At 39.4% G+C, this 121,602-nt stretch overlaps 1 protein-coding gene and 1 long non-coding RNA gene across 8 annotated transcripts; both read right to left on the bottom strand.

Annotated features, from left to right (window-relative positions):
• Nucleotides 1-1,199: 1,199 nt before the first annotated feature.
• LOC140629440 (uncharacterized) lies at nucleotides 1,200-3,059 on the bottom strand. Of its 2 annotated transcripts, none has more exons than XR_012027272.1 (3): nucleotides 2,459-3,059; nucleotides 1,894-2,042; nucleotides 1,200-1,414 (listed from the first exon to the last, which is right to left on the bottom strand). It is a non-coding gene; the product is annotated as an uncharacterized lncRNA (long non-coding RNA). The 2 variants fall into 2 exon arrangements; XR_012027273.1 differs by having other exon boundaries at nucleotides 2,595-3,059.
• Nucleotides 3,060-21,697: 18,638 nt separating this feature from the next.
• Nucleotides 21,698-119,827, bottom strand: LOC140629438 (ankyrin repeat domain-containing protein 26-like). Of its 6 annotated transcripts, XR_012027271.1 has the most exons (11): nucleotides 118,038-119,827; nucleotides 112,610-112,680; nucleotides 111,970-112,063; nucleotides 108,065-108,177; nucleotides 100,467-100,599; nucleotides 90,237-90,530; nucleotides 88,754-88,968; nucleotides 86,635-86,863; nucleotides 58,805-58,921; nucleotides 22,392-22,540; nucleotides 21,698-21,912 (listed from the first exon to the last, which is right to left on the bottom strand). XR_012027271.1 is itself a non-coding variant. In XM_072818912.1 (10 exons), the coding sequence occupies exons 1-10, from the start codon at nucleotides 118,938-118,940 to the stop codon at nucleotides 69,646-69,648; spliced, it is 2,112 nt and encodes a 703-aa protein (XP_072675013.1). In that variant the 5' UTR covers nucleotides 118,941-119,827; the 3' UTR covers nucleotides 69,416-69,645. The 6 variants fall into 6 exon arrangements, 5 of the variants coding, with proteins under 5 accessions (XP_072675011.1, XP_072675012.1, XP_072675015.1 ...); XM_072818912.1 differs by lacking the exons at nucleotides 21,698-21,912; nucleotides 22,392-22,540; nucleotides 58,805-58,921 and adding exons at nucleotides 69,416-69,659; nucleotides 70,836-70,881; XM_072818910.1 differs by lacking the exons at nucleotides 21,698-21,912; nucleotides 22,392-22,540; nucleotides 58,805-58,921 and adding an exon at nucleotides 44,810-45,439.
• Nucleotides 119,828-121,602: the final 1,775 nt, after the last annotated feature.

The following is a 121,602-nucleotide window of genomic DNA, read 5'->3' as shown; positions in this document are numbered from 1 at the left end:
TAAAAGGCAAGTCCCAACTTAAGACACATCCTATAACTTGTAATACTATCTAATTAATAAAATGTGTTTCAATTCTGATTAAAATTTATCTTGAGTGCCAGAAATACTCATAAAAGCATATCTAAAAGCTACAAGGAAATAAGGTAATGTAATTATTCAACAATAACTTAAGAAGTACATTACCATGTGACTTGGAGCTCCCATCTAATGCTCTGGTTGAGACAGATACACACACACACACACACACACACACAGAGAGTTTTATTTTTTATTTATTTTTAATTTTTTAAAAATTTATTTATGATAGTCACACAGAGAGAGAGAGAGAGAGAGGCAGAGACATAGGCAGAGGGAGAAGCAGGCTCCATGCACCGGGAGCCCAACGTGGGATTTGATCCCAGGTCTCCAGGATTGCGCCCTGGGCCAAAGGCAGGCGCCAAACCACTGCGCCACCCAGGGATCCCAAGACTAAAGTATTTAACCAATTCGTGTCCAATTATCATCAGTTATATTTCATCCCGTTTCAAGACCCACAGGCCTCCTGATGGCAGCCAGCACAGAAAAACAGAGCTTCGAAAAGTAAAGAACATCTATTGTAAGGCTCCAAACTTCAGTCTCTAGAGTCTTGATCACCCTCCATATAAAATAAAATATGTAAGGCAAATACACAAAAACAAAAGCACACCCAAACAAACTCTACGGGACGTCAGTTAGTCGTACTATACCTTCCCACACCTTCTTTCATTCTATACTCTGTGATTGAAAGTCTGAGTTGCCCCCACCCTGGTGCATCCTATCCAGTGAGAAAAACCCTTTCAGAGCCACAAAGAACAGCTCACCAGAAAAGCCTCTGAAATCGTTGTTGTTCCTGATAATCACTGTCACAATCTCCTTTCTAACAACCCTGTCCATCTGCAAAGCACTTTACTACGGATATCAGGAACATCTTTATGTTGCCAAATAACAACAAAGGAACACGAGCGAAACTATTATCTCTGCTAGAAGAGAAAAACCACAATCCCAGGGCTTGCTTTCTTCTCATATTCTCCTCTGCCTCATTAACTCCATTGCTATGTTACTAATTTCAAGGAAGCAGGAAGAGGTGATGGGAAAGGGGAGGTAAATAATAATCCACATGCCTGTTTCCCATCCCAAGTGCAGGATACACACTGCTTGCCAGACTGTGGGTCGAGCCATACCTTGGTTTAGAGACAGTGAGGATAGTAGTAAGTGTACTGGGGGTACATTTGTGGCTGATCCAGGCGTTTACCCATGTAGCTGGAATCTTTATCTCCGAGGCAGGGAACTCGATGACACGGTATGGTGCCCCAGGCCGAGCGTCCTCTTAAACCACTATTCCTGATGGTCCCGATGACTGATGAGGCTTCAGAGATCCTTCGTCTTCCACCACTCACTAGTTCCAACACGGCAGGAATTTAAAAAAGAAACACACCAAAAAAATAGAAAGAAAGAAAGAAAGAAAGAAAGAAAGAAAGAAAGAAAGAAAGAAAAAAGGAAAGGTATTGGTAGAACAACACACGCACACACACACGCGCGCACACACACACACACACACACAGCCTTCCCAGATCCTGCCTTCCTTCCCCCAGCTGCCAGGGTCCACTTGGGATGAGGCACTTTGTTCTCTACCCAGGCTGTCTGTAGTGATGTCAATTGCCAGCGTTTGTAAAGAGGGAGAGAAGAAAAAAATCAAAGTCTTTTTAGCACAACTCCGAATCCTTGCAGATCAGCTTCCTGTCTCCTGTTTGTCTCTTTCCCCACCTTAAAGAAAAAGGGAAAAAAAGAAAGAAGAAAGAAAGAAAGAAAACAAAAAAATGAAAAAGAAAAAAAAAAAAGAAAGAGAAAGGGGAAAAGAAAACAAAACAAAACAACCTTGCACAGCCTGGTTGCTGCTGTCTCCCTTCCAGAGTGACATGGTGTTCGGGCTCCTCCTGTCCTTTCATTCACTTCCTCTCCTTCCAGCTGGTGGGTGGAACCTCTCCAGGGAGCAGGGTATGCAGTCCAGAAAGCTGCAGTATTTCCTCCAAGAAAAAAAAAAAAGCCTGCTTCAACCCCTGCTGCAAGCAAAGTCCTGATTCCCTCTGCTGGCTATCTCGAACAGCAAAGCAATTTTTGCAGCAAAGCTGCTGCCGCTGGAACTGAACCCAGGGAACTCAAATTCGGGTGGTGGATTATTTCTTATCCTTCCCTCCATCTACCCCACACAAGAGCTGCCTTTTTTTTCTTGCCAAGTGGCAAGGTAAGCCACACTGCTAAAGCAAACACAGAAGACCACGGGAGGGAAGAGAGGACGAAGGGAGGAAGGAAGAGAAAGACAAAAATAAAAGCAGACGGACGACCCGTGCTGGTTAAAATGGAACAAGTGTGTCCCAGATGCTTTCAGAACCTGTTAACATACGAAAGCCAGATGAATCCAAGACCCGGTCCAGAAACTAACCTTTTACTTCTCGGACGACACGGAGGATGCTAAGCATTGAAGAAATTTGAGAGTCTATGCCAGGACTACTATTAGCAAGCCCTGCATCGTCAGATCACAAGGACCCACTTGCCATAGCCGAAATGATCATTCTTACCCTTACATCCGTTTTGTAAGCATCAAAGGAGGTATCCCATTAGGTTTACAGGCGTCTTCATAAATAAAAGCTCTGGTTCTCTCACTGTCTATCTATGATGATTTTGATTCAGGGATGCTTTAATCACTTTCCCGATGTCATCACAAAAAAAAGCACAATTACCTGACAGAGTTTTTCCCCACCAATAATAAGTAATATTCTGACATGTCTGTCGGCTGTTACATTATAATACAAATGGTTTCAGCGAAAATATATTTCCTTTAAGGGTCCCTTTTCAAGGCAGTCAAGGCTAAAATTAGACATGCCAGCTGTGTTTTGCTGTGAGCGCTCACGCATGCCCAAAGCGTGGCCAGACCAACATTGAGCGCCTCTCCACTTCGTCAAACCAGCTCTGTTCTCCCCAGCCTAGAGCTGCCTTTTCAGATAAGAGGTTCCTGGTACAAATCCAGCTTCCTAGTGAGGAAGAACAGAGAATTCCAGCCCGGTGCACAATATGGTATCCAGCCACAAACAAGCCCTGCCGCCCGTGAGGTCACTGGCTTTCACTCAGGGGTCTGGTTATTAGAAGCTGTGTGAGTGCATGGATATTCCTTGGAAAAAGTTAAGGATGGTGGATAAATAGCTTTATGTTTGACAAGAATAACAACCAGAAAGAAGGAAGGAGAGAGGGTGGGAAGGTAGGAGTTAGAAGCCCTGATATCACTGTCATTAAGAGAATTAAATCAATTCCACCAACATTGAAATGTGTTCTTCTGGGCCTTATTCGTCCCATCCAGAAAGTGGAAATGCTGCCAACTTATGTGGCTGAAGGTGGTAAACGGAATCAGATACTAAATCAAAACTACATTGATTTAAAAATCATTCAGTGGCATCTCAATGCTCAGACAATAAAGTCTTGGCTTCTTGGAATAGTTTTCAAGACCCTTGAAAACCCAACTTTATTCTCCAGCCTCAGACAGTAAACTCTGGCCCTCGTAGTCTATATCTGAGTCACAGTGAACTGCTTTTAAAGTGGAATGTGCGGAGGATCCCTGGGTGGCTCAGCGGTTTGGCACCTGCCTTCAGCCCAGGGCCTGAATCTGGAGTTCCGGGATCGAGTCTCACGCCGGGCTCCCTGCATGGAGCCTGCTTCTCCCTCTGCCTGTGTCTCTCTGCCCCTCTCTCTCTGTCTCTATAAATAAAATCTTTAAAAAAATAATAAACTGGAATGTGCCCTCTCAGGGACTTCTGTCATCTGCTCTGCCCCAAATGGTCTTGCATCCCCATTCAGCCCATCCTTCAGCTCTCAACACGGATATCACCCCTCGGAATAGCTTTCCCTAAAGCCTCCTTTCCCTGCTGCACCTTATATTTGCCCTAAAAGGATGCTTATCCTGGGCAACTGTCTGTTAATTGCATGTTTGTTTCTTCTAGGATGCCGGAAAAGCATCAGGAAAAGCAGAAAAGTAGGAGTCCCCATCATTCTCATTCACGTTCCTATTTCCACAAACTGTCATGGAATCTGACACAAAATGGTGCTCTGCAAGTGTTTGAAGAGTAAGATACCTTAAACCCGATAAAAATTCTAACTCAATTCGTATCCTCTCTCAGTACATTTCAGTACACTTCTGGATGCAGGGGATAGAGTGGTAACACGGATCAGAACAATGTCCATCCCTCATAGAATATATATTCTAGTGAGGGAGATAAGCAAAGAAGTAAGCAAGTAAACAGGCATTATCAATCAGGTAATATGTAGTACTGTTCATAAATATAAAGCTAAGTAAACAGAAAGAGTCACAGGAATTCCACTTTAAATAAGATAGTCAGGAAATGCTCACCAAGAAAGAGCTCTGAGGTTAAAGGAAGAGTGGGAACCACACCCTGGGTGTTGTGTACTATGAGAGCACTTCTTGTGAGAGCCAAGGCCTTCGTTCCAATCCTGCCTTTGCCAGATCACTCTGCCTCCTTTCTCATCCATCCAGTGTCACTACACACTTCATACGGTTATCATGAAAATTCACCACAACAAACATGCAAAGCATTTATAACCCCTTGGAACATACTGGATCTGCCCAATAAATGTCAGCTTGTCTCTGGGGGAAGATCATCCCAGGCAGAAAGAACAGGAAGAACAGAAGGCCTGGCAGCAAGAACACTTCTTTTGAAATGTGTGAGAAATGGCATAGGGACTGAAATGGAGCAAGTAAGAAGTAAAGACTATCAAACAAGACTAGAGAGGTTCCCTAGACCAGATCATATAAGCCTTGATGAGGAAAGCTAAATTGCTGACAGGTAATAGTATAGCCTGGACTCTACCCAAATATTTTGATTATAGATCTAGCCATCTTCAACTATGGAATGCTGTTCTCCTAAATGACTTATTAAGGCTCCTCCAAATACTAAGACTTTTAAGGTCAGGATCCTCAATTTTGCCATGATGAGCAAAGGCTATCAATATTCTTTTACTAATAACTGGCCTAGCTACTCCTTGGAAGGAAAAGATTAGTGTCTTATTTACAAATGAAAGACCAAATAAATAACTCCTTCACCCACGCTATAGCTCACTTATATGTAAAGTTCCCAGCATGTGTTGATGCTTTCTGCAATTTCTACACAAATTGCCACTTTACAAAATGGTATTGGATTATTGCTATATTCTTGGCATCAACTGTCATTAGTCTAAGCACATTCATCGAACACTTAAAGCTTTTCTTAAATAATGCAAAGACAGTTTACCACTTGTGAGAATCGCAGAACCTGTGTTTTATTTATTTATTTATTTATTTATTTATTTATTTATTTATTATTTATTTGTTTGTTTGTTTATTATTTATTTTCCTTCAGAGATACCAGTAGCCATCACAACTGAGGAGGCAAGATACTCGTGTCGGAAATGGTTTTTATATCATGTCTACTCTGTTGGAGCCATAGTGCTTTCCATTTAAATGATCAAGTTAAGGTAGGAGGTAACTAATTTAAAACACTCTCTAAATCAGAAGCCAGCTGTGTCCCATTTGCCAAGTAACAAACAAATTTTGTACAAATCCAAGAGCAGCAAACTCATCAAAGGGCATGGACTCTTACAGATTCACGGGATTCATGGCACAGACTGGAGAGGCACTGATTTAAGACAAGTTCTTGGTTTCTAGGATAGAGACAACATCTCAGACATACCATCCATAAATAGAGAAGTGACGGTACCGAAACGAGGTTCAGTTGGGTAGAGACAGAGATTCTCTTCTGGTTTGCTCTTGATCTATCCAGTCAAAGAATAACTGGGTCCTCTCTTTGGCTGATTTATTTTTTAAATGACAAAGACTTAGTCAAAAGCAAAAGGAAAGAACAATAGAGAGAGAGGCATCATCATCATCATCATCATCACCATCATCATCACCATCATCATCATATGCTATCTTTGAAAGCAAGTATACTATTCTTACATTCATGATCATGAATAAATTAAAACAAACAAAACTGCCACTCGGTATTTGTTGCCCTCTTTATTCAAATTTGTGAAATCTCTTCAACACAGCAGTTGCCAAACAGATATTAAAGGTAAATGTTGTTGTTGTTGTTGTTGTTGTTGTTGTTGTTTTAGAAGACAAGATGGTAGATCACAAACTCCAACAGTAAAGTAGTAGTCTTTTGTCCTACTGGACATACCCATGGTTTAGGAACATACCCGAGACAAACTAGGAGAAAGAGACCACTAGTGATTCAAGCATTTGTGGTCCAAATTTAAACTATAATTAAATGTAAAATTTTAATGTAGATAAAAACAATGAAAATTGGCCTTGCTTCTGAGCAAAATTATAATGGACTATATTTTAAGACAGTCAACCAAATGGAGAAGAATAATTTAAAACAATGAACATTATTAACTTCAACGAAGTTTTACTGAGCATCTTGTATGTGCCTAAATAACCAAGAATAGCAATATAAAAACCATCACCCTTGTCCTCAAGTAGACTTAACATCTCCATATCTATTAAACATCAGTCATTCATAAATGACCTAAATGCCTTTCCTCTTATCTAAATACTAAATTTTAATAATTGTTATTAAATAACTTTAAGTTGACCCAATTTTTTAAATACATATTTTATTATAAATTTAAACAATGATATACTTGAAAACTTATGTTTATTTTGTTTTATTATCTTTTTAAAAATACTTATTTATTCTCTTGTTTTTTATATACTTAATACTGTGGTAGTCACATATGTTTCTCCTTTACCACTAGGATTACCAAGAGTCACATTTCTCCTCTTCATTGAAATTAGGCATGACAATGTGACTTGCTATGGCCAATAAAAATATGAAGCAAAAGTGATGCATGTAGAATCTTTTAACTGTTGCTGTTTGATTCACTGGTCCACTCTTCCCTGATGGAAGCATGTGCTTAGATGGAGGAAGCATATTGGAAGGCTTAGAATAGCTGCTTCAAATAGTCACCTGAACCAGCCACTGACTTGTCACGAGCAAGAAATAAACTTTTGTTGTAATTATGCTAATGAGATTTAGTGACTTACCACAGCATCACTTAGCCTACCCTGACTAATATGATATTACTTGTAGTGTGATTTTATGCTTATTGATTTCTTTCTTTGAGAGTCTCTCCCACTAATATCCAAGCTAAAAGGGCAAGGAATTTATCTATCGTCTTCACTGTTAAATCTCCAGCACCCAGAACAATCCTTGGGATTTAATAGACATTTAATAAATATTTGTTAGATAAATGAGTAAAATATTAATTTAAAATCATCTAATTTATCTATCAGTGGTTAAAATGCAATACTTCATGAAATAGAAGGGAAATGAGGCTTATACTTAAAATGGAAAAAATGTTTAAGTCTTCTAGGAGGAAAATTGCTACGAGTGGAACTACTAAATGTTCAGAGACAGGGAAGGTTTTTTTGTACTGATCATATAGATGGCCTTTCATATACTAGATGCTGTACTAGAATTTCAGAAATGTTTCCCCAGTTAGAACTTAACAAGTTACTGGAAAATGGGTATGATTCTCCCTACTTTTTAGTTGAGCAAATTAAGAAGGAAAGGGTTTAGCTATCCAAACCAAATTAATACAGTTGTAACGTGGTAGGGGAATATTCCTAAGTCACATCTGCATAAAGCCCAAACCCAGATTTTTTTCTCAGCATCACTTGATGGAGATCTTAAATGTTTTATTCCAAAACTAGATTAAGATAATCTTTGTGTTTACAACAGAAAACTCACAGTATACATAAAAGTCCTAAATAAGTCAGTGTGTTTTCATAGAAACAGATGGTACTGAACAGAGAAAAAACTGGAAAGAAAGAACATGGCCTTCTATCAAATAGTATAAACTCTATTTGGACCACAGATGTGATGGTTAATTGTATGTGTCAACTTGGCTAGGCTATAGTGCCCAGTCATTTGGTCAAATACCAGTCTAGATGTTGCTGTGAGGTATTTTTCGATGTGGTTTACATTTACATGAGTAGACTCTGAGTAAAGCACCTTATTCTTCACAATGGGACTGAACTTCATCCAAAAACGTAAAGGCTTTAAGAATGAAGACTGAGATCCTTTTAGAAGGAAGAAATTCTGTCTCCAGACTGCCTTTGGCTTCTAGATTCGACGTCAGCTCTTCCTGAGTCTTCAGCCTGACAACCTGACCTGAAGTTTGGGGATCCACTCCCACCCCCCAGAATCACATGAGCCAATTCCTTTAAGATTCTCTTTGCATACAAACACATCTTACAGGTTATGTTTTTCTGGAAAACCCAGACAAATACACTAGGTTAATAAAATGAAATAAATGACAGCAATGAAGGTCAGTGATATAGGCACTCTTACACATTCCTAGTAAATATCTATAATGGTTCTAATAGAGCTTAACAAAATGTATAGCCTTAAAACTTTTCATCCTTGTCAGTCCCAGTAATTTCGGTTCTAGGAATCCAAACAGATCATCACTAGACATTTAGGAATAGGTAATTGGAGAACTCTGAGTATCCAACTCTAGTTTGGTTAAGTAAATCACAGTACAGAGTATGATTCAACCATTAAAATGATACTTAAGAAATACTTTAACATATGGGAAATGCTTAAGTCAAATAGTTAATGAAAAAATCAGAATACAGGGACACCTGAGTGGCTCAGCAGTTGAGCGCCTGTCTTTGACTCAGGGGGTGATCCTGTGGTCCTGGGATCAAGTCCCACATAGGGCTTCCTGCATGGAGCCTGCTTCTCCCTCTGCCTATGTCTCTCTCTCTATCTCTCATGAATAAATACATAAAATATTTTTTAAAAAAGAAAAAATCAGAATACAACCTTGTATACACAGTAGGTTTCCAACTATGAACTAAAAACACATAGACAAGACAATAGAACAACTACATCGAAGTAACAATAGTGGAAATGTTTCCTCTATGATAGTGTTATTGGTGATTTTACTTTTTTTCCTTATCCTTCCAGAAATCCCAGCATTTTTCAAATTTGTCTTAAAATGAGCATATATTTCATTATTTAAAATAAATATTATTTTTAAAGAATTCTCTTAGGTAAGTATATTCTTAAGATTTTTGTTGTTGGGGGATCCCTGGGTGGCGTAGCGGTTTGGCGCCTGCCTTTGGCCCAGGGCGCGATCCTGGAGACCCGGGATCGAATCCCACGTCGGGCTCCCGGTGCATGGAGCCTGTGTCTCTGCCTCTCTCTCTCTCTCTCTGTGACTATCGTAAATAAATAAATAAAAAATTAAAAAAAAAAAGATTTTTGTTGTTGTTGTTGTTGTTAGCTGACAGGACATTTTAAAACACCCAGATATGACATTAAAATAAATTGTGTGTGCACTTGAAATAGCCATTTCCTTCTTACCTGAATCAAACATCACTTTAAGAAAAGTTTACCTTTCTTTAAAGACTGGGAGCATAAATTCTATAATTTAACAATGACAAAACTCTGATTTAAGGCCTATAACCAAATATCCTCATTTAAAGAAAGAAAAACAGCTACCAACGGCAAAGGACATATCTTTGCAGACACTACAGTAAACCTACATAAGCATCTAAAACATTAATTTTTTTAATATCCACTAATTCTGCCTTTGCATTTCTTTCTCTTTTTTTTTTTTTTTGCATTTCTTTCTCATAAGTTTATTTGTAAACATCAGTTTGCTTACAATATGCTGTAGAAACAGGGAATTTCTTTCTTTCTTTCTTTCTTTCTTTCTTTCTTTCTTTCTTTCTTTCTTTCTTTCTTTCTTTCTTTCTTTCTTTCTTTCTTTCTTTCTTTCTTTCTTTCTTTTTGGGGGGGTGGCTATCACTGTCTCCTTGTATATTTCCGTGCAAAGAATTCCACTATTTGCAGACCACTGAGCCAACTTTGTCTTCATGTAGGTGGCAGATTCTTGTGGCCTTCTTATAAACACACCTTCCGCCATGACTTTTGCCAGCAGTGAACCAGAGCTTTAGAAAACACCAACTAACAGCCTCAAAGTCAGGACAGATGAGTAGCTGCTTTGTCACATGAGAAACACATTTTCCTAAAAGGAATATCATTACTTTGTATTCACTATTCAGCTTCCAGCTGCCAAAAGCTAAGCAAGGTAGGTCAATATGACCACATTTGATTGGCTGGGCTGAGCCTTCTCTCTAGAAACATCTGCAGAAGTCCAGGCTAAAAGTTCACTACTAATTAGAATCACTATGCTGTACACCTAAAACTAACATAATATTGTATGTCAACTATATTTCAATTAAAAAATTTTAAAAAAGAAATTAAAAAAGAAGAATTACTGGATAAAATACAAGATATCCAGTTAAACTTGAATTTCAGACAAACGATGAATACATTTTTTAAAAAGATTTTTATTTATTTATTTATTTATTTATTTATTTATTTATTTATTTATTCATGAGAGACACAGACAGAGAGAGAGAGGCAGAGACACAGGCAGAGGGAGAAGCAGGCTCCATGCAGGGAGCCCGATGTGAGACTCGATCCCGGGTCTCCAGGATCACACCCTGGGCCGAAGGCAGGTGCCAAACCGCTGAGCCACCCAGGGATCCCGATTAATACATTTTTAATACAAATTATGTCCCGCCCAAATATTGCACATGGCACTTCTCATGAAATATCTGGGCCATACTTTTAAAAAGCACTCAATGCTTATCTGAGACTTAAATGTACCTGGGTGTTACATACTTTTTATTTCCTAAAGCTAACAAACTTAATCCTAATTGATGCACTTAGAAGGTCTACAGGTCTTTTAGAGGATATAAGAATTGGTAGAAAGTTCAAACTTAATGACAACGGAAATGCTTAATATATTCAATCCTCTTTACACTCAAACCACGTAAACCAAAAATGTCCCCATTTTAAGTCTCTTAAGAAGAATCCATACACTGATCTCTGGGTTTTTTGGTTTTTTTTTTTATGATTGTAAACTTGTTTTTTTTTTTCCTTTTACACGAGGAAACATTTAAATTTTTTCTTAAGTTGTTATTCAACGCAATAAAGTACCTATCAAAAATGACAGATGCCTAGATCCTATCCCTGATATCAGAAAGTTGCAACCTAGAGAACCAGACAAAAGCACAAAATAATAGAGAAAAAGAGACCAAGGCAGTTCTCCTGTGTCCATGATCAGTGTGTACTGCGATCAAGAATAAGTGTCTAGCAACTATATAGTAATTTGTCAGCAGAAGTTTATGTCTCTTGTCTCCAAGAAATAAAAGTTTGGACTTGTATTTTGAAAGTCTACACTTCATTTTTTTCTAGTAATTTCTATCGCACATTACAGAGATATCAGCTGAGGTCAATTAGAAATAAACAAAAACCTGTCTTTCATGACAGTTTGAAAAGTGCTGATCTAGAAAATATTCAATTGTCTTATTTCCTTTCATTTCCACTTGCACATTTCTAGTGGTGGAGAAGTTGCATCGATGTGTTTTCTGATTGAGATACAAGGAATAATGAAACTCATATGAACTACAAAGGAAAAATGCAATTCTCTCAGATTTACTTTTCTTGTCTTCCTAACTCACTTTTTAAAAATCTATTCCTTACCCTCTAACCTATGTCACCTTCCTGACCCCAAGGACAATATTTAAGAGTACCAAACCCAAAGCCAGGAGATGTGAGACTTGTTGCTTGGGACCCTGGATAGAATGATTCCCCAGCCAAAGCCTCTTGTGTAAAATGTAGGTTGTAATGAGGTCATCTAAGGTCGTTTCCTAACTCCAATAGTCCATGATGCCGGGATGTGCTTGTTAAACTCCGATGACACCGCATCATTTTAGCTCCAGGGATACACTGGCTGGCCCCTGGGGTGGATGGCGAGCTTCAGGCCAATAGCACAAGCTTGACATGCTTCAGCCAGGGGCTTTATGTGACGCCCAGCCATTCCCAACAGCTGTAGGCTGGGAGGCCCCAAGTCCAAAAATAGCCACACAAATTATGATTTCCCTTCTAGAGATGACATCTCTGTGAATGGCACTAAATCAAGGCCAAGCAGTTAGCCTGACACTCTAGCCAATGCCTCGAAAACAGCTCAATCCCTGGAAGTCTAGGTGTACCATCCATCCCACCCAGGGCTTTCAGTATTTGAATGTTGATGCTCATTCTGCAGTCAGGAAACATAATTATTCGTTTTTCTTTAAGGAAGTTTATGACCGAAGGTAATGGGGGGAACATAAATGTACTGACTGTTTACTGACACTCATAAATGCTATGAACACAGACATATAATTGTCTCCTGAAGATCTGCTCTTGTAGTGTAGAATCTTCATTTTTAGCAATTTAACTACTGAAAGTTTACCCACCTTGAGGAGAATTATTTAGTGGAAAATAAAACTTAGCACCTATTTCATTCCGTGCTCCAACAACTTTCATCCTTTCAGAAAACTGGCTTTCCCATAAAATTTGCAGAAGGTAGCTTGTTATATAGGGCTAGTAAAACTAAGAGGTAATTAGTACAAACCAAACCTCTAAATAATAATGTCAAGTTTTAACATTTGCAGAGTTCTGGATCAACATTAACTAATAACTCCTCTCTCTGTTTTCCTCTGTGAGAAAAAAACTTTGTTATTCACAAATTATCAAGATAGAAAACAAAACAAAGAAATTGGTTCTGGCTAATTAGAAAAAAAAAGAAGAAAGAGGAAGAAGAAGAAGAAGAAGAAGAAGAAGAAGAAGAAGAAGAAGAAGAAAAGAAGAAGAAGAAGGAGGAGGAGGAGGAGAAGTAGAAGAAAGAAGAAGAAGAAGAAGAAGAAGAAGAAGAAGAAGAAGAAGAAGAAGAAGACGAAGAAGAAGGAGGAGGAGAAGGAGAAGAAGAAGAAAAGAAGAAGAAGAAGAAGAAGAAGAAGAAGAAGAAGAAGAAGAAGGAGGAGGAGGAGAAGGAGAAGAAGAAGAAAGAAGAAGAAGAAGAAGAAGAAGAAGAAGAAGAAGAAGAAGAAGAAGAAGGAGGAGGAGGAGGAGAAGGAGAAGAAGAAGAAAGAAGAAGAAGAAGAAGAAGAAGAAGAAGAAGAAGAAGGAGGAGGAGGAGGAGGAGGAGGAGGAGGAGGGGGAGGGGGAGGAGGAGGAGGAGAAGGAGGAGAAGAAGAAGAAGAAGAAGAAGAAGAAGAAGAAGAAGAAGAAGAAGAAGAAGAAGAAGAAGAAGAAGAAAGAAGAAGAAGAAGAAGAAAGAAAGAAAGAAAGAAAGAAAGAAAGAAAGAAAGAAAGAAAGAAAGAAAGAAAGAAAGAAAGAAAAGGTAAGCAGCTCAGGTCAGAATTCAGCAAGTGCAAGCAAATGTTTACACCTGTTCAGAGTTAAGAACAATGGTCACTTATGACTAGGATGGACCATTAGGTCACACTGAGCTCATTTTTAGGAGACCGTCCAGGAAGGCTTGGCATTGCAGAATGGGAGAAACCAGTGTGAAATCCCTAGACTTTTGGATTACTGCTCTCCTACCTTAACTGCTGCAATGACAGGTACATGTGTGTGTGCAGGGGAGGAGGGACAGAGACGCTGCAAGTAACTCAGTGTGTACATGGCCTGCCTGTAGCTCTCCCCCAACCCCCCAATGGGCAGCTTTGCTAAATTTGTCAGTTAACCTTGCCTTACCCCTTCCAGGAGTGGCCGTACTGTCAGGGTCCCCAGGATGTCACCTCTTGGCTAGCAAAGAGAGTTAAAAGTGAACCACTCCAACAAAGGAAAAAAATAACAATGCTGAATAAGACCCCTTACCAGCTCATCTCTTTTCCTTCCTCTCCAAATTCAGTAGGAAAGAGAATTGAGAGCTTGTCAGGATTAGCTGCATGGCATTAAACAGTCCCTCCCAGGGAAGGCACAGAGAAGAGACTCCCTGGTACCTTGCTTTGGGGAGTGGCCCATAGGAACCCAGTGTCAGCAAGTCTCCAAAAAAGCAGCATCTGGAAAAGGAGACATCTCGCCCAGAGATGCCTCTTTCTTCCTCCCCTCCCAGACCTTAGGCTGAAAACATTGAGTTCTCTTGGTCTATAAAGGAGGACATATTATTAAAAGGGCCATAGGGAAGCCCGTCTATTTCTCAATGTCCTAGAATGCCATCCAACCATCTGGGGTCAGATGCCCATTCTTCATCTCTCTCTGACTAGGGGGTGGGAGGCTCATGCCAATGCTTGAGTTCATTCTGATTTTAAGATTAAGACAGAGTTTTCTCTCCCCTCCTGAGAGAAAGGTACACAGGTGTCCAGAGAGAGGGAAACAGTCAGGGACCACTGTGCTAATGTGGACCTGTGGATCTGGTGGTTTTGACAATGGGAAACCAAAGGTGGTTCTGAAATGGGATCTGGTGTCCAGATCCAGCTTACTTATTTTTGCTGAAAACTTTAAAAATTAGTTTCCTGGTAAAGAAACAATGTTGTGTCAAGGTCCCTGGAAAAATTAAACAGTGTTATTCTGTAAGGTCTTAATGGGAGGATCTATCCATTTTGACCAGGGATAAATGTATTCGATTCAATATGTTTGGTTTGGGAAATCTCTTTTTGTCAAACCCAGGATAACCAATTGTCCATTATACCATGTCCTTGCTAAGAGAAGCTGATGTAGAAATATTTAACCACCCCATCCATAAACATTTCTTTCCTCCCAGAGCAGAAAAAGGCTGATCTTCTCAAGGCCTAATGTTATTTATTTTCCAGTGAAGGGATATGATTTTTATGCCAGGTACAGTTTTCCTTTAGCATTTTTAAGTGCCTGCTTTTTAAGTGACTCCTAGAACTGAGATCCTGACCACTTGCCCTTGTTAAATATCTGGCGATCCTTTTACCCAACAGATGGGAAGGGCCTCCTGATATGCCCCTGGCCTAATTTCAATTTGGGTAATTGCATTCTGTCGACTTGAAATTTCCCCACCAGTTTAACCTGCCTGGGATATGGTGCCTCCTTCTCGGTCCTGAACTGCCTGGCGTGCCGATGGAGGCTGGGGAACACCTGGTGCATTCCACCCCAGAAGTGGATACATTTTAGTGGCAGGTGCAAAGGTTTTCTTCAGCTGAATACAAATTCTAACATAGGAATGAGCCTCTTGGATGCTTTTTATTTTTATTTTTCTCAATGAACATAACTTTCGCAGAACCAAAAATATAAAAGCATCCAAAGCATCAATATGAATGGAAAAGAAAATACATGCTCACTAAAACCAATCTATTGTGTGATCATTTTGCATTCCGTGAATCTTACAATGCTTCTAGATTTGAATGTTGACAATAAGGATAAATAATTCACATAAAGCAATCATTCCTTTTCTCAAAGAATTTTACACACAAATACATGTACACACGGGGGCACATGGGTATGTGCACACATCCTTCCATGCACGTATAGGGGTGTGTGTGTTTGGGTATACCAACTCTTACCTCCCTCTGGAGGGTCCTTTTTAGTTGGGAATAAAAACAGCTTTCCCCACAAAAATACCATGTTAGGCATTCTATGCATATCTTATTTGAGTAGGTAATACATTTAACTGTAAAGAGCTTATCTCCTGTAACAAACTGGAATCTTAGAAGGTATCCTATCCGTTTCTGTTTCCCTGGCACCTAGAACATAGTAGGTACTTAACTAATGGATTAAAATATAGACTACGTAGACAAACCTATTTAATCTTTAGCTCTAAGACCCAAAATGCAATTTAAGGACTGCAGGTCAAGGTATAGTTTTTTAAGGTACACCTTAAAACTCCGGGAACATTGGTGGCCCCAAAGTCACATCCCTTGGCTACCTGAGCTCTAGGAACAGTTACGTGCAAGCATAGGCTCACCTTGCAAACGACCAATACCATCTCTCAGAGGTGACTGCCAGAGATGCTGGTCTGCAGATTCAAGGCGAGTGCACCAAACCAACAGTAAACCAGTGGAAGATAGGGGCTAGTAGAGAAATGCTCCTGCCTTCCAGACTTCAGGCAGACAATCCTGGAAGTCCTTCCATACCTTCTCTGCATATCTCCATAAAACTGAATCCCACTGACCAACCTCAGTTTTTTTTTTCTTTTTCTGTAATCTTTTTCTCTGTGACCTTGATAACACACCATTGTATTGGACATTTCTCCTTCCCATCTTCCCACTCCCTTGCTCCTGCTTCAGGGAATCACCTCTCAAATGGACTATCTGCCCCCTTGCCTCAGGCTCCGAATTTGGGGGAACCCAGACTCTAATGACTTAGGACATCACCATGCTGACAGTCACACCAGCAGACTATCCACATATGAACACATAGAGTACCTATTCCCCCACCATTCATTTTCTTTCCCTATCATAGGACAGATAAGCCATACACCAAGACCACTCTGATATATATATAGGCTGACAGATTATATGCTATATTTATGCCAGGAAAAAGGAGGAGAACTAAGATTGTGCCTTGATGTATTCTAACCATATTAGTTTAGCTCTAAATATCTTACCTTACCAATGGCTCAAGAGGCATTCCCAGAGTCTCATAATTAGTAGGACAGTCCAGATTCTGCCTCATTTTAGCCTCTGCAGGTCATCATAAATTAGCTTAGAGGCCCCAAGCCTCTGTATGACTCAAGCTGACTTGAATCCTAATTTGTACTATGCAGCAACCTTAGCAATGCCACTTGCATGCTTAAGTCTTTTGCTCTCTTGGCCCTTGGAAAAAACATATTTGCAGTAGCACCTGTCTCTGCCATCCCTGTTTAGTGTAGATCATCAATGGGTAGTGTCCTAACCTAAGAATACAGCCTGATGAAGACTTGGGTCCACCATGTAATGACTATGCACGTCATGAAGCCAAGGGCGGGCTGCCACAGAAGAGGGCCAAGCCATCTTTGAGTTGACTGCCTCATACTCACTGGAGGGCTACCCTGTTGGCCACACTAGATAGAGAAATGCAGGGAATTCTCAGCAGTTTTGAAGACACCGGTGTTTAGACCTCTGGCTTCTTTAAGGGCAAATTGAGGCCAGTGCCTAATATAGTAGCCAGAGTGGGCCTAAGGTGAGCTGAGGGACCAGTCTTTCAGTTCATGGAAAGGACTGTAGTACCTTAAAAGTAGTATTAGAGAAGACCCATGAGGGATATGGATCATCCTTTGATTCTCATAAAATTGATGATTTTTTATAAGACTGTAAAAGCTCTACTTTCTCACTATAAAATGCAAAATTGCATTAAAACAATTGTATAAAAATTACATTAAACATACATCTCTTGGGATCCCTGGGTGGCGCAGCAGTTTAGCGCCTGCCTTTGGCCCAGGGCGCGATCCTGGAGACCCGGGATCGAATCCCACATCGGGCTCCCAGTTCATGGAGCCTGCTTCTCCCTCTGTCTGTGTCTCTGCCTCTCTCTCTGTGTGTGTGTGACTATCATAAATAAATAAAAATGAAAAAAATTAAAAATAAATAAATAAAAGCTGCACTTAAAAAAATACATCTCTGATCCTATCTGATCCTATCACACAGAGGTAACAGCTATTAATATTTGCTCTATTTGTTTCTAGTTTTTCCTATGAATAATGAATATATATTTCTCTCTTTCTCTGTGTTGTCCCTCTGTCCATATATGTGAGATCTAGAAAAAAATATTGTATTTCTGTGCACTTCCTTCTTCTGACAACATACCATGAACATTTTCTTTGAACACAGCACTTAATGGGGGCATAATATATAATCATAATATTTTGTAATTCTCTGTTAGGGATGTATAAGGTTTTTTAATGTTTGTTATGTATAACCTTATATTTATATATATTTCATATATACATGTTTTGAAATCCGCCCCCCCCCCTCAGTGTGGATTCTGGGATTCCTTTCTGCAACAAGGGCCAGATATCCATCAGTGGGCAGTGTCTGGGTCATCCACATGACCATGACAAGCCACCTTCTGTGTGTTGATATCTAGCCTCATGGTCACAAGATGACCACAGCAGTGTTGGCCACGTTATAATCGCCCACCTCAAGTGGTTTCTTCTTCCTCTGGTATCTTTTAAAAATGTAAGAAATCTTACTAAAGGCTCCTGCCCCCAACAGTCTGCTCCTCACAGTTCATTGGACAAAACGGGTCACGTGCAATTTCCCAACTCATTCACTGATGCAGATGGAAGGGTAATGATTGGTTTAGACTACGTAAGACACACCTCCCTCTGAGCCTAGGCAAAAGATCATTGGCTCCAAGCAAACAGCGGCATATGGCTGGAGAATGGAACATGTGCTGTGGACAAGAAGTGGAGTCCTCCTGAAAAGAAAGGGGGACTTAAAGAGGAACTATATTCAGGGAGGCAAGAAGCAATTGTCTCCAATATAAATTAAACTTGTTTCGTTATCTTCTCACCTACATTATCACGCTCTCTTCCCCGATAACATTGTCCTTCCTTAATTTACCAGCTAGACACTCCTTTTTAATCAAATGTGTGCTGGTTATCCATGAATCTCTAAAAAGTTAACTGAAAAATTAACATCATAATGATAATGAGTTTAAGGTCTTGCTCTCCTTGGGGGCATTTCTGTTCTAAAAGGCAGTTCTGAAAGATATAATCATCTTCACGATCTATAAGACCAAAGTAGTAATGGTAGTATGGCAGGCAAGAAAGGATTCAAGACCCACTGTGACCCTCCTACCTTGCTCACCTTCCTCACTCTGTTACACTCACACTGGCCTCCCTGCTGTCTCTCCAGGAAGCCAGGATACTTACACTTGGGAGCCTTTGCACTTGACTTCCCGCTGCCTGAAACAAGCTTTCTCTAGATAGCCTCAGGGCTTAATTCCTTGCTTCTTATAGTTTTCTTACCCATATGCCACCTTATTAAAGAGGCTTTCCTTGATCCTCTTACATAACATAGTACCTTCACTTCACTCTGTAGCCTATTACCCTACTTTCCACATATTTGGCACTTATAACCACCTGACATGGTATGTAGGTGTTTACTATCTTTCTCCTAAATAGAGAGTAAATCCTATGAGACTAGAGTTTATGTTTTTTTAGATTGATTTCTTTTTTTTAATTTATTTATGATAGTCACACAAGAGAGAGAGAGAGAGAGAGAGAGAGAGATGCAGAGACACAGGCAGAGGGAGAAGCAGGCTCCATGCAGAGAGCCCGACGTGGGACTCGATCCCGGGTCTCCGGGATCGCGCCCTGGGCCAAAGGCAGGCGCTAAACCGCTGCGCCACCCAGGGATCCCCGAGTTTATGTATATTCATTGTTCGTTCCTCTGAGCCTAGACACAGTGCCTAAAAAGCAGGCATTCCATTGCTAAACATTGATTGAGCTGCATCAGAATAGAAGCCTGATGGCAAGTGATGCAGAGCATTTTCTCATGTGCATGTTGGCCATGTCTATGTCTTCCTCTGTGAGATTTCTGTTCATGTCTTTTGCCCATTTCATGATTGGATTGTTTCTTTCTTTGGTGTTGAGTTTAATAAGTTCTTTATAGATCTTGGAAACTAGCCCTTTATCTGATATGTCATTTGCAAATATCTTCTCCCATTCTGTAGGTTGTCTCTGAGTTTTGTTGACTGTATCCTTTGCTGTGCAAAAGCTTCTTATCTTGAGAGACCACCTCACACCAGTGAGATTGGGGAAAATTAACAAGGCAGGAAACAACAAATGTTGGAGAGGATGTGGAGAAAAGGGAACCCTCTTACACTGTTGGTGGGAATGTGAACTGGTGCAGCCACTCTGGAAACCTGTGTGGAGGTTCCTCAAACAGTTAAAAATATACCTGCCCTACGACCCAGCAATTGCACTGTTGGGGATTTACCCCAAAGATACAAATGCAATGAAACGCCGGGACACCTGCACCCCGATGTTTCTAGCAGCAATGGCCACGATAGCCAAACTGTGGAAGGAGCCTCGGTGTCCAACGAAAGATGAATGGATAAAGAAGATGTGGTCTATGTATACAATGGAATATTCCTCAGCTATTAGAGATGACAAATACCCACCATTTGCTTCAACGTGGATGGAACTGGAGGGTATTATGCTGAGTGAAGTAAGTCAATCAGAGAAGGACAAACATTATATGTTCTCATTCATTTGGGGAATATAAATAATAGTGAAAGGGAATATAAGGGAAGGGAGAAGAAATGTGTGGGAAATATCAGAAAGGGAGACAGAACGTAAAGACTGCTAACTCTGGGAAACGAACTAGGGGTGGTAGAAGGGGAGGAGGGCGGGGGGTGGGAGTGAATGGGTGACGGGCACTGGGGGTTATTCTGTATGTTAGTAAATTGAACACCAATAAAAAATAAATTAAAAAAAAAAGAATAGAAGCCAATGGGACCTAATCCTGTGTAGTCATCTTTCTGTCATAACTCTGATGCCCACAGTAAGTCTAAGGAGGTCATATTTTCTTTTTCACCTATTTCCCTGTAGGCAAGACCTTCATTTTCCAGGATGCACTGTGTAGCTGTGTATGTCTTGAAATCTGAACAGTATCTATCTCTCTACTATGAAATAAAAGGCAAGTCCCAACTTAAGACACATCCTATAACTTGTAATACTATCTAATTAATAAAATGTGTTTCAATTCTGATTAAAATTTATCTTGAGTGCCAGAAATACTCATAAAAGCATATCTAAAAGCTACAAGGAAATAAGGTAATGTAATTATTCAACAATAACTTAAGAAGTACATTACCATGTGACTTGGAGCTCCCATCTAATGCTCTGGTTGAGACATATACACACACACACACACACACACAGAGAGAGAGTTTTATTTTTTATTTATTTTTAATTTTTTTAAAATTTATTTATGATAGTCACACAGAGAGAGAGAGAGAGAGAGGCAGAGACATAGGCAGAGGGAGAAGCAGGCTCCATGCACCGGGAGCCCAACGTGGGATTTGATCCCAGGTCTCCAGGATTGCGCCCTGGGCCAAAGGCAGGCGCCAAACCACTGCGCCACCCAGGGATCCCAAGACTAAAGTATTTAACCAATTCGTGTCCAATTATCATCAGTTATATTTCATCCCGTTTCAAGACCCACAGGCCTCCTGATGGCAGCCAGCACAGAAAAACAGAGCTTCGAAAAGTAAAGAACATCTATTGTAAGGCTCCAAACTTCAGTCTCTAGAGTCTTGATCACCCTCCATATAAAATAAAATATGTAAGGCAAATACACAAAAACAAAAGCACACCCAAACAAACTCTACGGGACGTCAGTTAGTCGTACTATACCTTCCCACACCTTCTTTCATTCTATACTCTGTGATTGAAAGTCTGAGTTGCCCCCACCCTGGTGCATCCTATCCAGTGAGAAAAACCCTTTCAGAGCCACAAAGAACAGCTCACCAGAAAAGCCTCTGAAATCGTTGTTGTTCCTGATAATCACTGTCACAATCTCCTTTCTAACAACCCTGTCCATCTGCAAAGCACTTTACTACGGATATCAGGAACATCTTTATGTTGCCAAATAACAACAAAGGAACACGAGCGAAACTATTATCTCTGCTAGAAGAGAAAAACCACAATCCCAGGGCTTGCTTTCTTCTCATATTCTCCTCTGCCTCATTAACTCCATTGCTATGTTACTAATTTCAAAGAAGCAGGAAGAGGTGATGGGAAAGGGGAGGTAAATAATAATCCACATGCCTGTTTCCCATCCCAAGTGCAGGATACACACTGCTTGCCAGACTGTGGGTCGAGCCATACCTTGGTTTAGAGACAGTGAGGATAGTAGTAAGTGTACTGGGGGTACATTTGTGGCTGATCCAGGCGTTTACCCATGTAGCTGGAATCTTTATCTCCGAGGCAGGGAACTCGATGACACGGTATGGTGCCCCAGGCCGAGCGTCCTCTTAAACCACTATTCCTGATGGTCCCGATGACTGATGAGGCTTCAGAGATCCTTCGTCTTCCACCACTCACTAGTTCCAACACGGCAGGAATTTAAAAAAGAAACACACCAAAAAAATAGAAAGAAAGAAAGAAAGAAAGAAAGAAAGAAAGAAAGAAAGAAAGAAAAAAGGAAAGGTATTGGTAGAACAACACACGCACACACACACGCGCGCACACACACACACACACACACAGCCTTCCCAGATCCTGCCTTCCTTCCCCCAGCTGCCAGGGTCCACTTGGGATGAGGCACTTTGTTCTCTACCCAGGCTGTCTGTAGTGATGTCAATTGCCAGCGTTTGTAAAGAGGGAGAGAAGAAAAAAATCAAAGTCTTTTTAGCACAACTCCGAATCCTTGCAGATCAGCTTCCTGTCTCCTGTTTGTCTCTTTCCCCACCTTAAAGAAAAAGGGAAAAAAAGAAAGAAGAAAGAAAGAAAGAAAACAAAAAAATGAAAAAGAAAAAAAAAAAAGAAAGAGAAAGGGGAAAAGAAAACAAAACAAAACAACCTTGCACAGCCTGGTTGCTGCTGTCTCCCTTCCAGAGTGACATGGTGTTCGGGCTCCTCCTGTCCTTTCATTCACTTCCTCTCCTTCCAGCTGGTGGGTGGAACCTCTCCAGGGAGCAGGGTATGCAGTCCAGAAAGCTGCAGTATTTCCTCCAAGAAAAAAAAAAAAGCCTGCTTCAACCCCTGCTGCAAGCAAAGTCCTGATTCCCTCTGCTGGCTATCTCGAACAGCAAAGCAATTTTTGCAGCAAAGCTGCTGCCGCTGGAACTGAACCCAGGGAACTCAAATTCGGGCGGTGGATTATTTCTTATCCTTCCCTCCATCTACCCCACACAAGAGCTGCCTTTTTTTTCTTGCCAAGTGGCAAGGTAAGCCACACTGCTAAAGCAAACACAGAAGACCACGGGAGGGAAGAGAGGACGAAGGGAGGAAGGAAGAGAAAGACAAAAATAAAAGCAGACGGACGACCCGTGCTGGTTAAAATGGAACAAGTGTGTCCCAGATGCTTTCAGAACCTGTTAACATACGAAAGCCAGATGAATCCAAGACCCGGTCCAGAAACTAACCTTTTACTTCTCGGACGACACGGAGGATGCTAAGCATTGAAGAAATTTGAGAGTCTATGCCAGGACTACTATTAGCAAGCCCTGCATCGTCAGATCACAAGGACCCACTTGCCATAGCCGAAATGATCATTCTTACCCTTACATCCGTTTTGTAAGCATCAAAGGAGGTATCCCATTAGGTTTACAGGCGTCTTCATAAATAAAAGCTCTGGTTCTCTCACTGTCTATCTATGATGATTTTGATTCAGGGATGCTTTAATCACTTTCCCGATGTCATCACAAAAAAAAGCACAATTACCTGACAGAGTTTTTCCCCACCAATAATAAGTAATATTCTGACATGTCTGTCGGCTGTTACATTATAATACAAATGGTTTCAGCGAAAATATATTTCCTTTAAGGGTCCCTTTTCAAGGCAGTCAAGGCTAAAATTAGACATGCCAGCTGTGTTTTGCTGTGAGCGCTCACGCATGCCCAAAGCGTGGCCAGACCAACATTGAGCGCCTCTCCACTTCGTCAAACCAGCTCTGTTCTCCCCAGCCTAGAGCTGCCTTTTCAGATAAGAGGTTCCTGGTACAAATCCAGCTTCCTAGTGAGGAAGAACAGAGAATTCCAGCCCGGTGCACAATATGGTATCCAGCCACAAACAAGCCCTGCCGCCCGTGAGGTCACTGGCTTTCACTCAGGGGTCTGGTTATTAGAAGCTGTGTGAGTGCATGGATATTCCTTGGAAAAAGTTAAGGATGGTGGATAAATAGCTTTATGTTTGACAAGAATAACAACCAGAAAGAAGGAAGGAGAGAGGGTGGGAAGGTAGGAGTTAGAAGCCCTGATATCACTGTCATTAAGAGAATTAAATCAATTCCACCAACATTGAAATGTGTTCTTCTGGGCCTTATTCGTCCCATCCAGAAAGTGGAAATGCTGCCAACTTATGTGGCTGAAGGTGGTAAACGGAATCAGATACTAAATCAAAACTACATTGATTTAAAAATCATTCAGTGGCATCTCAATGCTCAGACAATAAAGTCTTGGCTTCTTGGAATAGTTTTCAAGACCCTTGAAAACCCAACTTTATTCTCCAGCCTCAGACAGTAAACTCTGGCCCTCGTAGTCTATATCTGAGTCACAGTGAACTGCTTTTAAAGTGGAATGTGCGGAGGATCCCTGGGTGGCTCAGCGGTTTGGCACCTGCCTTCAGCCCAGGGCCTGAATCTGGAGTTCCGGGATCGAGTCTCACGCCGGGCTCCCTGCATGGAGCCTGCTTCTCCCTCTGCCTGTGTCTCTCTGCCCCTCTCTCTCTGTCTCTATAAATAAAATCTTTAAAAAAATAATAAACTGGAATGTGCCCTCTCAGGGACTTCTGTCATCTGCTCTGCCCCAAATGGTCTTGCATCCCCATTCAGCCCATCCTTCAGCTCTCAACACGGATATCACCCCTCGGAATAGCTTTCCCTAAAGCCTCCTTTCCCTGCTGCACCTTATATTTGCCCTAAAAGGATGCTTATCCTGGGCAACTGTCTGTTAATTGCATGTTTGTTTCTTCTAGGATGCCGGAAAAGCATCAGGAAAAGCAGAAAAGTAGGAGTCCCCATCATTCTCATTCACGTTCCTATTTCCACAAACTGTCATGGAATCTGACACAAAATGGTGCTCTGCAAGTGTTTGAAGAGTAAGATACCTTAAACCCGATAAAAATTCTAACTCAATTCGTATCCTCTCTCAGTACATTTCAGTACACTTCTGGATGCAGGGGATAGAGTGGTAACACGGATCAGAACAATGTCCATCCCTCATAGAATATATATTCTAGTGAGGGAGATAAGCAAAGAAGTAAGCAAGTAAACAGGCATTATCAATCAGGTAATATGTAGTACTGTTCATAAATATAAAGCTAAGTAAACAGAAAGAGTCACAGGAATTCCACTTTAAATAAGATAGTCAGGAAATGCTCACCAAGAAAGAGCTCTGAGGTTAAAGGAAGAGTGGGAACCACACCCTGGGTGTTGTGTACTATGAGAGCACTTCTTGTGAGAGCCAAGGCCTTCGTTCCAATCCTGCCTTTGCCAGATCACTCTGCCTCCTTTCTCATCCATCCAGTGTCACTACACACTTCATACGGTTATCATGAAAATTCACCACAACAAACATGCAAAGCATTTATAACCCCTTGGAACATACTGGATCTGCCCAATAAATGTCAGCTTGTCTCTGGGGGAAGATCATCCCAGGCAGAAAGAACAGGAAGAACAGAAGGCCTGGCAGCAAGAACACTTCTTTTGAAATGTGTGAGAAATGGCATAGGGACTGAAATGGAGCAAGTAAGAAGTAAAGACTATCAAACAAGACTAGAGAGGTTCCCTAGACCAGATCATATAAGCCTTGATGAGGAAAGCTAAATTGCTGACAGGTAATAGTATAGCCTGGACTCTACCCAAATATTTTGATTATAGATCTAGCCATCTTCAACTATGGAATGCTGTTCTCCTAAATGACTTATTAAGGCTCCTCCAAATACTAAGACTTTTAAGGTCAGGATCCTCAATTTTGCCATGATGAGCAAAGGCTATCAATATTCTTTTACTAATAACTGGCCTAGCTACTCCTTGGAAGGAAAAGATTAGTGTCTTATTTACAAATGAAAGACCAAATAAATAACTCCTTCACCCACGCTATAGCTCACTTATATGTAAAGTTCCCAGCATGTGTTGATGCTTTCTGCAATTTCTACACAAATTGCCACTTTACAAAATGGTATTGGATTATTGCTATATTCTTGGCATCAACTGTCATTAGTCTAAGCACATTCATCGAACACTTAAAGCTTTTCTTAAATAATGCAAAGACAGTTTACCACTTGTGAGAATCGCAGAACCTGTGTTTTATTTATTTATTTATTTATTTATTTATTTATTTATTATTTATTTGTTTGTTTGTTTATTATTTATTTTCCTTCAGAGATACCAGTAGCCATCACAACTGAGGAGGCAAGATACTCGTGTCGGAAATGGTTTTTATATCATGTCTACTCTGTTGGAGCCATAGTGCTTTCCATTTAAATGATCAAGTTAAGGTAGGAGGTAACTAATTTAAAACACTCTCTAAATCAGAAGCCAGCTGTGTCCCATTTGCCAAGTAACAAACAAATTTTGTACAAATCCAAGAGCAGCAAACTCATCAAAGGGCATGGACTCTTACAGATTCACGGGATTCATGGCACAGACTGGAGAGGCACTGATTTAAGACAAGTTCTTGGTTTCTAGGATAGAGACAACATCTCAGACATACCATCCATAAATAGAGAAGTGACGGTACCGAAACGAGGTTCAGTTGGGTAGAGACAGAGATTCTCTTCTGGTTTGCTCTTGATCTATCCAGTCAAAGAATAACTGGGTCCTCTCTTTGGCTGATTTATTTTTTAAATGACAAAGACTTAGTCAAAAGCAAAAGGAAAGAACAATAGAGAGAGAGGCATCATCATCATCATCATCATCACCATCATCATCACCATCATCATCATATGCTATCTTTGAAAGCAAGTATACTATTCTTACATTCATGATCATGAATAAATTAAAACAAACAAAACTGCCACTCGGTATTTGTTGCCCTCTTTATTCAAATTTGTGAAATCTCTTCAACACAGCAGTTGCCAAACAGATATTAAAGGTAAATGTTGTTGTTGTTGTTGTTGTTGTTGTTGTTGTTTTTAGAAGACAAGATGGTAGATCACAAACTCCAACAGTAAAGTAGTAGTCTTTTGTCCTACTGGACATACCCATGGTTTAGGAACATACCCGAGACAAACTAGGAGAAAGAGACCACTAGTGATTCAAGCATTTGTGGTCCAAATTTAAACTATAATTAAATGTAAAATTTTAATGTAGATAAAAACAATGAAAATTGGCCTTGCTTCTGAGCAAAATTATAATGGACTATATTTTAAGACAGTCAACCAAATGGAGAAGAATAATTTAAAACAATGAACATTATTAACTTCAACGAAGTTTTACTGAGCATCTTGTATGTGCCTAAATAACCAAGAATAGCAATATAAAAACCATCACCCTTGTCCTCAAGTAGACTTAACATCTCCATATCTATTAAACATCAGTCATTCATAAATGACCTAAATGCCTTTCCTCTTATCTAAATACTAAATTTTAATAATTGTTATTAAATAACTTTAAGTTGACCCAATTTTTTAAATACATATTTTATTATAAATTTAAACAATGATATACTTGAAAACTTATGTTTATTTTGTTTTATTATCTTTTTAAAAATACTTATTTATTCTCTTGTTTTTTATATACTTAATACTGTGGTAGTCACATATGTTTCTCCTTTACCACTAGGATTACCAAGAGTCACATTTCTCCTCTTCATTGAAATTAGGCATGACAATGTGACTTGCTATGGCCAATAAAAATATGAAGCAAAAGTGATGCATGTAGAATCTTTTAACTGTTGCTGTTTGATTCACTGGTCCACTCTTCCCTGATGGAAGCATGTGCTTAGATGGAGGAAGCATATTGGAAGGCTTAGAATAGCTGCTTCAAATAGTCACCTGAACCAGCCACTGACTTGTCACGAGCAAGAAATAAACTTTTGTTGTAATTATGCTAATGAGATTTAGTGACTTACCACAGCATCACTTAGCCTACCCTGACTAATATGATATTACTTGTAGTGTGATTTTATGCTTATTGATTTCTTTCTTTGAGAGTCTCTCCCACTAATATCCAAGCTAAAAGGGCAAGAAATTTATCTATCGTCTTCACTGTTAAATCTCCAGCACCCAGAACAATCCTTGGGATTTAATAGACATTTAATAAATATTTGTTAGATAAATGAGTAAAATATTAATTTAAAATCATCTAATTTATCTATCAGTGGTTAAAATGCAATACTTCATGAAATAGAAGGGAAATGAGGCTTATACTTAAAATGGAAAAAATGTTTAAGTCTTCTAGGAGGAAAATTGCTACGAGTGGAACTACTAAATGTTCAGAGACAGGGAAGGTTTTTTTGTACTGATCATATAGATGGCCTTTCATATACTAGATGCTGTACTAGAATTTCAGAAATGTTTCCCCAGTTAGAACTTAACAAGTTACTGGAAAATGGGTATGATTCTCCCTACTTTTTAGTTGAGCAAATTAAGAAGGAAAGGGTTTAGCTATCCAAACCAAATTAATACAGTTGTAACGTGGTAGGGGAATATTCCTAAGTCACATCTGCATAAAGCCCAAACCCAGATTTTTTTCTCAGCATCACTTGATGGAGATCTTAAATGTTTTATTCCAAAACTAGATTAAGATAATCTTTGTGTTTACAACAGAAAACTCACAGTATACATAAAAGTCCTAAATAAGTCAGTGTGTTTTCATAGAAACAGATGGTACTGAACAGAGAAAAAACTGGAAAGAAAGAACATGGCCTTCTATCAAATAGTATAAACTCTATTTGGACCACAGATGTGATGGTTAATTGTATGTGTCAACTTGGCTAGGCTATAGTGCCCAGTCATTTGGTCAAATACCAGTCTAGATGTTGCTGTGAGGTATTTTTCGATGTGGTTTACATTTACATGAGTAGACTCTGAGTAAAGCACCTTATTCTTCACAATGGGACTGAACTTCATCCAAAAACGTAAAGGCTTTAAGAATGAAGACTGAGATCCTTTTAGAAGGAAGAAATTCTGTCTCCAGACTGCCTTTGGCTTCTAGATTCGACGTCAGCTCTTCCTGAGTCTTCAGCCTGACAACCTGACCTGAAGTTTGGGGATCCACTCCCACCCCCCAGAATCACATGAGCCAATTCCTTTAAGATTCTCTTTGCATACAAACACATCTTACAGGTTATGTTTTTCTGGAAAACCCAGACAAATACACTAGGTTAATAAAATGAAATAAATGACAGCAATGAAGGTCAGTGATATAGGCACTCTTACACATTCCTAGTAAATATCTATAATGGTTCTAATAGAGCTTAACAAAATGTATAGCCTTAAAACTTTTCATCCTTGTCAGTCCCAGTAATTTCGGTTCTAGGAATCCAAACAGATCATCACTAGACATTTAGGAATAGGTAATTGGAGAACTCTGAGTATCCAACTCTAGTTTGGTTAAGTAAATCACAGTACAGAGTATGATTCAACCATTAAAATGATACTTAAGAAATACTTTAACATATGGGAAATGCTTAAGTCAAATAGTTAATGAAAAAATCAGAATACAGGGACACCTGAGTGGCTCAGCAGTTGAGCGCCTGTCTTTGACTCAGGGGGTGATCCTGTGGTCCTGGGATCAAGTCCCACATAGGGCTTCCTGCATGGAGCCTGCTTCTCCCTCTGCCTATGTCTCTCTCTCTATCTCTCATGAATAAATACATAAAATATTTTTTAAAAAAGAAAAAATCAGAATACAACCTTGTATATACAGTAGGTTTCCAACTATGAACTAAAAACACATAGACAAGACAATAGAACAACTACATCGAAGTAACAATAGTGGAAATGTTTCCTCTATGATAGTGTTATTGGTGATTTTACTTTTTTTCCTTATCCTTCCAGAAATCCCAGCATTTTTCAAATTTGTCTTAAAATGAGCATATATTTCATTATTTAAAATAAATATTATTTTTAAAGAATTCTCTTAGGTAAGTATATTCTTAAGATTTTTGTTGTTGGGGGATCCCTGGGTGGCGTAGCGGTTTGGCGCCTGCCTTTGGCCCAGGGCGCGATCCTGGAGACCCGGGATCGAATCCCACGTCGGGCTCCCGGTGCATGGAGCCTGTGTCTCTGCCTCTCTCTCTCTCTCTCTCTGTGAATATCGTAAATAAATAAATAAAAAATTAAAAAAAAAAAGATTTTTGTTGTTGTTGTTGTTGTTGTTAGCTGACAGGACATTTTAAAACACCCAGATATGACATTAAAATAAATTGTGTGTGCACTTGAAATAGCCATTTCCTTCTTACCTGAATCAAACATCACTTTAAGAAAAGTTTACCTTTCTTTAAAGACTGGGAGCATAAATTCTATAATTTAACAATGACAAAACTCTGATTTAAGGCCTATAACCAAATATCCTCATTTAAAGAAAGAAAAACAGCTACCAACGGCAAAGGACATATCTTTGCAGACACTACAGTAAACCTACATAAGTATCTAAAACATTAATTTTTTTTTTTAAAGATTTTATTTATTTATTCATGACAGTCACAGAGAGAGAGAGAGAGAGAGAGGCAGAGACATAGGCAGAGGGAGAAGCAGGCTCCATGCAGGGAACCCGACGTGGGATTCGATCCCGGGTCTCCAGGATCGCGCCCTGGGCCAAAGGCAGGCGCCAAACCGCTGCGCCACCCAGGGATCCCTAAAACATTAATTTTTTTAATATCCACTAATTCTGCCTTTGCATTTCTTTCTCTTTTTTTTTTTTTTGCATTTCTTTCTCATAAGTTTATTTGTAAACATCAGTTTGCTTACAATATGCTGTAGAAACAGGGAATTTCTTTCTTTCTTTCTTTCTTTCTTTCTTTCTTTCTTTCTTTCTTTCTTTCTTTCTTTCTTTCTTTTTGGGGGGGTGGCTATCACTGTCTCCTTGTATATTTCCGTGCAAAGAATTCCACTATTTGCAGACCACTGAGCCAACTTTGTCTTCATGTAGCTGGCAGATTCTTGTGGCCTTCTTACAAACACACCTTCCGCCATGACTTTTTCCAGCAGTGAACCAGAGCTTTAGAAAACACCAACTAACAGCCTCAAAGTCAGGACAGATGAGTAGCTGCTTTGTCACATGAGAAACACATTTTCCTAAAAGGAATATCATTACTTTGTATTCACTATTCAGCTTCCAGCTGCCAAAAGCTAAGCAAGGTAGGTCAATATGACCACATTTGATTGGCTGGGCTGAGCCTTCTCTCTAGAAACATCTGCAGAAGTCCAGGCTAAAAGTTCACTACTAATTAGAATCACTATGCTGTACACCTAAAACTAACATAATATTGTATGTCAACTATATTTCAATTAAAAAATTTTAAAAAAGAAATTAAAAAAGAAGAATTACTGGATAAAATACAAGATATCCAGTTAAACTTGAATTTCAGACAAACGATGAATACATTTTTTAAAAAGATTTTTATTTATTTATTTATTTATTTATTTATTTATTTATTTATTTATTCATGAGAGACACAGACAGAGAGAGAGAGGCAGAGACACAGGCAGAGGGAGAAGCAGGCTCCATGCAGGGAGCCCGATGTGAGACTTGATCCCGGGTCTCCAGGATCACACCCTGGGCCGAAGGCAGGTGCCAAACCGCTGAGCCACCCAGGGATCCCGATTAATACATTTTTAATACAAATTATGTCCCGCCCAAATATTGCACATGGCACTTCTCATGAAATATCTGGGCCATACTTTTAAAAAGCACTCAATGCTTATCTGAGACTTAAATGTACCTGGGTGTTACATACTTTTTATTTCCTAAAGCTAACAAACTTAATCCTAATTGATGCACTTAGAAGGTCTACAGGTCTTTTAGAGGATATAAGAATTGGTAGAAAGTTCAAACTTAATGACAACGGAAATGCTTAATATATTCAATCCTCTTTACACTCAAACCACGTAAACCAAAAATGTCCCCATTTTAAGTCTCTTAAGAAGAATCCATACACTGATCTCTGGGTTTTTTGGTTTTTTTTTTATGATTGTAAACTTGTTTTTTTTTTCCTTTTACACGAGGAAACATTTAAATTTTTTCTTAAGTTGTTATTCAACGCAATAAAGTACCTATCAAAAATGACAGATGCCTAGATCCTATCCCTGATATCAGAAAGTTGCAACCTAGAGAACCAGACAAAAGCACAAAATAATAGAGAAAAAGAGACCAAGGCAGTTCTCCTGTGTCCATGATCAGTGTGTACTGCGATCAAGAATAAGTGTCTAGCAACTATATAGTAATTTGTCAGCAGAAGTTTATGTCTCTTGTCTCCAAGAAATAAAAGTTTGGACTTGTATTTTGAAAGTCTACACTTCATTTTTTTCTAGTAATTTCTATCGCACATTACAGAGATATCAGCTGAGGTCAATTAGAAATAAACAAAAACCTGTCTTTCATGACAGTTTGAAAAGTGCTGATCTAGAAAATATTCAATTGTCTTATTTCCTTTCATTTCCACTTGCACATTTCTAGTGGTGGAGAAGTTGCATCGATGTGTTTTCTGATTGAGATACAAGGAATAATGAAACTCATATGAACTACAAAGGAAAAATGCAATTCTCTCAGATTTACTTTTCTTGTCTTCCTAACTCACTTTTTAAAAATCTATTCCTTACCCTCTAACCTATGTCACCTTCCTGACCCCAAGGACAATATTTAAGAGTACCAAACCCAAAGCCAGGAGATGTGAGACTTGTTGCTTGGGACCCTGGATAGAATGATTCCCCAGCCAAAGCCTCTTGTGTAAAATGTAGGTTGTAATGAGGTCATCTAAGGTCGTTTCCTAACTCCAATAGTCCATGATGCCGGGATGTGCTTGTTAAACTCCGATGACACCGCATCATTTTAGCTCCAGGGATACACTGGCTGGCCCCTGGGGTGGATGGCGAGCTTCAGGCCAATAGCACAAGCTTGACATGCTTCAGCCAGGGGCTTTATGTGACGCCCAGCCATTCCCAACAGCTGTAGGCTGGGAGGCCCCAAGTCCAAAAATAGCCACACAAATTATGATTTCCCTTCTAGAGATGACATCTCTGTGAATGGCACTAAATCAAGGCCAAGCAGTTAGCCTGACACTCTAGCCAATGCCTCGAAAACAGCTCAATCCCTGGAAGTCTAGGTGTACCATCCATCCCACCCAGGGCTTTCAGTATTTGAATGTTGATGCTCATTCTGCAGTCAGGAAACATAATTATTCGTTTTTCTTTAAGGAAGTTTATGACCGAAGGTAATGGGGGGAACATAAATGTACTGACTGTTTACTGACACTCATAAATGCTATGAACACAGACATATAATTGTCTCCTGAAGATCTGCTCTTGTAGTGTAGAATCTTCATTTTTAGCAATTTAACTACTGAAAGTTTACCCACCTTGAGGAGAATTATTTAGTGGAAAATAAAACTTAGCACCTATTTCATTCCGTGCTCCAACAACTTTCATCCTTTCAGAAAACTGGCTTTCCCATAAAATTTGCAGAAGGTAGCTTGTTATATAGGGCTAGTAAAACTAAGAGGTAATTAGTACAAACCAAACCTCTAAATAATAATGTCAAGTTTTAACATTTGCAGAGTTCTGGATCAACATTAACTAATAACTCCTCTCTCTGTTTTCCTCTGTGAGAAAAAAACTTTGTTATTCACAAATTATCAAGATAGAAAACAAAACAAAGAAATTGGTTCTGGCTAATTAGAAAAAAAAAGAAGAAAGAGGAAGAAGAAGAAGAAGAAGAAGAAGAAGAAGAAGAAGAAGAAGAAGAGAAGAAGAAGAAGAAGGAGGAGGAGGAGGAGAAGTAGAAGAAAGAAGAAGAAGAAGAAGAAGAAGAAGAAGAAGAAGAAGAAGAAGAAGACGAAGAAGAAGGAGGAGGAGAAGGAGAAGGAGAAGAAGAAGAAAGAAGAAGAAGAAGAAGAAGAAGAAGAAGAAGAAGAAGAAGAAGAAGAAGGAGGAGAAGGAGAAGAAGAAGAAAGAAGAAGAAAGAAGAAGAAGAAGAAGAAGAAGAAGGAGGAGGAGAAGGAGAAGAAGAAGAAAGAAGAAGAAAGAAGAAGAAGAAGAAGAAGAAGAAGAAGAAGAAGAAGAAGAAGAAGAAGAAGAAGAAGAAGGAGGAGGAGGAGGAGGAGGAGGAGGAGGAGGAGAAGGAGAAGAAGAAGAAAGAAGAAGAAGAAGAAGAAGAAGAAGAAGAAGAAGAAGAAGAAGAAGAAGAAGGAGGAGGAGGAGGAGGAGGAGGAGGAGGAGGGGGAGGGGGAGGAGGAGGAGGAGAAGGAGGAGAAGAAGAAGAAGAAGAAGAAGAAGAAGAAGAAGAAGAAGAAGAAAGAAGAAGAAAGAAGAAGAAGAAGAAGAAAGAAAGAAAGAAAGAAAGAAAGAAAGAAAGAAAGAAAGAAAGAAAGAAAGAAAGAAAGAAAGAAAGAAAGAAAAGGTAAGCAGCTCAGGTCAGAATTCAGCAAGTGCAAGCAAATGTTTACACCTGTTCAGAGTTAAGAACAATGGTCACTTATGACTAGGATGGACCATTAGGTCACACTGAGCTCATTTTTAGGAGACCGTCCAGGAAGGCTTGGCATTGCAGAATGGGAGAAACCAGTGTGAAATCCCTAGACTTTTGGATTACTGCTCTCCTACCTTAACTGCTGCAATGACAGGTACATGTGTGTGTGCAGGGGAGGAGGGACAGAGACGCTGCAAGTAACTCAGTGTGTACATGGCCTGCCTGTAGCTCTCCCCCAACCCCCCAATGGGCAGCTTTGCTAAATTTGTCAGTTAACCTTGCCTTACCCCTTCCAGGAGTGGCCGTACTGTCAGGGTCCCCAGGATGTCACCTCTTGGCTAGCAAAGAGAGTTAAAAGTGAACCACTCCAACAAAGGAAAAAAATAACAATGCTGAATAAGACCCCTTACCAGCTCATCTCTTTTCCTTCCTCTCCAAATTCAGTAGGAAAGAGAATTGAGAGCTTGTCAGGATTAGCTGCATGGCATTAAACAGTCCCTCCCAGGGAAGGCACAGAGAAGAGACTCCCTGGTACCTTGCTTTGGGGAGTGGCCCATAGGAACCCAGTGTCAGCAAGTCTCCAAAAAAGCAGCATCTGGAAAAGGAGACATCTCGCCCAGAGATGCCTCTTTCTTCCTCCCCTCCCAGACCTTAGGCTGAAAACATTGAGTTCTCTTGGTCTATAAAGGAGGACATATTATTAAAAGGGCCATAGGGAAGCCCATCTATTTCTCAATGTCCTAGAATGCCATCCAACCATCTGGGGTCAGATGCCCATTCTTCATCTCTCTCTGACTAGGGGGTGGGAGGCTCATGCCAATGCTTGAGTTCATTCTGATTTTAAGATTAAGGCAGAGTTTTCTCTCCCCTCCTGAGAGAAAGGTACACAGGTGTCCAGAGAGAGGGAAACAGTCAGGGACCACTGTGCTAATGTGGACCTGTGGATCTGGTGGTTTTGACAATGGGAAACCAAAGGTGGTTCTGAAATGGGATCTGGTGTCCAGATCCAGCTTACTTATTTTTGCTGAAAACTTTAAAAATTAGTTTCCTGGTAAAGAAACAATGTTGTGTCAAGGTCCCTGGAAAAATTAAACAGTGTTATTCTGTAAGGTCTTAATGGGAGGATCTATCCATTTTGACCAGGGATAAATGTATTCGATTCAATATGTTTGGTTTGGGAAATCTCTTTTTGTCAAACCCAGGATAACCAATTGTCCATTATACCATGTCCTTGCTAAGAGAAGCTGATGTAGAAATATTTAACCACCCCATCCATAAACATTTCTTTCCTCCCAGAGCAGAAAAAGGCTGATCTTCTCAAGGCCTAATGTTATTTATTTTCCAGTGAAGGGATATGATTTTTATGCCAGGTACAGTTTTCCTTTAGCATTTTTAAGTGCCTGCTTTTTAAGTGACTCCTAGAACTGAGATCCTGACCACTTGCCCTTGTTAAATATCTGGTGATCCTTTTACCCAACAGATGGGAAGGGCCTCCTGATATGCCCCTGGCCTAATTTCAATTTGGGTAATTGCATTCTGTCGACTTGAAATTTCCCCACCAGTTTAACCTGCCTGGGATATGGTGCCTCCTTCTCGGTCCTGAACTGCCTGGCGTGCCGATGGAGGCTGGGGAACACCTGGTGCATTCCACCCCAGAAGTGGATACATTTTAGTGGCAGGTGCAAAGGTTTTCTTCAGCTGAATACAAATTCTAACATAGGAATGAGCCTCTTGGATGCTTTTTATTTTTATTTTTCTCAATGAACATAACTTTCGCAGAACCAAAAATATAAAAGCATCCAAAGCATCAATATGAATGGAAAAGAAAATACATGCTCACTAAAACCAATCTATTGTGTGATCATTTTGCATTCCGTGAATCTTACAATGCTTCTAGATTTGAATGTTGACAATAAGGATAAATAATTCACATAAAGCAATCATTCCTTTTCTCAAAGAATTTTACACACAAATACATGTACACACGGGGGCACATGGGTATGTGCACACATCCTTCCATGCACGTATAGGGGTGTGTGTGTTTGGGTATACCAACTCTTACCTCCCTCTGGAGGGTCCTTTTTAGTTGGGAATAAAAACAGCTTTCCCCACAAAAATACCATGTTAGGCATTCTATGCATATCTTATTTGAGTAGGTAATACATTTAACTGTAAAGAGCTTATCTCCTGTAACAAACTGGAATCTTAGAAGGTATCCTATCCGTTTCTGTTTCCCTGGCACCTAGAACATAGTAGGTACTTAACTAATGGATTAAAATATAGACTACGTAGACAAACCTATTTAATCTTTAGCTCTAAGACCCAAAATGCAATTTAAGGACTGCAGGTCAAGGTATAGTTTTTTAAGGTACACCTTAAAACTCCGGGAACATTGGTGGCCCCAAAGTCACATCCCTTGGCTACCTGAGCTCTAGGAACAGTTACGTGCAAGCATAGGCTCACCTTGCAAACGACCAATACCATCTCTCAGAGGTGACTGCCAGAGATGCTGGTCTGCAGATTCAAGGCGAGTGCACCAAACCAACAGTAAACCAGTGGAAGATAGGGGCTAGTAGAGAAATGCTCCTGCCTTCCAGACTTCAGGCAGACAATCCTGGAAGTCCTTCCATACCTTCTCTGCATATCTCCATAAAACTGAATCCCACTGACCAACCTCAGTTTTTTTTTTCTTTTTCTGTAATCTTTTTCTCTGTGACCTTGATAACACACCATTGTATTGGACATTTCTCCTTCCCATCTTCCCACTCCCTTGCTCCTGCTTCAGGGAATCACCTCTCAAATGGACTATCTGCCCCCTTGCCTCAGGCTCCGAATTTGGGGGAACCCAGACTCTAATGACTTAGGACATCACCATGCTGACAGTCACACCAGCAGACTATCCACATATGAACACATAGAGTACCTATTCCCCCACCATTCATTTTCTTTCCCTATCATAGGACAGATAAGCCATACACCAAGACCACTCTGATATATATATAGGCTGACAGATTATATGCTATATTTATGCCAGGAAAAAGGAGGAGAACTAAGATTGTGCCTTGATGTATTCTAACCATATTAGTTTAGCTCTAAATATCTTACCTTACCAATGGCTCAAGAGGCATTCCCAGAGTCTCATAATTAGTAGGACAGTCCAGATTCTGCCTCATTTTAGCCTCTGCAGGTCATCATAAATTAGCTTAGAGGCCCCAAGCCTCTGTATGACTCAAGCTGACTTGAATCCTAATTTGTACTATGCAGCAACCTTAGCAATGCCACTTGCATGCTTAAGTCTTTTGCTCTCTTGGCCCTTGGAAAAAACATATTTGCAGTAGCACCTGTCTCTGCCATCCCTGTTTAGTGTAGATCATCAATGGGTAGTGTCCTAACCTAAGAATACAGCCTGATGAAGACTTGGGTCCACCATGTAATGACTATGCACGTCATGAAGCCAAGGGCGGGCTGCCACAGAAGAGGGCCAAGCCATCTTTGAGTTGACTGCCTCATACTCACTGGAGGGCTACCCTGTTGGCCACACTAGATAGAGAAATGCAGGGAATTCTCAGCAGTTTTGAAGACACCGGTGTTTAGACCTCTGGCTTCTTTAAGGGCAAATTGAGGCCAGTGCCTAATATAGTAGCCAGAGTGGGCCTAAGGTGAGCTGAGGGACCAGTCTTTCAGTTCATGGAAAGGACTGTAGTACCTTAAAAGTAGTATTAGAGAAGACCCATGAGGGATATGGATCATCCTTTGATTCTCATAAAATTGATGATTTTTTATAAGACTGTAAAAGCTCTACTTTCTCACTATAAAATGCAAAATTGCATTAAAACAATTGTATAAAAATTACATTAAACATACATCTCTTGGGATCCCTGGGTGGCGCAGCAGTTTAGCGCCTGCCTTTGGCCCAGGGCGCGATCCTGGAGACCCGGGATCGAATCCCACATCGGGCTCCCAGTTCATGGAGCCTGCTTCTCCCTCTGTCTGTGTCTCTGCCTCTCTCTCTGTGTGTGTGTGACTATCATAAATAAATAAAAATGAAAAAAATTAAAAATAAATAAATAAAAGCTGCACTTAAAAAAATACATCTCTGATCCTATCTGATCCTATCACACAGAGGTAACAGCTATTAATATTTGCTCTATTTGTTTCTAGTTTTTCCTATGAATAATGAATATATATTTCTCTCTTTCTCTGTGTTGTCCCTCTGTCCATATATGTGAGATCTAGAAAAAAATATTGTATTTCTGTGCACTTCCTTCTTCTGACAACATACCATGAACATTTTCTTTGAACACAGCACTTAATGGGGGCATAATATATAATCATAATATTTTGTAATTCTCTGTTAGGGATGTATAAGGTTTTTTAATGTTTGTTATGTATAACCTTATATTTATATATATTTCATATATACATGTTTTGAAATCCGCCCCCCCCCCCTCAGTGTGGATTCTGGGATTCCTTTCTGCAACAAGGGCCAGATATCCATCAGTGGGCAGTGTCTGGGTCATCCACATGACCATGACAAGCCACCTTCTGTGTGTTGATATCTAGCCTCATGGTCACAAGATGACCACAGCAGTGTTGGCCACGTTATAATCGCCCACCTCAAGTGGTTTCTTCTTCCTCTGGTATCTTTTAAAAATGTAAGAAATCTTACTAAAGGCTCCTGCCCCCAACAGTCTGCTCCTCACAGTTCATTGGACAAAACGGGTCACGTGCAATTTCCCAACTCATTCACTGATGCAGATGGAAGGGTAATGATTGGTTTAGACTACGTAAGACACACCTCCCTCTGAGCCTAGGCAAAAGATCATTGGCTCCAAGCAAACAGCGGCATATGGCTGGAGAATGGAACATGTGCTGTGGACAAGAAGTGGAGTCCTCCTGAAAAGAAAGGGGGACTTAAAGAGGAACTATATTCAGGGAGGCAAGAAGCAATTGTCTCCAATATAAATTAAACTTGTTTCGTTATCTTCTCACCTACATTATCACGCTCTCTTCCCCGATAACATTGTCCTTCCTTAATTTACCAGCTAGACACTCCTTTTTAATCAAATGTGTGCTGGTTATCCATGAATCTCTAAAAAGTTAACTGAAAAATTAACATCATAATGATAATGAGTTTAAGGTTTTGCTCTCCTTGGGGGCATTTCTGTTCTAAAAGGCAGTTCTGAAAGATATAATCATCTTCACGATCTATAAGACCAAAGTAGTAATGGTAGTATGGCAGGCAAGAAAGGATTCAAGACCCACTGTGACCCTCCTACCTTGCTCACCTTCCTCACTCTGTTACACTCACACTGGCCTCCCTGCTGTCTCTCCAGGAAGCCAGGATACTTACACCTGGGAGCCTTTGCACTTGACTTCCCGCTGCCTGAAACAAGCTTTCTCTAGATAGCCTCAGGGCTTAATTCCTTGCTTCTTATAGTTTTCTTACCCATATGCCACCTTATTAAAGAGGCTTTCCTTGATCCTCTTACATAACATAGTACCTTCACTTCACTCTGTAGCCTATTACCCTACTTTCCACATATTTGGCACTTATAACCACCTGACATGGTATGTAGGTGTTTACTATCTTTCTCCTAAATAGAGAGTAAATCCTATGAGACTAGAGTTTATGTTTTTTTAGATTGATTTCTTTTTTTTAATTTATTTATGATAGTCACACAAGAGAGAGAGAGAGAGAGAGAGAGAGAGATGCAGAGACACAGGCAGAGGGAGAAGCAGGCTCCATGCAGAGAGCCCGACGTGGGACTCGATCCCGGGTCTCCGGGATCGCGCCCTGGGCCAAAGGCAGGCGCTAAACCGCTGCGCCACCCAGGGATCCCCGAGTTTATGTATATTCATTGTTCGTTCCTCTGAGCCTAGACACAGTGCCTAAAAAGCAGGCATTCCATTGCTAAACATTGATTGAGCTGCATCAGAATAGAAGCCTGATGGCAAGTGATGCAGAGCATTTTCTCATGTGCATGTTGGCCATGTCTATGTCTTCCTCTGTGAGATTTCTGTTCATGTCTTTTGCCCATTTCATGATTGGATTGTTTCTTTCTTTGGTGTTGAGTTTAATAAGTTCTTTATAGATCTTGGAAACTAGCCCTTTATCTGATATGTCATTTGCAAATATCTTCTCCCATTCTGTAGGTTGTCTCTGAGTTTTGTTGACTGTATCCTTTGCTGTGCAAAAGCTTCTTATCTTGAGAGACCACCTCACACCAGTGAGATTGGGGAAAATTAACAAGGCAGGAAACAACAAATGTTGGAGAGGATGCGGAGAAAAGGGAACCCTCTTACACTGTTGGTGGGAATGTGAACTGGTGCAGCCACTCTGGAAACCTGTGTGGAGGTTCCTCAAACAGTTAAAAATATACCTGCCCTACGACCCAGCAATTGCACTGTTGGGGATTTACCCCAAAGATACAAATGCAATGAAACGCCGGGACACCTGCACCCCGATGTTTCTAGCAGCAATGGCCACGATAGCCAAACTGTGGAAGGAGCCTTGGTGTCCAACGAAAGATGAATGGATAAAGAAGATGTGGTCTATGTATACAATGGAATATTACTCAGCCATTAGAGATGACAAATACCCACCATTTGCTTCAACGTGGATGGAACTGGAGGGTATTATGCTGAGTGAAGTAAGTCAATCAGAGAAGGACAAACATTATATGTTCTCATTCATTTGGGGAATATAAATAATAGTGAAAGGGAATATAAGGGAAGGGAGAAGAAATGTGTGGGAAATATCAGAAAGGGAGACAGAACGTAAAGACTGCTAACTCTGGGAAACGAACTAGGGGTGGTAGAAGGGGAGGAGGGCGGGGGGTGGGAGTGAATGGGTGACGGGCACTGGGGGTTATTCTGTATGTTAGTAAATTGAACACCAATAAAAAATAAATTAAAAAAAAAAGAATAGAAGCCAATGGGACCTAATCCTGTGTAGTCATCTTTCTGTCATAACTCTGATGCCCACAGTAAGTCTAAGGAGGTCATATTTTCTTTTTCACCTATTTCCCTGTAGGCAAGACCTTCATTTTCCAGGATGCACTGTGTAGCTGTGTATGTCTTGAAATCTGAACAGTATCTATCTCTCTACTATGAAATAAAAGGCAAGTCCCAACTTAAGACACATCCTATAACTTGTAATACTATCTAATTAATAAAATGTGTTTCAATTCTGATTAAAATTTATCTTGAGTGCCAGAAATACTCATAAAAGCATATCTAAAAGCTACAAGGAAATAAGGTAATGTAATTATTCAACAATAACTTAAGAAGTACATTACCATGTGACTTGGAGCTCCCATCTAATGCTCTGGTTGAGACAGATACACACACACACACACACACACACACACACACAGAGTTTTATTTTTTATTTATTTTTAATTTTTTAAAAATTTATTTATGATAGTCACACAGAGAGAGAGAGAGAGAGAGGCAGAGACATAGGCAGAGGGAGAAGCAGGCTCCATGCACCGGGAGCCCAACGTGGGATTTGATCCCGGGTCTCCAGGATTGCGCCCTGGGCCAAAGGCAGGCACCAAACCGCTGCACCACCCAGGGATCCCCTCCCCACACTGTTTTCGAGACTTTCAGGCAAAATGGTGATATGAATATGTGGACATAATCACCCACATGAAACTATGAAAAAGCCTATATTTGACTTGGGAAAAGGACACGCTAGGAACCATATAGATGTACCAGAGAGCAGGCATGATTTCTGGTCATTTTGGTGTAAATATGCCAGATTAAAAGAAAGGCAACCACACCACCGTGACAGGGAAGTGAGAGGGAAAAAAACTAAGATAAATAAGAATGAGGTTCCAGCAGAACCTACATCACACTCACTGCCTGTGTGGAGACAGTGATGGTAGTGTATGTCTGGACTCTAGCAGCATCTCTGGGAAGACTAAGGTAGCAGACACCTTCGTGAGCAGCCTTCCTAGGCTTGTGTTATGCTAGCATAGCCCAGTCAGTGCTGAAGGGAGATCGGGGTACCCTGACCTCAGACTTTGACCTCAGAACAAGGGTATCCTTGCCTGTCAAAGAACAGAGCTCTGATCAGCTAACTCTTGGCTTCCTCACAAACTTGAGGAGTACACTGCTCAGCAAATCTCCAGGCAAAGGGGCTCTAGAGTGGCAAGATAGGAGCATAGCATGCAGAAGCTGGTCCCTTCTCTGAAAGACTTCTGTAGGTCACCCCTCAATCTCTGATGGCACCCAACCCAGTTCTCAGTTCCATGTATTGGGTAATATATTCTATTTGTGGAATGCTATAGAACTTTCATTTTAAATACCATATTCTCAACTAAATATTCAAGGATGCAGAATATGATACAGAATATCCTCATGTCATGATATATGTTGTATTAAGTGAATGAAAAAGTGCATACATGAGTCAGGGGTATTGGATTACAACTTCACAATATTTTATACATACAGCACACACATAAATCCATACAAAAGTAGTAGAAAGATATACTCCATTATGGTAATAATAACCAAAAAAAATTCTGAAGTTATCTTTATTTTTCTTTCTATTTTACATGTTATGAGAAAAGAAATTTAATTGGCCCTTCATTCCAAATATTTCCAGAACCTATACTCTATTCACCACTGCAAATACCCCAGTCAGAAGCACCATCATTTTTCACCTGGATTAGTGCATTAGCCTCCTAATAGGCCTCCTGGCTTCCATTCTCATAGTCTATCCACTACACAGCAGCTAGAGTAAGTTTTTAAAAATGTGAGTCAGATTCCTCTGCTCAAAACTCTCCGGTGGCTGCATATCATACTCATTTCATAAACCTCTTTATTACTTTACATATTTCTCCTGCTATCATCCTTGTACAGAATCTAGTAAGATAAGATGGGTCTTCTTTCCAGTCTTCAGACTTGCCAAACATCCCCTTCTATTTGCACAGGCTGTTCCTGCTGCCTAGAACACCCTTCCTTTCAATAGCACCATCTTCAAGTCTTTAATGCCTCCTTTCCTAGCAGCCTAGCCATCGCCCCAAACACCCTCTTCCTCCCTCCTGTAAGCAAGATTCCACAACTTACTTTCTTGGGGCCATGTTGCAAAGTTACAGGGAGTGAGATTCTCATAAAGTAGAATGTGAACCATGCCCTCTGACATTGTGAGCAATGTAAAGACCCCACTTTATTTTACTCTCTCCCTCCCCCTGTGAGACTGTCAGCTGCATGAGGGCAGAAATGTCTTTAGCAGTTATGGCTTTCACCACAGTTTCTAGAATAATGCTGGCATGTAGCACCTGCTACTGGATGAATGAATCACAGGATAGTAGGAATAAAAGTGATTTTTATTTTCTTCTGTAAATGATCTCTGTTTCCCCTATTATTTATAAAAACTAGAAAATAATTAGTAAAAAGAAAAATGTATACTACTACTCATTTCATTTCTCTTGCTCTTAGCCTGGAAAGTAAATTTCTTCTGGACTCACACTAAAGAAGAACTAAAGAAGATTATCTGTTTAAACTATCATTGAATCAAATACCCAGTAAAGCATCTCTAAGCTCTTCAGTTATTTCCATGGGTTTTCCTCACTCCCACTGATTTTGGTGTAGTTTCTGATCAGTCATGATGGTAGGAGATGACCCAATTTCATAACATCTGAAGCTATTCAATTTTTCTATGATATGATTCCATCATGGGCCAAGTCGAATGGTCCAGCAGAGAGATGCTCTCACATTCTCTTAAAAGGTTATCCTTTGGGTTTTCTTTTAAGATAGTGTTTCTTAGGAGAAAAATTGAAGCTTATATCTAAGGACATACTATACGATGAAACTTTTTCTCTGTTACGAGTCCTCCTACCCTCACACGTGGCAGAAAACATTCTGAAGACTCAGACTTTCAGCTCTAAAAATGTTAATGACCAAGTGCATTTGAACCCATCTTTAAATCTGCTTTTAAGTATTTTTAAAGTCAGTTAAGGTATTAACCCACTGAAAATTTTGATAATTTGCAAAATATCTCTGACCTGACTCTCTGACAATGGTAAATAAAACCAAGCCAACAAACAAAAACCATATATGAGATTCATCCTTTGCCACTCTTTGCTTTATTTAATATTGCAGCAATTTCCTCTGTAATAAACAACTCAAAATCGAGCAAAGACATACCAACCATGGAGGAGAAAATGAGTCTGGTCAGCAGAAATATGGGACCTACCTTTAATCCTTTAATAATGGTCCAGAAAATAATTTATCTCGTGCTGTTATTTTGTATCTGGCAGTTCAACCAAAGACATCATTCCGTCCTTAGGAGGGAGAATCACTTTTACTCTAGCCTCGGTGGATAGCTTTATATAATTTATATAGTTTTTAATTTTGGTAATAGCAACTAGCTGGCTAAGGCAATAAGCCCTTTTTAACAAAGACTAAATAAAGAAATCTCTCATATTTCAATTAACTAACTGAACCAAATCATAAAGAGCATGACTGTTTCATTTCATTTGGCTGTTGCTCAAAGAATGTTCACTCAAAAAAGTTTCATTGTTAATATTTATAATGTTCACACTAACATAAACATTATAACTAATACTATAATGTTCATACTAATATTGGAAAATTAGAAAAACACAAATCTGAGATAGAAGGGCCATCACACCAACTAAAACTCTTGTTTTTATTGAATTAATGGTGTTGTCCTTGGCTTTTTACCTCTAGAAATGTGGCAGGTGCCAGGCAAGCAATGGGTAGGAATGAAAGATGGTGTGTCATACAAAAGTACACATGAGTGGTCCCATTTATTTAAAAATCTTGAAATTATCAATAGTCTCACTGGTTGTATGTTATGGCTGCAGATTTTTTAAGTATACAGGTGATAACACTATTTTCAATACCATATATATCATTCTTGCAAATCATAGTAGTCATTGAGTAACAATTGATAAATATAATTAATCTTTTCTTAGGACACATAATGATTGTGTATGAGAACATCATATAATTGCCCTCAATTAGATATAAGTTTCAAAAATTATTTGTAAATTCTATCAAAAGTCCATCCCTCTGATCAACTCACAAGTACATATAATTCTTACAAACACTTGCATGTACTATATTATTTTAAAATTAGTAATAATTGGGATCCCTGGGTGGCTCAGCAGTTGAGCACCTGCCTTTGACCCCAGGAGTGATCCTGGAGTTCCAGGATCGAGTCCCACGTCGGGCTCCTCGTGTGGAGTCTGCTTCTCTCTCTGCCTATGTCTCTGCATCTCTAATGAATAAATAAATAAAATCTTAAAATAAAATAAAATAAAGTTAGTAATAATCATTTTAAATAACCCATTATAGAAATTATTTCTAAGAGATTAAACTTATTAATAATCTAATATTGTGAAATTCTAAATAAAAACATCTTTCTACTTGTCATTTGGTCATCCATATTCATAAATTTCCAAATTTCATGCGCACTTTTTTTTAATTTTCTTTTTTTTTTAATTTATTTATGATAGGCACACAGTGAGAGAGAGAGAGAGGCAGAGACACAGGCAGAGGGAGAAGCAGGCTCCATGCACCGGGAGCCCGACGTGGGATTCGATCCCGGGTCTCCCGGATCGCGCCCTGGGCCAAAGGCAGGCGCCAAACCGCTGCGCCACCCAGGGATCCCTAATTTTCATTTCCGCATCTCTGAGAGCAGGTTGTGTCACATAATGGATGATATGAAAGTACCGCACACTAGCTTAATAGGATGCCTTTTGTTCTCCTTCCCAGTTGGAGCGATAAAACATAAAATGATGATGTTTCTTGTAATCGTTGCTTCTTGAATTCAATGAACTATAGGAACAGACACTGTTTCCCTGGCTCACTAACTAGGTTTGTCGTATGATATTATACCTGGCCGAAAGTTGGTTAACTATATTCCAGGACAGATGGGTCCCCGGTCCCACACGCGAGGGTACTTAGCACTTCGCCTGGCAAAAAGCAAGCTTTCAACCAATGAGAACAACTGCCTTCTTTGGCATGAAATATCTGAGTATGTGGCGCAGATGCCGATCCTGACTCTGCTAATCTCCTTTATTAAATTCCTGTCCCCAGGCCCTTCTCTTTTCTGGAGGCGTGCTTTGGTCTAAAAAACCCCCTTTACCCAGAGTAGCCTGGGAGGTTGCAACTATCTGCCCCCCTGGGTGGGGGGTGGGCGCGCGCACGTGACCAGAGTAGACAATCCCAGCTCTTTTGCCTACAGGCAGGCGATGCAACTGCTTCAGAGCTTCTTCCCCAGGGAGAAAGCTAAACTGGACTTCTGAAAGCAGGCCCTTGCCTAACGCCTCCCCGTCCTACTCAGCTTCCCTGACTCAAAGCTTTTCCGTGAGAGCACACCTTCAGTGAGTCACTTCTACACGAATCACAAGAGCTTCTAGACAGCCCTGCCTAAGAGCATGTTTGCGCAGGTTTCGGCTGGGTGAGGTTTTCTACTGGTGTCTACAAGAGGTTTGGCCAGCATCATCGTCTGAAAACAACCAGTTGAGCCTTAGGGAACCAGACCTAGGGATTTACACGGCTGCCCTCACGGCCTCAGGGGGAAACAGATATGTAAATGAACAATCACAAATTAGTAAAATGCACATAGATGAAGGGTGCTAAGAAATACCGGAGAGAAGAGTGAATAATGATGCTGGGAAGTCACTGAAAGCTCTGTTGAGAGAGTTAAATTTGGGTTCAATCATGAAGACATGAAAGTGGCTGAGATTTGCTCAGGTAGACAAGGGGTAAGGCTGAACCAGAGAGAAAATGTCATGTTTAGTTAAAAGAGGTTTGAGAAACATGTTGTGTTCACAAATCTGCACGTAATGTGCTAAGAGGGAATAAGTTGCAAATTGGTACAAGATGAATGTGTGTCTGTGCATATGCACATACATAGAATTACATAGAATTTTCGATCAATTACGTGATGGAGAACCGGAGAAAGATAAGTAGGAAAATGACATAGATTTCTTTAAAAAATTTTTAAATTAATTATTTTAGTTTAGGTGAAATATGGATGAGAAAAAAAACTCAAAATGTATAACATGATATAAACATTTAGTTAAAGAAGATTCTAGCAACAATATAGAGAATGTAAGGGAATGGAGTGGATCTGCAGGAGGAAAAACCATTTGAACGATGGGAGTAAAGGTGCCAGAAACTCTGCAGGCTGGGAGGATGCAGGCTCTAGAGGAACTGGTCTGTAATTAAATCTACTTATACACTCAGATGTGTTGGGGTCATTCTATTTCTTGCACTTAGTAGGTAAGTAGGCGGAAAGCCAGACCCCCTACATCTTTCAGGATAGGTCAGAGAGTATGGGACTCCACGTGAGAAGGGCAAAGAAAAATTCTCAGTCATCCGTCAGGTCCTATTATCAGCAACAGGATCCCTCTGTGAAAAAAAAGACATTTGTCTCTCCAATGGGGTGAATGTTTCTGAATCTCCAGCTCTGTGAAACCATTCCCACGCAGTTGATATCTTCCATCTTTTCTTTATATTAAAGGGACTTGTATTCTTTGATTTCTCTGTAAATCACCATTATGCTTTTGACAGGCACACAGCAACCCATTACAATATCCCAGGGAAGAAGTGATAAGGGTTAAACTAAGACAATGATCTAGGGAAGGAGAAAGGGATGGGAGGATCACGATGGGGCACTGAAAGATTTATGTGGTAAAAATAAAATAAATGCAAACTGGCTATCCTTTGGAAGTAAGATAGGCTAAAGTAGAAAATACCTATTTATGCCACCTTAAAAATCTTCATGCTCAGAAATGTCACAGTGTTAGCACACTAAAATAATATTAAATAGCTTCTTGTTTGTTAAACCACAAAAGTGTATCAGTTTGCAAAACTCAATTCGAGAGAGGCAGATAAGGAAAAGGGAAATAGAGAGAGACATAAACAAAAGCTATCTTCCTAAATCATAAAAGTAAGATATGAACATTTAGCTAGGTCTGAAAGCTAGGAAAACAACAAAAAAGGTGTCATTTTTCTCTTGTAAAATTTCATCATTAAACTCTGGGTTTGCTAACTATGGCCATGAATCATAGCTACATGGCACTGATGCTACGCTACTCTAGTCTCCTCTGGGAGAGGCCACTATGCCATTGTGTTATGACAGCAGGTCTGAGCCCAGCCAACATTGTCTAAACATTGTCTTAGGCATCCAATGACCCATGCCCTCCTGCCAAAAATTCACAGGCTCAGCTGTGAGTTGTATCCTCCTGTAAGCAAGTTGTTAGTGACTTATCTTACTAGGAGGGAGGGAAAAGGAAGCAAAGATACTCCCCCTTTGACCAAGGGAAGTGCCTGGCAATGCTTCTTCTCCTGAATGCACATGAGTGTAGACAGATCCCCTTTATATGGGACGTCTGGGTGGCTCAGTGGTTGAGTGCCCGCCTTTGGCTCAGGGCATGACCCCAGTATTCTTGGATCCAGTTCCAAGTCGGGCTCCCTGCATGGAGCCTGCTTCTCCCTCTGCCCGTGTCTCTGCCTCTCTCTCTAGGTCTCTCATGAATAAATACATAAAATCTTAAAAAACAAAACAAAACAACAAAACAAAACAAAACAACCCAGATCCCCTTTATAGAGCCGGTACACCCATCCCCCAGCTCCTGTGCATAAGAGCTCACAGCTGCCCTGCCTCCGGATAATTACCCAGAGTCCCCACTTTCCAGAGAGAAATACTTTCTAATATGACTTAGGTTCCAGGACCCCCAAAGATCAGGACAGAGCTGATTGTTTTCCCCTGAGAGCACATCCTTGCTTGACTCTTTTCTCTTTCCTATTCTGCTTCCCTCACTTCCCTGATTTATTTATTTTTTTCCCATTTGCTTCCTGAAAAGCACTCTTACAGTAAATCACTGAGACCCAAATGTCTCCCCCAAGGCCTGCTTTTAGGAAACGTGACCTAAAATAAAAGGCTTAACAATAATATGGCTGACCTAAAATAAAAAATTGGCAACTGAGATTTTCAGCAAAATAAGACAGGGAGAACACTATTTGGTGGTAATATTCATAATCCTAACAATACTGGCAAAAGAGAAGAGATGCTTATATTTCATTAGGTCTCAAGATAACATGATGGTCCAACAAAGAGGAGTTATGTAGTAATTATCCGTGACAACAGCAACATCACATCAGCAAGGCAGACTAACAATTACATGTTGTTTTCCTTTGGAATTGTATTGACAGTAATACAACACTTGTACCACATCGTTCTATTTGTATGCCATTAAGTATGTGACCTTGAAAAGAAGTTGCTTAATCTTTCTGATCCTCAGTTTCCCTATCAGCAAGATAAATTTAAAATGCCTTCTTCCTGTAATCATCATGAATATTAAATGAGAGGCTCCAGCAAAGCAATTAGCATAACACTTGGCTCTCTCCAAATATTAATTTCCTTCCACTTTCCTACCATGTCACCATCAATTAATATTTCTTTTTAACGCACTGGCTGTATTGTACCGTAATCAACACTAAGATTTAATCTAAGTTTATTCTTTTATCATTGTTCAAGGTGATGTGATCAGTATGAGAGATTATTTCCCATGCTTCTGAGAACAAATTATGGGAAACTGACAGGATTAGCTCATTTACTATAGTGGATATTTGTGTTTTTGCTTGCCCAGCATATCTCTCTCTCTCTCTCTCTCTCTCTCTCTCTCATGTTTATTTAGTGCTGGCAGCATGCTAATTTTTCCCTGGGGAAGTCCCTCTGTATTTCTAAATTTTTATTAAAGATGGTCTCCCACCCATAGGAGGGCTGGGCATCTGACTCAGCTGAACCAATCAGATGTATTTCCCAAAACTGTTTGTCTTGAGTGACCACAGGATGCAAAATGGTTGACATTTCTTCCTCATCACAGTGATGCTCTGAACAGAATCCTCATTAGTTCCTGCTCCTTGATCTCTCAAATTCAGCTCTTCTTTGAGAGGCCTTTGATTTCACAATCTACTTATCATTTCAATAAATGGCTTCTACTGCTGTTAGCCAAAGATAGTCTCTGTTGCCTGCCACCAAATGAGCCCTATAAACAGTGATGCTTAAATTTAAAAAAAAATTCAAGAATTTCAAATAAATCTTTAAAGATGGACTTAGGACTTTACATTCTAAAGTGGAATGCTTTAAAGCAAAGAAGAAGAAGAAGAAGAAGAAGAAGAAGAAGAAGAAGGAGGAGGAGGAGGAGGAGGAGGAGGAGGAGGAGGAGGAGAAAAGAACATTCTCAATTTTATTTGAAGGGATCAATATCGCGGTTATTCATAAATATATATGTTTTATATATAGGATCATTTGCCAGTTCTGACACCAATGGATGATATATCTTAATTAAATATGTTTTACATTAGAAATATATTACACATGATGATAAATTTCAGATAACCCGATGCCACTTTCATGTTTCACTTGTGTTTTAAAACATATGCCCCTTCTCAAACTAAAAATTAATACAATAGCAGATTATAATATCCCTACTAATATATTAGCAGATTCAGTATTCCGTAAGTACTAATGATATTATCAAATCATAACTAAATTATGGTAGAATAGGAGAGTATCCCAGAACTTCTGATTACAGATGAATCACTATAAAATTAACAATGTACTATCCCATAGAGTATGTTCTGGTATCTATTATTTATCTGTCAAAGGGGAATTAATAGGGTATCCCAGATCCTGAGTCACACCAGGATGATTCTCACAGCTCAGGGGAGTATCCCTTCTAGACATACCTTCTATCCATCCCACACATATTATTACCATATTGCTGTCCCACTGCTAACCTACATGCAAGTATGCTTAGACTCGGTAGGCAAAGAGACCAGAGTCTCTATGGAACTCTCAGCAGGGCAGCTCCTGGTCCAGGGAAATGTAAGCCCATGGTATTCTGGAGATCAAGTGCAGGTTCCCGAGGTGCCGCGACATTCTCAGGACAGCGCACTTTGCTGTTTAGCCACTTAGAGCTCCAAGTTCTCCTCCCCAGTCCCTATGTTACTCTATCTCCCTCAGAGAAAATACTTCAGGTCAAGTCTGTGCCATTGCAAACTCATGCATCTATTGAACAGACATTTATTGCTTGGTGGTAATGTGTCAGGCTCCCAGCTGGACTCAGAAAAACAGTGGTGAACAGAACCGATGAAATCCCCACTTTCACATTTGGATGTGAGTGGCTGGGATGGGCAAGAAGCAGGTAAATAAGTAGACTAACTAGACAATTCCAGATAGCCATAAGCACTAGGCAGAAAATAAGGAAGGTGAGTTGATTGAGAGGGAACCATTTGGTAGTGACAGGATGGTTAAATTTAGTTTTGGTGATTAGGAAGGGTCTTTCAGGGGAGGTAGCCTTCTTGTCCTATGACTGTGCCAAAGAACTATATAAACAGATTTAAATTTTGTGAGAAGAGCAGAGGACATCAAAACACACCCGCAATGTACTGGTTATTATAGGGCATGTGTCCCATCGGCCTGTACCCATCTGAAACACACAACTACTGCTATTTGAAATGTCAGTATCTAGGATATGATATCCTCCTCCGTGCCCACTCCTCATTTTTTTTGTTGTTGCAATTATATTAGCTTAAAGGAACTGTGTATCGAGATTTAGCCTCCAGATTCTTACCCAAATTCCTACAAAGTAGTAATATTTGAATGAGTAGAAAAAAAAAAAAAACCCTTAAGAGTTGTCTTGGTCTCCTGTGAGCTTATCTTTATTGCTGGATATTCTAAGACAACGATTTCATTTTCTGTTTCTCTTTTTGATGAGGAATGATCAATGGTTTTTCAAGTAAGGATTTTAAAATAAATGAAAAACAGCTCCTTTCTCTAAAAATTAAAAAACAAAATCTTGAGCAGCCCAGGTGGCTCAGCGGTTTAGTGCCGCCTTTAGCCCAGGGCATGATCCTGGAGACCCGGAATCAAGTCCCATGTCAGGCTCCCTGCCTGGAGCCTGCTTCTCCCTCCCCCCTCTTTCTCTCTCTCTGTCTCTCATGAATAAAAAAATAAAATATTTTTAAAAAGTAAAAAAAAATCTTATTCAATATTTATTTCTTTAATGGCGTTTCAACATAGTATACTATAGTGTCAAGAGGAAAATATCTATTGCCAAGGTAAAGTACATGGCGTGTACTAATACCTTATGGTTGAAAGAGTGAATATATGTGGTTTCTCATTCAGACTGCCCCCACCCCACTAGTTTGACTTAGACAAATTCTTCATTCCCTAGAGACCACCAGCCTGATCACCTGGAGAAAGAGAGGTTACATCAGATGGTCTATAAGGTCATGTCCAACCCTACAATTGTATGACTCAATAACTCAGCTGGCTATTCCCGATGACATAGTTAAAATGACATTGACTTTAGAGCCTACATTTCGAGACTGGGTACCTATGGCAAGATAAAGCATTCAAGGAGCCAAGCTGGCAATGGGACTTGAGAAAGGCAAGTGGAAGCAATGCTGTTGCTGGCAAAGACCCAGGTTTGGTTCTCCATGCCACCTCAAATCATTCCAGACCAAGCTCATAGTCACAGAGACCCAGAGACCAATACTCACTTGGGAGAATTCTTTAAAAAGAAGAAAAGCACTTCACTAAAATACTACCCTACCTGCAGCTTTGTTCTCAGATGGACCTGAGGTCAGAACCTGTGCTAAAGGCTAACCCAGATCTCAGGAAGACATCTAAAAGCCTCAATCTCCACATCTATAAAACAGAAAATAAAAACCGTATTTCCCTCTTTGAGTTTTTGTGAAGATTAAATAAAATAGTGATTGCAAAGCACTTAGTATAGTATCTCTTATTATTCTTTTTCTTAAAGATTTATTTATTTATTTATTTATTTATTTATTTATTTATTTATTCATGATAGACATGGAAGGAGGGAGGGAGAGAGAGAGAGGCAGAAACACAGGAGGAGGGAGAAGCAGGCTCCATGCTGGGAGCCCGATGCAGGACTTGATCCCAGGACTCCAGGATCACGCCCTGGGCCAAAGGCAGGCACCAAACCGCTGAGCCACCCAGGGATCCCCATCTCTGATTATTCTTAGGAATTTTTATAAACCTCTCTGACCTTTGGACATAAAAGAATCTGCACTCAGGCTCACCTACACCATGCTTTGGAAACATTAAATCATTCCAACAGCAAGTCAAAAGAATTTCTCAGCAGGTAGCAATTTACTTCCTTGAAGTTAAATTCAAATGTTTTGTTTTATTAAAACAAGCAAAACAAAGGTAACAAGGTTCTATTTCTGCTTTGTAGCTGAACATGTGTATGAATGTAATTGTAGTTGTGCTCCATAAATCTGACAGCCATTTTCAAACTTGATTGGTAGAGTTTATGCAAGTGTATGCAATGCACATTATGCTGTACTCTTTCAGTTACAAATGATATATAAATACAGGAGGATGAAAATTTAGAGAACCACTCGGAGACCCACAAAACACCAAAAACAACTTCAATATATAGACTACAAGCCTGGAATACCCACAACCTTGATGTTTATCATTGGTCATGCTGAGCAGGCAAGCCTTTGCTTTCTGATCTAATCAACTTCAGAATGATTGTGAAGCCAACAGCTGTGTCAGAGCAATTGGAAAAATAGATTCAGAACAAAGGGGAAGACCCATCTCTCTAGGACATCTCCCTCTGGAACACATGCTAAGCTTCAATGGAATGTATAAATATTTCATTCACTATTTTGTACAACATTACTCCTATGATTTATATGTCCAACCCATTACTTTTAAAAGAACATTGACATACCCTTTGAACAGTGCCTCCTCTAACCTCCCTCTTCCCTTACTTAATGAGCGTAGGGGGATTAGAACCCTAAGTAGAATCTTTGCCTGTTCCATATAACATCACAGGTATATTTATATACCAAAATATAAAGTCATTTACTTTCATTTTGTAGAAGTGTAGCTTCCCTTAGGACAGCTGTTATCTGGGATATTTTCTGTTTTGTGTTTTCTTTCATGATATTTTGAGAAGGACAGAGGCATGAGGAGGTACTGAGATATTGTACTTCCTATCCCTATTGCATCTGAAGGGAACAGGAAGATAAATAAAACGACAGGCATGTAGAGGAAGAGTGGGAAGAGGAGAACTGGTTGACCCTGCTAGAAGGAGCTGCAGGTCCACAAGCTGGCTTGCTTTCACAACCTCACAGTTGGGCCAGTGGCTTCAAGGACACAATTGACCAGATAGACATGGCCTCCTTCAATTGCTGATTCCTATCTTTGCAAATTTTAAGGAATTCTAGAGTTTAAGTGGATTGGGATCAATGCAATTTATGATTAAGCATGTTTTGGTGATTTTTACTTTCTAATAATGTGTATACTTAAAAATCCAGAAAGATGTGGGCCAGAACACTACTCAGTATCTTTCAAGTCAGGAAACACAGGATTTAAAATATATTATTTATGTTTTAATAGTAAGGTAACACAATTTTTGCTAACCTCCAGACAGTTGAAATAGCTAAAAAATTAAAACAAGGGGTCAACAGTTCACCCAGAAAAAGACCACAATAAATAGTCTATTTTTTTTTCTGTTACCAGATGTTTTGGATATTCTCAAGCAATCCCGATCCCCTAAATAGAACTCGTCCTTCACTGATAAGGAATAAATGCTTTAGGGGATCCCTGGGTTGCACAGTGGTTCAGCGCCTGCCTTTGGCCCAGGGCGTGATCCTGGAAACCGGGGATCAAGTCCCGCGTTGGGCTCCCGGCATGGTGCCTGCTTCTCCCTCTGCCTGTGTGTCTGCCTCTCTCCCTCTCTCTCTGTATCATGAATAAATAAATAAAATCTTTAAAAAAAAGGCGAAAAAAAAAAGAATAAATGCTTTGGGATGGGTTTTTATTTTTCTCATTCAATGACAGGTTCCTTTTTTTTTTTTTAAAGATTTTATTTATCTATTCATGAGAGACACAGAGAGAGGCAGAGACACAGGCACAGAGAGAAGCAGGCTCCCTGAAGGGAGCCTGATGCAGGACTCGATCCTGGGACCCCAGGATCACGACCTGAGCCAAAGGCTGACACTCAACCGCTGGGCCACCCAGGCATCCCAATGAGAGGTTCCTGCTCCAGGAGGGATCTGCTCAGTCTGCCCTCATTCCAACCTTGCCCCCCATCCTGCCGCCTGTTAGGGAGGGGACCTGGTACACAGATTATGCTTCCCAAGTTCTTGGGTCTGCTAGCTTCTGCCTGGGTTCCAACTGAGCAGAGACTAGACAGCAAAGAAAAGGAATATATAGGTTATCCCCTCCTTCTTCCCTGCCTTCGGAGGCTTCTCTATCAGTAATATGCTTCTCTGTAGTTTCAGTTTCAGTCGACACCTTTCTGGAGCTTCAGCTGCATAACTTCTTCCATTTGCCCCCAGTCTAGGGGTGATGGTGGCTAATAATCTCACGGAGCTTGCTTGGCTTCTCAGTTCGTCACCCCTGGACACGATCCCCTGAAACACATTCCTTTTTGTTTTAATAACTAGCATGGATTCTGTGTTTCTGGCTAGCCTCTTCCTGATATACCTCCACAGTAATTTATAGACTGTTACCTTTTCTTTAGTTCATTCAACAATTCTAGAGCATCTAAATGTAGCAGGTACTGCTTGAGTGGCTAAAAGTACAGCAGCAAACAAGGCCAACAGTATGCCTGTTCTTGTGAAGCTCCATAAGTTTCATGAAGACGGACAATAAACAAAAATATAAAATGACAGATAATAATATGTAAAATTCAGAGGAAGAAGGCTAGGCAATGTGCGGATGAGAGACTGAGCACTACTTTAGTTTGGAGAGTTACAGGAAGCCTCACAGAGGAGGTGCCATTTGAACTGAGCTATGAAGGACAAGAAGGGACCAGCTATGTCACAAAGAAGAGACGGAGCACTCCAGGTAGAGACAGGGAAACTTGGGCAGGAAGAAGTTTAGAATAGTGGAGGGACAGCGAGGCCAGAAAGGAAAAGCTCCTCCTGAGCAGAGGTCAGGGATGGAGGTAGAAGACTGGTCATGGAGATAGGAATTTGAACTTTATTTTTCTAAGTGGGATTAGAAGCCATCAGAGAGTTATAAGCAGAGGTAGGGAGCATGATTTAATTTATAATTTTAAAAATTTACTCTAACTGCTTTTGGGAGAGTGGATCGAGGGAGGGCAGGAGGGGAAGCTTCCAGGTGAGTCACCTCTATTACCAGGGTACCTATGATGGTGGAGGTTGGGCTAAGGTGGTAGCAGTAGAGAGGGAGGCGATGTAACTGCTGTCAAGGGAGAGTGGATGGGATTGCTGATAAATAGAATGTCAGAGTAAGATCAGGAAAGAATAATGAAGGATAATTGTGATTTTTTTGGTTGACCAAATAGATGGATACGTAAACCAAAAATCATTCTCGATCATATTTCTTTCATCTTACTAGAGTTAACATTCTTCTCTTGAGAAGTATTCATACATAAATGTAAACCTGGTATTTGTTTCATTACCCAGCATTTTATTTTGAAAACTTTCAAGTCTTTGAAAATATTACAAGGACATTACTGTAAACACCACAGGTTCCTTTTCCTATATTCACCAGTGTCAATATTTTGCTACATCTGCTTATATCATTTTCCCTCTATATATCACCCACACACACACACACACAGTTTCACTAAAACACTTAAAAGGAAGTGGCAGACATGACACTTCCCCTCTTGATTATTCAGCACATATCTTCAAAGAACAGGACATTCTCCCATAAAGCTGTTCTATTTTCACTCCCAAGAATTTTTACCTTAATGTGAAATTATTATCTATCATATAAGCCCTCTTCATATTTCTGTTTCCCACAAAATTGTTTCTTACAGCCCTTATAGAACCTCCTTTCCCCTCAAAATCTGCTATCCAATAAAGAATCATTCATTTTTCATATCACTGTTGTCTCCTTAATCTAAAATAGACCAGTCTTTTTTTTTTTTTTTTTGAAGAGTCTAAGCCAGCTACGATGTTCCTCAATGGAATTTTTTCTGCTTGTTTCTTCAAGATTGAATTAAAGACAAACTTTATTTGGTGGATTACTACAGAGATGATATTGTGCCCTTCTTAGTGATCAGCCAGGAGGTGCATGCTATTACTTGGATCCAATTATGGGTCAGATAAGTTTGATCACTTGGTTAAGATGGTGGCTTTTTAGTTTTAATCAATAGAATCTTAATAGCCTTCAACCAACTCATGAAATTAGAGAAATATCTCTTTGCTATTTCAAAACATAACAACAGTCACTGCACAGAATGTTCATAAAAATGTCCACTCCCTTGAAGGTGGATAGCTCTCTCTGGAAATATAGGGAAACCGGTAACAACAATAGTGAAAGAAGGCTGTATGTGTGTCACCTGTCTTAAACAAGCAGCCATAGGTAGTTTCTATTATAAATAACTCTTTGGAGAAGAGTTAGAACATAGCATGACATGAATGGAAAGTGATGTGCAGATCTAAATTTAAATGATCACAGAGGGACACCTTGGCAGCTCAGTAGTTGAGCTTCTGCCTTTGGCTCAGAGCATGATCCCGGAATTTTGGGATCAAGTCCCACATCCGTGGGGAGCCCGCTTCTCTCTCTCTCTGCCTGTGTCTCTGCCTCTCTGTGTGTCTCTCATGAATAAATGAATAAAATCTTTAAAAATAAATAAATAATAAATGATCACAGAAAGTGGGTTCCTCCATGCATAATGCCAATCCTTTGCTTGAAATAAGTGCCACGGGCTAATTCCATAAAAGAAAAGTCATATGCAAATATTTACACAAAACGGTACACTGGATATTCTCGCACCTGTTCTCACAATTAATCCTCAGGTTGTTTCTTCATACATGTAATTAAGATTCAGAAAGGCTCCCTAAATTTCAATAGTTCAAATTCTCAAATTCAAGTCTCAAAATTAATTCTCAATTCTCAACGTTAATATGTTCCAATTTACCATTGGAATCTATAATAAAGTTACTCTAAAATACATGTACTATCCAGAGTGGGGGTGAATGGGTGATGGGCACTGAGGGGGGCACTCGATGGGATGAGCATTGGGTGTTATTCTGTATGTTGGCAAATTGAACACCAATAAAAAATAAATTTATTATTAAAAAAAGAAAATGAGTAAAGAAAAGTGAAATAAAACAATTTTTGAATTCCTAATTGACCCAACAGACAATGGTTTGCTCAAAAACCAGCAACCAAGTACTCAGCGATCACAGCTTATGAGTAAGTGAGATGAGGGCCCTACGGCATGAGAAGGAGGAATTGAGAATACTCTGTTCTGAGGAATGTGTATTGTGTGTGAAGCCTGTGAGGGCACTCGGATTCTTTATAAATGCATCCTGCAAACTCTTTAAAAAATAAGAAAAGAAGCATAATCTAGATACTAAGGAGGGAGAGAAAATGCAATCACAAAATGTTGAATTAAAACCAAAGGAAGCAGGAAAACACTGGAAGACATAAAAATAAACAAAGAACAAGGGCAATAACAGACAACAGTAACCAATATGGTAGATATTGATCTAACTATACTCAGGATCATGTTAAATATCAGTGGTGTAAATATGCTAATTAACAGCCATGTTAAGACACTCAACATCACCCAGCATCAAGGAAACGCAAATCAAAACCACAATGAGCTACTTACCTCATACCTGTCAAAATGGCTAAAATGAACAAATCAGGAAATGGCAGATGTTGGTGAGGATGTGGAGAAAGGGGAGTCTTTTTCCACTGTAGGTGGTAACGCAGGCTTGTGCAGCCACTGTGGAAAACAATGCAGAGGGTCCTCAAGAAGTTAAAAATAGAGCTACCCTATGACCCAGAAACTGCACTACTGAGTTTTTGCCCCAAAGATACAGATGCAGTGATCACAAAGGGCACATGCTCCCCAATGTTTGTTGCAGTATTATCAACAAAAGCCAAACTATGGACAAAGCCCGAACGTCCATCAACGGATTAATGGATAAAGAAGGTGTTGGGGGTGTGTGTGTGTGTGTATGTGTGCGTGCGCGTGCACACACACACACACACACACACAGAGCGAGAAATATTACTCAGCCATGAAAAAGAATGAAATGTTGCCATCTGTCATGCTATGGACAGAGTTGGAGAATATAATGCTAAGGGAAATAAGTCAGTCTGAGAAAGACAAATACTGTATGATCTCACTTATGTGGAATTTAAGAAACAAAAGAGATGAATATATTTGAAGAGAAAATAAAAAGAGAGAAGTAAGAAAAGAGACTTTTTTTTAATAGAATTCATTTATTTATTCATGAGAAACACAGAGGGAGAGAGAGGCAGAGACACAGGCAGAGGTAGAAGCAGGCTCCCCGCAGGGAGCCCGATGTGGGACTTGATCCCAGGTCTCCAGGATCACACCCCAGGCTGCAGGCGGCACCAAACCGCTGCATCACCGGGGCTGCCCAATCACAGTTATTTTAAAGTCCGCATCTGGTAGTCACTGAAGGTTGGAGTAGCTGTGCCAATTTGCTAAAATCAGACAGCAATGAAATTTGCTACATCAATTGGCTCTTCCTTTCATGAACAGTTCTCTGTAGGATATGGTGCTATTTGATAGCATCTTACCCGCAGTACAACCTCTTTCAAAATTGGAGTCAGTCTTCTCAAACCTTGCTGCTTTATCAACTAAGTTTATGTAATATTCTGAATCCCTTATTGCCATTTCAACAGTCTTTACAGATTCTTTCCCAGGAGTAGGAAAAGGTTGCGTCTCAAGAAATCATATTCTTTTTTCATCCATAAGAAGCAACTCACTATCGGTTGAGGTTTTTTTCCCCCCACTTTTAAAGCCATCATTTTTGGCATTAGTACTTTTAAAAATTTTTAAGTTTTTGCTTAAATTCTAGTTGGTTAGTATGTGGTGCAATATTGGTTTCAGGAGTAGAGTACAGTGATTCCTTACTAATGTATAACATCATGTGCTCATCACAAATGCACCCCTTAATGCTCATCACCCTGTTCGCCCATCTCCCCTCCAGAAACCATTAGTTTGTTCTCTGTAGATAAGAGTCTCCTGTGGTTTGCTTCTCTTTTTTGTCTTCCCTTCCCCTATGTTCATCTGTCTTATTTCTTAAATTCCACATATAAGTGAAATGATATGGTATTGATCTTTATCTAACTGACTTATTTCATCCAAGTTCTATTATGAGATTGCAGCAGTTCAGTCACATCTTCAGGTTCTACCTCTAATTCTAGTTCTCCTGCTGTTTCCACCCCATTTGCAGTTATTTCCTCCACTGAAGTCTTGAGCCCCTCAAAGTCATCCCTGGGGTTTAGAGTCAACTTCTTCCAAATTCCTATTTCTGTTGATATTTTGAATGCTTCTCATGAATCACAAATGTTCTTAATAGCATTTAGCGTGGTCAGTCCTTTCCAGAAGGCTTTCAATGGACTTTTCCCACATCCATCAGAGAAATCAGTATCTATGGCATCTATAGCTGTATGAAATGTGTTTCTTAAATATTAAGCCTTGAAAGTTGAAAATGACCACTTGATCCATGGGCTGCAGAATGGATGTTGTATTAGAGGTAGAAAAACAGCATTAATCTCACTGTACCTCTCTGTCAAAGCCCTTGGGTGCCCAGGTGCGTTGTTAGTGAGCAGTCATATTTTGAAACGAATCTTTTTTTTTCTGAGCAGTCAGTTCAACAGTGGACTTAAAACATTCAAGAAACCATGTCATAAATATATGTACGGTCATCTAGGCTTTGCAGTTCCATTTATAGAGCACAGATAGAAGGGATTTAGCATAATTCTAAAGGGCCCTAGGAATTTCATAATAGTAAATGAGCATTGGCTTTGGCTTAAAGTCACCAGCTGCATTAGCCCCTAACTTAGAGAGTCAGCCTGTCCTTTGATGCTTTAAAGCCAGACATTGACTTCTCTCTAGCTATGAAAGTCCTAACGTCCACTATGAGGCTGTTTAATCTACATTGAAAATCTGCGGTTCAGTGTGGCTGCCTTCATTAATTCTCTTTGCTACAACTTCTGGATACCTTGCTGCAGCTTCTGCATCAGCACTTGCTGCTTCACCTTGCACTTTTATGTCATAGAGATAGTTTCTTTCCTTAAACCTCATGAACTAACCTCTGCTAGCTCAGACTTTTCTTCTGCAGCTCAACTAATTAATTATTAGGGCTTTTTTTTTTTCCAGAGCAGTTTTTGAGTCACAGAAAAGTTGAGGAAAAAGTAGAGATTTCCCACATACCTGTCTCACCCAAAACACACACACACACACACACACACACAGAGAGACAGAGAGACAGAGAGAGAGCCTCTCTTACGTCAAGATTTTCCAGCGGGCAGGGGAGGGGGGCACTTGTCACAACTGATGAATCGACACTGATACATCATTATTACTCAAGGTCCATAGTTTATATTATGATCCACTCTTGGTGTTATACATTCTGTGGGTTTGGAAGAATGTGTGGTAAAATCTATTTGTCAATATAGTATCATACAAAGTATTTTCATGACATTATTCTTGTATCCCGGGGATAAATCCCACTGGGTCATGGTGAATAATCTTTTTAATGTATTGTTGGAGCCTATTGGTTACTGTCTTGTTGAGAATTTTTGCATCTGTGTTCATCAGGGATATTGATCTATAATTTTCCTTTTTGTGGGGTCTTTGTCTGGTTTTGGAATTAAGGTGATGCAGGCCTCATAAAATGAGTTTGGAAGTACTCCATCTCTTTCTATCTTTCCGAACAGCTTTGGTAGGATAGGTATGGTTTCTTCTTAAAGTATTGATAGAATTCCCCTGGGAGGCCATCTGGCCCTGGACTTTTGTGTCTTGGGAGGGTTTTGATGACTGCTTCAGTTTCCTCCCTGGTTATTGGCCTGTTCAGGTTGTCTATTTCTTCCAGTTCTAGTTTTGGTAGTTTGTGGTTTTCCAGAAATGCGTCCATTTCTTCTAGATTGCCTAATTCATTGGCGTAAGTTTTTAACATCGTTTGTATTTCCTTGGTATTGATGGTGATCTCTCCTTTCTCGTTCATTATTTTATTAATTTGAGTCTTCTCTCTCTTCTTTTTAATAAGGCTGGCTAATGGTTTATCTATCTTATTAATTCTTTCAAAGAACCAACTTCTGGTTTTGTTGATCTGCTCCACAGTTCTTCTGGTCTCTATTTCATTGAGTTCTGCTCGAATCTTTGTTGTCATCTTCTGCTGGGTGAAGGTTTCATTTGCTGTTTCTCTCCAGCTCCTTTAGGTGCAAGGTTAGCTTTTGTATTTGAATTTTTTCCAGTTTTGAGACGGATGCTTGTATTGTGATGTATTTCCCCCTCATGACTCCTTTTGCTCTATCCCAAAGATTTTGAATGGTTGTATCTTCATTCTCACTAGTTTCCACAAATCTTTTTAATTCTTCTCTAATTTCCTGGTTGACCCTTTCATATTTTAGTAGATGGTCCTTAACCTCCACCTGTTTGAAATCCATCCAAACTACTTCTTGTGATTTCGTTCTAATTTCAAAGTATTATGGTCTGAAAATATGCAGGGGACAATCCCAATGTTTTGGTATCGGTTAAGACTTGATTGGTGACCCAGTATGTGGCCTATTCTGGAGAAAGTTCCATGTGCATTTGGGAAGAATGTGTATTCAGTTGTGTTTGGATGTAGGATTCTATAAATATCTGTGAAATCCATCTGGTCCAGTGTATCATTTAACACTCGTTTCTTTGGAGATGTTGTGCTTCGAAGATCTGTTGATTATAGAAAGCGCTGTGTTCAACTCACCAAGTATAAGTGTATTATTATCTAAGTATGTCTTAACATTGGTTACTACCTGATTGATATACTTGGCAGCACCCACATTAGGTGCATATATATTTATGATTGTTAGGTCCTTTCTAGTATAGATCCTTTAAGTATGATATAGTGTCACTGTTCATCTCTTACTACAGTCTTTGGGATAAACTAATTCATCTCATATAAGGATGGCTACCCCTGCTGTCGTTTGAGGACCATTTGAATGGCAAATTATTCCACAACCTTTTATTTTCAGGTTGTAGGTGACCTTACGTCTAAAATGAGTCTCTTGTAGACAGCAAGTAGATGGGGCCTGCTTTTTTATCCAGTCAGAAACCCTGCACCTTTTGATGGGGTCATTAAGCCCATTCACGTTCAGAATTACTATTGAAAGATATGAATTTAGTGTCATCATGATACCTATTCAGTTCCTGTTTTTGTGGATTGTTTCCTTGGACTACCTCTTTCTTTTACTGAGTCCCCCTTAATATTTCTTGCAGAGCTGGTTTGGTGCTCATCATATTCTTTCAGTTTCTGCCTATCTTGGAAGCTCTTTATCTCTCCTATTCTGAATGAGCTCCTGCTCGATAGAGTATTCTTGGCTGCAGGTTCTTCTCATTTAGGACCCTGACTATATCCTGCCAGCACTTTCTGGCCTGCCAGGCCTCTGTGGCGAGCTCTGCTGTTATTCTAATACTTCTGCTCATAAGCGTTAGGGATTTCTTGTCTCTTGCTGCTTTAAGGATCTTCTCTTTATCTTTGGAATTTGTAAGTTTTACTATTAAAGGTCGAGGTGTTGAGTGGTTTTTATTCATTTCCCCAGGGCAGGGGTGGGGGGGAATCTATCTCCTGTATCTGAATGCCTGTTTCCCTTCCCAAGTAAGGGAAGTTCTCAGCTATGATTTGTCCAAATACACCTTCTGGTCCTCTGTCTCTGTCGGTGCCCTCTGGAACCCCAATTAAACGTAGATTTTTTGCTGCTGAGGCTGTCATTTATTTCCCTTAACCTTTCCTCGTGATCTTTTTTTTTTTTCTTTTTTCCTCAGCTTCCTTCCTTGCCATCAACTTGTCTTGTATGTCACTCACTGGTTCTTCTACCTCGTTAACCCTCATTGTTAGGACCTCCAGTTTGGATTGCATCTCATTTAATTGATTTTTAATTTCAGGCTGATGAGATCTCAATTCTGCAGTCATGAAGTATCTTAAATCCCTTATCCTTATTTCTAGAGCCACCAGTAGGTTTAGAATTGTGTTTCTGAATTGGCTTTCTGAATTTGAATTGTATTCCAAACTTTGTAACTCTATGGGAGAGAGGATGTTTCTGATTCTTTCCTTTGTGGTGAATTTTTCCTTCTAGTCATTTTTCTCAGTGCAGAGTGGCCAGAAACAAGTTGTACTGGAAAAAGGAGAAAGATAGAGAGAGAAAAAAAAGGGGGGGGGGAGGCAGGAAACAGAAAACAAAAAACAAGAGGGAGTATCCTCTGATTCTATATATTGTAAATCCCTCGACTTCCCCTGTTAGTTTCCAGCACTGCTTTGGTCAAGAACTTGCTTTCCCTGTCCTTCCAGCTGGTCTTCTGGGGCATGGGCCTGCTTCTACAAGCAATGCTGATTCTCAGAGGTGTGTGCACCTGGGGGAGCTGCCCAGCCCCCTGCCAGGTGCAGGGCTCAGTGGGAGCTGTTTATCCTATGAGGACCCTGCTGAGTCCCTGGTAAAAAGTGACAGTAGGAGGAACAACAGTGGCGGCGGCCAGGTCTCCAGCCCTGGAGTCAGCTCCCGCAGTAATTACCACAGCTCCCATTACGAAGGGGCCTGGGTGCTCCACAGGCGGGCTGCACCCAGAGCAGGAGCCTCCTTACTGCCCTGTGTTCTCTTGGCTTCCGCCTGTCCCGGGGGGAGTGCCAGATCCTGGGCTGCTTCCCCTGGTGCCCTGGGATCTGGGGCCTGTGCCGGTGGAATCACGCTCCTGGGCCATGCAGCCCCCTCGAAGCGGAGCCGCCGCCTGAGCCGCTCCTGGCCCTTCCGGGCGCATGCTGCAGCCCTTTAGGGAGCTCGGCCCATAGTATGTGGCGCCCTCTCCCTTGGGGCGCAGTTCCTCTGTTAGTGCCCCTGGGAGCCTGAGGGCATCCCTGCCCATCCTGGGATCCTGCCCGAACTCCCTGCAAGTGCCTTTCCTTCCGGGAAGATTGGTAAACCTGCATCTCTGGGACTGGCCTTTCCTGTACTGGGGTCACTTGCCGCCAGGTCTGAGCCAGGCTCTTTGCGGGGCCTCCTCCCCCTTGGATGCTTTTTATTTTTTCCGTCTTCCTACTTTGATAGAAGTGAAAACTCTTTTCACTGTAGCATTCCAGCTGTTTTCTCTTTAAATCTCAGGCCGAATTCCTTGTGCTCTCTTAAGTAAAATCCTTTTTATTTTAAAAGTGGCTTAAAAAAATCCATGGATGCTACATTTGTGGTGAGCATAGTATAATGCATACAGAAACCGAATGCCTATGCTGTACACCTGAAACTACTGTAACGGGTTAACTATACTCAAGTAGAAAAAACTTTTAACTCCATAAAATAAAATAAAATAAAATAAAATAAAATAAAATAAAATAGGAGATAAAAGAACTGATGCCACAGATATACAAGTATCACAAGAGATTATTGTGAACCATATTGCAAGCACCCATATTGTGAAGTCTATATGGCCAAGAACAAGGAACAGCCTTGCTCTACACTGAATATTTCTATACCCACTCCTCCAAACTCAGGTTTTAAGTCTTAGTGTTCAATGTGATGATATTTGGAGGTGATGCCTTTGGTAAGTGATTAAGTCATGAAGGTGTAGTCCTCCTGATTTGAGATTAGTGCCCTTCTAAAGGAGGCTGGAGTGAGCTCCCTTGACCCTGTCCCTTATGAAGACATAGGAGGAAGACAGGCACTCATGAACCAGGAAGCAGACCCTCACTGGACACTAATCTGTCAGTGCCTTGATTTTGGACTTCCTAGACTCCAGAACTATGAGAAATAGTAAGATAGTTTATCAAGATAGCTGATCCTGGGGATCCCTGGGTGGCTCAGCGGTTTGGCACCAGCCTTTGTCCCAGGGCATGATCCTGGAGTCCCAGCATCTTGCAAGCCCAAGTCTTGCATTGGGCTCCCGGCATGGAGCCTGCTTCTCCCTCCTCTTGTGTCTCTGCCTCTCTCTTTCTCTCTCTCTCTACATCTATCATAAATAAATAAATCTTAAAAAAAGATAGCTGAGCTGATAGAAGCTCAATATGCAAAGTATTTTTATTTCTATAAGCTATAAACAGGAAATGAAGTTGATTTTTAAAAATAATTTAAAATAGGATCAAAAGTATCAAATAACTGAAAATAAATCTAAAATATATCTTGCAGGATCTTTATAAGAAATTTTTTTAAACACTGAGAGTAGAGCAATTAAAATATTGTTTGGAAAACTCAGTATTATAAATGTCTCTTCCCTTCAAAATATTTATAGATTCAATGCAATCCCAATCCAAATCTTTGCATTGTAAAGCTTCATAAGTTGATTATAAAAGACCTATGGAGCCCTTTCCCCCTTTATCCTTTCCGTTCCCAAAGATTTCAGTCCAAAAGCACAGGAACAGAAACAAGGAGCGGTGGTGTCCCAGAGGGAGGTATTGGAGCCTGGCACAGAATTGGGAAGGCATAAATGTAGGAGTGCCACCTGAACAGTCTTAGAGTTCAAGACATAGCATCTCTGAAAGGTGAGTAACTTAGGATGAGGTATCACAGACTTCAAAGGTTCAGGAGGCATCCACACAGGGAAAGAACAGCCCAGCATGGGTTTTCAGAGCCTGTAAGTGAGGCACATCATCTGCAGAAGTGGCCTGGTACAGGGTATCTCAGAAAGGAGGTTTTTATATATCTCAAAGTACTTCTCCATAAAATACTAATTGTAAAGTGCAAAGTTAACATTCTGGGGAAGAAAACTGAAGATACTACTCCAGCGATCAACGTCACCAACCATGGGACAAATCAAAACTGTAGGTCACATGATATGATGCAATGAGAAGAGTAGAGGACCAGTTCAGTTGTGCTCTTGCTAAAATACATATATGTATATGTATATAAATATAATCTTAATTTTATCATAAGGAAACATAAGATACGTAAGAAAAACCCACACTGAAAAGACATTCTACGTTACTGGAATGAACTCTTCAAAGGATTAAAAGTCACAAAAATCAATGGAAAGACTAAGGAACTGTTCTAAACTGAAAGAGACTAAGAAACACAACATCTTAGTTCAGTACATGGTTTTGAATAGGACCTTCCTTGCTATAAAGGATACTACAGACAAATGTCAGAGCTTTAAAAGAATAGGTTTATTTTATTTTTTTAGAAGATTTTATTTATTCATGAGACACACACACACACAGAGAGAGAGAGAGAGAGAGAGAGAGATGCAGAGACACAGACAGAGGGAGAAGCAGGCTCCATGCTATGAAAGGAGCCTGATGTGGGACTCGATCCCCGGTCTCCAGGATCACACCTTGAGCTGCAGGCGGTGCTAAACCACTGCGCCACCGGGGCTGCCCAGAATATGAGGTTTAGATGATAGAGGGGATAGTTGACGTAGCAATTGCACAACTGGGTATTTACCCCATAGATACAAATGTAGTGAAATGAAGGGGCACCTGCACCTCAATGTTTATGGTAGCAATATCCACAATACCCAAACTGTGGAAGGAGCCAAGATGTCCTTCAACAGAGGAATGGATAAAGAAGATGTGGTATGGGACCCCTGGGTGGCTCAGTGGTTGAGTGTCTGCCTTTGGCTCAGGGCATGATCCTGGGATCCGGGAAGAGTCCCATGTCCGGCTCCCTGAATGGAGTTTGCTTCTCCCCCTGCCTGTGTCTCTGCCTCTCTCTCTCTCTCATGAGTAAATAGATGAATTCTTTTAAAAAAAAGATGTGATATACATACAAAATGGAATATTACTCAGACGTCAGAAAGGATGAAAACCTACCACTTACATCAATGGGCATGGAACTAGAGGGTATCAGGCTGAGTGAAACAAGTCAACTGGAGAAAGACAATGATCATATGGTCTCCCTCATAGGTGGAATATAAGAAATAGTGCAAGGAGGGGAAACTGAATGGGGAAAAATCAGAGAGGAAGACAAACCATGAGAGACTCAACTCCAGAAAACATACTGAAGGTTGCTGAAAGGGAAGTGAATGGGGGGATGGGGTAAATCAGTGATGGTCATGAAGGAGGGCATGTGACGTGATGAGCACTTGGTGTTACATGCAACTGATGAATTATCGAAAACTTTATCTGAAAATGATGACCCTTCTAAATGTTGGGAAATTGAATTTAAATTTAAAAACATAATGTATACCTAACATAGTTTGAATGGGTGTACTTATATGCCAATTTTTAAAAAACACAGTACTGTAAATGTATTTTCTCTTCCTTCTTATCTTTTTTTAAAAGATTTTATTTATTCATAAGAGGCAGAGAGAGAGAGAGAGAGAGAGAGAGGCAGAGACACAGGCAGAGGGAGAAGCAGGCTCCATGCAGGGAGCCTGATGTGGGACTTGATCCCGGGTCTCCAGCATCACACCCGGGCTGAAGGCGGCGCTAAACCGCTGAGCCACCCGGGCTACCCTCTTCTGATTTTTCTTAATAACATTTTTCTCTAGCTTACTTTATAAGGAGAATATAGAATGGAATACATATAACACACAAAAAATAGGTTAATTGACTGTTTTGGTACAATATTCTGGTCAACAGTAGATTAGTAGTAGTTAAGTGCCTGGGGAGTCAAAAGTTCACAGATTTTTACACAGAGGATCAGTGCCCCCTTAAGCTCCACATTATTCAAGGGACAATTGTATTAGTGTTGATTTTCTGATTGGCAGGGTTGTACGGTAGCTATGTGGAATGTACTGACTTGCAGGATATAGGGGCCACAGGAATTGGGCATAAATTAACAATTTACTTTCAAACCATTCTGGAGGGAAAAGGTCGTTTTCTCTATTTTTTCTTTTCTCTAATTTTAAGACTCTTCTCAAAAAGTAAATTAAAAAAAAAAGAAAAGATAAAAAGCCTTAGGCAAATCTTTTTCACCATGAGGAAAGAACTATGAATAATAAGTATTTAAAATTGAAATTATACACAGGGTTTATGGCACTATAAAAATTGAAATACATACAAACATTGGTGATAGCTTTAGCAGCAGTATATCAAAATGATGTGTGTCTAAATCCATATGTCTAGTAATAAAACATAGAAAATACAAAAAAAAAAAAAAAAAAACAACTACCAATTACCAGCCCCAAAACATTATCAACAACTTGGTCCGATCTACTTGGGCAGATTGGAGCCTGTAAAACTCAATAATGCTGGTTTCCATGTAGAAAATATGCTTAAATTTAATCAGATGCCAAGAAACATAGCTTAAAATAATATATAAACTTTCATTACACACGATATAACAACATTTCCTTTAATAAAGATTTTTTGTACATCAGATATTTACTGGGAAACAATTAAAATGTTATATTAAACATCTAGGTAATAAACTTTTACTATATAGCTTTCAGATCATATACTTTCTATTCAAAATCTCTACATATTCTCGTGATGCTTGCAGTACTAGATCTTGATTTACATTTGATTCGTCAGTAGGTCCTAAAGGAGAAGATCTACAGAATCCTGATTCTCAATCATGAGCAACTGAAAAAGAGAAAGAATAATATTCTTTATCTGAAATACTTTGTAGTTAACTAGAAGTTAGTAAAAAAAAAAGTTGGAATCTTCTGAGTGTTAAAAGGATGAAAAATATCTACATATAACTACAATATAAAATACAAGATTACTATTAAATCAAGTTTGCTCACGATTGCCCATTGAATTAATTACTACTGTGGATAAACACTAGAGCTTCTGGTTTTCTCATTACAAGATGAGATTGCAAGCTGATGGCACAGTCCACCCCTGAACAATCATATACTATCAACTGAAAAATCTAACAGGCAATATCTAGAGTCAAATATATCATGGCAGGTTTAAAACAAGACATTATAAGAACACACAGAAGGGACATCCTGGTTTTCTATCAATATTGTCTGCTTTTCTGTGGAGGGAATAGGAAGGCTGATACCTGAAAGATTACTCTCTGCAAAGCAGCAGAGTAGGGTAATGGCGACAGAGAAGGCTCACCAATGTGGCAAGAACCAAATTGATTTGGGTGCTTATATTCCATGCTAAGAAACCTGGAATTTTACCCAATGGCAAAACCAGTGGCTGGAGATTGAAATGTCACCTGTCAAGGGACAGCTATATGAACTATATAATTGCTTAACTAAGTATTACTGAGACAAGTCTGGTCTGTTTGGTCTACCACTAGCAGAAACAAGAATTTGAGAACGCCCACATTTTCAGATTGACAGTTCCATAGCGATGGCACAAGTGAAGGAAGATTACAGCCAAAAGTGCTAACAGGCATACAGGCTGCAGGTTTTTAAAAAAGGTATGAGGGATCCCTGGGTGGCACAGCGGTTTGGCGCCTGTCTTTGGCCCAGGGCACGATCCTGGAGACCCGGGATCGAATCCCACGTCGGGCTCCCTGCATGGAGCCTGCTTCTCCCTCTGCCTGTGTCTCTGCCTCTCTGTCTCTCTCTGTGTGGCTATCATGAATAAATAAATAAAATCTTAAAAAATAAAAATAAAAAAGGTATGAAACACGATGACCAAATGAGGAATAAGTCTCTTATTCACTATGTTTATGTTTTACATTTTTTATTAGATATATCTAGACAAAATTTTAACAAGGGGAAGGGATGCCAGTTACTATTTGTGGTTTATTTCAGAAATTAATGACCATCTAAATTTGTGAATTTGGCAACATACCTTCTTTTAGTTCTCTGATTATACTGTCTTCCAACATCTGCTGCATCTGAAATAAGTTAAACGTTACTTACAATGTTCAAGTTAAACAAGAGACATTATTGTAGGAATTTTATTTTGCTTATGAAACGTGGTCTGGAAATGATACTTTTAGAAAGTAAAAGCTACAATTTGCTTAAATAGAAAGCTAATCACATAAATAAAATAAATCCCTACTTATTTTAATCTGGATAACTGAGAAGAAACCTATAATGCTGTTTAGAGGATTCTAATAAAAAGTACAATTAATATTGATCAATCGAATATACAGAATTTCTGGAAGAAGAGGACGATGGTGGAGGAGTAGGAGACCCTAGTTTTGTCTGGTGTCTGGGATTCAGCTACATAGGTATCAAATCATTCTGAACACCTGTGGACTCAGACAGAGATCCAAGAAAAGAATTGTTGCAATTCTACAAATAGAACAGCGACCGCTTTCTGCAAGGTAGGAGGTGTGGAGAAATGAATCAGAGGCATATATCAGAAGATTAAACCAGGGCGGCAGGGAACCTCTGGAAGCCAGAAGGCAAGTCCTGGAAAGTGATATAGCAGCAGAGTGCACAACCAGAACTTTTAAGAGGTCTGTTCCAGTGAGGACATCCCTGTCTGAAAGATGCTCAGGTGGCAACGGGGGGCAGCATCCTAAGTGGGACGGACAGTGTGGTCTCAGGATCCCTGGGGGGGCGGGGTCACAGAAGGAATGGGGGCGGCGCCTGAGTATGGCAGTTGCCAAGGCGTTTGAGCGGGGAAGCCAGTTGCAATCAGTGAGCCCAGGAGTGGGCATTCAGCTCAGTGTTGCCATAAACCCCAAACCGAGGAACAGTCAGGTGACCACTTTCCAAGCAGGAAAAACTGGGCAAGACCTCCTCCTTCCCCCCAGAGGCACAGTGTGAATGGGAGCTACAGGGGTCTGCAAAGTTTGGAAAATCGAAAGGGGGTCTGTGCTTGAGATAAAAATGCTTGGTCACAGGCTGGGTGAATACAGAGTGCAGACAGAAACCAGGGAGACACAGTAGGGAGTGAGATCTTTCAATTCCAGGGCTGGAAATTAGGAGGCCACCATTTTCATTCTCATCCTCTAAAGCTGCCCAGAAAGCCTTCAGGGAACAAAAGCCACAGAGAGCAATCTGGAGCTGCTTACCTGGCCTGGCCCCCTGGCAAGGGTGGTGCAATCCCACCCTAAGCAAAGACACCTAAGAATCAGTGCAACAGGCCTCTCCCTCAGGAGGTCAGCAACAACTTCCTGCTAAGACCAACTTTACTCATCATACAGAGCTGCAGAACTCCAGTGCTAGGGGCAAACAGTATACAGAACTCATGGCTATTTCTCATGACTCCTTAGTCTTTCTATTTTAATTTTCTTTTTGCTTTCAACCATTTTCTTCATTTATCAACTCTTACAATTTACCTTTTTACACTTGCATTCAATCCTTTCACTGCTCTTAATATTATTCCTGTATATATTGAAGTTTTTCTTTCTGTACCATTTCGGGAAGTAGTTCCTTCTAAGAAATAGACTAAAATACAACCAGAATCTACTATACTGCTCTATTCTCTTCATCTGTCTGATTATAATATTTTTAAAATCTATCTTAATTTTCATATTTACAGTTACATTCTATCCTTTCATTGCATTTAATTTTATTTTTGCATATAATGAAGTTTTTCATTCTTTACAATTTTGGGATGTAGTTTCTTCTAACAAACAGACCAAAATAAACTTATGATATAGTATATTGCTCTGTTCTGTTCAACTGGCTGATAATATCCTTTTTATTTTGACTTTTAATTTCCATTTTTACACTTACATTCTAGACTTTCCTTGTATTTAATTTTATTTTTGTATATATACAAGGTTTCCTCTTAACCATTTGGGGATGCAATTTCCTAACAAAAAGACCAAAATTCACATAGTATCGGTGTACTGCTCTGCTCTCTTGATCTCTCTAATTCTATTATCTCCTTTGTTAACCTTTAAATTGGCTTCGGGTCTCTTCTGATTTGTTTAGCATGTATTTATCTGGGGTCATTCTTGATATTTTTCTATTCTGTTCTCTCACTCATCTCTTCTTCTCTGGACAGAATGACAAGATGGAAAAACTCACCGCCACAAAGAGAACAAGAGGTAGTACTGACTGCCTGGAACCTAATCAGCATGGATAGAAGGAAGAGGCTGGAGCGAGAGTTCAGAATAATGACCATCAAGATAATAGCTGGGCTTAAGAGACACTCAGAGGACACTAGAGAATGCCTTTCTGGAGAAATAAAACAACTGATATCTAATCAAGTTGAGATAAAAAAGGCTAATCTTAGTGAGATGCAATCAAAAATGAAGGTTCTAACTGCTAGGATAAATGAGGCTTCACAGAGAAGTAGTGATATAGAAGACAAAACAATGGAGAATAAAGAAGCTGAGGAAAAACAAGAGAAACAACCACTGGACTATGACAGGAGATTTTGAGAGATGATTCGTACCACACAGCAAAACAATGTTAGAATAATGGGGATCCCAGAAAAAGAGGGGAAGGAGGGGGCAGAAGGCATATTTGAGCAAATTATAGCAGAGATCTTCCCTCATCTGGGGAAAGAAACAGGCACTCAAGTGCCAGGAGGCACAGAGAACCTTCCTCAAAATCAATAAAAAACAGGTCAATATCTCCAATATAATAACAAAGCTTGCAAATTTCAGACCCAAAGAGAAAATCCTGAAAGCAGCTTGGAACACGAGGCCCTGAACCAAGAAGGAGAGAAATATTCAACTGGCAGCGGATGTATCCAAAGAGACCTAGCAGGCCAGAGAGAGCTGGCATGATATACTCAGGGTGCTCAAGGAGAAGAGTCTACAGCCAAGAATCTTATCCAGCAAGGCTCTCATTCAAAATACAAGGGGAGATAAAAAGCTTCCAGCACAAACTGAAACTAAAAGAATTTGTGATCCCTAAAACAGCTTTGCAAGAAGTGGTAAAGGGGAAACTTTAAGCAAACAGAGAGCCCAAAAGTAACACAGACCAGAACACGGACTTTACACATAATACAATGGCACTACATTCATATCTTTCAATCCTTTCTCTGAATGTAAACAAGTCAAATGCCCCAACCAAAACACACAGGGTATCACAGTAGATAAAAAAAAAGCAAGACCCACTGATATGCTATCTGAAAGAGACTCATTTTAGACACAAAGACAACTTCACATTGAAGGTGAGGGAGTGGAAAACCATTTATCATATTAAAGGACATGAAAAAAAACTGGAGTGGCAATATTTATATCAAACAAATTGAATTTTTTTTAAGATTTTATTTATTTATTCATGAGAGACACACAGAGAGCGAAAGGCAGAGGCACAGGCAGCGGGAGAAGCAGGCTCCGTGCGGGGAGCCTGATGTGGGACTAGATCATGACCTGAGCCGAAGGCAGATGCTCAACCACTGAGCCACCTGGTCATCCCACAAATTGGATTTTAAACCAAAGACTGCATTAAGAGAAGAAACAACAACAAAAGATGAAGAAACTCACTATGCCATAATTAAAGGGTCTATCCAAAACTAAAATTGGACAATTATAAGTTTTAATGTGTCTAAAGTGGGAGCAGCCAACTATATAAATCAACTTTCTGTTAAGATTTCATTTATTTATTTATTTGACACACACACACACACACAGAGAACACAGGCAGTGGCAGCAAGAAAGAGAGAAGCAGGCTCCCCACTGAGCAGGCAGCCTGATCAGGGCTTGATCCCAGGACCTTGAGAACATGACCTAAGCCAAAGGCAGAGCCTTAACCGACTGAGCCACCCAGGCCACCTTATAAAGCAATTAATAACAAAAATAAAGGAACACATGGATAGTCATATAATAATAGTAGGTACTTTAACACAACACTACTGTAATGGCCAGATCATCTAAGCAGATGATCCACTAGGATGCAAGGGCTCTGAATGACACATTGCACAAAATGGACTTCACAGATAACTTCAGAGCACTCCATCCTATGACAACAGAATACACATTCTTCTCGGGTGCACATGGAACAAACATTCTGCACAACAGATCACATACTCAGTCACAAATCAGCTCTCAACTGGTACCAAAAGACTGGGATCATTCCCTGCATACTTTCAGACCACAATGCTTTGAAACTGGAACTCAATCTTGACAGGAAATTTGGAAAGAATTCAAATACACAGAGGTTAAAGAATCCAACTGGGGCAGTAAGGCACATTTTAAAACCTCATAGAAACAAATGAAAATGGAAACACAACTGCTCAAAACATTTGGGATGCAGCAAAGGTCATCGAAAGAGGATAGTATATAGCAATGCAAGCTTTTCTCAAGAAATGAGAAAGGTCCTAAATACACAACCTAACCCTACACCTAAACGAGCTGGAAAAGAACAGAATATTAAAGCCTAAAACCAGCAGGAGAAGAAAATTCATAAAGATCAGAGCAGAAATCAATGAAATAGAAACCAAAGGAACAGTAGAACACATCAATGAAGTCAGGAGCTGGTTCTTTGACAGAATTAATAAGATCGATAAACCCCTGGCCAGAGATATCAAAAAGAGAACGGAGCCAAAAAATTAGGCAATCTAGAAGAAATGGACGCATTCCTGGAAAGCCACAAACTACCAAAACTGGAACAGGAAGAAACAGAAAACCTGAACAGGCCAATAACCAGGGAGGAAATTGAAGCAGTCATCAAAAACCTCCCAAGACACAAAGGTCCAGGGCCAGATGGCTTCCCAGGGGAATCCTATCAAACGTTTAAAGAAGAAACAATGCCTATTCTACTAAAGCTGTTTGGAAAGATAGAAAGGGATGGAGTACTTGCAAATTCGTTCTATGAGGCCAGCATCACCTTAATTCCAAAACCAGACAAAGACCCCACCAAAAAGAATTACAGACCAATATCCCTGATGAACATGGATGCAAAAATTCTCAACAAGATACTAGCCAATCGGATCCAACAGTACATTAAGAAAATTCTTCACCATGACCGAGTAGGATTTATCCCCGGGACACAAGGCTGGTTCAACACTCGTAAAACAATCAATGTGATTTATCATATCAGCAAGTGAAAAACCAAGAACCATATGATCCTCTCTTTAGATGCAGAGAAAGGATTTGACAAAATACAGCATCCATTCCTGATCAAAACTCTTCAGAGTGTAGGGATAGAGGGAACATTCCTCAACATCTTAAAAGCCATCTACGAAAAGACCACAGCAAATATCATTCTCAATGGGGAATCACTGGGAGCCTTTCCCCTAAGATCAGGAACAAGACAGGGATGTCTACTCTCACCACTGCTATTCAACATAGTCCTGGAAGTCCTAGCCTCAGCAATCAGACAACAAAAAGACATTAAAGGCATTCAAATTGGCAAAGAAGTCAAACTCTCCCTCTTTGCCGATGACATGATACTCTACATAGAAAACCTAAAAGCCTCCACCCCAAGATTGATAGAACTCATACAGCAATTTGGCAGCGTGGCAGGATACAAAATCAATGCCCAGAAATCAATGGCATTTCTATACACTAACAATGAGACTGAAGAAAGAGAAATTAAGGAGTCAATCCCATTTACAATTGCACCCAAAAGCATAAGATACCTAGGAATAAACCTAACCAGAGACGTAAAGGACCTATACCCTAAAAAGTATAGAACACTTCTGAAAGAAATTGAGGAAGACACAAAGAGATGGAAAAATATTCCGTGCTCATGGATTGGCAGAATTAATATTGTGAAAATGTCAATATTACCCAGGGCAATTTACACGTTTAATGCAATCCCTATGAAAATACCATGGACTTTCTTCAGAGAGCTACAACAAATTATTTTAAGATTTGTGTGGAATCAGAAGACCCCGAATAGCCAGGGGAATTTTAAAAAAGAAAACCACATCTGGGGAAATAAGATCATGAATGAAAGAAGACAGATCACGACCAGCACCAGAGAAATACAGACAACTATAAGAACACATTCTGAGCAACTATATGCCAACAAACTAAGCAATCTGGAAGAAATGGATCCCTTCCTACCAAAACTGAAACAGGAAGACACAGGAAACCTGAACAGACCCATAACCAGCAAGGAAATGGGAGCAGTCATCAAATATCTGCCAACAACCAAGAGTCCAGGACCAGGTGGCTTCCCAGGAGAATTCTACCACACATTCCAGGAAGAATTAATCTATTCTTCGGAGCTGTTTATAAAAATTAGAAATGGAAGGGAAACCTTCCAGCGTTCTCTGTGAGGCCAGCATTACTCTGATCGCAAAACCAGAGCAAGACCCCACCCAAAAGGAGAATTACACTCCAATATCCCTGATGAACATGGATGCCAAAATTTTCACCAAGACACTGGCTGGGAGGATTCAACAGTACATTAAAGGATTATTCACCATGTCCAAGTGGGTTTTATGCCTGGGCTGCAAGGGTGATTCGACATCTGCAGATGAATCAATGTGATACACTACAGAAATAAAAGAAAGGATAAGAACCATAGGATCCTCTCAAGAGATGCAGAAAAAGCAGTTGACAAAGTGCAGCACCCTTTCCGGATCAATACTCTTCGCAGTGCAGGGAGGGGGGGGAGCATATCTCAATATCATAAAAGCCATCTACGAAAAGCCCACACCTGATGCCATTCTTAAGGGGAAAAACTGAGAGCTTTGCCACTAAGGTCAGGAACACGACAGGGAAGTCCACTCTCTGGACAACCAGTGTTGTTCGACATAGCCTCAGCATTTAGACAACAAAAAGAAATAAAAAGGCGTCTGAATCAGAAAAGAACTCAAACTCTCACTTTTCTCAGAGGACATGATATCCTATGTGGAAAACCCAAAAGACTCCACCCCAACGTTGCTAGGACCCTTTCCTGAATTCAGCAAAGCAGCAGGATAGGAAATCCATGCACAGAAATCAGTTGCATTTCTATACACTAACAATGAGATGGAAGAAAGAGAAACTGAGGAGTCGATTCCATTGACCATTGCAGCAAACACCATAAGATGCCTAGGAATAAACCTACCCAGAGAGACAAAGGATCTATACTCTGAAGATGACAGGACATTCTGGAAAGAAATTGAGAAAGGTGTAAAGAACTGGAAATACATTCCATGCTCATGGATTGAAAGAATTAAATATTGTTAAAATGTTTATGCTAGCTCCATCAATCTATATATTCAATGCAATCTCTATCAAAATACTACCAACTCCTTTTATACAGCTGGAGTAAATAACGGTAAGATTTGTTTGGAACCTTAGAAGACCCCGAATAGCCAAACATATGTTGATAGAGGTAGCCATAGCTGGTGGCATTACAAGCCGGACTTCAAGCTCTATTTTAAAGCTGTGATCAACAAGACAGTATGGTACTGGCACAAAAGCAGACATGTCGATCAATGGCCCAGAAGAGAAAACCCAGAAGTGGACCCTCAACTCTATGGTCCACTCCTCTTCAACAATACTGGAAAGAAAATCCAATGGAGACAAAGCAGTCTCTTCAACAAATGGTGTGGGAAATCAGACCACCACATGTAGAAGAATAAAACGGGACCATTTTCTTATGCTATACACAAAAATAGAGTCAAAATGGATGAAACACCCAAATGTGAGATAGGAATCCATCAAAATCCTAGAGGAGAACACAGCCAGCAACCTCTGTGACCTCGGCTGCCGCAACTTCTTGCTAGAACATGTCACCAGATGCCAAAATGACCTACTGGGAATTCATCAAGATAAAAAGCTTTTGCACAGCAAGGAAACAGTTGACAAAACCAAAAGACAACTGACAGAATGGGAGAAGGTGTTTGCAAATGCCTTATCAGATAAAAGGCTGGTATGCAAAGTCTATAAAGAGCTGATCAAAGTCAACACCCAAAGAAAGATAACCCAATGAAGAAATGGGCAGAAGAAATGAAAGGACATGTCTCCAAAGAAGACATACATATGGCCAACAGACACATGAAAACATGCTCAACATCAGCTGGCACTAGAGAAATACAAATCAAAACCACGGTGAGTTTCCCCCTCACACCTTTCATAATGGCCAAAATTAGCAAGTCTGGAAATGACAGATGTTGGCGGGAATGCAGAGAAAGGGGGATCCTCTTATGATGTTGGTGAGAATACAACCTGGTGCAGCTCCTCTGGAAATCAGTACCGGAGGTTCCTCAAAGAGTTGAAAAAGGAGCTACCTATGTAAAACCCAGCAATTGCGCTAGAAGGTATGAATCCCGAAGATCACTTTGGTCGGGATCCAAAGGGGCACCTGCACCCATATGTTTATACCAGTAATATCCTCAATAGCCAACCTGAGAGATATGGATGTTCTTTGAAAGAGGTATGCATAAAGAAGATGTGATGTAGATATAAATAAATAAGTATCATATTTATTTATTAGACAGAGAGAGAGAGGGAGGGAGAGAGAGAACAGAATATTACTCAGCCAATAAATAATGAAATCTTGGGACCCCTGGGTGGCTCAGTGGCTGAGAGTAGGCCTTTGGCTCCGGGCATGATATATATATCATAACATTATAAGCTAGTTAATTGAATTTAAATAAAAAATAGTAAAGAAACCAATGGAGCTAGGAATGTGAAATAAAAGAATATACATAACTTCTGAAGGATCTTTGTAACTTCTGTTACAAAATTGTAAACAAGAGTCATTTTACACTTTAATAGTTTGTGATTTTCAGAAAAAGTGCCCTTTATGAGAGATTAATCATTTGTTTAATAAATTATTCCTCCGAATGAACTTTCCACTTTTGCACTTTTGATTTTGCACTCAACAAAATCTTGAGGTATGTTGTATGCTCTATTTTTCAGCACAGACTCTTAAATACATAAAACAATGGAAGTGGGACTACATAAAGTCATGTGGAATTTCTCCCGGTAATATTGAGTAAAACTATTTTGTTATCTATATGATGACTGATGTACTTCTTTTCATGTGAACACAGAGATTTCAGAAAATCTGCTTCAGGAAAGGAAAAAATATAAGCTAGCACTAGTTTTCCAACTTAGTTTCGCATTGATAAGTTTCTAGAATTAGAAACAAGGAAAAGAAATTTTAACTGTAACTTTGTTTCCTTTCTATGAATTAGGACCAATTTTTGAAGCACCTGACTTACTATAGTTATCATTATCTACTTAATTATGAAATATTTAGGAATATTTCAGACTACAGTTGACCTTTGAGCAACACAGTGGTTAGGTGCACTTACCCCCGTGCAGTCAAAACTCTGTATAATTTCTGATTCTCCCAAAATTTAATTACTAATAGCCTACTGTTGATGGGAAGCCTTACCAATAACACAGTCCATTAATACATGGTTTGTACATTACATGTGTTATATAATATATTCTTAAAATAAAGTAAGCTAGAGAAAAAAAGGTTATTGAGAAAAACATAAGAGAAAATACAGTACAACACAACAGCCAAGAAAGTCCATGTGTAGGCTAACTAGACCTGCAGCTTCAATTCCATGTTGGTCAAGGATCAAATGTGCATTACAAATATTCCCATCTAGAATGCTCTTATTTCTTATAAAAGGCATCCTCTCATTGAATTCCCAAAATAGGGTCTAAATACGGTACTAAGTGGTGCCTAGGTGGCCCAGTCACTTAAGTGCCTGCCTTCATTTCCTTAAGGAACGATCAAAGGAATATAATGATCTTTTCGCCAAAAGTCTTTTCCTAAATACTTGCTTCTGTGACCCTGGTTTATTTCCAGGTGAGAATTGAGTTAGATGGTAGAAATAGCTTGCAATCCATTAATAAAGAGAACATATTTGCAATTTTATTTATACTTTTCCATTTATCAAAAACATAAGAGGGTAAGAAAATTATACACATAAAAACAACGTATCAGCAAATTTTAATTCGAAGACTCATTAATTAGAAGGATTTTCTCATAACAGTTTGTTTCCAAACTACCAATCATAGAAATCTAAGGTTCCATTGGGGATACTGTAGGATTGAGGGACAAAAGTCTCCAGCTGTAGTCTCATCTCTCTTTTAGCTACACAGCTCCACTGGTCTCGGTTTTGTATAATACAGTTTAATGCAAAAACAGAAACAAACAAAAAAACAAAACAAAACAAAAACAAATTAAGTTCCATTCTTTGAAAAAAATATTGTTTTCCAAAAGGTAGTCACTAATTTAGTCAAAGTCCCTAATTTTTTTATTTTAATTTTTATTTATTTATGATAGTCACAGAGAGAGAGAGACAGAGACACAGGCAGAGGGAGAAGCAGGCTCCATGCACTGGGAGCCTGATGTGGGATTCGATCCCGGGTCTCCAGGATCACGCCATGGGTCAAAGGCAGACACCAAACTGCTGCGCCACCCAGGGATCCCAAAGTCCCTAATTTTACATAAGAGACAAGAAGGCCTCAGAAAGATTGCAGTTTGCCTCAGGTCAAAAGACCAAAGAGTTGCAGGCCAGGAATGTGCTTTAGGTCCTCCTGAGCTGAGAGTTTTTATGCCAGTTACTTCATCATCTTCAGGAAAAATACCTACATTTTTAACTATAACTGACTGAAAATGAACACATAAAAGTTTGTCATGTGGCTCAATAACGACTAGGCATGAGGCACAAAACAGCTTTCTAATTAAATTATAAATTTTAAAGTCTAAAGTGTAATTTAAATTATAAATTTTAATGTTTTATGAATAAAAATACAGCAATGGAAATGATCTTTACTCCTATTGGGAACAGTTAATAGACTGCATTTATAAGCACAAATTTTTTAAACCACAAGACACGGAACTTGAAGGAGAAAATCTTTAGTTGAACCAAAGAGGCTGAAATGGAGGAAACTCTTCCTGGAAAGAATTATTCTTTTCCTCCAGATAAAACTTGGTTTACCAAAATCAATCAACAAATGAGTTATCTATGTTGTGGATTATTAAACACAAAACAGACTTCTCTTTACCACCTAGTATGCTCTGTCCAACCTCTCATCATTATGAGAGTTGGTATGTACAAAAGACAGGACTAACTTTAATTTAAATCCAGTCAGAAATTAGAGGTAAACCATCATTACCCACAAGTGGATTTATCTCTACCTCCCTCACAGCAGGAAGGGAGATTTGCCTAATGAGTGAATTGGGGAGAAGGCACTAGGCAGTGCTTAGGAGATTCCAAATCTCTTTTTTGAAAAGATGTGCTCACCCATGGTAACATGAATTCAGGTCTGCTCTCATCTTCGTGGGATGGGCATCAAACATTTGTTTCCTCCATTTACAACTGTGTGGGAAGTGCCTAATTTGGGATAAAGAATTGGGAAGCCCACTGTGGCTACATACCCACCCAAACCACATCCTCCAATCTGTTAGCATGTATTAGTAACAAAGGCTACTAAGTTTAACTCCATCTGCCTGACTCCTGTGCTCTGAACTCAGAAAAAGAAGAGCACTGTCCTCTGCCACCTACCCCACCACAGCTCCAATGAGAGAAATGACCAGACAATACTTTGAAAAATGTTTCTTCTTGCTTGACTTTATAACTAACATTCATTGTTCAAAGCAACATATTTTGAAGAGGGAAAAGTTGGAAAGAACAATTTTAGAAACAAGCAGAGAAAGTCAGACAAAACGAGGAGACAGAGGAGTATGTTCTAAATGAAAGAACAAGGCCACGAGATAGAACCTCAGAAAAATAACGAAATGAAACAGAGATAAGGAGTCAGCCTGATAAAGAGTTCAAAGTAATGGTCACAGAGATGCTCAGCAAACTTGGAAGAATGGACGGATTCAGTGAGAACTTCAACAAAGAGAAAATATACAAAAGAACCAATTAGGGCTGAAGAATACAATAACTGAAATGAAAAATACACCAGACACAATCGACAGCAGATTAAAAGATGTGAAGAACAGATCAGCAATCTGCAAGAAAGGGTAGTAAAAATCATCCAAGCTGAAAAGCAAAAAGAAGAAATAATTTGAAAAATTAAGATACAGGGACCTCTGGAATAGCATCAAGTATAATAAAACTCACATTAGAGAGGTCCCAGAAAAAGAAGAGAGAAAAGGGTGAAGAACTTATTTGAAGAAAGAATACCTAAAAACTTCCCTAACCTGGGGAAGAAAACAGGCCTCCAGGCCCAGGAAGCATTGCCAGTCCCAAATAAAAGGAACCCAAAGAGTTTCACACCAAGACACATAATAACAAGTCAAAAATGAAAGAGAAAAGGAGAATCTTAAAAGCAGAAAAAAAGAAAAGAAAAGAAAAGAAAAGAAAGGAAAGGAAAAGCAATTAGTTATATCAAAGCGAACCACTACAGGGATATCAGTGGATTTTTCAGCCAAAACTGTGGCATGCACTCTGGAAAACTGTGTGGAGGTTCCTCAAAGAGTTAAAAATAGACCTGCCCTACGACCCAGCAATTGCACTGCTGGGGATTTACCTCAAAGATACAGATGCAGTGAAACGGCAGGACACCTGCACCCTGATGTTTCTAGCGGCAATGTCCCCAATAGCCAAACTGTGGAAGGAGCCTCGGTGCCCATCGAAAGATGAATGGATAAAGAAGATGTGGTCTACGTATACAATGGAATATTACTCAGCCATTAGAAACGACAAATACCCACCGTTTGCTTCAACGTGGAGGGACCTCAAGGGTATTGTGCTGAGTGAAATAAGTCCATCGGAGAAGGACAGACATTATAATGGTCTCATTCATTTGGGGAATATAAAATTTAGTGAAAGGGAATAAAGGGAGAGAAAATGAGTGAAAATATCGCTGAGGGTGACAAAACATGAGAGACACCTAACTCTGGCAAATGAACAAGGTGTAGTGTAAGGGGAGGTGGGCGGGGGGTTGGGGTGACTGGGTGATAGGCACTGAGTGGGGCACTTGGGATGAGCACTGGGTGTTATGCTAAATGTTGGCAAATTGAACTCCAATAAAAATCGGAGAAGGACAAACATTATATGGTCTCATTCATTTAGGGAATATAAATAATAGTGAAAGGGAATGGAAGGGAAGGGAGAAGAAATGGGTAGGAAATATCAGAAAGGGAGACAGAACGTGAAGACTCCTAACTCTGGGAAATGAACTAGGGGTGGTGGAAGGGGAGGAGGGCAGGGGATGGGGGTGAATGGGTGATGGGCACTGAGGGGGGCACTTGACGGGATGAGCACTGGGTGTTATTCTGTATGTTGGCAAATTGAACACCAATAAAAAATAAATTTATCATATAAAAAGAAAGTTAAAAGAAAAGAAATTGTCGCATGATATTTTCCAAGTGCTAAGAGGAAAAAACCTAGGATATTTTTGGCAGGTTTATAATTCAGAACTGAAAGAAAGATAAAGAGTTTCCCACACAAAACTTAAAGAAGTTCATCACCACTAAATAGGTCTTATAAGAGATGTTAAAAGGACTTCTTTAATCAGAAAAGCCCAGGGTACCTGGACGGCTGTCAGTGAAGAGTCTCCCAGGACCCTGGGATCAAGCTCTGCAAGGGACTCCCTGTTCCCTGCTCAGAGAGGAGCCTGCTTCTCACTCTCCCTCTGCCCCTCCCTCCCCTTCACTTGTGTTCTCACTCACTTTGCTCTCAAAGAAAGAAAGAAAGAAAGAAAGACCATAACTAGAAATAAGAAAATGAGAGTTTTTTTTTTAATTTTTATTTATTTATGATAGTCACAGAGAGAGAGAGAGGTAGAGACACAGGCAGAGGGAGAAGCAGGCTCCATGCACCGGGAGCCCTATGTGGGATTTGATCCCGGGTCTCCAGGATCGCGCCCTGGGCCAAAGGCAGGCGCCAAACTGCTGCGCCACCCAGGGATCCCCGAGACAGTTTTATCATAAAAACAAACATACAGTAAAGGTAATAGACCAATCATTTTTATAAAGCCAGTATGAGGGTTACAAGACAAAAGGAATAATATCAATTATATCTACAGTAACTAGTTAAGGGATACACAAAATACAAAGGTGTAAACTATGACATCAAATTTATAAAACAAGGCAGAGTGTAAAAATGCAGTGTTTTTAAAATCTGTTTGAACTGAAGTAACCATCAACTTAAAAGAGATTGCTATACATACACAGGATGTTATATATGAACTTCATGGTAATCACAAACCAAATATTTATAACGGATACACAAAAGGAAGAAAAGCATCCAAACATAATACTAAAAGTCATTGAATCAGAAGAGAATAGAGCAAGAAAACAAGGAAGTCGAATGAAAGAACAAGACTAAGGCTTCATTTAACATGAGTCTATGCTACATTTTTCTACATTAATAAAACCACGAATATACTATCAAAATCATAAGCCTATGTGCATTGATTGAAATGGGTATTTTAACAACAATGATACATAATGGAAATGGGTTGTTATTAAAGGCTCCCTATCACTGCCATCTTAGTCATCAATCATTCAAGTGATGGCATCAAGGTAAATATATGTGAATTTCATTTGAAATATCCAATTATTTGTGGGGTGCCTGGGTGGCACAGTCAGTTAAGTGTCAGAATCTTGATTTTGGCCCAGGTCATGATCTTAGGGTCATGAGATCCGGCTCCACTCTGAGCATGGAGCCTGCCTAAGAGTCTCTCTTCTCTCTTTCCCATTGCCCTTTACCACCTGCTTGCTTTCCTTCATTTTCTCTCTCTCTCTCTCTCTCAAAACAAAAAAAAAAAGAAAAGAAAGAATCAAATATTTCTTTGACTTACTTATTTAGAAAATCTCTACAGTTGCTCAGCAAGCCATTTTATAAAAATTGAAATAGAAGTAATATAAGTTAAAAAAAGGTGTTATAAGAAAGCAATTAGGGATGTGCTCTCATGTAAGAAAATGCCAAAACTTACAACATTTTTTAAACTGTTTTATTTATTTATTCATAAAAAGTACAGAGAGAGAAGCACAGACATAGGCAGAGGGAGAAGCAGGCTCCCTATGGGGATCCTGTTGCGTGACTCAATCCCAGGACCCCTGGATCATGACCTGAGCCAAAGGCAGATACATGCTAAACCACTCAGTCATACGGGTGCCCCCAAAACAAAGAACTATCAATTTAGTGTTACAAGTTTATTTAATTCATAAAAAGGACTTACCGTGGAATCGTTAAAATCATAAATATCCCTACATGGTTAAGCGTTTGGATTCTAATCATTCACTTATGCATAGGGGTGGAAAATTGGGTTACAGCAAACTTTAAACATATTATAAACTATTGCTAATCAGAGAATAAGTCAAAGCATCTAAGTGTACTTTGGGTTAGTAGGTAATAATATTTACTTTCCAAAATCCAATTTAACATAGCTTTTCAAGGAAATGGGTCTGTTTGGGGGTGCCTTGGGAACTCAGTTGGTTAAGCATCCAACTCTTGATTCCAGCTCAGATCATCATCTCGGAGTCATGGGATCAAGCCCTGAGTCAGGCTCCACACTCAGTGGGGAGCCTGCTTGAGATTCTCCCCCTCCCTCTACCTCTCTCCCCACTCATGGGCACACTCTCTTCTCTCTCAGATACATAAAATCTTTAAAAAATAAGAAGATAAAATGTGTCAGTTTAGTGGTATTTATTGAATAAAGTTAATAATAGGTATCTCTTGACAATAAGAGCTCCAGGAGCTTAAAAAAATACCATAAAATTTCTGTCCCATTTCCTTATTAGCACAAACCAGTATAACTTTTACTTAATGAGTATTATTCAGTTAACTCAGAATTTCACCAAATTAAAAACAAAAATTTTATTGGAAATCTGAAACTCAAGAAAAGAAAGATAATATAACTAACCTTGAACAAGTGAGTTTCAATGCTGCTAACTGAAGTCTGCGGCCTTGAGGTAGGAATCATTACATTTTCTCTTGGAGTAACATTTCTATCCAGCAGTAAACTACTAGTCAAATTTCCAACAGAAGGCCCTTCCAAGACTGGTCCCATAGTAAGAGTGCTGTGGAAAGGTCTGTTCTGCTGTCTCTCCACCAGATATTTGGTAGTGATATCTGCCAGCCTCTCATTAGTCCTGTGAAGATTACACAACACAAGTGCTTAGTATTTTATTTCTACCCAAATCATTCCTGCATGACCTGCATTTTTTTAAGTTTCCATAATAGCAAACAGAATGTGCCAGTAAACAGTGTTTTAACACTGAAAATGTGACAGAGCAGAGCTACTATATATATTTATAGGTTTAAAATTATTCCAAAGGAGTATATATGATTCCAGGGATAACTAACTAACAAGAAATTCAAATTAGGGGAGGGAAAGAAATGGCTGACAGTGATGTACATGGATTGACAGGTAATACTTGCTACCTTCTGGAATGGCTGTAATTACAAGATTCTGGAGAATGCCGTTACACATATTTGTATTTAGTAAACCAGTTTGAACATAAAAATAAACCATCCCTCAAAGACATTTTCAAGGATGTGCTTTCACCACTCTTGTACATTTTACTCATTGCCTCAGAGAAATTGAGGGTTTCGCACCGAGGAATACCTCAGACCAACAACCTCTAGGGGCCAGGTAGATGGCAGAGCAGTGATCAGAAGGACCGAAACAGCTCCAGAGGCAATTAGCTGATAACACACTTACCAAGGCCCTGGAAGTAGAATCTGCCCTTTTTGTCTTCCACACACCCCCTCATGCCCACCATGATGCTATTTTTAGCCACGTTGGGATTTATACTGCCTTTCACCCCAGTGTGAATCTTTCTCTGTTTCACATGTATACTTTTATATAAAGTAGAAAACATACAAAGGTTTCCCCCACCCTCAGGCTCTCTAGTAATAATACCAAAGACACAATCAAGAAAGTTAATTTACCAACCTGTATAGTATTGGCACTTGATCTTTTGGGTTAAAGGTGTAATCTTCCAAAAATGAACTCATTAATATTTCTATTTAGGGTAATTCTGACAAAAAATTTTATAGTAATATGCTGTCTATATACCCACTATTTGCTTCGATGTGGATGGAACTGGAGGGGAGGGTATTATGCTGAGTGAAATAAATCAATCGGAAAAGGACAAATATTATATGGTCTCATTCATTTAGGGAATATAAAAATTAGTGAAAGGGAATAAAGGGAAAGGAGAGAAAATGAGTGAAAATATCAGTGACGGTGACAAAACACGAGACACACCTAACTCTGGGAAACAAACAAGGGATGGTGGAAAGGGAGGTGAGCAGGGGGTTGGGGTGACTGGGTGATGGGTACTGAGGGGGACACTTGGGCGGGATGAGCACTGGTTGTTATGTAATATGTTGGCAAATTGTTATGCAACATGTTGGCAAATTGAACTCCAAAAAAAACAAAACAAAACAAAAAACCTTTTAAGTAGGGTTGTAAAGATGCAGGTATGTGAATCTGCTCTTTCCACTATAAATTTTATGAAGTTTAAATATAGACACGTATTCCCAATGAAAATTTAGTGTTCTAATTGAAATATACCATAATTGTAAAATACATGCTGGATTTTTAAGACTTCGAATGAAAAAAATATGAAATATCTCAGTAATAATTTTATATTGATCACAAGTTGAAAGGATATTTTTTGACGTATTGTGTTAAATAAAATATATCAACTTTAAAAAAATAATATGCTGTCTAAATTATAAAGTTTTAAACAATTAGTTTGTAAAGACAACAAGATAGAGTAACTGAAAATATTAATGGGAAAAAGTAAAATCATATACCCCCCCCCACACACACACACAAAAAGAGGAGAGAGGCAAACTATCCTGGATGAACATAAAATGGTAAGTTTACTTACAAACATTATTTTCCAAAATTATACTATCCAGTTGGCTTTCACTTCCTACTAATCTCATGAACCCATCTCCATAAAAATTATGCTTTAGAGGCAAATCAATAAGCTAAATCTATTTTCATTGATTCTGTTTTAACTTACTTGCTCAGTTTTTTTGTCAATGACATTCGCATTTCTGATTCTTCTAGGTAGAGTTGCCTGTACTTTTCCAATTCTATTTTAAGTTCCTGAGAATTTCTTATTTGGGATTGAAGTTCAGATTCCAGCTCTTTAATTCTGAGTGCCACTTGACTTCTTATTGAAGCATCATGACTTGCTCTTAACTGCTCTAAGTTTTCTTGAGATGCTGCTTGTCTCTAAAGCAAATTAAAAGCACAGTTTTAAAACAGCTAAAACTTGAGTAATTATAGTATATTTCTTTCCTTCAGTTGGGACTCAATGATTCAGAGAGCAATTTTAAATGTGTAAAAAAAAGCTGAAGTGTAAAATATTTATCACCAATGTCACCTGAATTGAATCTGAATGATAAAAATAAAGTTTAATCATTCTTATATTAGTACTCATGCAATCTGATACTTCAAAGAACAAGAGAATCAATTAAAAATTTTAAAAAGTGCATAATACAACTTGAGAATAACCTGTTTCTTGATTTCTGCTCAGAGCATGTTCTCAGTCAGAGGTCCTGAGGCCAAGCCCTGTGTCGCACCCAGTATGGAGTCTACCCAGGATTCATTCTGTCTCTCTGTCTCTCCCCCTCTGCCAATCCCCCTGCTCATGTTCAATAAATAAATAAGGAAATAAATAAATAAATGAAATCTTCAAAAAGGAAGAATAACCTAGGAATGGAACATGGAGCCCAATGCAGGGCTTGATTTCACAAACCTGAGACCAAGACCTGAGCTGAGATCAAGAGTCTGCTGCTTAACCAACTGAGCCACCTAGATACTCCATGGTAAAAGTTTTATTTTTTTAAATTTATTTATTTTTAAAGATTTTATTTTATTTATTCATGAAAGCCAGAGAGAGAGAGAGGGGCAGAGACACGGGCTGAGAAGGAGGCTCCACCCTGGGAGCCCGATGTGGGACTCGATCCTGGGACTCTAGGATCACGCCCTGGGTCAAATGCAGGTGCTAAAACCACTGGGCCACCCAGGAATCTCCATGGTAAAAGTTTTATTTTATTTTATTTTTTTCCCCATGGTAAAAGTTTTAAATCACAATTTTTTCTTTTCCTCTTAATAGTCTTGTTTCAGGGGATCCCTGGGTGGCTCAGCGGTTTACCACCTGCCTGCGGCCCAGGGTGTGATCCTGGCATGGAACCTGCTTCTTCCTCTGCCTGTGTCTCTGCTTCTCTCTTCCTCTCTCTGTGTATCTCCTGAATACATAAATAAAATCTCAAAAAAATAGTCTTGTTTCATACATACTGGTCATAAATCATTCTGAAAGATCAATTTAGTGAGAATAATGATGAAAACTGAAATCTTTACAGGGAGGAACGAATGCCTCCAGAAATATACCAAACAGATTGCTGTAAAGGAAGCAGAGGAAACCTACACAATGCATATAACCAAAGTGTAATTTGTAATGAAATAAATGAAAGCATATCACAGATCAATAAACTAACCTGGAAAAATAGATTGACTTCTTTTAATCTTTCTTCTACAATCAATCTTACTCTCTGGTCAATCTCCCATTTATAATACTTTTCTACTTGAATGCCTTGTACCACATTGACTTCTGCATGACTTCTGAGGTTTACTACTTTTTCTTCCAAGTTCTTTTTAATCTGTTTTAGTTTTTCACATTCCCTCTCTGTTGCTTTCATAGATAATAACTCCTGTTGAAGAACTTGATTTTTTGCATCCAGGTCTATACATCTTGAAGATTCAGTTTCCAATCTTGCTCTAAGATCACCAATCTGCATGAATAGAACAATACAGTTCGGAAATGGAATGAAATTAGTTTAACTCAAAACTATAACCAACATTTTAAAAAACATTTTATGTTTAAGTCTCTGTACTGAACCGTAGGCTCGAATTCATAACGTCAAGATCAAGAGTCATATGCTCTACTGACTGAGTCAGCCAGGTGCTCCCATTTTAAAATAAATTCATTTGCAATAAAATATAATCTATATTGTAGTAGAGTCTTAGAATGTGGAACCCTGAAGCACTTAGAAAATTAAGAACAGTGTTAAAACCACTAGGAGTTATTAAAAAAGATCTCTGCTATCATTGTCTTTGCCACACAACATTTGTACTTCATTTTATGTATTTTTCTATGACTGCTTCAGATCTTTCCTCCATAAAATAACTGTAAGTCACCTCTTAGTATAAAGTCTCTTATATAGTCAAATTGAATTCAAATAAAATTTTAAAAAAGAAAAGAAAGTCTCTGGCCCCTTCCCCTATCCTAACACACCATAATTTTTAAAAATTATTTATTCATGAGACACATAGAGAGAGGCAGAGATATAGGCAGAGGGACAAGCTCCACAGGGAGCCCGATGAAGGACTCGATCCCAAGGCCCTAGGATCATGCCCTGAACCAAAGACAGATACACAAACCACTGAGCCACTCGAGTGTCCCAATGAATACTCCCATTAATTTTTAAAAAGTTTTAGTAATATCATATTGACTTATGTAGGTCTGAACCAATAAATGCTTCCTAAGAGAAGACCTTGAAAATAAGACTCTAATTATTGAATCTATAAATACTGATTCTAAGCCACAAGCCTTTTTCTGAATTACAAATGATTTACATTAATTTGAATTGCATTCCCAGGAGAAATGATTCTCAGGATTAAGAAACCACACCTCTCAGTATAAAAATTTAGTGAGATGAAACTTATACTTTCGGACAAAAAAAAAAAACCCGCCTAATTGAATAGTATTATCTTATAATCCTCTGTTACTCCCACAAAACAAGGGAACATACTAAGCACCAAAAACCACCACTGAAAAACCTGACAGGGTTTCAGTGATTCTGAGTTGGGAAGAACTTCTTTCTTCTGGATATGATTGATAAGACAGGGTAAGTGGATGTGGTGGTTTTATAAATTTTTTGACACTTCTCCCATGATAATCCCACCCCTTAAAATGTGCTGACCTTAGTAATTGGTTTCCAGTGAATAGAATTCGGCAGAACTGCTGTGTGATTTTTTTAAGGCTAGGTTAAAAAATGTGATATAGCTTCCATTGACATTCTTCTTCTAGGGAAACTAACCCTTAGAATCTAGCTGCTGTGGGAAGCCCAGGCCACCTGGTGTGTCTTCATGTAGACATTTCAGCTGAGACTGACCCAGCTAACGTCCTTGCCAAAAGCCAGCCTCAACAGCTAAACATTTGCATGAACATGATTTTAGATGATTCTAGTCCCCAGCTTCCAGTCATCTCAGCTGACACCAAATGAAGAAGAAATGAGTTGGCCTTACTCGGCTTTGCCTAAACTAAATACTTGTGAACCAAATAAATGCTGTTTTGAGCAACTAGGTTTTCAGGTGGTTTATGATGCCGCAATAAATAACTGGCACAGAAACTGATATTAAACATGGGGTGCTGACATTAAAATATTTAAACCTGAACCTCCTTTGAACCGAGAGGTAGGTAGAAACTGAAAGGATGTAGGGAAGAGTAAGAATGAAAACCAAAAGGGCTTCCAACAGACTGTTAATGGAAACCTGATGGCCCTTGAAGAGGCTGACAGTAAAGGTTCCAGGCAAGTGAAGAAAATGACACTAGAGGAAAAGGAACTTGCGCCACAAACCACTTGAAAGTAAAACGGGACACAAAAGATAAACTAAACAAGGTCTATGCAGTATGAAAGACCCAGACAAACTGGGTGCAAATATTTTGTCCACATTTATAGCCTTTCCATATGCTGAAATGTCAAATAATGCTAAAATAAAGAATTGCATCCTGGGTCAAGAGCAAATCCAGGAAAACATGGCCTATGGATGAAGCCAAGATTATAAAAACTTTTGTTAAGACCTCAGAAGGATTTCAGGTATGCCTCAAATTTCTTTTAAGGATCTTAAGAGTATGAGCTTCACAGGAGAGCCCAGTTGAAAAGTTTATCTCAAAAAGATCTGCGAGACTGGCTTTTCTACTGACATAAAATCAATCCATTGATTCTCACAGAAAAACTCAAGAAGTTAAGAAAATTATAGCATCAAAACCACTGTTTGCGAGCTTGGACTAAAAGAGACCTAGATAGCACGGACTGAAAATAGGCCTTTGGGTCTTAGAAGTCCCCACAGGGAGGCAGCAGGCTGAAAACACAACTGCAAACACAGGTCATTGGACAGAACCAAGAGCTCAGAGAGGATAGACAGCAAAGAGCCATGGAGAAAAATTTCCATGGTTTCAGACTAAGTCTGACTGAAAAATGGACAGCATGCATCAGGCTGCATTTCAAACCTGCTATGGTCTAGTGTGACTTCCATCTTCTTTCTGAATGGAAGAGTCTTTAGCAAGTAACCAGAATGTTGTGTTTTCAATAGTAGAGAACTGTTCTCTTTAATTCTCAAGTCTTCATTCCTATTGAGAGAACCTGCACTCCAGGGACTAAAATTTAGACAACATAACCCTGGCACCTTATCCCCGCTGCACCTGATTAAGATGGCAAGATCTTGGACTCCATCCTGAACCCGATGCCATGATAACTGAGATTTGTCGGAGGTACTGGGAGGAGGTGAGTGCATTTTTCATGTGAAAGGAATATAGAACACTGTGGCCAGTGGGTAAATTACACTAAAAATTGCGTTCTTCATGTGTTCATAGGTGTTCCAGTATTCCATTAAAACTAAACAAAACAAAAAGACCGTGGGCTAACCTTAGTGACTTGCTACTAACGAACAGAATATGGTCAATGTGATGTTGTGTGTATTCCAAGGCTAGGCTACGAAAGGCAACACAGCTTCTGCCCTGTTCTGTATCTCAGCCTGCTTACTCGGAATTTAGCCCCTCCTCTTGTGAGGAGGCTCAGGCCACAAAGAGAGTCCAGGTGTGCCAGTGTAAGCATTTTGGCTGCCTGCCCTAACTATAAATCTAGGCAACAGCCAGCATCAACAACACCAGACATGAACTTTTTCTCTTGGTTTTTCCCCATTTAGGAGGACATTATCTGTGCATTTTTTCATATATTCCCTTTATTATGTTGAGGTATGTTCCCTCTTAAACCTACTTTGTGGAGGGTTTTTATCATGCATGGATATTGTACTTCATCAAACGCTTTTCCTACATCTATGGAAATGATGATGATTCTTCTTTCTTTTATTAATATGGTGCATCACACTGATTGATTTGCAGATACTGAATCACCCGTGTAACCCAGGAATAAATCCCATTTGATCATGGCGGTGATTTTCTTAATGTATTGTTAGATTCAGTTTGCTACTATTTTGTTAAGGATTTTTGCACTAGAAAATTGGCCTGTAATTCTCTTTGTGGTGTCTTTATCTGGTCTTGGTGTCAGGGTAATGCTGGCCTCATCAAATGAATTTGGAAGTTTTCCTTCCTCTTCTGTTTTATGGGACGGTTTGAGAAGAACGCATACTAACTCTTTCTTTAAATGCTTGGTAGAATTGGACTCTGAAGCCATCTGGTCCTGGACTTGTGTTTGTTCCAAGTTTTTGGATGAGTGATTCAATTTCTTGGCTGGTTAGCATTCTGTTCTACTTTCTTCCTGCTTCAGTTTTGGCAATTTATATGTTTCTCGGAACTTATCCATTTCTTCTAGGTTGTCCAATTTGTTGACATATATTTTTCATAATATTCTCTTATAATTGTTTGGATTTCTGCAGTGTTGGTTATTCTCCTCTGTCATGTGTGATTTTATTTGGGTCCTTTCCCTTTTCTTTTTGAGAACTATGGCTAGAGCCTTATCAATTTTATTAAATTTTTCAAAGAACCAGCTACTGTTGATCTGTTCTATTTTTATTTGTGTTTAGTTTCTTTATCATTTATTTCCACTCTAATGTTTTTTTAAAGATTTATTTATTGGGGCGGGGGGGAGGGGCAAAGGAAAAGGGAGAGAGAGAATCCACCAGTAGACTGAGGTTGGAGGCTGAAGCAGGCTTCAATCCCAGGACCCTGAGAACGTGACCTTAGCCAAAATCAAAGAGTTGGTCAGTTAACCAACTCAGCCACCCAGGACCCCCATTTTTCCTCTAATTTTTATTATCTCCATCCTTCTGCTGGCTTTAGGTTTCATTTGTTGTTCTTTTTCTAGCTTCTTTAGGTGTAAGGTTAGTTTGTGTTGAGATTTTTTTTTTTTTTTTTTTTGCTTCTTGAGGTAGGCCTGTATTGCTATATATACTTCCCTCTTAGAATCAGTTTGGCTGCATCTGAAAGGTTTTGGGGGGATCCCTGGGTGGCGCAGCGATTTGGTGCCTGCCTTTGGCCCAGGGCGTGATCCTGGAGACCCGGGATCGAGTCCCGCATCGGGCTCCCGGCATGGAGCCTGCTTCTCCCTCCTCCTCTGTCTCTCTCTCTATCATAAATGAATAAATAAATATTAAAAAAAAACATTAAAAAAAGGTTTTGGACAATTGTGTTTTCATTTTCATTTGTTTCCATGTCTTTTGAAATTTCTTCATTTATTTCCCGGTTGGCCCACACATTGATAGTACGATGTTATTTCACCTCCATGTATTTGTGGTCTTTTCAGACGGTTTTTTGTAGTCCACTTCTAGTTTCATAGTATTGTGGTCAGGAAAGGTGCATGGTAGGACTTCAATCTTTTTGTACTTCCTAAGGCCTGTTTTGTGGCCTAATGTATGATCTAGTCTAGAGAATATTCCAGATCTGTATTCTAATTTCATTTATTGCACTCTTCATCTCAGATTCTTTTTAAACTCTTCTATCTCTGTTGTAAGGGTCTCACTGATGTCTTCCATTCTTTACTCAAGTCCACTGAACATCCTTATGGTCACTGCTTTAAATCCTCCATCAGGCACGTTATTTCTCTCTCTCTCACTTAGATCTCTGGCCCTGTGGCATTATCCTGTTCTTTCATTTGAGATAAATTCCTCTGTCTTCTCATTTTGTCTAGGTCTCTGACAGTTTCTCTGGGTTAGAAAAGCCAGTTATGTCACTTGTTCCTGAAAGTAATGGACCACTGAAAATGGTCCCGTAGTGCCCAGGGCCTGGTGCTTGAGGGAGGGTCTCCAGGGTGTGCGGCATGCACTCTGCTACTGGGTTCTGGCTCCTCTATCCCTCAGGCCAGTCATCTGAGAGATAGGCTCTCAGTATCTGCTGTGGGCAGTGTTTGGTACTTGGCCTGAATCTAGCGGGTTTGAACTAGCTTGCGAAATGAGACCTGTCACAGTCCACTGGAACTGAGACCCTGCAAAACTCTGGTCAGGACACATGGTGTCCGCAGGGGTTTGTACTGGTCTTCTGGGGGAAGGGCTTGCTGTGCTGGAACTGAGGCAAGCATGATTCAAAAGGGCAGTTCCCCTGGAGTGCAAACGGGTGGTGGCTGGTGTAAGCAAGTTAGGCAGCTGGTGTCAGAGTGGCACTGATTCCCACAGGTGGCTCTGTGTTTGTGCTCAGGGCCAGGGGAGGGAAATGTCACCAGCCAGCTGCTTCCGTTCTGTGTGCCTCTCTCCAAGTATAGTGCCCTACACATTCTACCATAGCCAAGCCCAATAACCTTTAAAATTCCAGGCTTTAAGCCCTCCATAGTTGCAAGAACTCAGGAAATTCAGCCACTCTCCTTTTCCAAGCCAGTGGCTACGTGCATTCCCAGGTGTTCTCTCCTGCCCTTCGCTGGGACCACTACTCCCTCCCATCTGCTGCAGATAGGATCTCTTTCTCTTCTAAACTATATCTCTGTACTTCCGACTTTCTTTAAAGTGGCCTCTTCTCTCTCTTTAGTTGTGACCTTTGTTCTGTCAGTATTCAGGTAGATTTCTGGGGTATGTAGGATGAGTTGATAGGTATCTAGTTGTATTAGTGGGATGAGGTGAGTCTAGGCTCCTCCTACCCTGCCACCATCTTCCTTTCTCTAAGACATTTTTTCTAAAGAATCCCTTCAATTACAAATTATTAAAACTAGACAAGAACTCCTCTTTTAAATTTCCCCTCATGTTAGGGGAGAAAAACGACTGGCAAGCAGAGAGACATGTGATTTGAAGTATAACAGCTGAACAACTAGTAAAAGTTTAATAAGCAAAACGGAACCTTTTATCTGAATTCAAGTAACTGCAATTCTAAAAGAAAGGCAGCATTGAGTGCTTTTAAATCAATAATCTTCATTCTCCCTTCATCAGTGATGACATAAGGAGAACGTTATGGAATAATTTCTAATCTTTTCATTAGCGAAACAAATGTATTGTCCTTTGGCACACTTAAATTAAATATAATTTCTCCTTTATCTTACTGCAAGCTTATTTTTCAGGGAAGGTAGTAAGACTATCTCATCTTTATATCGTACTAGAATGCTTCTCCATATCATATAGGTTCACTTTGAAATTTTTTTGTGATTCAAATTGCTCGCCTACTATTTGTCTCTGATAATTTGATTGTTTTTAAAAATATTTAATTTATTTATTCATGAGAGACACACACAGAGAGACAGAGGCAGAGACACAGGCAGCGAGAGAGGTAGACTCCATGAAAGGAGCCTGACGTGGACTCAATCCTGGGTCTCCAGGATCACGCCCTGGGCTGAAGGCAGTGCTAAACCACTGAGGACCCGGGCTTCCCTGATAATTCAATTAAATGCAACAAGATATTTTACAGGTGTATTCTTGACATAATGTAATGAAATGTTTATTCTATTAATTACGTATTGACCTATCAAAGTACAGCTATGCATATCTTTCTATTTCAGTAAAAGAAGATGGATACAGGCAACTCTGTTTTCCAAGAATGTAGGATCTGTGCCAAGAACGGGATCGGCGCCAGTCTTGTATGCACAAGAACCAGGTCAAAAGAGTATCTAATTGTGAACTTTAAGATGATGGATTAGCAAGACTTCCAAACAGGAAGGCTGATAACCCAGAGTTAATCCTTTATATCCTAGATGGTGAAATCTATGGGTGAGTCTATGCATTATAACAAGTTAATAAAACACAACGAAGTACATAGTAGACAGTGGATCCTACAACCAAGACGATGGAAATGGATGCGGGAGGCACTGAGTGAGAAACTACAGGTATTACTGGAGAAGAGAAACGGGACTCTATCTTTTTGAGCCTGGCTTCTCATTGTGTCAGGTAGTCAGCAAGACATAAGCTGGCAAAAGGCTCCTTCAAAAAGTATAAGTCTCTACAGGAGTAAAGTTAGGTTCTACTACATTGACTTATTACATAATTGTAATATAAATGAGTGGTAATTTGCAAGAGGACTAGGAAAGAATTCTCATAAAATTTGATTTGGTAGTGGCCTAAGGATAGACATATAGGTCAATGTATTAGAATTGAGAATCTAAAAATAAACTCTCAAATTATAAGGGGATCCCTGGGTGGCGCAGCGGTCTGGCGCCTGCCTTTGGCCCAGGGCGCGATCCTGGAGACCCGGGATCGAATCCCACGTCGGGCTCCCGGTGCATGGAGCCTGCTTCTCCTCTGCCTGTGTCTCTGCCTCATTCTCTCTCTCTCTGTGACTATCACAAATAAATAAAAAAATTAAAAAAAAAAAACTCTCAAATTATGGTGGATTGATTTTCAACAAGGGTGTCGAGACACTAAAATGGAATAAGAATAGTCTTTTTAACAAATGGTACTGAGACAAATGGATATCCACACACAAAGTAATAAAATTAGACCTCTACCTCACAACATATGTACAAACTTAACATGAAATATTAAGAGCTAGGGATCCCTGGGTGGCACAGTGGTTTGGCGCCTGCCTTTGGCCCAGGGCGCGATCCTGGAGACCCGGGATCGAATCCCACATCGGGCTCCCGGTGCATGAAGCCTGCTTCTCCCTCGGCCTGTGTCTCTGCCTCTCTCTCTCTCTCTCTCTGTGACTATCATAAATAAATAAAAATTGAAAAAAAATATTAAAAAAAAAGAAAAGAAATATTAAGAGCTAAAATTATAAAACTCATAGAAAAAACAGGTGTGTATGTTCGTGATTGCATTTGGCAACAGTTTCTTAAATATGGCATCAAAAGACAGAAACAGATTAAGGATTTCATCAAAATCTAAAAAATAAAAGCTTCTATGCTTCAAATGTAACCATCAAGCAAAAGTGAAAAGGCAAGGTGATGAATAAAATATTTGAAAATCATATCCCTGATAAGGGGTCTGTAGTTAGGATATAGATAGAACTCTTACAATAATGAAAAGACAGTCCAATATAAAAATGGGCAAAATAAATGATTAGTTCTTTAAGCAAGATATAGAAATGAATAATGACCACATATAAAGTGAGATGCTCAACATCACTAGTTCTAAGAAATATGCAAATTAAAACCACAAGACAGATGGAACTCAACAAGTGTATTATGCTAAGTGAAATAAGTCAGAGAAAGACAAATACCATATGATTTCACTCCTATGTGGAATTAAGAAAAAAAAAAGCCAACAACAGATGAACATAGGGGAAGGTGGAAAAAAAGGAGAGAAAGAGAGGCAAACCATAAGAGACTCTCAACCATAGAGAATAAACTAAGTGTTGCTGTCGAGGTGGGCAGGGGGGACTAGATGAGTGATGGGTATTAAGGAAGGCACTTGTACTGATGAGCACTGGGTATTTAAGTGAGGAATCACTAAATTCTACTCCTGACACCAAGATTACATGATATGTCAACTAACGAGAATTCAAATAAAAATTTGAAACAAATGAAAATACCCCTACAACGTGTCATTTTACACCCAATAGAATAGCTATAACAAAAACAACAGATAATGACAAACATTGACAAGAATCAGGGAAAATGAGAATCCTCAAACACTGGTGACATAAATGTAAAATGGTGCAGCCAGTTTGGAAAATAGTCTGGCAGTTCCTCAAAAGGTTTAAACCAAAAATGTTAAAGGTCCTTTAACATATGAACTAACAATTCCATTTATAAGTATATACCCAAGAGAAGTGAAATGTTCACGCAAAAGCTTGTACATGCGTATTCACAACAGCATTATTAACAACAGCCAAAAAGTGTAACAGCTCAAACGTCCACCAAATGATAAATACATAAATAAAACGTGGGCTGTCCATATGGTGGGATAGTATTCAGAAATAAAAAAATAATAAAGTTCTGACACATGGCACAAAATAAATCTAAAAACATGCTAAACCAAAGAAGGCAGTCACAAAGGATCAAATATTTGGTGATTCCATTGAGATGACCTGTCCAAAATCAGCAGCAAATCGATAGAGACAGAGACTAGAACGGTGACTACCTATGGCTAAGAAGAATAGGGAGGGGGAAACTAGCATGACGTGCCAGTTAAAGGGCATAGGGTTTATTTTTACGGTGACAAAATGTTCTAAAATGGATTGTGGTAGTCTTTGAATATGCATCTTTTTTTTTTTAATTTTTTTTTAATTTTTTATTTATTTATGATAGTCACATAGAGAGAGAGAGAGAGAGAGAGAGAGAGAGAGAGGCAGAGACACAAGCAGAGGGAGAAGCAGGCTCCATGCACCGGGAGCCCGACGTGGGATTCAATCCGGGGTTTCCAGGATCGCGCCCTGGGCCAAAGGCAGGCGCCAAACCACTGCGCCACCCAGGGATCCCTGAATATGCATCTTATGTTCATTATATCTCAATAAAGTTATTACCAAAAATATATATCAAGTATGTAAGATTACTAGGAAAATCTGTATTTTACTGCTCAAAGCACAGAGGGATTTATTTCCCAATGATTTTAGAGTCCCAAAACTAATTAAAAATTACCTTCTGTCTTAGCATATTAATCTGAATTTCCATTTCCGTTTGACTGGTTTTTAAATCTCCATAGAAAGGAAGCTCTCCATTTTCATATTTACTTAATATCCTTCTTAACATGTTTATTAAGTGGTTCTTAAGCCTGCAGAAGGTATAGAATGAGTAAGTCAGGTCCTTTAAGAAGAAATATTTAATACTTATTTAAATAGATAATATGTTCTATCACATAAACAAATCTATACTTATGATATCTCATTTGTTCCAATCTCTCATTGTTTGAGAGAATACCAACTAAATTACATTGCTAAGTAAAAAAATATGGAAAAGATTTTTATGACACATATGGCAGTTGAAGGGTTAACAGGGTAACTATATTAAGAGTTCTTGTAAGTTATTATTAATATCTATTTTCAGTATGTGAATATAAAAATTAATCTATTATTAGGTAGTAGAGGCTAGTAATCCACGGTGAGGAAGAAAAGCATCCTCATCTATTAATGTTTTATAAAGACACAAAAATACATTTTGGTACCCACCTACCCCAGTCTAAAAGAAGGAAAGAAAATACAGACAAAAAACATCAAAGGAGATCATTCAAAACAGAAAGAGAAACAGGAAAGAAAAATATTTATAAAGTTTGAATTCAGAGGAAGAAGGAAGAGGCAGAGCTTTAGAAGAAAGGAAATCAGCAGAGAGAGAATGTATGATGATGGCCTATGAGACTGTTTTAAACAAAAATCTAATACCTTGGCTAGTACATTCTTAGGAAAGTGAAGGATGCCAAACAATGCAGAGAAACAAAGTTGAATGACAGAAAAGTTTTGGCGGATCAGAGCAAAACTTAAATACTCAGCAAATAAGCAGAAAGGAAGCCAGGTGGGAGCTTCAGAGACATCGGAAAGACTTTTTTAAAAATCTGAGTAGTGAAGTTGCTCATTTTATTCTTCATGAAGTCAGACATGTATTTTTGTATGAATGACATATTTTATAACTAGAAAACGCAGGAAGAAAATGTAAGCCACTTGAGTCAGAGATGGCAGAGCAAGAGGAGAACATAGTTTTGTCTGATCCCAGAAATTCAGCCAGAGAGCTTTCAAATCATTCTGAACACCTGTGAAATCAACCAGACATCTAAGGAAAGAATTGCAGCATTTCTACAAATAGAAAAGTGACCACTTTTTGCAAGACTTGGTTAACTTTCACCTTCAGAGTTACATTCTATTCTTTCACCGTACTTAATTTTATTTCTATATACATGTAAGTCCTGCTTGTTTTTCCTTTGGGATATATTTCTCTAACAAAAAGACATAGGATATGGTATATTGCTCAGTTCTGTTCAACTGGGTGATAATATCCTTTTTTAAAAATTTATTCATGATAGTCACAGAGAGAGAGAGAGAGAGAAAAGAGAGAGAGAAAAAAGACAGAGAGAGAGAGGCAGAGACATAGGCAGAGGGAGAAGCAGGCTCCATGCACCAGGAGCCCGACGTGGGATTCGATCCCGGGTCTCCAGGATCACGCCCTGGGCCAAAGGCAGGCGCAAAACCACTGCGCCACCCAGGGATCTCTGATAATATCCTTTTTATTTTGACTTTTAATTTCCATTTTTACACTTACATTCTAGACTTTCCTTGTATTTAATTTTATTTTTGTATATATACAAGGTTTCCTCTTAACCATTTGGGGATGCAATTTCCTAACAAAAAGACCAAAATTCACATAGTATCGGTGTACTGCTCTGCTCTCTTGATCTCTCTAATTCTATTATCTCCTTTGTTAACCTTTAAATTGGCTTCGGGTCTCTTCTGATTTGTTTAGCATGTATTTATCTGGGGTCATTCTTGATATTTTTCTATTCTGTTCTCTCACTCATCTCTTCTTCTCTGGACAGAATGACAAGATGGAAAAACTCACCGCCACAAAGAGAACAAGAGGTAGTACTGACTGCCTGGAACCTAATCAGCATGGATAGAAGGAAGAGGCTGGAGCGAGAGTTCAGAATAATGACCATCAAGATAATAGCTGGGCTTAAGAGACACTCAGAGGACACTAGAGAATGCCTTTCTGGAGAAATAAAACAACTGATATCTAATCAAGTTGAGATAAAAAAGGCTAATCTTAGTGAGATGCAATCAAAAATGAAGGTTCTAACTGCTAGGATAAATGAGGCTTCACAGAGAAGTAGTGATATAGAAGACAAAACAATGGAGAATAAAGAAGCTGAGGAAAAACAAGAGAAACAACCACTGGACTATGACAGGAGAATTTGAGAGATGATTCGTACCACACAGCAAAACAATGTTAGAATAATGGGGATCCCAGAAAAAGAGGGGAAGGAGGGGGCAGAAGGCATATTTGAGCAAATTATAGCAGAGATCTTCCCTCATCTGGGGAAAGAAACAGGCACTCAAGTGCCAGGAGGCACAGAGAACCTTCCTCAAAATCAATAAAAAATAGGTCAATATCTCCAAGCAAAGCTTGCAAATTTCAGACCCAAAGAGAAAATCCTGAAAGCAGCTTGGAACACGAGGCCCTGAACTAAGAAGGAGAGAAATATTCAACTGGCAGCGGATCTATCCAAAGAGATAGCAGGCCAGAGAGAGCTGGCATGATATACTCAGGGTGCTCAATGAGAAGAATCTACAGCTAAGAATTTTATCCAGCAAGGCTCTCATTCAAAATACAAGGGGAGATAAAAAGCTTCCAGCACAAACAGAAACTAAAAGAATTTGTGATCCCTAAAACAGCCCTGCAAGGGGAACCTTTAAGAAAACAGAGAGCCCAAAAATAACACAGACCAGAAAGGAACAGACACAGTACACCAAAACACAGACTTGACACGTAATACAATGGCACTACATCCATATCTTTCAATCGTTACTCTGAATGTAAACAAGCCAAATGCCCCAACCAAAACACACAGGGTATCCCAGTGGATTAAAAAAAAAAAAAAAAAGCAAGACCCATCGATATGCTATCTGTAAGAGACTCATTTTTAGACACAAAGAAAACCCCAGATTGAAGGTGAGGGGGTGGAAAACCATTTTATCATATTAAAGGACATTAAAAAAAAACTGAGGTGGCAATCTTGATATCAGACAAGTTGTATTTTAAACCAAAGACTGCATTAAGAGATGAAGAAAGACACTATGCCATAATTAAATGGTCTATCCAAAGAGAAAATTGAACAATTATAAGTTTTAATGCCTCTAAAGTAGGAGCAGCCAACTATATAAACCGATTTTCTGTTAAGATTTCATTTATTTATTTATTTGACACAGAGAGAGAACAGAAGCATGGGCAGCAGGAGAGGGAGAAGCAGACTCCCCACTGAACAGGGAGCCTGATGAGGGCTTCATCCCAGGACCCTGAGAACATGACCTGACCAAAGGCAAGGGCTTAACCGACTGAGCCACCCAGACCCCCTTATGAACCAATTAATATCAAAATTAAAGGAACACATTGATAGTCATACAATAATAGTAGGCACTTTAACACACCACTCACTGTAATGGCCAGATCATCTAAGCAGAAGATCCACAAGGGCACAAGGGCTTTGAATGACACACTGCACAAAATGGACTTCACAGATAACTTCAGAGCATTCCATCCTACAGCAACAGAATACACATTCTTCTCGGGTGCACATGGAACATGTTCCATACTAGATCACGTACTGGGTCATAAATGAGGTCTCAACTGATACCAAAAGATTGGGATCATTCCCTGCATACTTTCAGACCACAATGCTTTGAAACTGAAACTTGATCACAAGAGGAAATTTGGAAAGAATTCAAATACACGGAGGTTAAAGAATCAAGCCAGGGAATAAAAGCACAGTTTTAAAAACCTCATAGAAACAAACAAAAATGGAAACGCAACTGCTCAAAACATCTGGGATGTAGCAAAGGTCATCCTAAGAAGGAAGTATATAGCAATACAAGTCTTTCTCAAGAAATGAGAAAGGTCCTAAGTACACAAGCTAACCTTACACCTAAAGGAGCTGGAAAAGAACAGAAGATTAAAACCTAAAACCAGCAGGAGAAGAGAATTCATAAAGATCAGAGCAGAAATCAATGAAATAGAAACCAAAGGAACAGTAGAACACATCAATGAAATCAGGAGCTGGTTCTTTGACAGAATAAGATCAATAAACCCCTGGACAGACATATCAAAAAGAGAACGGACCCAAAGAAATAAGATCGTGAATGAAAGAAGACAGATCACGACCAGCACCAGAGAAATATAGACAACTATAAGAACACATTCTGAGCAACTATATGCCAACAAAGTAAGCAATCTGGAAGAAATGGATCCCTTCCTATCAAAACTGAAACAGGAAGACACAGGAAACCTGAACAGACCCATAACCAGCAAGGAAATGGGAGCAGTCATCAAATATCTGCCAACAACCAAGAGTCCAGGACCAGGAGGCTTCCCAGGAGAATTCTACCACACATTCCAGGAAGAATTAATCTATTCTTCGGAGCTGTTTATAAAAATTAGTAATGGAAGGGAAACCTTCCAGTGTTCTCTGTGAGGCCAACATTACTCTGATCGCAAAACCAGAGCAAGACCCCACCCAAAAGGAGAATTACACTCCAATATCCCTGATGAACACGGATGCCAAAATTCTCAACAAGACACTGGCTGGGAGGATTCAACAGTACATTAAAGGATGATTCACCATGTCCAAGTGGGTTTTATGCCTGGGCTGCAAGGGTGATTCGACATCTGCAGATGAATCAATGTGATACACTACAGAAATAAAAGAAAGGATAAGAACCATAGGATCCTCTCAAGAGATGCAGAAAAAGCAGTTGACAAAGTGCAGCACCCTTTCCGGATCAATACTCTTCACAGTGCAGGGAGGAGGGGAGCATATCTCAATATCATAAAAGCCATCTACAAAAAGCCCACACCCGATGCTATTCTTAATGGGGAAAAACTGAGAGCTTTGCCGCTAAGGTCAGGAACACAACAGGGAGGTCCACTCTCTGGACAACCAGTGTTGTTCGACATAGCCTCAGCATTTAGACAACAAAAAGAAATAAAAAGGCGTCTGAATCAGAAAAGAACTCAAACTCTCACTTTTCTCAGAGGACATGATATCCTATGTGGAAAACCCAAAAGACTCTACGCCAACATTGTTAGGACCCTTTCCTGAATTCAGCAAAGCAGCAGGATAGGAAATCCATGCACAGAAATCAGTTGCATTTCTATACACTAACAATGAGATGGAAGAAAGAGAAACTGAGGAGTCAATTCCATTTACCATTGCACTAAACACCATAAGATACCTTGGAATAAACCCACCCAAAGAGACAAGGATCTGTACTCTGAAGAAGACAGGACATTCTGGAAAGAAATTGAGAAATCATAAAGAACTGAAATCATTCCATGTTCATGGATTGGAAGAACAAATATTGTTAAAATGTCTATGCAAGCTCGAGCAATCTCTACATTCAATGCAATCTCTATCAAAATACTACCAACTTTTTTTTTAAGATTTTTTATTTATTTATTCATTAGACACACACAGAGAGAGAGAGAGAGAGAGAGAGAGAGAGAGAGGCAGAGACACAGGTAGAGGGAGAAGCAGGCTCCATGCAGGGAGCCCAACGTGGCACTCGATCCTGGGTCTCCAGGATCACACCCTGGATTGAAGGCAGAGCTATACCGCTGAGCCACCTGGGCTGCCCCCAACTTCTTTGCATACAGCTGGAGTAAATAATACTAAAATTTCTTTGGAACCTTAGAAGACCCCGAATAGCCAAAGGTATGTTGAAAAACGTAGCCAAAGCTGGTGGCATTAGAAGCCAGCCTTTAAGCTCCATTGCAAAGCTGTGATCAACAGGACAGTATGGTCCTGGCACAAAAGCGGACATGTCAATCAATGGCCCAGAAGAGTAAATCCAGAAGTGGACCCTCAACTCTATGGTCCACTCCTCTTCAACAATACTGGAAAGAAAATCCAATGGAGACAAAGCAGTCTCTTCAACAAATGGTGTGGGAAAATCAGACCACCACATGTAGAAGAATAAAACTAGACCATTTTCTTACACCATACACAAAAATAGAGTCAAAATGGATGAAACACCCAAATGTAAGATAGGAATCCATTAAAATCCTAGAGGAGAACACAGCCAGCAACCTCTGTGACCTTGGCTGCAGCAACTTCTTGCTAGACATGTCACCAGACGCCAAAATGACCTACTGAGACTTCATCAAGATAAAAAGCTTTTACGCAGCAAGGAAACAGTTGACAAAACCAAAAGACAACTGACAGAATGGCAGAAGGTGTTTGCAAATGCCTTATCAGATAAAAGGCTGGTATGCAAAGTCTATAAAGAGCTAATCAAAGTCAACACCCAAAGAAAGATAACCCAATGAAGAAATGGGAAGAAATGAAAGGACATGTCTCCAAAGAAGACATACATATGGCCAACAGACACATGAAAACATGCTCAACATCAGTTGGCACCAGAGAAATACAAATCAAAACCATGGTGAGTTTCCCCCTCACACCTTTCATAATGGCCAAAATTAGCAAGTCTGGAAATGACAGATGTTGGCAGGAATGCAGAGAAAGGGGGATCCTCTTACGATGTTGGTGGGAATGCAACCTGGTGCAGCCACTCTGGAAATCAGTACCAGAGGTTCCTCAAAGAGTTGAAAAAGGAGCTACCTATGTAAAACCCAGCAATTGCACTAGAAGGTATGAATCCCAAAGATCACTTTGGTCAGGATCCAAAGGGGCACCTGCACCCATATGTTTATACCAGTAAATATCCACAATAGCCAAACTAGGAGATCCGATGTTCTTTGAAAGAGGTATGTATAAAGAAGGTGTGATATAAATAAATAATCATATTTATTTATTTATTGGACAGAGAGAGAGAGAGAGAGGGAGGGAGAGAGAGAACAGAATATTACTCAGCCAATAAATAATGAAATCTTGGGACCCCTGGGTGGCTCAGTGGCTGAGAGTAGGCCTTTGGCTCCGGGCATAGGGGAAGGGAAGGAAAAGTAAAACAAGATGAAATCAGAAAGAGACACAAACCATAAGTCACTCAATACTAGAAAACAAACTGTGGGTTGCTGGAGGGGAAGGGATTGGGGGCGATGGGGTAACTGCCTGATGGGGATTAAGGAGGGCACGTGATGGCATGAGCACTGGGTGTTACATAAGACTGATGAATCACTGAACTCTACCTCTGAAACTAATATTACACTATAAGTTAATTAATTTGAATTCAAATAAATAATATAAAATAAAAAGAAATACAAGCAAATCCAAGATAACTTTTGATGTTGTTATATGACACAGTTAAGTTTTTAGAGATTAGGATATCTGCTCTAAGAAAAGAACACTATTAAAAGGAAAGATTACCTAAGAACAAAGATATCTTGCAGAAAAAATTCACGGTGGACAATGAAAAGCGCAGTTGACAATATATGTCAAAGGCATTGTTGTTATTATTTAAGGAATCACGGAAGAGTAAATGTAGTATTTTGGCAAGAATTTCTATTTAGGTTTTTATAAACTACAATTACAGATAAATTAGTTAATTAATGGTTAAAGTGATGTGAAATATTAGTCTTACCCAGTATTCTCTTTTTCCAATTCCTCATTTTTCTTCACTTCTTGATCCAACCTGAACTGCAAAGGCTGTTTTAACTCCATACATTTCTTTAGGTTTTCCTTTTCATCACCACACTTTGGAAACAATTTTTTAAGAACATTAGTTTCAAAAATCAAGAGACTCCTTCTTCTTTTATAAAATGCTATTTCTCATGAATCCATGAGTAATATGTGTTTAGACAGGTTTATAAAATACATATAAAATGTAGGTTATGAACCAAATGTCAATGAAAAGAAATCTCAAAAATAAGGATGTTTGTTAAAACAGCTTCAACTGAGTTTATATTTTCATCATTTTTGTTTCTAGAATTTAAATTGCCAAAATTTACTTGGGAAATACAGAGGTTTTTAATCCACATTAATGAAAAAATCTTTAAGGTGGCTATACTTACATCTGAGTTTCTAGAGATGTCCTAGAAGCAGTTTCACCAATGTCTTAAGATACTCTGGGTTTTGTGAGATCACAGCTTAAGATACAGTCTCTGAAAAATTCCCATACTGTCCCCATTATAATTTTGATGATCATCTGACTTTAGGATGAGATACTCTCCTTCTCTGCAAGCATTTCAAACATTTCTCTGCAAGATTTCAATGTCTTCTTTTCTATTGACCACTTTTCTCTCTAAATAAAATTCAAGGCTTCCCAATATTCTATAAAAACGTTTCCTTACTCTTGCAGCATTTTCGATCATCTTGCTTTTCCCCTTTCACTGGACTCGAACATTCTTTAATGTGTCATCTCAGCCACAGATTCATCTTTTCATCGCGTCTTTTACACTAAAATCTGACTTTCAATCCTGGAATTCCACTAAAAAGTTTTGACAATCATCAAGGATCTGTTTTTACAAGTCCTGATCCTGCTTTACTTCTCAGCAGCAGCTCAAAACAATGCCACATCTTCCCTCTGCTCTTCTAATCCCATTTCATTTCTAAATGACAGCAAACGCTGACATTCAGTCCTTGGACCCTTGCTATTCCTCTTTTTCACATCCTCTCAGAGTTCTCCAAATCCCAAGGCTTCAAAACCAGATGCTCTATTCTATACTTTCAGCCTTGACCCATTTACTGAGGTCATGTGTATGCTTCCATCTTCCTTCTAGTTCCTCATAGACAATATTTTCAACCACACATTCAATACCTGTTACCTGATGTGCATTACCTTTCTAGTTAACTAATCTGTTATTTTTATATATTTTTTTAATTTATGTATTTGAGAGAGAGAGAGCATGAATGGGGAGAGGAGCAGATACAGAGTGAGAAGCAGACTCCCTGCTGCAGAGGGAGCCTGATGTATACAGGACTCGATTCTGGGACCTTGAGGTGATGACCTGAGCCTAAGGTAGATGTTTAACCCACTGAGCCACACAGGCACCTCACACAGTTAATCTTGTACATTTTATCTTGACTCTTTTTGGGATTACTTTGAGTTATTTTTTAAAGATTTTATTTATTCATTTATTTATTCATGAGAGGTACGGAGGGAGAGGGCGGGGGGGCAGGGAGAGAGAGGCAGAGAGAGAGAGAGAGAGAGAGAGAGGCAAAGAGACAGGTAGAGAGAGAAGCAGGCTCCATGCAGGGAGCCCCATGGAGGACTCCATCCCAGGACTCCAGGATCATGCCCTGAGCTGAAGGCAGACGCTTAATGAGAGAGACACCCAGGCATCCCGAGTGTATTTTTTTTTAATTTTTTAAAATTTATTTATGATAGTCACACACACACACACACACACACAGAGAGAGAGGCAGAGACACAGGCAGAGGGAGAAGCAGGCTCCATGCACCGGGAGCCCGACGTGGGATTCGATCCCGGGTCTCCAGGATCGCGCCCTGGGCCAAAGGCAGGTGCCAAACCGCTGTGCCACCCAGGGATCCCAGTGTATTATTTTTTAATCTGGGGGGGGGGCACCTTTACCCTCAGGATGCTGACCATTGTACTTTGTCTTGCTTTTCTTTTATAATGCAAAAGTTCAAAAAAAAATAATGCAAAAGTTCTTCCCAAGGGTTGGATTATGAACGGTTTGCCTTTGTTTCCTTTTGAATACTTTCCTATTCCATAGAGACGTGAACTTACGGAAGTCTTCTTCTAAGTTCTTTTCAGACACATACTTGACTATTTTCTTCAGAGGCTTAAGTCAGCTAGAGCTAACTCTTCTTCCCAATCCATATTTCTTCACCTCAAAATGGTGTCCATGAAATATCTTAACACAGATGTAGTCTCTGTCCTAGGGATTCATGAGGTGAGAACCTTCTAGAGAAATTAGGGCTATGAACTAAGTTGCTGGAAAGCTATTTAAGTTTTTATTTTATAGGGTAAGCTTAAAGTGGCTAATCATTTTATACCATAACCCTAATTCATTTCTATAGGAATATGCAGAATTATCTATGGATATTCTTACAAACTCTGTAATATGTGGTGGCTTCCTAATAGATTCCTGTGTGATATTGTAGGGGGACAACTCATGGCACTCTCAGTCAGAGATAAGAATCCTTGTCAAGTTAACTGCATGAAAAGTACAGTAAAGCAACTTGAGCAGTTTTATATGAAGTCAGGAAAAAAAGTTTTTTTCGATGTTTCTTTGGCCACAGAAAGGACCAGTCAACAGAATGTGCTAGTTCCCCTGATAGGTATGATTGTTTAATGAAATTTGCATGTACCTAACTTATGTCACTGAAAGAAACTAGTTGTAGGTCCATCTACCTCATAGTTCCAACTTAGAAGTCCCAAAGCAATCTTCTCATCTTAAATCATTGGTAGCCACTCCTACAAAGGACGGTATGAATGGCACGATAATCCTGTACTGCTTATAAATGGTTATATAGTTTTCACTACCTATCAATAAACTGGAGTCCTGGATTGCACATTAATCTTTTCTGAGATTGGACTGTTAAATCTCTGAAAGTATGATTAACTCAAGGTAATAGAAAAACATTCGTTTCTGAACTTGCAATGAATGCTAGGAGCACTAGGTTACTCTCTAAGGCCCTGACTGAGCAGTCATTTCTACTTTTTCACTGGCATCTCTTTTCCTTTACAAAATCCAACAAGGAGAAAACTACATCCCTTTGAGAAAAATGTTTGCATAATTACCTAGTAGTCATTCTGCTTTTTTCTAAGATTCTATTTATTTATTTATGAGACACACACAAACACACACACACACACACACACACACACACAGAGGCAGAGACACATGCAGAGGAGGAGCAGGCTCCATGCAGGGAGCCCCATGTGGGACTCAATCCGGGGACTACAGGATCATGCCCTGGGCCCAGGGCAGGCACCAAACCACTGAGCCACCCAGGGATCCCCCTCGTAGTCATTCTTAATGAAGGCAACACACTACCAATTTGTAATTACAAATCACCACAAATTATTAGTAAAGTAATTCATTCTCAAAATCTCAGTGAAGGGTTGAGATTACAAGAGAAAGTCAGCATTCAAGATCAAATTATTACTCAAAGTTTGGGGAATTTTAAACATATTGAAAAATATTAGCAGGGACTCAGACATTAGTATACCAATATTCATAGCAGCATTACCAACAATAGCTAAGAGGTAGAAAAACCCAAATGATCACTGACAGATAAACAAAATGTGATATATATATATATATAAAATACTGTTTTGCTTAGGCTATCACAATCCTTTTTATTAAAATCTTACTACAAAAATGATTAATTTATGCATTCAGTCAACTTTATCTATAAAGAGAAATTATACCAAGAGTAGTTAAATAGCAACCATATGAATATAATAAATATTTTTATGAGTGAGAATTTTCATATTATCCAAAATGTTCTTATACACTACTACTAGAGATATAAAAATTCCTTCTCCTTAGGACAGAAATTAAGAGACTGACTTACCGAACTTGAACTTAACAGGTCTTTCTGAAGCTGTTCAATTTGGCCTGCTTGCTCCTTGACTGTAACTTTTAACTCGGCATTTTCAACTTCAAGCCTAAAATGCATATTTTAAAATATTTATTCTCAGACACAAATTTTAAACATACCACATAATTTCTAAACAAACATCTAAAGGTCTTACATAAATTCTTAGAAATTTAAAAAGTAGATTTGGCAATTGTGCCATTTTTCTGGTTGTGTTTTGGGGTTAATGTACAAAATTTAAAGATCGTAAGCAAAAAAGAAAAAAAAAAGGATCGTAAGCAAAAATTATGCATTTCAAAATCCCACAAAGCTGATATTTTTACCCAGCTAAACAACGATGTATTTATCATAATGGATATATTTCTCATACTATACTACTTATCTGCTTTATAAATACTCAAGTTATTTTCTGTGCTGCTTTCACTTGTCCTGTTGCGGGACGCCTGGGTGGCTCAGTGGTTGAGAGCCTCCCTTTGGATCAGGGCACGATTCTGGAGTCCCAGAATTGAGTTCTGCATCAGGCTTCCTGTAGGGAGGCTGCTTCTCCCTCTACCTATGTCTCTGTCTCTCTCTGTGTCTCTCATGAATAAATAAAATCTTAAAATAAATTGCATACTTTTTTATGTCATCTCTGAACTTCTGAATGCACCTTACAACCTTTGTTTGTAACTCCTTTGCTTCTTGTCGCTAAAAAAGAAAAGAAATACTTTTAACTACTGACAATCTAGTATAAAACCACCATCATCTGTTTTTGTAAATACAATGTCACTGGACACAGCCACATTTTCCTCTACATACTGATTTAAGGCTTCCCCAGAATTATACTGCTACAATAGAGACCTATGACTTGCAAAGCCCAAAATATTTACAATCCCCTGACAGAAAAGCTTTCTGAGCACTCTTCTAGTATTAAAAAACAACATTCTAACGTTTTTAAATTATATTTTATCAGGTACACATACAAATTTACGTATTGTTCAAAGGCAGAAAGACAGGAAATTACCTTATGGTAAACTTTTCTAGTTTTCTATTCCAAGCACCACATCAATTATAATTTTAAATATTCACATTTACAAATCACCATGGGCATTCCAGTGATTATACAAGTTAACATGCTGCTTTCAGGGACACTCAGATATTTCAAGTAACAGCTTCTGAGGCAGGATCTCTGTAGGAACCAGAATGCCTGGATTTGAATTCCCAGCTCCCCTGGGCATTTGCTGTTTGACCTTGAAAAATTACTTCAAATTCTGTGTCTCAGTTTCTTCATGTGTAAAATGAAGTTAATAATAGTATCTACCTCACTGTGATAGTCGGAAGTTTAAATTAGGGAATATACATAAACTACTTAGAAGAGTATGTGGCACATACCAAATTCTAAGTGTCTGCAATTAGCATTATTATTGTTGTTGTGTTTTACGTTCTAATGATATTTGATATTTTAGGCAGACGGCAGGCCAATGAAAGTGGTCTCTTACACAAGTTATATTGAAATCATTCTTCATACCACTGAAAGCGGTAGCAAATGGGGAGCATAAGGCCCAGGATATAGCCTCAGGACTTCAAAACACTTTCACTACAGGTGCCTCAGTGGCTCAGTCAGTTAGGCATCTGCTGTGGGCTCAGATCATGATTTTGGGGTCCTGGGATTGAGACCCCAACATCAGGGTTCCTGCTCAGCAGGGAGTCTGCTTCTTCCTTTCTCTCTGCCCCTCCCCCTGCTTGTGCACTCATGTTCTCTCTCTCTCTCTCTCCCTCTCCCTCTCTCTCTCTCAAGTAAAATATTAAAAAAAGGGACGCCTGGGTGTCTCAGCGGTTATGTATCACTTGAACTGGGACTTGGCTCAGGCTTGATCCTGGAGTCCTGGGATCAAGTCCCACATCAGGCTTCCTGCATGGAGCCTGCTTCTCTCTCTGCCCGTGTCTCTGCCTCTCTTTCTGTCTCTTATGAGTAAATAAACAAAAGTTAATTTTTTTTAAATCTTCAAGAAAAAACTTTCAAAAATTCCACTAGCCAATGGTACTTTCCTCCACTTATAATAATTTTAATTTACCTCCTCTCTATACTACTCAGTGAACAATGCTCATGGACTACAGTGCAAACAGTAACTCCTACACTGAGTGATACATAACTTACATGACCATCAGAGGCAAGGTAAAGCCACTGACGTGGAAATAATGGACTCTTGCTAAACCAATGTTCCCAAATCATTTTATGTTCATATTGTTCATCTTAGCAACTGTTTATGTTAGAGGGCTTTAGCAAGTACTCTGATGAGTAGAGATTAAGGCTCCGTGGTGTGGCATATCAGAAAAGCTGCCCTCAGGGGCACCCGCTGGCTCAGTTAAAAGAACATCCAACGGTTAACCTTCAGTTCCTGTTCAAGCCCCACAATAGATGTAATGATTATATAAAATAAATAAACTTAAAAAAAAAACCTGTCCTCAGAGCTTTATAGTTGGTAAAGTGCTGGAACTCTGTAAATCTCAGTTCTGGTTGCATAATGAAGGCAGGCATATTTAGACTGTTTTGCCATAATCAGAAAAAAACAGCATCTGATTGAATACTTTGTCCGATCGGATTAAATGCTTTCAGTTTTACACTTAACTGCTTAAAATACATTTAGAATACAGCTTTGTTATGTCAATGTGTTTCAATCAGAAATTACTGCTATGGTATAAAGTACTTAATTTTATCCTAAAAACTGTTAAGATATTCTCAAATTTAGGCAAGGACAGGTACCATACACATAAAATATTTTCCCTCTTAGATACATTTGTACATAAGAAGACAGAATTATCGCTCATGAAAAAAAATAAAAACAATGTAAAATAAAGGACTAAACTGGTCTGCACAGACTAGATAATACATGTAAAATAAAGGACTAAACTGGTCTGCACAGACTAGATAATACGGGTGAAGAAAGTAAGTTCAGGGGGAGTTACAATAATCAGAGAAAGCCTCATGGAGAATGAGAGACAATGAGCCAGGACTCAATAGTGTAGGATTAGGCAAGAGGAAGGGAAACTAAAAAGACAGAAAGGGTAGAATGAGTAAATAAAAAAGGGTGAGAGATGGTAAAATCACCCCAATTAACTTAAAGGATAAAATCTGATGGCAGAGAAATACAGATGTCCACACAACTAAACCAATGTTCACAGCAGCATTATTAATGGCCACAAAGTGGAAATAACCCAAAGGTGCATTAAATGATGAATGAACAAGGGCGTTAGCCCACAATGGAGGACTGTCTGACCAGAAAAAGAAATGAAGCACTGACAGATGCTAGAACACAGGCGAACCCTGAAAACAGGAAGTGAAAGAAGCGAGTCGCAAAGGACCACACATGGTGTGACTCCCTTTATAGGAAACATTCACAATAGGCAACTCTATGGAGACAAGAAGTAGACTTCTGGTTGCCCGAGGTCAAGGGCAACAGCTAAGGGTTTTTTTTCAGGGTGACGAAAATGTTCTGATGGCAGTGATAGTTGCAAAACCCTATAAATATACTCAGCGACAACAACACATGTTAAATGGGTCAACTGTATGGTAGGTGTATTTATAGCTCAATAAAGCTTTTAAAAAGAGTCAATGGCAGGACCTAGATAATTTTCTTAATTCTCTCTTTTGGCTTTATATACATCATCTGAATATTTCCATGCATTTTAATATATAAATATTAAAAATATAAATATTTTATAATATTTATAAATAAATATATTAAAAATAAATATATAAAAGGAAAAGAAAATGAAGGAAATGCCTCAGTTCCACTAGTCGTAACCTTTCTTTACAAGTTTTCCTGAAATCAGTACAGAGTCTATATCCATCAATAAAAGTGAAGATGAGAAGTAAGACGATTTTCTGAAACATTCCGTTAAACCTTATCTTCTGATTTTATCTAGCTCGCCTCATCATGGTAATAGAGATCTCAGTAGAAAACATTGTTTTTAGGGCACCTGGGTGGCTCAGTTGGTTTAGGCGTCCAACTCATGATTTCAGCTCAGGTCATGATCTCATTGGTGGTGGGTTTAAGCTGGCATGGGGCTCTGTACTCAGCAGGGAATCTCCTGGAGATTCTTTCTCTCTCCCTGTGCCCCTCCCCCTACTCATGAGTGTGCATGGACATGCATTCTTTCTCTCTCTCTCAAATAAATAAATAAATAAATCGTTAAAAAAAATCGTATAGCAGGAGAAAAAAGTCCCTCAATTTCTGTGAATGGGTAAATGCTATAAGGAAAAACATAGAACACAGAGAGAGCAGAATGAAAAGTCAGAATTTAATAAATAAGTGCATGGTGAAGACACTAAAATTATGCTAAATTGAAATGAAAATACAAAAGAAAGTGGTCCATGGAAATTAGCATCCTAAAACATTTATATTATTTAACCAGCTACAGAGGAACTGTTGACATGTTATATGTAATACATATGTGACTTTCGATTTGATCCAATGTTTTTAAATCCTGTACCTCATCTTCTAAATTAATACGATAATGTGATAACTCCGGTGAAGCCTGTGACATACATTGCTTTTTTAGGGCATCAGCCAGTTCTTGTTGAAGTTCTCTCATAACTACCTAATAAGACCTTCTGTTACTGATTTTAGAAATCATCCTATTATTATGTTAATAATATAATTCTAACGTATGTACTTTATCACCACATACATCAACTCACCTTTTATTCCTAGAATGTACACACTGCTAAGTGAATTCAGTTAAAGACACAAAAAGTGTTATCCCTCCTGCCTAGTCAGTATTATGTTACACAGATAATTATTTCAGCCCCACTCTCCATTCCTTGTTGATGAATTTGCAAAGCTTCCCAGCCTGCTGAAGTCTCAAAAAGAAATGGGTATTGTATAGGTGAGACTAGCAGTGGTAAATTCTACATTAATCAAATATTTTCTCTCTTTTTTATTAGAGGCTAAAATTAACTTCTAAGTTCTTCACATACTCAATCCTCTGCTCAAATCCTTCCAATAGGTTACTATCTCAGAACAAATGTGAAGTCATACTAATGGCCCTCAAGCCCCCTACATAACCTGGCTTCTGCCTCCCTCCTGGCCTCAGCTCCTAGAGATCCCTCCCCTGTTCATGCTCACTCCACTCCTGCTATACAAGAATCCTGCCATCCCTCCCTCAGTAGCCTGAAAATGGAGATCCAGTGCCAAATTAATAAATCACAAAGATACAATTCTATTGGAAAATTTTAAGCCCAAATGGTAGTTACCAATGGAGTTTTGAAATGAGCAAATTATTTGAAAAATGCTTAAATTATAAACCGTGGTGGGAAGATGAAATCAAATACAGCTTTGCTAAGTCACCAGTTATCCCAAATTATGATTTAGTGAAAAGTAGATGCCTTCAAAGAGTGAAAAGGTCACAAGAATAAATGATTTGAGACTAAACATTTAAATTTACATAAATAAAAATAAAAGTATGCTAACTGAAAATGCTTAAAAAGCTATCAAAAAAAAGTACTGAGATACAGCACCTACACTTCAGTTCATGTGACAAATCTGGAGTTAGTTGTCAAGGTAATCCACTTATTTGAACCTCAAGGTCAAAACACTCAGGTATGAGCATTTCCACTTATCTGTTCATCATGGTATTAAAACGTGGTGACAAGAATTAAAACTATTTTAGTAGTACTAACAATAAATTATTAATATCAGACTCCTTTCTTTAACAATGTATAACTTAACCTCTTGAAGTTTCTCATAGATGACGTGCATTTTTATTCAAATTAAAGCACCTTTCAGGTCTAATTTTTATTTGCTGGATACAAGTTATGAAGATTCAAAACTGACCCATAATCATTCAGGTCGTGATCTCGGGGTCATGAAGTGGAGCTCTGCACTGGGCATAGAGCCCACTTTGGATTCTCTCTCCCTCTCCATCTGCCCCACTCCCATTTAGGTGCAGGTGCACTATTTCTCTCCAAAAAAAAAAAAATAGTACTAATAAGCCATAACCAAACATTACTTTGAACTTTCTAATAGGAAGCTTGAAAAATATTTGTCTTTCTGAATACTTACTTCTCTTTCTTCTTTCTCATCTTCATATCTAAATGCTCTTTCCATTATCTGTTTACATTTATTGATTAACTCCTTATTTCTTTCTCGCAGTTGAAGAGCTCGTTTTTCACCTGCAACTCGAACCATTCTTACAATAACCTGAACCTGGTCTTTGAGATAAATTATAGTCTTTTCTTTACATTCCACTCTGCTGTAGGCATCATCTAGTTGCTCTCGGAGCAACATATTTTCACTTTGTAGTTGAGATAATTTCTCTTCTAAGGATTCATGCTTTCCCATGTATTCATTCACTTTACCTTGTTCGTTTTGAGATTTCTGCTCAATTTCCTTCTTCTGACCCTGTGTTTGTTTTGGGTTTCTTTGTAAATGTTCTAAAGCCAACGTCTTTTCTCTGAGAGCATCTCTTGTATACTGCAGCTCAATTTCTAGGGCATTAAGTTTACTTTCGACTTCAGAAAGTTGCTGAGAAAGCACCTCATTGTTATCTTTTAGGTTAGACATCTCAAAGTTCATTTTGTCCTGTAAATGACACCACTCATCTTTTGCTCTCTGGAAAGCAAGTTCTAGGTCTCTTTTTGATGCCTGACTTTGATCACGATCCTGTATAGCTGTAGCGACTCTAGCTCGGTATGATTGAAGTTTTGCTTCCAGTCTTTCTCTGTTTAGCTTTTCATCCTGCAATTTAGAGTTCAGCATGGTATTCTCAGTTGTCACAACATTCAGCTGCCCACTAGATTGGAATACTGTATTTGTTAATGTTACCTCATTCAGTTTTATGGCGTTTTGAAGACTGTCATTCTTTTCTTTTTCAGTTTCAGTGTCTTCACAATACCTCTTTTCCTGCTTCTGATTCCTTATTGTGTCTATTTCCAGTCTTAGCATGGCAAGTTCATCTTGCAACATGCGGTTTTCATGTAACAGACCTTTTTCTTTTTCATGAGGAGGAGAAACCTAAGTAAAACAAGAGTCTTTTAGCTGGAACTCAATAAAATGACATTATCATGATTTTCTCTGAAATCAAAGAATATCCTATGTTTATACAAGGAATGGGTTGCAGTTAAGTGGATATCCAACTGGAAAAACACAAAGTTGGATCCAAGCTCAAACTTTTATACAAGCATAAATTCCCCAAAGTTCAAAAGTTTAATTGAAAGCAATGAATGCATGAAAGGAAAAAGAAATCATGACAAAATCCTAAGAATCTCAGAATTGGAAAGGTCTTTCTCTGGTTTACAACAAACTCAGAAGGCTTGAAAGAAAAAAACTAATACATCTGACTACACTAAAATTGAGTTTATAGTCTCATGTCTAACACAGTCCACAGGAAAACCCTTAGCTCTGCATATATTTGGACAGATTCAATTTCCTAACCTCACTTTGTCCTGAGAATATTCCATACGTATTCGACTTTTCTAACATTTCTATACTCAGTTATAAGAATTTTATCTACTGATAACTAATAAATCTAGGCATTGTACTACAAACATGTCTGCACACATTAATTATCTCTTTTAGTTATCACAATTCCAGAATGGAGAGGTTAAAAATACTAAGTGAGCTGCAGGACATTCCCCAGGTCTTTGTACCCACTACCACTATTCTGGCACCAAACTGCAGCTACTTCTCTAGTGTGAATCTTAAATACAAAAGAAGCCTTGTATTTCAGGAGTGGCTGGGTGGCTCAGTCAGTTAAGCCTCTGCCTTCGGCTGAGGTCATGGTCCCCGGATCCTGAGAGCAAGTCCCGTGTCAGGCTCCCTGCTCCACAGAAAGCCTGCTTTTCTCTCTCCCTCTGCCTCCACTCCCCCTGCTTGTGCTCTGTCAAATGAATCCATAAAGTCTTTTAAAAAGAAAATAAAAAGCCTTATATTTCAAAATACCAATACTAACTAAGGTAAAATTTATGTAGCTCCTAGAAAAATCATGAGATTATTTGTGGCTGCAACTAATTTTATTTCCTCTTCAGATGTTTAAAATGGCAATAAATGCAGAAGAGGGGAAAATACACTGAGCTATTTTACTAGGAACAAAAGACTTATCAATAAATTATCAGTAAGTATATATTACAGCATATGATTATTTCAAAAGCTCCTTGTAGGGATCCCTGGGTGGCGCAGCGGTTTGGCGCCTGCCTTTGGCCCAGGGCGCGATCCTCGAGACCCGGGATCGAAGCCCACATCGGGCTCCTGGTGCATGGAGCCTGCTTCTCCCTCTGCCTATGTCTCTGCCTCTCTCTCTCTGTGACTATCATAAATAAATTAAAAAATTTTAAAAAAAAGCTCCTTGTAATGAAATCAGATACTACTTGGAGCAAATTGTTACTCATCTCAAAAGTAGGAGACTAACATCTGAAGTAAGGTCTTAAAACGGGCTACACTTTTCCTCCTGTTCATCAGTGGAAGTGTGAAACTAACCCCTCTATGAATATAGAGGTGGTGAAGGAATTGCCAAAAACTAAAACATATGTTGTTAGTAGCAAGAGTTTTGTGCTTATGGAAAGCTCATAAATTCCATACTATTTTCCAAAATAATAAAAACTTCTACTTCAGATAAGGGCATTATGAATGTCACTATTTGACACCTGCAGACAAATGCATTTAAATTAATGAATGGACTACAAACTTCACTCCTCCCTATATAGACCCGTATGTGTATGTATGTACGTATGTATATATGTATATACATACACACACACTCACCCACAAATATATATGTATTCTTTTAAAATCCTCTGTACTTACCATAATGTACAGGGTTGGTTTTTTAGAAATATACACATGCATGGAGAAAAATAATAATTCCAAAAAATAAAATATACATACGTACAAATACATACACACGTACTTCAAAATAACTAAAGAAAATACCTCAGAATTCATTTTAGTATGAGACATTTCTGACTCATTTCGTTTGCAAAGGTGATTGTTTAGAATCCCATCTTGGGTGGGGCGGGGGCAAGGTGAGGGAGGAGTAGGGATCCTCAAGCACCTGGCCCCACCAACTTACCTTGATAACTTTCAAATCATCCTGAACACCTACGAATTCGACCTGAGATTGATTGATGATTGATTTTTATTTACTTTTTTACTGGAGCTCGATTTGCCAACATATAGTATAACACCCAGTGCTCATCCCGTCAAGTGCCCCCCCCTCCCCTGGCAAGTGCCCGACCTGAGATTTTTTTTTTAAAGATTTATTTATTTATTTATGATAGAGAGAGAAAGAGAGAGAGAGAGGCAGAGACACAGGAGGAGGGAGAAGCAGGCTCCATGCTGGGAGCCCCACGTGGGACTCGATCCCGGGACTCAGCCCTGGTCAGCCCTGGGTCAAAGGCAGGCGCCAAACCGCTGAGCCACCCAGGGATCCCCCCGAACTGAGATTTAAAGAGAGAACAGTCAGAACGCTACAGAGAGAAGGGTTTTCGCTCCTAACAAGGTAGGGAGGCGGAAAAAAATAAAAAAGAATCAAGTGGGGAGGGGCACCGGAGGAGCCGGGCTGAGGCCTGCAGCGGGGAAAGCCTCCCAGGCGGGTAAGCGCAGCCCTGGAGAAGCAGACAAGTGGGAGCTT

The sequence above is a fragment of the Canis lupus genome (genome assembly GCF_048164855.1).
Source record: "Canis lupus baileyi chromosome 5 unlocalized genomic scaffold, mCanLup2.hap1 SUPER_5_unloc_5, whole genome shotgun sequence".
NCBI lineage: Eukaryota > Metazoa > Chordata > Mammalia > Carnivora > Canidae > Canis > Canis lupus.
Note: the sequence above shows the minus strand (reverse complement) of the source record. Positions and strands in the feature narration are given on the sequence as shown.

Excerpts from the sequence above, each read along its gene's own strand:
- LOC140629438 (XM_072818910.1), bottom strand. The coding sequence starts at position 118,940 with ATGTTGCAAGATGAACTTGCCATGCTAAGACTGGAAATAGACACAATA. Across the intron at positions 112,064-112,609 it reads TTCAGAGATGACATAAAAAA|GCTTGAAGTTGAAAATGCCG; the intron begins GTATGCAATTTA and ends TATGCATTTTAG. Across the intron at positions 86,864-88,753 it reads TTGACAAAAAAACTGAGCAA|GACTAATGAGAGGCTGGCAG; the intron begins GTAAGTTAAAAC and ends TAATCTTCACAG.